At 44.1% G+C, this 121,896-nt stretch overlaps 4 protein-coding genes across 5 annotated transcripts; 2 read left to right on the top strand and 2 right to left on the bottom strand.

Moving 5' to 3' along the window:
* The first annotated feature begins 266 nt into the window (after positions 1-266).
* Positions 267-26,616, top strand: FDFT1 (farnesyl-diphosphate farnesyltransferase 1). Of its 2 annotated transcripts, XM_019733105.3 has the most exons (8): positions 267-620; positions 8,119-8,216; positions 9,034-9,217; positions 12,113-12,241; positions 13,623-13,814; positions 17,536-17,712; positions 19,788-19,940; positions 23,994-26,616. In XM_019733105.3, exons 1-8 carry the CDS (start codon positions 522-524, stop codon positions 24,213-24,215), a joined length of 1,254 nt encoding a protein of 417 aa, XP_019588664.2. In that variant the 5' UTR covers positions 267-521; the 3' UTR covers positions 24,216-26,616. The 2 variants fall into 2 exon arrangements, with proteins under 2 accessions (XP_019588664.2, XP_074194441.2); XM_074338340.2 differs by lacking the exon at positions 267-620 and having other exon boundaries at positions 7,735-8,216.
* Positions 26,617-27,465: 849 nt separating this feature from the next.
* On the bottom strand, positions 27,466-46,007 carry CTSB (cathepsin B). The gene is made up of 10 exons (XM_019733106.3): positions 45,871-46,007; positions 35,037-35,187; positions 33,833-33,918; positions 33,348-33,462; positions 32,327-32,445; positions 31,417-31,502; positions 30,964-31,110; positions 30,309-30,425; positions 28,902-29,030; positions 27,466-28,427 (listed from the first exon to the last, which is right to left on the bottom strand). Exons 2-10 carry the CDS (start codon positions 35,160-35,162, stop codon positions 28,330-28,332), a joined length of 1,023 nt encoding a protein of 340 aa, XP_019588665.3. The 5' UTR covers positions 35,163-35,187; positions 45,871-46,007; the 3' UTR covers positions 27,466-28,329.
* A 52,652-nt stretch (positions 46,008-98,659) lies between these two features.
* On the bottom strand, positions 98,660-99,332 carry DEFB136 (defensin beta 136). Its single transcript, XM_019733083.3, has 2 exons — positions 99,278-99,332; positions 98,660-98,826 (listed from the first exon to the last, which is right to left on the bottom strand). The coding sequence occupies exons 1-2, from the start codon at positions 99,330-99,332 to the stop codon at positions 98,660-98,662; spliced, it is 222 nt and encodes a 73-aa protein (XP_019588642.1).
* Positions 99,333-114,014: 14,682 nt separating this feature from the next.
* On the top strand, positions 114,015-115,897 carry DEFB135 (defensin beta 135). Its single transcript, XM_074338723.1, has 2 exons — positions 114,015-114,141; positions 115,728-115,897. The coding sequence occupies exons 1-2, from the start codon at positions 114,015-114,017 to the stop codon at positions 115,895-115,897; spliced, it is 297 nt and encodes a 98-aa protein (XP_074194824.1).
* The last annotated feature ends 5,999 nt before the right edge of the window (positions 115,898-121,896 follow it).

Raw genomic sequence — 121,896 nt, 5'->3', positions numbered from 1 at the left:
CAAAATAGTGGTGGACTCCGGCCGGCTCTGCTCTTACGGGCTCGCCGCTTCACTCAGATGCCTAGGCCAGAGTCGGATTTCACTTCCCTTGGCCGCGAGGGTGGGGAGGGGCTGCGTTCTTACCTCCAGCCCCGCGAAGAGCAGGCGGAGGAAAATAAAGGCCCGCCCTCAGTGGGACTACCAATCCCGCTCGCCTGCCTCTTCCTCACCCTCCAATTAGCTTCTAGGATGTGGTCACGCCAGACTCATCCTGCAGGCGATTGGCTGGCGTCTTCCTGGTGCGAGACGCTCTGGCCAGTTAGCACTTGTCAGTCCACCCCACGAGCCCCGGGCCTGCGGCGCGAGAGCTGTAGGCCCGCTGACTTGGGCGAGAAGTGGGCGTGGCGTCGCCGCGCTGGGCCCGCCTCCATTCCCGTCCCGCCCACCGCACTGCCACCGCCTCATCCATCCTTAAGTGCCGGCGGGTGCCAGCCAGAGGTATTCACCAGGTGACTACCGAGGCCTGACAGCCAGCTGCCAGAATGGAGTTCGTGAAATGCTTGGGGCACCCGGAGGAGTTCTACAACCTGCTGCGCTTCCGGATGGGGGGCCTGCATAAGGTGATACACAAGATGGACCAGGTGGGTTGAGCATCCTTGCCTTCCGGGCCGGGCGGTGACGCTACTCGCGGCAGCCGCCTTTCGGGCCTGGCCGGGTGCGCCCAATATCGGGGGCGAGGGGTGGGGCGGGCGGGTGCCAAACGCCTCAGACTCCCTCCTTCCCTCTAGGAACAGACCCCCGCCTCGTCAGGCAACCCCACTTGCCCAGCTTGGTCCATTTTCCTTAACCCAACGTGGGGCCCAGGTGGGCTTGGTCCCCTAGACAGGACTCCCGGCCCTCCCCTCCCCCAAGTTGTCTTGCTGCTTAAAATGTTTCTGCTCCGTCAAGACACTGGTTTTCAGGTAGTTTGGCTTCCCATTTCGTTCTGTCCGTGAGCATTGACGTTTATCTGTGTTCTAATAAAGGTTTACAAGACTGAGATTATATGGGTAGTTTAAGTAGGAGGACCTTTCAGAAGAATGTGTGAACAAACTGAATTATCCAAATATTGTCACGTGGATACATTTCCTGGAGTGAAACCTGACTCATACTTACAGTTTTATGTTACACCATCTCCTCCAGAAGCTTCTCTCACTTTTTTTATAACACATTTACTCCTCCAAGTTCTTCTGTATGTCTGTGGATTATCTACATTGTTGGCTCCTTTAAGTCCAGACCTGGTTTTATTTGTTTATATTTCATCTGACTCATTCCTATACCCTTTGTTAAATACATACCTCCAGCCCCGCGAAGGGCAGGCGGAGGAAAACAAAGGCCCGCCCTCAGTGGGAGTACCAATCCCGCTCGCCTACCTCTTTCCCACTCTCCAATTAGCTTCTAGGATGTGGGATTTGTAAGGCAGGATGGCAAATACAGACAAATAAGACACTCAAAGGGCTCACCATCTTGTCAGGTCAATAAAACGTTACAAAATTGTTCACAGAAAGCTTAAGGAAGGCACCACCACGAGATGCCTTTTCATGTCACCTGCAAACCTCCCTCAACCATTTTCTCTAGCACTGTTTTACCTTAAGTCAGTCCCATATTGTCGTGAGTGGGTCGTGACTCTCTAAGTAGCAGTCTCACACACGTTTGTGTCTTTCCGCAATGTCAGACTTGATTAGAAATAAACCATAGATCTAGTCCTGCTGACTCAGTTTACCACGGGCGTTAACTAAGGCTCCAGCCCGAGGATAGCCTCCAATAGTTGAGATAGAGTGGTTTCACACAAGGGGGTCACACCGGTTTGCAAGCAATAGGATTAGGCAAGGCAAACAGAGTCTTACGAAAGAAGGATGAGAGAGAGAGTCCAGTCCGGTGTTCAGTGAGAGTCCCTACAGCCACTGGGGTGTCATGCCAAGCTGGTGAGACCGTCAGGAGACAAGTCTTCAAGCGCTCTGTCTGGGACGAGTGCAGGTGGGGCTGTCAGCAGGTGTTGAGGCCTGAGCGATGAGCCATCAGAGAGCTTCTGCTTTTATGCTCAAGACTGGGAGCAGTGCCCCCATCTGCAGTCCGATAAAAGCCATCCAGATGGTCACACTCCACCCTGCATAAGGAGTTATCTGGTTAGGGCTTCACTGGGTACACCTTTCACAGGATGCTGTGACATGACTGCCACTTTGTGACTGACATAACTATCAGAGTCATAATTAATGCTCTATACACATAGTCTTGTATTGTGGTTATTTGAGTATTGGCTTTATGTTCCCCAAATCCCTTTCAGATGTAAGATTCTGTATGTGATTCTGGATTTTAAGCGATTTGAAAATAGGAATCTTGTTTGATGTACCTTTAGTGAATTAATGAACTGGGTGCACTGCTCTCAAGAAACATCTAGCCTTTTAAACAAGATAAACGTCAGTAAATGCCAGATTATAGTCAATGCCATAACGACATTCATAGAAAGGAAAAATTACTTTTGACCACAATAAGGGATTAATCTTTTGAGGAATGCCTAAAAGAAATACAGCTTCAAATTGCTCCTGAACAATTGTGCCTTGTTCAAAGGATATTAGTTTAATTAGAGATTCTTACTAAGAGTTCTTACTTGGAGCTTTTCCAAAGTTATTTGCAAATATTTATGTTGTTGTATATTGTATGTTTTAGAGGGAGGGGAATGGTATCCACTATTACCAGATCTGTGACCAAAAAACAGATATGAATAATCACTGCTTTACAATCCAGGTTGTACAGTCTCCTGAACACATCCTGTGACAGGTAATTTACTACCTTGTGGAGACTGCCCACTCCATCTCCAGATAGTTCTGGTTTTTGGGTCACGACACCTTATAGTGAACTGAACTTTCACTCCATCCTCCCTCTGGAGCCAGAGAGTCTAAACCTTGTTTTGTAATACAGCACCTGAAGTGTTTTAAGAGAATTCTCATCTTTTCTCTAAGAATACTGATCTACAAGCCAAATGTTTTGTGTTCTTCCATTTTTTATCTGTTGCTCTTTCCAGATCATTTATTTACCAACCTAGTCTCTCTCCCTTTAGATTCTGTTGTTCAAAATTGAACAATACTGTGGGTGTGGTCTGAACTTTAAATTCCTTTCTTATTGATGTCGTATTTCTAATTAACATAGGTTAAGATTGCTTTAACTTTAAAAATATATTTTAATTATGAACTATTTCAAACAAATAGAAAAATGCTGAAATACTATACCAAACCATTTTGTGTCTCTCTCCAAGATTAACTGTATATTGTTTTAGCTGTATTTGCTTCATCTTTTTGTTGTTGTTGTTAAGAAATAAAATGTCCAGCTACAACTAAAATCCTCTTCCATCTTACCTTTCCCCCACACCAGTATTCATTGATTTTTGTTTGTTTGTTTTCAGTAGTCTCATCACGCTGTAGACTTAGAATTGTGGTCAGTCCAGATCCCTAATTGTACTTGTTCAGGACCTGTTTTTCCATCTCGATGGCAGACCTGCTGAAAGACTTTTTAAACCTAGATCTTTTACAGTTTAGATAAAAGGTGTCGTACGTAATAAAGGCTAATAACATTTATTGAGCTATTGCTATGTGCCAATGACTGTTTTAAACACCTTAACGTCTATTATGTAAACCTTCCAGGAACTCTATGAGGAAGCTACTATAATTTTTCTTGTTTTGTAAAGATGAAGAAACAGGCACAGAGAAGTTACCATGCCAACCCAGGCTTGTCGGAAAATCTCCATGCTTCCGTTTGGTGGCCACCTGGGATAAAGAGCATAGGCTTTGACTGGTCCCAGACAGCTGATCAGGTGCCAGCTCTGTCACATGTGCTCCCGGCACATGACAGGCACTTTATGATTCCTAGTTCCTTTCTTCCCTCCCAGTTCTGCTGTGTATTAGCTTTCTTCCTCCCTCCCTCCCTCCTTCCCCTCCCTCTCTTCTCTCCCTCCCTTCCCTCCTCCAACAAATATGTGACCACCAGTTGCATGCCAGATATTGTTCTAGGTGCTAGAGATAGAACAATGAACTCTTAAGATAGGTGAAGGACCTAGCTTTCATGAACCTCACGTTCTAGTGGAAGAGAGAATGAAAAAACAAACAAAAATACGATATTTGAGGTAGAGATAAGTACTACAAAGAAAAATAACAGGGCAAGGGATCTGAGTGTCTGAAGATAGGGGACACAATTTATAAGATTGGGATTTGGGTCCAGAGACTTGACTTCTCTGTGTCTTATTTTCCTCTGTATAAAATGAGCCTATTGGGGAAAACAAACAGAAACAAAACGGTGGCATTAGTAACCATTAGAAGGGTAGGAGGTTATGGGTGGCCATGATAGGGGGTAGTAGAAAGACTTCACACTATCATCTTTTGAAGTTTTTAAAAAGTGAGGTAGGTTATTCCAACTCTTCTAGCTCTAAGATTGGATGAACAATACTTTACAATATTGTTTTGTTAGTTGCAGTTTTTCTGAGTCCTTTTTAACCCCCATGAGCCATTTTAAAAAGATAGTTGAGCGTACATTTAATTAGAGGAAACATAGGAAAAACCATTTTCCTTCCCTTAACATCATCTTAGTCTTCCTCTTAAGTAACAAAGAAACTGGGAGAAAATGTACACTTAGCAGATATTGATGGCTGATTATTTCGATCAGAGAAGGATTTGGTTGTAGAAATTCAGAGTTTGGTAAATATGATTTATACTGAATTTTTAGGAGCATATCAGTAACTATAGGGACATAGTTACACCTGCAAGTTGTGATATCACTCTGAGGACACATAATGGAAAAAGCAGGTGTTTTGTAATGATGCAATTCTGACTTCTACCAAGTCTTAAGTCCTGACTCAATTAATTGAATAACTTTTGGTAACTTAACCTCTGAGCAGCAGTTTGTTTACCTGTAAAATAGATACCAGATCACAATCGCTTAACCACAATTTCCCAACTCCAAAATGATATGAAAACAAAGAGTTTTTTCATGAGTTCTGGCTCAAGGTCTTCAGCAGCAAAAACAAGCCCTGAATTAAAGGGATCCTGCTTAGTATAAATATTCAAATGTTTTGCTGAAGAATTGTTAACACCAATTATGGGATGCTACTCCACAAAGTATATGTATGCCTTTTATGGCCTGCTTTCTGTATATGCATTTTATGGCCTGTTTTCTAAAACACGAAAATTCAGACTTCTGCTACACCTCTGGCCGTGAAGGATTATAGGTCTGTAATACCTTCCTTAAAGGGTGTTGTAAGGATTTAAAAGGTACAGCAGGGTAAGTGAGAACTTTCTGTAATGTTTGTATTGTTCTTGGCATGCAGTAGCTGCCCAATAAATGGTAGTTATTATTCTGTTGTTACATAAATTCAGCTCTCAAGTTGGTGGGTTTTATTTCCCATTCGGAAGGAACCCGTGTTACTTAAAGTCTAAATTAGTAGTGTACAAACTGCAGCCCGCGGGGCCAGCTGCAGCCCGCAATCCATTTTTTATTGGCCCGCAGCAAATTCCAAAAAATATATTTAGTTTACTTAAATAAACCAGGTGAGGCAATACGTACTTCACCTCGAGTGACTGTCCCAGCTATTTGTGTATTTTACAGCATACAGCCCTTGGTGAAAAACGTTGAGAAAAGTTTGGACACCCCTGGTCTAAATGGAAGGCTGTGGGGAGGCTTGGTAGCTGTTCACTTGTGGAACTGTCTTTCATCTTGAAACTGGAGCCCCAGTCATGGGAGTTCAGTCTTGTACTTGGAGGCACTGCACACTCTGCCTCTAAATGCCCTGCATCCCTGTTTGCTCTCACTTGAGCGCTCTTGGGAGTGCAGTCAATCTTGGTGACGGAAAACATCAGGAGGCTCTAGGGACAGGCCACTGCAGCACAGCGTCCCCACCTCCCCAGCCTGTGGGAATCAAGCAGTGGACATTGTTAGTGAGTAGTGTTTTCCACAGTGTGCTTAATAGTTATGTCTTCCTGTATCTTGGTAATTTGAGGAAATTTATTGTTACAGGGTGAGGTACTGACACAAGTAGGTGACAGGAAAAAGAATGATGGGGGAAGGAGACATGGAAGTGATTTGTGGACTTCAAGCCCCTTTAGGAGTGGAGGGAGGTGTGTTGGAAAGCAGGGGTGCTGCTCTTTAAGAGTGCTGCCCGTCAGAGCCAGTGTGACTGCACCATTGTTTATTGAAACTCATGGTTAGATAGCAGCCCCAAACCCTTAGTTGTCGCTGAGGATTAAGGCATTTGGCAATGCAGAAGGGAATCGTTGTGGCCTGGTAACAGCAGTTTATGTGAAGAGCTGGCATGGCGCTCAGTACATAGCTCTTACTCTGTTTCTTTTATTTTACTGCGAAGTCTTGATTCTCCACATTTTGAGAGGAAAGGTGCTGGTGAATCGTTTTTAAATGCTCTGTGAATGCATTTATTAAACCTTCACTGAGTATTTTTATATGCCAGACACTACTAAATGACTTTTAATATATGATGCTCAGTATATATTAATATTTACTAACAATTTTGAATTGAACATGGCAATAAAATTCTCATGATTATAATTTTTCAAAAGCCTTATTAGTCAAAAGTGACTAAATAACATGCATCCAAGCCTTGAAATTTAGGAAATACACCCAAATGAAAAGAACATAGTTCACCTAGATGCCACCAGGGTCCACGGTTCACTGTTAACATCCCAAAGTGACTATGGGATTTCCGACCAGTGGATATGCCATATGTATTTTTTTTTTAACCACTCCCCTGTTAGATATTTCAGATATTTCCCATTTCTCTTTTTAAAAGTGTAGGGGAGACTGGGGGTATATATGGGAACTCTGTACTTTCCAATCAATTTTCCTGTGAACCTAAAACTGCTCTGAAATATGTCTCTATAAACACATACATAGTTCTTTCTGATATTTTTGCATATCATAAAGCTTTTTTTCCTGGAAAAACAGTTCTCATTTGCCTTAGGGAAGAGTAAAACTCAGGAAGCTGCTCTTTACAGCTCACTGATTTGAAAGGGAAAGACGATTAGAAAGATTAGAAATCTAAAAAGGCATAGCTAGCTTTCCAGAGGATAGTAGAGGCTTGACAGGTGTTAAAGAAAAAACAGAACTGGACAGTAGTTAAAGCGGTAAAAACAGATTGTATTAAGAAAAGCTATTGCAGTAGGAGAAAGAGACCTCAATATAGAACTGTGTTCAATTCCGAATACAAAGGGAAAGGGGGGTTTATAGCTGGAGCAGAGTGGAGGGGTGGATGGAGGGAAAATTTCTAAGAGGAAACCTCTGGGGCAAGGGCGTTCTGGCTCAAAGACCTAAGGGGATTCTTGGGATGGTGGGGGGTGAGAGAAACCCGGTCAGATAGTGAATGTGATCAGATATCCAGGTTTGAGAGTCTGGCTAAACTAAATCAGGATTTTTGCTAAAATTGGGCACGGCAAAGATAGAAGTGCAAAAATGGAGAATTTAAGGGAGTCTGAACAAAGTTTGGTCAAGGAGAGATGCTGTCCCAGGGAGGAAAAGCAGGCTTCCCCAAAGTGTACGGATCCGTTAGCAGCCTGTGGGTTCTGGGGAGAAGGAGGAGATGGAGAGGAAGGAGCTGAGGGGCGAAGGGTTTGTAACCCAGGGGACGCGGGGTGGGGCCAACCGTGGGGGCGGGACCAACTCGGCGGGCCTCGGGCCTCACGTGTAGGGAGGGCGGATGGGGCTGACTGCCTGCTCCTTGCTCCACCAGTCCCAAGCCTATAGGAAGGGAAGGAGAGTCCGCCCCACCCCTCGGTGGGCGCCTCCCAGCTCGGCTCGGGTGTATGGAGGAAAAACTGTGCTGGCCTCGCGATTCTCATGGCCGCAGCTGCCTGCGGCATCAAGGCCATGTCCCTCTTTAAGCGGACCTTGGTGCTCAGCCCGGCCGCTGCGCCCAGGTGCGCGGGCAGCGGCATCCCCCCGCGCTGCTGCCCCTTGCTTCCTGCTGCCTGGCCCTGCAAGGACTGGCTGCGGGGCTGCGAGGGCGTCTGCAGCAGGCTGCGGAGCCCGCCGGCCGCCGGCCGCCTGCCCCAGTCCCACTCCTGCTGCTCCACGCCTCCCACCTCCGTGTGCCTTATCTGCCCGCAGGACTCGCTCAGCAGTAGCTTGAAAACTTGCTACAAGTATCTGCATCAGACCAGTCGCAGTTTCGCAGCAGTTATCCAGGCGCTGGATGAGGAAATGCGGTGAGTGTTGGAGGCAGGTACTTTTGATGTAGGGGAGGAAAGCTTTTCCAGGGGCGTTGAGTCCTTCGAAGCTACTTTGTGGCACAGCCCCTCGCGTTGCAGTCTCCGTGCTGTGGTGGCTTAAGCAGAATACGCTCCACTTGAGTGAAGGAAATGTCCCCTGTGGAAATGCCCATGTGTTTACTTTATAGACTGCCCTTCCAGGCAGCTCGCCATCTACCGCTAATAATGGCCCTGCAGGGAAGGGGTGGGGGTGGTGTTTATTAACTTTTTTTCAGTTCTGGCAGCTGAACTCGTCTCTGGGCCGGTCATGTATTTTTCTTGGCTTTATGTGTACTCCTTTGCATTTCTAGTATACTGGGTTAATTCTTCTTAAATTGCCTCTATGTAGACTACATACATCCATGAATTTAGACCAATTGCCTTTATGTGTGATAGTATTCATACTGAGAAGTTGTGTCTTTTGACTTTAGTTTTTATCTGCAAAATTAGTTCCATCTAAACATTTGGTCTGTTGGCCTTTGTACAGTTGTTCTATATTAGTTAAATGTAACTTATTCTGGGAGTAGCAGTGACATCCAGCTGATAAGTTTTTTTATTTCATTTTTTTTATGAATAAACTACAGAAGTCCATTGCTCCCTTCTGAAAAAGGAAAACTAAGATGTCTGAAGTATGAAAGGCTTGGATGTTCTTTCATAGTTCTGCAGGGTACAGAAGGGCTTAGAAAATGGCCTGGCATAAACAAGATGCTATTTTAAAATAAATACCTTTGGAAGTTTGTTCCAGTATATTAATAGTTCTTCCTTTTTTTCACAGCCATGCAGTATGCATATTTTATCTGGTTCTCCGAGCTCTGGATACTCTGGAAGATGACATGACTATCAGTGTAGAGAAAAAGGTCCCACTGTTACACAACTTTCACTCTTACCTTTATGAGCCCGACTGGCGGTTCATGGAGAGCAAGGAGAAGGACCGGCAAGTGCTAGAGGACTTCCCAACGGTAGTGAAACTACAGCTCTCTTCTGCATGTGGTTGTGTTTATAATTGATGTAATGCCAGCGAGCCGGTTATAACCTGTAACCGGTTATAGGATGTTTTACCTATAGAGAACGGTAAAATAAGCAACCTGAGGGCTGCATAGTATAATGTGATGGTTAAGACTGAAGCCACACTGCATGGGTTGGAATCCCAACTCCCACTTACTAACTGATGCTTAGCTACGTAGCCTGTCTGTGCCTCATTTTTTTTTTTTTTCATCTATAGAATAGAGATAATACTAGTACCTACTTCATAGTATTGTTGTGACGAGTAAGAGTTCATATAGGTAAAGGTCTTAGAATGTTAGCTACTATTATTATTAATATGTTGTTTGGAAGTCCAATGTTGATTCCTGTGGAAAGATGCATTCAAGTTCCAATGTCGTAAAAGATGGATTCTCAGGCTAGCTCACAAACCCTATGGGCTGTATAACGCAGTCTAAGTATGTAGCACTGCTGGCTTCTTGGGTACCCTAAGCCTGGTAGCGTGGACATGTTGCTCACGATGGATAGTGGCTGGTGTAGGAGCAGGTCTCAGCAGCTGGGGTAAAGACGGGGAAGCGGGGGATCCTCTGCGGCTTACAGCTGTGCGATCCTGGACAACTTCCTGAGCTGCTTTGTGCCTTAGTTTCCTCATTTGGAAAGTTAGAGCTGTGAGGATTGAATAAATTCATATGTGTAAAATATTTAGAATGTGCCTGTTACATACTAAGTATTCTGGAAATATTAGTTATTTAGTCTATTCTGTTGGCGTAAAGTGGGTTTTAATTAAAATCTTGAGCTTTAGAAAATCCCACAAGTTTATATGATACATGTGACCAAGTCCTGCTGTTCTGGAATTTGCATGTTTTATCACACAAGTGATTCTTTCAGATCTCATAAATAAAGTTTTGATTTAGCAAAGCCTCATGTTCCCTGATAGCCCAAAGAAGCCCATCTTTTGTACACAGTGGCCAGAATTTTTGGAAGAATAGTCCTTACGTGGCTCTTGCTATTGAAACAAATCTGTATTTCTGAGTGGAGAGGGGAGAAACCTACCCATTACATAAGAATGTTTGAGAAAGACTCCTTTGGAGCAAGGGCTGTTTCAAATTACAGATATCATGTCTTCAGTGTCAATGCCAAAAATAAAATACAAACCAAAAAAAGTCTATGAAGAATAATCAGGAGGCGTTGATACAGTGTAATGCAGTACAAGAGCAGAAGAAAGAAAAAGAATCTGAAAAATAATTCGGTGAGGAATTAGAGCTCACACCTTTCTCCATTATACTCCCCCAGCTACCCTTCCTTCCTGCCCTTGGGATCACCGGGAAGGACAAGAAAAGGCCCTCCTGGCTCACTTCTTTAGGCAGAGCTTGTTGTTTATTCCTAGAGACTGTGAAATTGGGCGCCAAGTGTGGAGAGAGTCAGCAATGCTCTGTCTCCCTCTCTCAGGTTTCTGGGAAAACACAGAGCTCATTGCCACTCTTTCCTAGATATTTTTGTTTTCATTTTTTGAATTATATAATCATATAATACGTACTGAAGAGTTGTTGAAGGGAATGGTTCAGATTCAGCAGTGAACTGTTTATTTTGGAGTGTTTGTTTTCTGAGTCTGAGCTGCTCCTCCTCCCCCCACCTCACTGGCCTTTCCTCTCTTATAAATAGAACTGACCTAGCCAAGGATCTGTTGAAAGAACCCCAGGGAGATTCAGGGATTCAAATAACCTTTGATAGAGTTGCTCATTTGTTTCAATCCACAATAGGAGTTACCATTTGGCTTTGCCTTGGAACAGCTGTTCTGGAAAGAACAGTGTTCTGGAAAGAACAGCGTTCTGGAGTCACTAGCTTGGTTTTCATGGATTTTGGGGGTTTAACAGTTGATGTCCATCATGGTAATCCTCAAGTGTCTTAGGCTCTGAATCCCTTCCGTGTGTAGTACCCAGCTGGTTTTCTTTCAGGTCTTTAAATGTAGGTGCTTCCTGAGGAAGTTTTTCTGACCTTTTAGTAAACACAGACCAAGTATTTCTCACACTTCTGATGCTTAACAAAGTCTATTCACTGTTTTCAGTATTGTGTGTTGGGTCTATTAATATAGCATTTTATTTATGAAGTTTTATGCTGTTTTTATATTGTATTTTGATAACCTTTAAACATGAATTTGAACTTAAACAAGATATCTGTGCAGTAGGAATAAATTTTAAAAACATCAGTAGTACTTTTCTGCAGTAGAGCTTGGGCTATGAAAAAACTGTTGGGTAGCATTCCACCGAATGAGCTAAATAGAGTTGTTTAAGGAGTTAAAAAGTATAGCCGTATAGTGGGGGAGACACTAGATAGCTTTGTGATATAAATTTGGGAACAAATGATAGAATATGGTTAGCTGATCTTCTCACTAGACTAGAAACTACAGGGGCAGGAGTTTCTGCTGGTTTCAGGCTGTCTGTCCCCAGTGCCTAGACAATGCTTGTTACTTAGGAAGTGCTTGAGAAGTTGCACTAATCAGTTTTCACTATTACGAGGTTTATCTGAAATGAGGCATTCTCCCTCACATTCTTACACTTATGCTGAGTTTTATGTTGAAGCATTTTGTTTATTATATATTGGAAAGATGAGTATGTAGTGAGACTTTGAATCTTCTTTTGAGTCTAGAAACTAGCATTTTAGACCCTTCTATTGTAATAGTTATAAAATCTGCTGGATTTATTATTCAATATATAGAAAACTAGTAGAACCTGGATGTTGGGCTTGTAGATGAATCATCGGGGAGTCTTAATTAACGAGTTCTGTTACTTTGCTTTATGATCTATAGGAACCATGTTGGTTCCCAGTATAAATACATATTTCATATATATATTTTTTTCTGATGTCCATTTCAGATCTCCCTCGAGTTTAGAAAACTGGCTGTAAAATACCAAACAGTGATTGTTGACATTTGCCGGAAAATGGGATTTGGGATGGCGGAGTTTTTGAATAAGCACGTGACATCTCAACAGGAGTGGGACAAGGTTCGTGTCTCGGTAAAGTCGTGTGTGTTGCGTAAGACAGAGCTGGCAGTACTTGTGGTGAAGGTCAGAATGAGGAAAAAGTTGTCTACCAGTTCCAGGATTTCTGGTTTTACAACCCATCTGTTTAGCTTGAATTGAATGTCTCATCATAAATACTTAATAAGGGCTCAGTTTAATACTTGAAATAATTCATGCCCTAGAGAGTTACCATTAAGTTAGGCCAAAGTAGATATGACTCGTCCCAGAGGTACAGACATTAAGCTTATAAAAATGTCTCTGATTCGCTGTGAAAGTTTAAGTAAATTGCTAGATTACTTCATGTAATTAGAGGTACCAGTTTTCATATCTTCAAAATGTGGGTTTTGTTATTTTCTTTTCCATTACCGAGTGTGTGTATCTGGATACATAGCTTAGTATCTGAGTCATTTCCAGTTCCATCTTAACACAGGTTACTTTTGAACTGTTACATGGCTGTTTCCTTAGACACAAGTGGTTCCTGAAAACCCACAGGTATTAATTTTGGATTGTAGGTATATTATGGGGAGCACAAGCACTAATACCCTGGTTCTTCCTTTCCCATCACCTCTTTACAGAAATAAGACAATATGAGGTGTTCTAAGTGTCCTGACACTCCCCAGCCCCCAATTCACATGGTGGTTATAAATGAGTCTGTGTGGGGATGAGCTGTGGGAGACCCCACGTGGATGAGGCTGTCTTCCTCAGGACGCCCAGTAGCTGGAAAGAGCTAGGAGAGCAGAGGATGTGGCAAATAAAATGACAGTGGCTTTTGTTTGGCCAGAGTTTGTTCCTGACCAGTGGCGGTGAAGGGTGTCGACCAGGGCAGGAGTTAGGGGGCTGGGAGAGAGTGCTTATCTGGACAAAGTGAGCTAATTGACTGTGGGGACTAAACTATGTATCAAAATGCAAGAGAGGGAGGGGGCTTGCCCCTTTTCCCTAAGAATGGCATTTATGAGACTCATTACCCCAATACAAGCAAAGACATTTGAAACATGTAAATTCCCTCACTGGGGATTTTATTCCCTCACTGCCTTTGCTGTCACTTTTGGATATCAGACAGTTTACTGATTTATTTTTATAATCTTCTATTCCAGAAGCCGTGCATGTGCATTGTAGAACTATAGAAAATACAAGTAAAAAAATAAAAACATCACACCAGAGATCACTTTTGTTAAATCTTTTGTGCACATCCTTCTTGGATGTTTTTAACTCCTTACCATGTACATAGTGTAGATTTGTGTTTTTTAATCAAAATGAGATCTTATACATTTTGTTTGGAACCTGTATTTTTTTGTAGCTAATCAGCTCTAGCATTTCCATTTTAGTAAAAATTTTATTCTTAAAGAACTTTCTTCATTTACAGTACTGCCACTATGTTGCTGGGCTGGTGGGAATTGGCCTTTCTCGTCTGTTCTCGGCTTCAGAGTTAGAAGACCCCTTAGTTGGCGAAGACACAGTGTGTGCCAACTCTATGGGCCTCTTCCTGCAGAAAACAAACATCATTCGTGATTATCTGGAAGACCAGCAAGAAGGAAGAGAATTTTGGCCTCAAGAGGTAACCAATTCAGGAGATTTGGGGAAAAATAATTTTAAACACTTTCTGAAAACAAACCATTAAACCCTTTTAATTGCAAGTGACAGAAACCCAAATTAAACTATCTTAAGCAATGTAAAAGAATGTATGAAGTAGGTTAAGATTTAGTTTGCTTCATGTAGGTAGACTGGCTGAATCCAGGGATTCAGACTGTGTAATCAGGCTCGGTCCCCTTTATCTCTCTCTCGATGGGCATTCTCCATGTGGTAGATATAACAACCCGTGACTCCCAACCTGCTAGCTTAACAAAAAAGTCCTTAGGAAGGCCCGGTTGGTATGGCTTGGTTACTGTGCCCATCCCTTAATCAGTTACTATAGCCAGAGTGTCCAGACCTGGATTATCACATGGAATGGATTCCAGGGAAGAAGTCTTCTAGGGAAAGAAGAGGGAAAGGATGCTAGATAGGCAGAAACTTACAGGTGTTCGTTTTAAGAAACAAGAGTTGATCTTTGACAATTAGGGAGAGAAAAGGCTTTGACACTGACTTTATTCAGAAGGAAAGCTAGGAAATCTTACGACTATTTGCTCATTTTATGCCAGCATTTACCTTTTGCTTTCCATAAAATGGTTTCCTAAAACCAAATGCTTTTAAAGTGAAAAATGGCAAATGGCAAAGTGGGGAAAATATTTGCAAATTATACCGCAGGTAAAGGGTTAATATTCCTAATATTTTTTAAAAATTGCAAAAAGTTAAAGACCAAATGCCCTATAGAAAAAATGGACAAAGAGAAAAGAACAGATAGCTCACAGAAAGAAAGATGCAAATAATCCTTAAACATTGAAAAGATGGTCGGTCTTACTCTTAATAATAAAAATTCACATTAAAACTAGCCTGAGCTCAGACACCATAGTTTTTCAAGCTTCCTGGGTGACTCTTATGCAGCCAGGGTAGAGAAACAGCTCTTGTCCACTCCTTTGACACTATGACTCACGGAAGGGAAAGGGGCCTGTCTCAGGATCCCCAGTGAGCTAGTCACCTCCCCGGAAGGGAAGCCTCTGTCTCCTGGGTCCCAGCCCAGCGCCTGTCCATTGTACCACACTGACTCGCAGATGGGCACATCACCCAAGTGTGAGTCATGAGTACCAGCTCTGCTGTCCTGCACACACTTCACCTCCCTCTTCTGTAAAATAGAAGCACAAAAACTACAATTGACCTTCGAACAGCCTGGGTTTGGACTGCCCAGGGTCTGGTTATATGTGGATTTTTAAAAATAAATATGTGGTTGGCCTTCTATAACCCTGGGTTTGGCATCCATGGATTCAACCAACAGTATTTTCGATCTGCAGTTGGGAATCCGTGAATGTGGAGGGCCGACTGTATATATTGTGCTATATCATTTTATATAAGCGACTTGAGCATCCGCAGATTTTAGTATCTGGGGGTGTCCTGGAACCTATTTAAGTTTTAAGGGAGTCAAAAGTATCTGTGGATTTTCTATCGTTGTATTTATAGCTAAATTGTCAGACCAGATAGCTATTGCTACTGTAATATCTCCTTTCCACCTTAGTCTTAGTTTTATGCTCACCACCTGTCTTTACGTGGACGACTCGAGTCATTTTGGTTTTCTGAAGCTTGTGCTCTGGTGGACAGGAAAGACCCATCGAAATAATAATTCCTTGTCTTTATACATTTTGGTAATAGTTGTCTGTGTCCTTTATATTTGAAGGTCAGTTTTCCTGGATATAAAGTTTTGAGCTCACATTTATGAGTATCTTATATGTGTTACTCTACTTTCTTCTGTCTTACAGACTGGCTGTTGAAAATTTTGATGATAATTTTCTTTTCCTTGTAAATTATGGGTTATTTTTCTTGGCGTTCACTGTCTGGATCCATTATCATTGGAGATGCCAAATGGTGCTGTCCTAATTCTATCATCCTTTCTGTATTCATTAGCGGGAATTTTGAGTTTTGTGAAAATGGTGGTAGTGGTGGCAGCAGCTTAGTTTTGGGATTTACCCAAGTTCTCATAAAAAAAGATGAAATAACTCGACCAAAAAAAACCCAAAAGACCCAAGAACTAAACAAACATACCCAGAATCCAGTCCATGGATAACATGTGCAGAAGCATTAAGTGACATAACATTCCCAGGAACTCCAAAACACAAGTAGACATGGACAAAACACCAACACCACAAACAAAACCTGTCTGCTGCCAGAGCCTGCACAGGGGAAAGCAAGGGCTGGCTACAGGGTAATCCAACAGACCTGTAATGAGGAGAGGCCTCAAAAGAGCCAACAGGTATTCACTGGACAGCAGGGTGGGCCCTTTGAGAAGAGCAGGTGAAATGAGAGGTGTTCCTTCCCCAGTAGTGGGGGAGTCCTCTAATATCCAAGGAAGTAATGTTCCTTCTCCAGTAGTGGGGCCACGGCAAAGCCTGGAGACGCTGGAGTGAACTAGCCCATTTGAAATGGACAATGACCAGCCAGGATTCTCTTCCAGGAGTGAGGCCCACATTGAGGAATAAAATAAAAATTGAGCAGAATAGACCTAAGTGTGACCTAAGTGACATCAACCAAATGCAACATGTGGATCTTGTTTAGATCTTTATTTGAACAAACCAAGTAGAAAATAAATTTAGACAATGGGATCATTTGAACACTAGCTACATATTTTGTATTCAGTGTTTATTGTTAATTTTTAGATGTGATAAGATGTATATAAGAAGGTTCCTAGTCTTTTAGAAAACCATAATGAAGTACTTTGTGGATAAGTTGATATATCAGGGCTTTGATTTAAAATAACTCCAGGCTGGAGTGGGGGGACATACAGATGGAACAAGATTGGCTAAATGTCAGTAATTGTTGAAGCTCATGGATGGATATATAGGGGGTCCGGTAACTGTTTTCTCCAAGTTCTGAAGAACAGTCTAATCCCATCAATCTCATTGCGTTTAGGTGGAAGTTAAGAATGGATAACAAATTTGACTTTCCATAGAATTTCCTAGTCCTTTTAGTACTAGTCATTTATTTTACGGCGTGTATAAAGGAACAGTAGTGTCATTCTATAGGAAGCTTAAGAATTACCCAAGAATAAAAGTAAGCTATTTGCTAGCTTCAGAGACTCCTCTGAACAATATTATTAATATTAAAAATTATCAAATGAATCCTGCTGTTGGAGTTGAGGATATTATTTCACTTTCAAGTGACTAATATCCAAGGAAGTAATGTTCTTGAAGTATAGACCCAACTCATTTTCCCCAGATAGGCTTATTTAGCAGCATTCTAGTCAGAATTGGGAATGTGATGTTCATCATTAATTATTTTGAGGCTTGGCAATCGAGAATGTTTAGCTTGTGGTACTATTGTAGCTGATTTTGTATATATCAGGTTATTTTTTCAGGAGTAGACTAATGCCTTCTGAATAACAGGAGGCCTGTTTAGTCTGAGATGATCAAAGTATTGCTTAGGACAGAACTGCACTAATTGTCTCGAAGGGACACTTGCCCAAATACCTAACAGTCTCTTAGGTTGTGATTAGACCTAGACTCTAGTAGTAGTCATAACTAGCCATTGGGTGGAGCTTAAAACAGAATCGATCTCGGTGATAAGTGAGTCAGCAAAGAAAGACTTTACTGTGTATCGTATGTATCATAGTTCTTATTCACAAAGATCGTTTCATACTGCTTATACATTCTTCCCCTGTGTACATCTTGATTTGTTTTTCACTCTTACCTGTCTAGGTTTGGAGCAAGTATGTCAAGAAGTTGAGTGATTTTGCTAAGCCAGAGAATATTGACTTGGCTGTGCAGTGTCTGAATGAACTTATAACCAACGCATTACACCACATCCCAGATGTCATCACCTACCTTTCCAGACTTAGAAACCAAAGTATATTTAACTTCTGCGCTATTCCACAGGTATGTAATGCGGCTAGTCTTGTTGTATGTGGCAGGCAGCGGCTAAAGGGGGTGGTGTGGTGGTGGTGATGGGGTGGGTGGAATGCATCCACTGTTTTGATGTGTTGTATTCAGGAATATGGTTCCTTAAAAAGAGCCATCTAGTTTATTTTCTCTTGCTCGGGGCAGGGAGCATTTCACAACACCTTCTCTTGGACTCAGAACCACCGCACTGAGCTAAGCTTCAAAGTTAAGTCTACTTCTTTCCAGAACCTTCCAGAACCTTTTTTTCCCATGAAGTATTCTAAACTACTTAAATTCTTATCCTCACAGTTAAATCTAGGGCGTTAGCATAGATTTATGGGGAGTGCTGAGTAAATAGGTGAAACTGTTAATCATTAAAAAGTCTTAATTGGGCACTTAATATTTACTGTCCTTTTCCTAGACTCAGGCTAACAGAACCTGATCCTGTGGACCTAGGCCTTTGATATTTTAGGAGCTTATGTATTTTAAATGCCTTTACCAGTTATTTAAGTTTTTAACTCAATTAAGTGAAGAAAGTCAGAGGATTTAACTGATTTGGAAATTTGGTTTAATCTTGTTCTAATGACCAATTTTTTTTTTAATCAAAAATTTTTTTCAATTATAGTTGAAATTTTATTAATTTCAGGTGTGCAACATAGTGATTAAGTGTTTATATACTTAGGAAGTGATTATCCTGATAAGTCTAGTATGCATCTGACACCATACAGTTACCACAATATTATTGACTATATTCCCTGTGCTGTACTTTATATCTCCGTGACTGTTTTTATAACTGGCAAGCCAACAAAGGGTGACTATTGAAAACATACAAGGACCTTATACAACTTAACACCAAAAAGACAAACAATCCAATTAAAAATGGACAGAGGACCTGAATAGGTATTTTTCCAAAGAGGACATACAGATTATCAACAGATACACGAAAAGATGCTCAATGTCACTAATCATCAGGGAAATGCAAATTAAAACCACAATGAGCTATTACACCTGTCAGAAAGGCTATCATCAATAAATCAACAAACAGCAAGTGCTGGTAAGGATATGGAAAAAGGGAACCCTCGTGTATTGTTGGTGGGATAGCAAATTGGTGCAGCCACGATGAAAAATAGTATGGAGGTTCCTCAAAAAATTAAAAATATATATACCGTGTTTTCCTGAAAGTAAGGCCTAGCTGAACAATCAGCTCTAATGCGTCTTTTGGAGCAAAAATTAATATAATACCCGGTCTTATTTTGCTATAATGTAAGACCGGGTATAATATAATATAATGTAATATATAATAAAATACAATGTATGATATAATATATAATAAAATATAAATATAAATGTAAGACTGGGTCTTATATTAATTTTTGCTCCAAAAGATGCATTAGAGCTGATTTTCCAGCTAGATCTTATTTTCGGGGAAACACAGTACCATATGACCAAGCAATTCTACTTCTGGGTATTTATACAAAGAAATCTAATGACCCATCTTGAATGATTGTTGGCACTAAGATCTGTATGCCTGACTTAGGTTTTCGTTTATCCTAGAAATTATTTGCCTTTGAACATGGGAAACTACCTCCCCTTTTGTCTGCCCCTTACCCCCATGCTATTTTTTTTTTAATGTATAATGATTATGTTTATTGTAAGGAACATAGGAAAAAATAGAAAATTCTTGTCAGATATTATTTTTTGAGATACATTTTTCAGATCTAATAATTTATTGCTCTAACATGGAAAATGTTGCTTTGGTTTGTGTTTTTTTAATCCAAATAAAAAAGAACTTTCATGGCTAAACTATAAAATCATTTAAGACTGCAAAGACCACTTGATTATTCTGTGTTTTGAGAAAGGGAGGTATGGGAAATGTAAAAGTCTAGACATGCTTTCTTCATGGGTATTTTTTCTCAGTTAGTTACATCTTAGCTCTTTGGCAGCTCTTTCTCATTCTACAGAAGGCTTTCTTACCTTTTTTCATGATGGTAATTGCTTACAACACCATTTACTTTTTTTTTTTCATGAAATGAAATGAATTAGTGTTTCTTTCCTCTCCTTATTATCTGTAGGTAATGGCCATTGCTACTTTGGCTGCCTGTTACAATAATCAGCAAGTGTTCAGAGGGGTAGTGAAGATTCGAAAAGGGCAAGCAGTAACCCTGATGATGAACGCCACCAACATGCCAGCTGTCAAGGCTATAATATACCAGTATATGGAAGAGGTAGGTTTTCATTTAACTACCTGGATATTTTGTAGCTATTTGTATGATTTAAATAATGTCATTTATTTAAACATTTCATATTTAGATATTAGATGATCTTAACACACTGTTATGGCATAGAGACAGGAGTCGGCAGCCTTTATTAGGAAAAAGGGAGCTGATTGTTCAGACTTAAAAAGACCATGGCGAGAGGAGATGAATGAAGCAAGGTTTTAGGATGGAGATCCTAAGTAGAATCCTATTTTTTGTGCTGGGAGATGATGTTAGAGGCCACACTTGTTGTTTACAGGTGAGGAGTGTGAAGCAGAGGTTCTGTGTATGCTGATGTGTGGTCTGACTAGAGTGGTTCCTGGACCCCATCCAGCACTTTTCATTGTATCATGGGCCTCAACTAAGAAACCACATTAGGGGTTTTTGGCAAAGGAAAACCATCAAGTTGCAATTATTTCTAAATTTTCTAATGCAAATCCCCTTTTAAATGCCAAAACCATTCTATAAAATAAAACATGCTGGTTCTAATAAAATATGACTAAGTTCAAAAGAACCTTTTTTTTTTTTAGAGGCTAGAACTCTCTTAATCGATCGATAGGCATGGTCCTTAAACGGAGGTGACTTTGCTTCCCCTCTCCCCCTAGGGGACATTTGGCAATATCTGGAGACATGTTTGATTGTCACAACTGAGGGGTGGTGGTGGCTACTGCCATCTAGGGAGTGGAGGCCTCATTATCCATAGGTATGTTCTTTTTTAAGATTGAAATATTACAGAAGTATAGGAAAATATAAAAAGACCCTTTTCACTCCTCTCTCCCCAGAGATCACCACTGTTAATTGTTTTCTGCATCCTTCCAGTCCCCTGGTTATGCCTGTACAGGGATGTGATTTGTAACAGTGGTTTCATCTAAACAGAATTCTACAAAACAATTATTTCCTCTGATTTCTATTGCATATTGCACATTCTCCTTATATTTCCACCCTGTTTTTTATCTGACAAGTTTTGGATCTCAGCATTTATACCAGGTTGACCCACCCCTGGTCTAAATCCAACTGTGACTCACAACTAGGATTTAATTCCAATAGCTAAGGAAAACACCAAAAAAATCCGTAAGTTTAATATAGTAGCAGCACTGCCTACAGCATTTTTAAAAATGGTTTTCTAAAATTAGTGACCAGAATAAAACTGCAAAACTAAAAAAATTCCCTGAACCTGAACTTCATACTATAGAAGGTATAAGAGAAGAACAAATTTTTTTAAAATCCTAAAATTCTTGTAGCGACTGGATGGAAGTGTTCAGCCATTGACCAAACAATGGCTGCCGATGAGACTCGGGACAGTCTGGTTCACCAAATAGGCAGCATTTATTTGGGGCTTATCGTGTGCCTGCATATCAACCAAATAGGTGGGTACTGCTAATGTCAAGGAAATTGAGGACCTAACCCCATGGCTGGAGCCATAATTTGGGCCCAGGTCTGGCTAACTTCAGCGCCTATGCTGTTCATCACGATTTTAAGAGGTTAAATTACCCTTTCCAAACTGAATACAGTTGGCCCTCCGTATCTTCAGTGTCCACAGCTGTAGATTTAACCAACCACGGATTGAAAATATTGGGGGGGGGGGAGTTATGTTATTGCTGACGTGTACTGTGTAGGTAGGCCTACGAAGGATATGTGTGTACTGAAGATGTCCAGGCTTTTTTTTCTTGTCATTATTCTCTAAATAATACAGTATAATAACTATTTACATAGCATTTACATTATATTAGATATAAGTATCCTAGAAACTATTTAAAATGTCTAGGAGGATGTGCGTATGTTATATGCAAATGGTGTGCCATTTTATAGAAGGGACTTGAGTGCCCTTGGTTTTGGTATCTCGGGGAGTCCTGGAAGCAGCCCCCGCGGATACTGAGGGACGACTGGAAGGCCGTTTTAGGCACTGTTTCTCCATTTTATATGAATTGGAAACGTTTTCTGTAGTATGTAGTTCAGGGAATATTTCAGTTTTGCAGTTTTATTCTGGCCACTAATTTTAGAAAACCATTTTTAAAAGTGCTGTAGGCAGATCTGCTCCTGTATTAAAATTTCGGATTTTTTTGACATTTTCCTTAACTATTGCAATTAAACGCTAGTTGTGATTCACAGTTGGATTGAGGGCGAGGTGGGCCAACCATGCTGGACGACCGCTTGTTTTTGTCAGTAACGCTTTATTAGAACATAGCCACACCCATTGTTCGCCTGTTGTCTGACTGCTTGTGCAGCACTGTGGCAGAGGGGGGTACTGCAGCAGAGGGTGACCCACAAAATTGAAGGTATTGTTCCGTCCTTTAGGGAAAAATTTGCTGGCATCTGATTTCGGGCACCCATTATTTTGTTAAAAATATCCTGTCTGAAGCTTATGGGAACATATCAGACATTTTTATATATAGGCTTATAAGGGCGCAGTGAGAGGAGGTATAAAAGTAACTACAGCAGCCTGTGGCTGGGGAGGAACAGTGTAAGGGAGTTTTGACTTTTAGTTTCATGTTGCTTGTTTTTACAGGTGTAATTCCATCGTCTAAAATTTCTTTGAAGAAACTGTAGTTTCATCCCCATCTGTTTTCTCTCTATAGTTGTCCTTTGTAGCATAGTTACTAGATATTAGATATCCTTAGTGTATTCCTGTAGGCATATTCTTTCTGTGTTATATGTATTTGCAGCTGTGCTTTTTTGAGGGGAGGAAGGAAGGTGGCAAGAATACGTTTATGGAAAAAATACCCATTACATAATGAAAATGTTGAAAACCAGTTATTTTTTTAAATGCCTGCTCTGTCCTCTTCACTCATTTTGCCTTCATCTCGGCTCAGAGCATTGTCACTTCCTAACTAGTTTGTCAGTTTGAGTCAGTAAATATTTCTGGAGGGTCTGCTGTGTGCCAGGCAGTGCGAGGCTGGAGATAAGATGACTAATCCAAGGTACCTTTGAGCTTGCAGTCTAGTTAGGGAGACAAATACAAGTAGAGATTTCAATGTGAGAGATAAGGTAGAGGTATGTGCTGGAGGGCAGCTGGCCCAACCCGGGTGTTCAAGATAGGTTTTCTACAAGCCATAATACCTAGTTGAGACTTGGGCGATAGGTAAGCGTTAACCAGGTGAAGGAAGGTGGGAAGAGCGATCCAGCGGAGGGAATGGTGTGAGCAAAGGAAGGAACAGAGAGTGCAACAGCACACGTGAAGTAATACAGGCAGTTATTCCTAGAGTGTGAAGTGGGGAGGGTACAGTGGGCCCAGGTCATGGTGACCTTGTGCCCCACGCTAAGAGCTCAGACCGTACTCAGCTGATAATAGGGGCCACTGAAGTTGTCAGGCAGAGGGTTTAGATCTCGTTGGTGATAGCGGGGAACAGGATCCGTGGATTTTAGGAGTCAGGCACAGAGGCCGGAGCAGCATGGAGGCTGGTGTAGCTCAGATGAGAGCCCTGAATGCCTAACCAGGGGCAGTAATTGGAGGCACATAGAGCACTGGGTTCAGCAAATATTTCGGAGGTTTGTGGAGGGGACAGGCGGTGTGGAGGTGCAGGGAGGACTTGAGGATGACTCTCAGGGGTCCTGCTTCAGCTCCTGCCTTTCTTCGTCTAGCCTGTGACCCGTCCTGCAGATTCAGTCTTGTTTTCCTAAGCTGTGTCTGCCAGTCTTTCCAATACTATTTCCCCTTCTCCATGTTACTCTGCTTCAGCCTAAAAACTGCAGACATTACCAAGTGCCTGCTGTGTGCCTGGCTCTGGGAGGCGTGGGGACAGAAGGTCAGTGAAGACCAGTAGCTCCCCGTGCGGCATGTACTCAGGCTTCCTGCTGGCTCCATAGGACAGTCATTGGGATGCCACAGGCCTGAGGCCAACATCCTGCCGCCTTAGTGGAGTGACGCGGGGCTCTTATACTTCCATATTCTCAGTTTCCTCATTGCTGAAATGGGCATAAAATCCCTACCTGTTTAGGGTTGTTGTAAGAAGTCGGCACAGAAGATGTTTCTAAGTTCCTAGGACTCAATAAGTAGCACTTACTATGTTTTCATTTCTTTAACAGATTTATCATAGAATCCCCAACTCAGACTCATCTTCTAGTAAAACAAGGCAGATCATCTCCACGATCAGGACGCAGAATCTTCCCAGCTGTCAGCTGATCTCCCGAAGCCACTACTCCCCCATTTACCTGTCCTTTGTCATGCTCTTGGCTGCCCTGAGCTGGCAGTACCTGAGCACACTGTCCCAGGTCACAGAAGACTACGTTCAGACTGGAGAACACTGATTTGGAATTGGCCTGGAAGCCGAAGTTCGCCGTGAAACAGACTGACCTTTTTTTCAAGGATGGACATCGGCTGCTCCCTCTTTTCTCCCCCTCCTGCTTTCATCCCAAAAGAACTCTGTGGGCTTGGACCTTGAGAAACTAACATGCAGCTGAGAAGATAAGAAGAGGAGAGGCTGCCTCCCCCTTGTTACCTGGTATCTGTAGGCTGCGCTCACCTCTGTGCTTGGTGGCCGATGGCACAGCACCCTCGGAGCTGCAGGTGGGAGATGGCTGCACACGGGCCGCGAGAGCTCAATGTGACTCCTGGCTAGAATTACAATTAAATGTATTTACTTTGAAGCAACCTTTGAATACCTGGCCTAGTAGAAAAATGAATGTTCTGTTTGGTTCCTGTTTCTCTCTTCGTTTTGTTTTCTTCAATGGACTTGAATGTAGTCGCTGGGAATGTTTATAGCTCTAGGTAATTTCCCCGTGTTTCCTAGGAATGCGCCTGTCTCTGCACGTGAAAGCTAGGAATTAGCTCCCGGGTGTTCTGGTTATTTCCTCCTTTAAAGAGAGTTTAGCTTTCAGAAGGAAAACAGCAGGCTTGTCTTGGCCCCATTGTAGAAGATTGGTCTCCAGTTAAGTCGGATGTTTTTGAGAAGAGCTTTCTAATAATGAATTGAATTCCTCTGCATTTGTCAAGAGCGGGTCATTTGAAAGCCTGGGTGCGCATGGCAGGTAACTAAGACATGGAGTTAGTGCTTGAGGGACGGATGGCCACCTGCTGCCACCACGAAGCCAGCCAGAGCAGCACCAAGAAGGGACACAGCTGTCTGACCCTTGCATGACTGCCTGTTGGAAAATGAGCGAGTGGCAGCATCGCCTCACCCGTGGCTCCAGCTTGTAGCCTTCCCTACTTCTGGCTAATTCTCTTAGCTGCATTCAGGGGTTTTAATTCTGTTTGTTTTTTAATTATCAGTTTATACACTGAAGTCTCAAGAAAGGGAAAAGCTGTTTTCAGGTGATGGGCTTGAAAGCCGAGTGGTACTCAGCCTAGTTCTTAGCGCCGTGGTTGGCCTTCCTCCCTACCCACACAGCGGAGGTTTGTCAGGACTCTCGCCTCCAGGGAGGCACTGAGGTCTCAGCTTGGACGAGGGGGGACATGGCTCTGAAAAAGCCCCCCAGGCTAAGAATCTTTGACGTAGGGCCTTCAAGTGCTTTCTAGAAGCCCTTAGTACTTTCAGTGTATATAGTATACAGTCTGCTCTTTTGCTGCCCAATCCTTTATGGACAGCAGTTTATTGAACGTGACTGATGTGTTTCCAGCAATGTTGGACTTGCATTGCTATTCACATACCCACACGATTTTCCTCCTGGAACCGCCACCGTCTGACATAGTTGCCTTGGTTTTGGTCCATGGAGGCTTCAGCTCATTGGTTCGTTGGAGCCTCAGTTTTAGACGAAGTAAAAGTGACTTGCCAGGTACAGCTTTGAGCCAGACTCAGTAAGTAGTTTGAGTATCAAAAGTTGGGTTGAGATTCTAAGGCAGGTTGTTAAAAATTTGTGCGTTGAAATCTTAGTTCTGCTGAAGTTCACGCAGGACAAAGAACCTGGTGGACAGAGCCCTGGTCTGAGGTGGACATCCTGGAAGCTTCTCTTCTGGCTCAGTCATGACCTGTGGCACTTGCTGAGCTTCTGTGTGGTTTGGGTGCTCTCCTGAGGTCCCTCCCAGCCACAAAGCGATGTCATTTTTACTATCACTGACTTGTGCAAAGGTCTTATGCCCACTCCTAAGTTCTTTGGAAGATTGTTTTTACCTTTTAAATGTTTCTCTACTAAAACTGCCAGGTAAGATGCAGGCTTAAAACCCACTTAAACTTGGATTTTTAGATAAACTATTATTTTAGTATAATTATGTCCCAAATATAGCATGGGACATATTTATCTGAAATTCAAATCAATTTGGGCATCCTGTATATTTGCTAAATTTGGCAACCGCACAATTTAATTAACCAAATGTGTAGCATCCCTGGCACAGTCTACTTGATTTCTATTTACAGTGGAATATTTTAAGTTTTCTGCAGAGTAGCTGAGGTGGTGAGGTAATTGTCAGTGGGGTAATTTGAGGTAAAAAGTATTGATCCCAATTATCAATCATAAAATTGTTTTGGTTTCTAACAGACTCCTTAAGCCAAGTGTGAACATGCTCTACGATTCATTTGGTTACCTCCTTGTAGCACAGCTCAGCTGGCGCCCTGGGCGACGATGCAGTTGCAGGTAGGGCCATGGTGGAGACGGGGAAAAGCCGTGTGGAAATGGAATTATTCAACTCAGTTGGGGAGTGGGTAGAATGTCAATTCCGTTGAGGTTATGAATGTGTTCTAACTGAACTGTTAAGAATAAAGTGATTGCAAATTTGTGGCTTTGGTAACCCTTGTTAAACATTACGTAAGTGCTATGATGAGTTTCACAGATTTTTCCCACAGTGTTTACCGGGTGTTTAAGAGCTTCACTTGAGGTAGCTTCTGATCTTTCTGAATCACATTGGAAGTCAAACTTCGAATACTTTGGGAAGAGCTAGTCCAACTCTCAGTTGGGGAAGGGAAATAACTGAAGTATTGACAGGCCAGCGGGCTGGGTCTGTGCTCATTCTTCTCGTTTCCTCTGTTCCCTCAAGGACCCTGGAATACCTCGTTGTTTATGAGTCTTAACTCAGACCACCCGAGGGAATAGTTCCTAACTAGCAATGTAAACTGAAGAGTCATAGGGAGCTCTCAGAATACCGCTCAAGGCTGCCTCCCCCCATTCCAGCACCAGAGGGTGTCAGGGAAAGCTGGTCCTCCATCAGGACACCTGGGTCGTGACCTCAGCGATACATCATGCCTGTGTGACTCCTGACAGGTTACTGCTGCGATGTCATTAGTAAAAAAATTGAGTACAACTATGTTCTTGGCTCTTTCAGCAGGGGCAGAGCTTATCAAGGCTTGGGGCACATTTTGGGGATGCATTTACAGAGACGAGTTGAGAATGACAGGGAACTAAGAAGGGATAGAAGCTGTGGTTTGAAAGCATGGCTGGGGCAGTGAGAAGCTAAAATTAGGCATTTTATTGTGTTCCACACCACTGAGGCTAGATAGCTCTGGTTGGAGTTTCAAGGGCACCCAGATCCATGAGAACATGACTTTCTGGGGGACAGATAAGGACAGACAGCAACGACAAGGCGACAGTGACAAATGATCTTTGAGAACCCACCAGAACAGACGTTACATGGAAGGAGAAATCCTTTATTGGCACAGTCATTCTTTTCCTTGTTAAATTATCAGGGAAGCATGATGTTTAAACATTACGAGCTGTTTATCCCAAACTAGTGGTAGTAGAGGTCGGTAGGTTGGTCAAGTCGCAACCATCCAGTTCTGTGTTCAGGAGACAGTCTGTAAAACTAGTACAGCTCTTCCAACTGTTAGACTCTCGTTCATGTGATCAGCTGAGGTGCAGAAAAAAATGCAACTTCTATGAAAACAGAATCATGCCGAGGGCAAGACCAGAGGAGGTGAGCAACACCGCGAAGCTCAGCAGATGCAGGGGTCCTGGGAGAAGGGGGCTTTCTCCAAAGGGCTGCCCCCCTATTTCTCTTCTCAACCTATTTCCAAATCTAGAAAGCTACTTACTGAGAGGTACTGCTGACAGGTGGGAAGCTGTCTTGTCAGGAACCGTGCCTTCCATCCCTTCGGAAAACCTACAAACCCTCTAGGTGTGTTACGCTCCCTGGTGACGCGCGGCTGGGGAAGGGTGTGGAGACAGTTGCAGCAACAGCTGGAGCAGCACTAGTCTACGGGGGCGGGACGTGCTCTGCTTGCAGCAGTGGCCTCCCTGGTTTATGTGCACGGGGACAGCAGTCCACTGATCAAGCTGGGACGTAGCCAGGCCTTGGATGTGTCTCCTTGGAAGACAGCTCTCATGGTAGACAGGAGGTATGGCCCAATGCAGTCCTTCAGGCCCTGTCTAAAACCTCTTGTATCCTATCTGAACTCAAAGAATAAAACATATTCCTATCCCTCATCTCATCCCCAGCCCTACTGGCTCTATTTAGGGAAGAACTGCCCCGGGGCTGGCTGGACGGGCCCACAGCAGATTAGATTCTTTTCCAGTACTGCTCAGTGCACGGGAGTCCAGCCACGATTTCCGATTCAATTCCACAGTGATCCTGTCCTCTGAGGATTTTAAAGAAGCCTGGAAAGCAAAAGTAAGATGCCTTTAAAGTGTGCCGTGGGGTTTGGCCCTTGCCAACATATTCAGACTCATCCTTGAATCCCAGGAGCAGAAATCACTAAGCCAGCCCCCAAACACGCCAGACCGCACCAAGGTGCTCTGTCAGTTTGCCCTGCTTGCCCAGCATGAGGCCTCTGGATGCCACTTCCATTCAACCCCATGTCACCTGTCCCTGCCCCTGGTACGAGGGGGAGCTGGCAGGCACAAACGATGTGAAGCTGGGTCCTGGTCCCTACTACCCTCTCGGGATCAGAAGCTGCCCTTGTGGCAGAAGGAAACCCCAGCTCACTAGCACCTGGACACCTAGAAGGTCACAGGTAAGCCCAAGGCCTCGGGTTTGCAGCTGTGCAGCAGGTGGAGCAGAGGAAGACAAGATGACAAGTATGTTCCGGTTCATGACACCTTATTCTCAGCAGGAAGGGAGCGGCCACTCACCATTGTCGCCCCAGTCAGTGTTCCAGGAGTTGCCAACCAGCCAGTAGGGGGTGCCGTTGTCCTCTCCCCAGCCCAGGATGCGGACTGCATGGCCTCCCATCATTTCTCCAGTGACGTGTTGGTACACTCCTGAGAAAGGAAAAACCTGTTCAGGCTGAGACCAGGCCACGGCCCCATCTCACAGCCTCCCTCCAACTCAGCTGGCTACCCCTCCTTAGGACAAGTCAGGCCCAGAGGGTCCAACAGGCCTGCCACAAGGAAAGGACGCAACCCGTTGGCAAATAGGGTTCTACAGAATCCTACTGTTGCATCGGAAGGCTCCAAGGGTTCCCACAATATTCAGGAATTATTGAAATGTATTTTTTGAAAGCCTTAACATTCGAATATGTTGAGTCAACATTAAAAAGGAACCCACAAAAGCAAAGATGCTTGTTGGGTGCCTTTAGAACTAAAGTTGTAAGTTCTCATTTAAGAAACAAATGTAATGTTAAAATACTAATTATTTGCCTTACATATTGGAAACTCCATGTAAGGATGTGTCAAAAGAATTCTGTGGCTAAAAGCGTTTTAAATTGCTGCTCTGGGGTTGGTCACCCTGCAGAAGGTAACGCAGGAGAAGCTGAGTTGGTGGCAGACAATGTTGGTCAATGGAGAAAGATACTGGCTATGAAGTGCTCGGAGGGCTGGCCAGTCAGGCTGTCCCCTCGGTGGTGAATCACTTTGTCAAACTGGAAATGCATTCTCATCCTTTCATAACATGGGTGGGGACTATAATAACTGCCAGCTTTTTGTAACATTTTTTTTCCTGCCAGAATCATCTTCCTTTGTGTAATCCATGTTTCAGAAGAGTGGAGAGCTTTGGAATTCTCAGTCTACAGAACGTAAACGAGACAGGCGATCAGCACAGACTGTTCGTCTACAATGGGGGGCTTTCTAAGACAGCTGTCGGGCCGGGGACCGTCCAGTTCCCAGTTTGAATCCCCCCCGTGTCGCACACAGCAGGTGCTCCATTTCCGCATCCACTGGATGGCAGGCATGATGCTAGAACTTTGCCAAGACAGAGGACACATAAAACCTCCCGTTACAATGTGATGAATATGCTGACAAAGCAATGGAAGCAGACAGTCGGGAGCCAGAGGCCCCGGGGAGGTGAGGGAAGGCGTCCCTGCGGAGGTATCTGAGCTGCCTATTAAGGGATGAGTAGGAATGAGCAGCAACTGGCCACACAAACATCATGGAGAGGGGATGTGGAATGGCACGCGTGGGAGAGGCAAACGGGCGCAGCTGCCGAGAGCAGTGATGATGAGGGTCAGGGCCTGCTGTTGAGGGATCTGCAGAGCTGGGCGACGGGAGGCCTAATGCCGCCCTGTCCCCCTCCACCCTCAGCCATCAGGGATCAATACACACCAGACTTATAGAGCAGGAAGTCCGAGTACACGGAGAAGGCCGCTTCCACCGGGCCATTTTTGTAGATTTCCGCCATGATCTCCTTCTCGCTACTGGGGACGCTGTAGGAACTGCATCCTGGCAAATGAAGCAGCCCAGTGGGGTGAGGCTCACCTGCCACAGCTCCGTCAGCCAATTCTTCACTGACTTTCAGGAGCCACCAGGGGAAGACTGAGCATCTAGGGGACCTGCCCAACCCGGGAAGGGGGTGGGGGTGGGAAGGGGGTAGGGGTGGGAAGGGGGTGGGGGTGGTCGTCAGGGTAGGCTCCCCGGGGAGTGGTGATTGCTCTGGATCTGGGAGTCGAGAAGCAGGAGAGCGAGGCCCTGAGGTAGGAGTGGCAGTGAGCATGAGCCTGGATGAGGGCAGAGTGGGACCCAGGAGACCAGGCTAGGCTGCTCCCCTGTAAAACCAGGGGTTTGGTCCCTTACAACTCGATGGGACTGTGACTGTAAGACAACATCCCTGAGGCCGAATTCAGGGTGAAGACAGGCAGGCAAGAGAGGCATTAATGCCCTTCCTTCGCCATCCTGTGTTCCTGACTCTTAAGATTCAGTTGCCCCAGCCTCTCTTTGGCTTGGGAAGGCTGTCAGCGGGTCTCTGGCCTGGAGTGCTTACCGAAGTGTTTGTCGTCTTTGTAGGATGGGGTATAGCCAGGCTCACAGATCTTGCTGCACTTGGGGGTGTCCCCCCCCTCCCCTGAGCATGGGGGCCGGGAGCCATTCACGTGGTGCTCACAAGGAGGGATGGAGTAGGGTCTGCAACCTGGGGTGGGGGGGCAAGTAGAAAGAAGGATGTCAGCCAACAGCCCCGACAGAGGCCCCTCGAGCCAGAAAGAATTGGGGTGATGACCAACGCAAACAGTAGCCACCCTCAAGTCTACAGCCTGAGCTTTCTTCCACTTGTTGCTAATTCTGCCATCAAGACTGGCTTGTCTTTCTACCCTATTTTTCAGCCCAGCACTCTTGCCCTCAACCCTCAACCTTCACTTTATAATGGAAAATGAGACCATTATTTTTCATTGCTTATAAAATCCACCTGACCAGACAGAAGCTGAGGGCAGACACTCACCTATATGGGAGTCATAGAGGCCACCGGAAACCAGGCCTTTTTTTGTCCAGAAGTTCCAAGCTCCAGAGGGAAAGCCCCCATTACAGCTAAGAAAAGAGCCATTCATTAGAACTGAATGAGAGGTGCTCGCTGCTCCTAGACCACTGCCTGGTGGCTCCACCACTGCCTTCAGCAACTGGCCCAACAGTTCACGCAGATCCCAGCAGACCTCCCAATTCATCCTTCCCTGAATAGTCCCTTCTTCCAGGGAGTCTCCCAATTCCCTGGCCCACCCACCAAGATCCTCAAGAAGACAGAAGGATGCTCCCAGGTTGTGTCCTTTCTAGAATATTCTCAACAAGCAACACACAGAACTCCCTGGGACACTGAAAAAAATACCAGTGCCAATAACTTAAGTGGTACAGGGTAAGGCCTGGGCACACCTTTTTTCTCCCCGAACTCCCAGGTATTTCTAATCTGCAAGCATGGCTGAGAACCATTGTTGTAGAACCAAGACCAGAGGTGGCAGAAGGAAACACCCCAGGCAGACAGGGTTTAGTTCCCTGTGACTAATATGGGGACCCATTATCCTTAATTACAGATAAAGAAACAGGCCCTGAGGCTATTACATTTGTTGAGCAGGAAAATGGAACAAAGATAACAAAAACCAGATCGGAGATCTGAAATTTAACCACATATCCTGAGACAATCTGTTTTGCCAGCCTGGTTTTAGGCACCTCCCAGAAAGCAGCAGTCACGCCAGACCCGGCTTCCAAACTCCCCAGGTCCCCACATTGTTTTGGCAAAGGACCATCACCCATCCTGAAGGAATACAACTTCCGTCCCAGGGAGCCCTCAGTCACCGTCCACCCGAGGAGACCATTCCTAGGGGCCTGGGCTCCTGAACTGGGAGCTGCTGCCTCCGACTCACCCTTCCCCACACTGGAGGCCACAGCACGTAAGCAGGTCCTCGGCAGACACCTCCACGTTGACATGCCCATTGGTGAGAATGCAGATCCGGTCAGAAATGGCTTCCACAGCTCCGAATGCCTGGAGGAACAACGCCCACCCAGGTGAGCCCCTCTCCTGGACTGTGGAGTCCACCAGCCACCACCTTGGAGGACCACCTTGAGCACCTCTGACCTTCTTGGTGGTTAGTCTCCCCCGACATGTCAGGTGAGGGTCCTAGCACCTAAGCTTATTAGCTTTAAAGCAAGAGACCCATCCTCCCTGAGCCTCACCTTGGGCACTCAGTTCATTTCTGAAACATGTGTTTTTGATGTTTAACATAAAAACACAGCTCATGCAAAGGACCAACACTCTGATTTCACTTCTATGAAGTACCCCGACTAGTCAAAGTCACAAAGACAGAAAGCAGAAGGGTGGTTGTGGGGCGCTGGCAGGAGGGAGGATGGGGGGCTAGTGTTTAATGGGGACAGAGGTTTAGTTTTGCAAGCTGACAAAGCTCTGTGGATGGATGGTGGTGATGGCTGCACAATAATGAGTGGACTTAATGCCACTGAACTATATACACTTAAAAAATGATTAAGACCGTTACCTTTATATTATGTATATGTTACCATAGTTAAAAAACAAACAAAATTAAGACAGCTCGTTGATACAGAAGGGCTGCGTCTCTGAAGCAGATCAGAGGTCAAAACCAGTGGTATTGGCCAATGGCTCGGGACAGAGTATCAAACAGAAATAAAAACACATCACAACCCACACACAAAGTGCCCTGTACAGGGTGCTTTGCACATCTATTCTTCCACCTAGTCCTTGCACTAACTCACGGCCATAGGGATCTTTATTATGTTTATGCTAGTGGAGTCTGAGACTCAGGAAGTTTATGTAATGTGCCTAGTCACAGGTGGTCCGACCCCAACTCCCCTGGTCACTCCCAGTCCCCCAACCCCCTTCACACTAGCCCTTCTCAACCAGCAGGGCCTCACCCAGCAGGAGCCACAGGAACCCTGGTCTCTGATCTCCTTGATGGTCGGGCAGTTTGGCCACTGTTCCCGGGCATCAAAGGTTTCAGGTAGAACGATGTCCTCAGCAAGCCAAACTCTGGACAAAGGAAGGTCTCCATTAGAAGCTCACATGTTACCACCTGCGCTGCCCACCCCACCACATCCCTGCAAAGGCCAGCTGACTGTGGATCGTCCCCTAGAAAGGGAGTCAGGCACAATGTTGTGGCCGACCAGATCGTGGGACCAGACCTGGGGCCCTTCCCGCTGGGGCTCTGAGCCACCCGGAGAAGCACAGCAGGAAACACTGGCATTTGGGACTGGGCCCTGCGTCTTATGTAGAGTCCGTGCAGCTCTGGGGCAAGTGAGATGTGTGGATGCCAGGGAGGCCTTCTTCCTTCCTTCCCTCCCTCCCTCCCACGGTCCCAAACAAACGCTTTCTGCTCACGCCCCAGCAAGTGGGCACTCACTTCTGGGGCAGCTTGGGCCCGCCCAGCATGGTGCCACACAGCCTCTTCACATAGCTCAGATCCACATTGTAGAAGTTGTGTCCGGCCTGGAAGAGAGCCCAAGCACGGCAGTCACCCACCCACAGACAGGCTGTGTCCAGGGACGGGGTGGCCGCGGTGTGCATGCTGCCCATGTGCATGGCCTGACAAGGCCAGGGGTTCCTTCCAACTCAGCAGAGCAAGGGGGCTGGGGTACAGCTCCAGACCAAATGTTTGTGTTTCCCCAAATTCACGCTGAACCCTAACCCGAATGTGATGGTGTCTGGAGGTGGGCCTCTGCGAGGTGCTTAGGTCATGAGGGTGGAGCCTTCATCAGTGGGATGAGCGCCCTCATAAAGGAGACCCCAGAGAGCTGCCTCACCCCTCCTACCACATGGAAACACACAGAGCAGGCGGCCGTCTGCAACCTGGAAGAGGAGCCTCACCAGATCCCGACCGTGGGGCACCCTAATCCGATGCTTCCAGCCTCCAGAACTGTGTGTAAATTTCTGTTTATAAGAAATTTTGTGACAGTAGCCGGAACAGACTAAATAAGACGGGCACCCTGCAGAGCAGGCCGGGGCGAACCCAGAGGGACCTCATTCACGGGCCGCGTGGGCACTCAGACCAGCGGGTGTCTCCTCTGATCTGCTGCCATTTGCTGGTGTCCAGAGAGACAACCTGCCCCTCCCAGTTCTGAACGTGACCTATTTCTCATGGTTCCCGCAGTCTCAGGCCTTAGTCTGGGCAGAAGCAAGGAGCTGCTGGCTGCCAAGGAGGGGCTCACAGATATCCAGTTGGAAAAACACTTCCAAAGCTTGTTTATTCCCCATGCAGCTCCATGCATGCTCACATATAGTCAACACACACACACACACACACACACACACAAGGGAGGAGGTGGGCATGGTTCTGCACAGCCATGACTGAATCAGATTTTCTTTCTTTTTTTTTTTTAAGGAGGGCACAGCTCACAGTGGCCCATGTGGGGATCGAACTGGCAACCTTGGTGTTATCAGCACCACGCTCTAACTGACTGAGCTAACCAGCCACCCCCTGAATCAGATTTTCAAATGTCCAGGACAGACTGTCCTGTGGGCCCAGTTGCAGCCACCACTGTTGGGCGTCAGGGTGTGCAAACCGACCCTCGGAAGGGACACATGTAGGAAGCTGCCCCATCGCCCACCTTCCATGTAGTATTCTGTTTGTTAACGTAGTTGACCAGCTCATCTGACAGCGGCTGGAAATTCGGCCTGCTCCGGGCACTGGTCAGCACCACCAGGCAGCTGAGGGTGGTCAAGAGCCGCCACATTTTGGAAGCTGGGTCCTGGATTCACCTAGAAAGGAAAGGACAGAAGACATCAGGCTGCTTCTCCTTTACTCAGTTCAAACACTCAGCACACAACACGGCTGCCACTTCAGGCAGCACGGTTCTGGGGCCAGAAACAACCCCGTGGTCAAAAGATGCGTGTTCTCGCCCTGGCTGCCATTTGTCCCCTTTGTTCCTCATTTTCCTCTTCTGTCAAGCCTGCGTGGGACAGCAGAGAACCCTCAAGGGCCTATAGTGCCACGGGCTCCTGGGCCTCATCTCCAAGTCCCACCCGGTGTGTGTAGCACACGGGACGGTGCCATGCAGTGTTTGCAGCCCCCAACCACACACAATTCACGTGGAAATCCTCACTCCCAATGAGTGTGATTAGGAGGGGGGCCTCGGGGCGGTGAGTAGGTCATGAGGGTGGAACCCTCACAAACGGGATTAGTGCCCTGATAAAAGAGACCCCACACAGCTCCCCCGCCCCTTCCGCCATGTGAGGACACAGAAGTCGTGACCAGGGAGCGGGCCCTTCCTCGACCACGCTGGCAGCCTGATCTCAGACTTCCAGCCTCCAGACTGTGAGAAATCAACGTGTTTAGAAGCCGCTGAGTCTGTGGAATTCCGTTGGAGCAGACTGAATGGGCTAAGACACACCATGTGCGTTTCTCCTCCCAGAATCTGAGAGCCAGGAGAGAGAAAGCATAGGGGCTGTGTTGCCTGCACTGAGGCTCCTCCCTGTGCAGCTAACAGGGCTGGTGACTGGTGCTGCTTGGGTCTCCAGAGCTGTCACTCAGAGCTAGGGCGAAGTTCACAGTCTGAAATGGTGCTGTTCTCTGATGGCTTGTGGCCCCAACTCTCCTGTGAGCTGTGAGGCCCGGGCCAGGGCTGACTTGCTGTCTGTCAAAACCCCAGGGCCCAAGGGGCAGTACCAACATGTCTGTCTTACACGAATGAATGTGCCTACATGTTCAGGCTAAAACCGAGTCCAGTGGCCTCTCTGCTATTGCCTAACTGCCACTCCGTGGATTTGCAGAACAAAGTTGGAGACTTTCCAAGTTACTGCTCTGAGAGAATAAACAGTCTGTGGAGGACCAGTGGGATAAGAAAAATTCAAGAGAAAATAAACTTCTTAAGCCATATTTTGGAAACAAAACAAGCAGAACACAAGCCAAGCTAAACCCAGCATGTGCCAGCCTCAGGAGAGCCAGGGAGGAAGAGCTGGTTTGGCCAGTGGTACAAGTCTTCTGGGATTTTCTCTGGTTTTTCCAGTCAGCCAAAGGCTCTGCTTCCCGCACCAGAGATGGGGCTTCTGGAAAGGGAAACCATGACATCACAGCCACGGCCCTTAGATCTTGGACTGGCTGGTGAGGCAGGAGACCAGCAATTTCCAGCTCAGTCTCTGAATCACACTCTTAGACCAGCAGCTCTATGAAAATAAGAAATGTGTCCTGGTGCTGTACCACTGCCGGGCCTTGTGAGATCCCCATCTAGTGGGGACTGTGTGTGTTGGGGGAACTTCCTGCCTTTGACCTCAAGGGCTTACACAGCAGGCTCTGTGAAATGACCCACCTCCTCACAGATCACAGGTCATTTACGAGGGTTACATGAAGATGACACGACTTAGGTGACAGCACTTAATATGCTGCCTCCCACACAGTGAGTGACATTTGAGGGACTATTTAAACTTAATTGTTCAGCAACAGCAACAATTCATCTGGAAGAATAAGTGTGTAAGGATAGAAAGATTATTGTGGAAAAGAGCACGGGATGGAGGCCTGGCCATCGTCATGGTAGGTAAACGTATTATAACCCCCTAGGTGATGCCGGCCCAGGACCGGTCTGATCAACGAAATAGACCATTCAGAAATATATCCTATGTGGAAATTTAGCGTGTGAGGTAGAGGTGAGTGAGGAAATGGTATATCTCAGTAAATGGTGCTTACACAACTGGCTACGCATTTTGGAAAAAGAAAAAAAAAAAGAGTAAGGCTGAATCTTTACACTTGACTCCTTACACACAAAAACTGCTGCATGGAACAAAGGTCTTGCAGAAAAACAGAAATTGTATGACGAAAACAAACACACTTTAAAAAATGTAATACTGGAGGGAGGGTGCCCAAGCTTGACATAAAACAGAACCTTAAAGGGAAAATGTTTGATTACATGAAAATAAAGCCTCTCTTCTAGAAAAACAGAGTGACAAGATGAAAAAAAAAAATAGTGCTTACATATACTTATGGCTTTGTTTCCTTAATATGCAAAGGGCTCTTAAAAATCAGAATAGAAGCAGCATAACAGAAAAATGGCAACAGGACATACACAGTGAATTTACAAAACCAGTCTGACAGTTCTCGGCAGGGTCAGATGTGGGGAAGCAGAGGCGTGACACTGCTCAGTGGTAGGGACCACCACGCAGAGCCCGACCTGGCCACCTCCGTCACTTTTCCATCTGCATGCCCTCTGACTCAGCAAGCTGACCTTTAGAAATATATCCTACCAGCTTCAAAATGCAAAGATACGGGATTTAGGATGTTCCCTAAATATTCTCTGTATCATCAAAAGCCCAGAAACCAAGCAAGTATCCAACAGCAGTCATCGTTAAGTATGGTAAATGGGGAAATAACAGAATACACAGCAGCCATTTAAGAGGCGAACAGTTGACATGAATCATATTGTACAGAGAAAGGAAATATGCCCAAGATATACGGTAAGCGGAAAAAAGACAAAAAGCATGTCACAGGTGAGTCATGGTAAGTGCATGAGCCCATTAAGGGTGTACAAGTATATTTCTGCCACTACATGTAAAACGTTAAGAAAAACACACAAAAGTAGTAACTGTAGCAGTTACTTCCTTTTCACTGTCTATCCTTCCTTTTCACTGTATATATGGCCGACCTTTTTTATATTGTACATGAATGTATTGTTATATTTGAAGCTTTGCTCTTTTAGGAAGAATAGCTATGGCTACCAAAGACCCCATGCCACCAAACTAATGAAAGAACACTGGTTTTAATGAGCTCCCAAATGCATTTCCAATCATCTCCCCAGCCACCAACGAGGCTCCCTCCCTAGCGACTTCCTGCTCTGAACACTTAACCTTCCCATTTTCAGTGACTCATGGAGAGGCGGTCACTCACATGACCCTGTGTCAGGGACCCACACAGCCTCCAAACTGTTAGGTAAATGTCTTGCTGTTTCCTCACATGGCAGAAGAAGCAAAGTGCTCTCTGAGGAGCAAAGCAGTTGGCTTCCTTTCTTTTTATCGATGCCCTCTGACTCACACTTGGCATCTTAACATTTTTCCAAGATAGGAGAACCTAGTGCAGGAGGCAGTCCCAGTGGAATGCTCCTTAAACATCAAATGAGAGTGTCCTCAGGTGCCCCTGGGGGGCTCAGCCATCTGCTGAGATGTTAAATCATAAGCAAGTGGAGAATGGGAGCACTTCCACGGCAGCTAGGATATTTAAACAAGATTTCTCTGGTTTCTGTGGTGGGAGAGAACACAGGCACCACCCACCTCCCAGATGGCTCTCAGCTCCTGCACTGACAAGGGCCATGGCTGTTGTCCCCACCCACCTGAGTCCTGAGGCCTGCCAGGCCCCCCACGCTTCTGCACCAGATGTGTCTTTCACGCACACTCATCCTGCTTTTCCTTTGGTTCCACAGGTCCTCCTCTACATTTCCTGTCAATTTGATTCTCCCACCTCATCACCCTGCCTCAGTGGAGAACCAGGGCCCCCTCCCGTGTACAGCCTTGAGCTTGGAGGGCCGGAGCCCAGCATGAACCACTGACGCCCAGCCCGTCAGGACTGAGCCCTAGGGAAGCTCTTCTTTTCGCCTCAGTGCCCCAGGCACAGGGCCATGGCAATACGGGAGCGTCTGGGTTAGGCTTCAAATGGGCAACAGCCACTGCAGCCGGCGGTGAGGATAAGTCCTGGGACTGGCGTCAGGAGACGTGGATTCAGACCTCGGCCCTTGCACTTACTAACTGCGCACCCATGAGCACCAACCTCACTCAGCCTCACTCCCTCCCCTGTAAATGGGACTCACAGCCATTAGTTTGTCCAGGTGGGAATCCAGAGTGAAATGAGGGTGGGAAGAGGCCCTTGGCATAGCAGGGCTGCTCACCTCGGCACACTTGATTTCCAGGTCTCACTCACCACCCTTCTCTGCCTTCCCTCCCTCCCTCTCTTCTCTTTTCCTCCACCTCTAGCCTGTGCAGGAAAATCCCAGGTATCACTCCACAATACCTCCACATCAAAAAGAAGAGTCTAAATTAAAATTGAGGTTATAACTTCAATTAACCTCGAAATGGACTTCCACTTGGAGGGTTCTGAGACTGCTGAGAGCCCAAAGAATACTATGTCACATTTCTCCTCCCAGAGGAGACAGACACACAGATACCCTGAGAGCACTGGGATTTCATTTCAGTGAGCACCAGACAGCTTTCCTTCTCTCCACATCCACACAAATCACGAACACCAGACAAACTGCATGCAAGTGGCTGAAACAGCCGGCTGTGCTGTTAACAAGCTAGTCACAGGTCCCACGGCCTCAGCACAAAATAAGCAGCTTTTGCTTCCCCTTTTTTGGGCAAACATTTCCCATTTCTCAATTCTGTGGGGGTTTTTTTGGTTTGTTTCTTTGTTTTTCCCTTGATTGTAAGACAGAATGGACAGAAAGTTCTTATTTCATGAGGGAGAAGGACCCAAACAGGCTTAAGAACAGTGCAAGTCAACAAACTCCCTTTCAGGGTGTGGCCTGGTGGAGGGTAGTGTTGTGGGCAGATACTACTTCTTGTCCTCGGTCAGCTGGACTTGCTGGGTAGACCTCGGGTTCCACTACCCTGAGCTTTCCCTTTTCCAATCTAATCTCTGGCTTAAAAAAAAATTAAAAAAGGGCTCATTTCTATCCTCTGCAAATCCCTATAGCACTTAACGGTTTGTATGAAAGCACACCCCACTGAAGTTCTGTAGAACGCAGTGTGCCAAAAGGGCCGTGGCCTGCTGGTCCTATCTACCTCCCCTCACAGCACAACCATCGCCCAGACGACCTTGAAGCCATTCCTGGGACTTAGGACTCTGGACCTTGGGACTCTAGAAAGGGATGGAATGAACACAGGCGAGGAACTGATGCCAAGTCACAGGAGGCTTTGAATCCTGACATCACAAGGGCCACAGAATCAGTTTGGGCTGCCACCAAGCTTGCTTTTTCTTTCTTTTTTTTCTTTTTAAAAAAACACAAAACTTTAAAAAACACAAAAAACACACAAAACTTTCTTACATGGTGATAGCGCCCTCAGGTTGGCTCGATTCTAAATGTGTACTGAATCTAATGAGACAGGGCATGTGTATCTGAACTTTCCAAATAAGCCAGCTGTAACCTCCTGGCACATACAGAAAAAGATAAGTGGATGTCCAGCAACAGCCTTTCGCTGGTCCTTTCCTCTTCCTTGCCTGCAGCTACTGCACATATACGGCTGACCTCTTTCACAGCTGGCCCTAAAGAATAAAAAGCCTGAGCACCTGCAGTTTGCCAACAGCTGCAAATTAAGGTTGTGCCTTATATATCAGCAGAGTGGCTCTCAATTAGGGGAAAGGCGGAAATACAGGAGTGGTGTGAAGATCTGGTGGGATCTTGGTAGAGAACCATTTCTTTCACTTCCACAAAGACTTGTCTGTCTTGCCTCTTGCTGTCACTAATGGCAGTTAGTCCTCAAGTTTCGCCCATTTCAGGACCCCCACAAAACAAAACCAGGCAGATCTCCATTTTCCCTGGACTTCAGCTTGCCCAGTTACACCTCAGTGTTGGCGTGGCGCTATCATGGCTGATAGAAGTGTCTTGGTTCAAACACCCTCCAATCGACCTGAAGGAGACCCAAGACCTTTCCCTTTTGACTCTGAATCACAGCCTTTGATGTGGTCTTTTCTGTGTTATGTCTTTGCTCCTAAGGCCAACATGTTTAACTGCTGCTTGGCTTACAATCTTTAAATAAAAAAAAAAAGGGGGGGGGGAGGCTTAGTCATCACCTGTCTCCTTGAAGCTGTGAGGACAAACGGCACCAGGTTGGCTATCCATCCCCTAGAGCCTTGCTCCCTGCGGCTGAATGTCCCCTCCCAGCAACTGCTGTGACCCAGAAAAGGCATCCACTGCAGTTGGCTGCCAGCAGCACCGCTCACCAGCCCTTCAGCCTCCCAGGGAACCAGGAAAAGCAATGAGAAGGGTCCACCTGCCTCAGCCACTCACAGGTACTTCCCCTCCTGCCCACCTGCCCATCATCTGTCCAAAATAAGTGACTAATTCCCACCAGGTTCGCAGGGCTGGCCTTGAACTCGAGCTGCTCTCCTACAGTGTCTAGAAACCATGCAGTAGCTACAGTGCCCACAGATGGAACATTACTTCAGAAAAGCCACAACAGCCCACATCCTGCAAACAGAAGAAAATTAGTACTACCTTAGGCTTAAAACAATGGACCCCAAGGCCCTCAGAAGTTGAAAAATTCTGTATTGTTGAGAAACCAGACATCATTTGGACAAAGTTTTGAAAAGCTCTAGAAAGTTCTGGAAGCTTTTGCTCACCAGCTGATATTGACTTACTGAGATGCTGATGGGGGCACTACATCCCCATGTCTCGGTTTCTATAATGGGCATACTGCCTGGATTCTGAAGGACCTTGCAACTACTTTATAAAAGCTTTTAGAAATCCTTGGAGATTTAAATGAGATTAGTGTTCCATGCCTCTCCAGCTTTCTAGAACACAGCAGCTCCCTAATTCAATCACAGGCTCGATTACATCTCCCGCTGGCTGGGTACTAGGGCGACTAGGGCGACGGAGATGTTGGCAGCCATAAAAGCAAGCAACAGAAAGGCCTCCCCTCTCAGGCTTGGTCCTGGTTTCCTCTCCAGGGGCCCCAGGAAGAGATACTCACCTCACGAGGCTGAGAGATGGAAGGAGATGCTCTTTTTGAAAGTGCCTTCCAACTGCCTAGCTCGGAGCAAGCAACACTTACAATGAACTACCACTAAGAAAGTCTCAAACTCACTAGTGGAGTAAATATGCATCTCCCTACGCACAGGCCCACTTAAGTCTTCCTGTCCCAGGGTAATTCTTTTTATTCTCAAAAGTATCTCAGCGTGGATGAAAAATGAGGATCCTCCAACTTTTGGTAACAAGCCCTCAAATGATGGTTCCTTGTGCTATCCTGACCACCAGAACGAAGCACCCAGCCCCACCTCAAACACCTGTAGGGTTAAGTGGATCAAGAATGGGCAGCAAATGACTCCCAGCTGATGTTGGACAACAGTTCAACCCTGGAGTGGCTGAAGCCCTTGGACGGCACCACCTTCCCAGGTCTTATGCAAGCCCGAAAGCCACGTGACTTATGTGCATGTGTGAACACATCTTGTCCAAGACTGGGTCAGAGGGTCATGGAGAAGCCCAGCCTCTGCTGGGTCTCTCGGCAGAATATCTACATGTTCTCAGTGCTCTATACTGGATGAGTTTACTGTCTTGGTGGTATTTGTCCCATCCTCCTCTCTCCATCCTTGCTGATAACTCTAGGTTATCTTGATGACCAGACTAAATGAGTTACTGGCCTGGTGGAGACAGATAATACAGTCAACACTGCAGGCATGCTTCTTCCTGGCACCCAGCATTCATAAAACAGTAACACTGGACGTCTTATATAGGCTTTTGTTTTACAGGTGACGGAAACTGGTGCTTGAGAAAAATCAAAGTCTGGCAATAACTAGTCTTGGGAAATATGAGGAACAGGAACCCTCAACACTGCTGGGAGTATAGGTTGGTAAAAACTTCATTTTATCTCCACGTACTCTGTCAATATCCAGCCAAATAGAAGATGCACATACCTTATGACCCAGCAATTAGACTTTTTCTGCTTTGCCCTAGAGGAACTCTTACAAGTGTCTGAGAGCTACAAAGATACTGTAGTGCTGTGAGCAACAATGAAAAAGCAAAACCAACCTAACTGTCCCTCAGTAGACAAATACACTGTATTTAAGATAAATTAACTAGATCTGTATGTATCAACATAAATAACTCATAAACACCCGCAGAAAAGGATACATGCAACATAATTAAAGGTATACCAATTTTAGTAACACTGTCCATGGATTGATACAAAGTATTAAAACTACAAAAAAGAGTGCGGGAGAATTATACAGAGAAGAGCAGAAAGGAGCTACAACGTCCATCAGGAAGACGCCAAGCAGGCACAGTAGTGGTAATGGACTTGCAGAGCAAACAAAAACCTGCTCCCTGCAAAGGGGAGCTGTGACCAAGAGAAAATGCACTCACCCTGCGAACCCTACACAAGACTGAGACATGGAGGCCCCTGGTGCTGTGGAGAGGTAATGCGGATGAGGCCTGAGGTTACAAACTGGAATGGTTAAGTCTAAATATGTAATGGTGTTTGATCCCTAGATCCCCTGCCATGGAAGGACTCAGGATTCCCTCCCTTTCTTAGGCAGCTCATGGAGTTTGTACAGAGGATAAGACAAGAGAGAGATGAAGATATGGGACCAGGTGTAGACTGCTGCCTCCCAGTATCCAGTGAGTACAATCCACACCTGTATGTGCCTCAACTCAACCAGCAGCTTATTGTCAGTCCCTACCATCTCTCTGCACCTGAGGTTGGACCCTATGAAAATGTGTGATTTCCATCTTTCATGACGTTCACAAACTCCCATTTCATATAGCTCGACCTCCCATATTTTTAATACTTTGTTTATGCCAAACTATCAAAAATAAGCGGCAGACCTGATGAGTCCTCACCCCGAAATATTTCAGCCCTTCTCTCCCAAGGGCAGGGATAGTCTACACAACCACCACTCATTTAAGAAAATCACCCGACAAACATTTCAAGGCTCCTCTGTGCTCTTCCTTCACTTCTCAATCCAGCTGCCAATAGTAACACAAAATCTCACTCATCCCTTACATGTGGGCAACTTCCTACTCCATCTCTCTCGTATAGCAATTGGGGAAAGAACCAGTCTACAGGAAGGGTCTTGGTGCAAGTTGCTGAACCAGTGGCACATGAGCAGGTGTTTCCTGGAGCCAAAAACGCTTCCACTCTCACCGTCTGACCAGGTAGAAAACAGGGTTGTTCTGACCCAACATCAAGGGAGTTACTGGAGCCTGGCTGTGTCTGGCCTGTGTTGCCGCTCACTGGGTCTGTGAAGCCCCTGGATGAGGCGTCTGCACCTTTCCACTGGGCAGTACCCCAGCTCTGGGACAAATGCCCTAAAAAGGTTCCAACAGAACCTTTCTTCAGAACACCTTCAACCTGTCTCTTTGGGAAAGACACAGGGTGGGCATGGCCCAGCCTCTTTCTGAAGCTCAAGGTCCCTGGGTCTAGTGCCAAGAGGAAACAATTCTCCATTAAGGAAAGGACATTATGTTAGAAAAGGGAAGGAGCCCTGGGCAAGTCAGACACCCTTCTAAGCCTTTCACCTTCTCAATCTGCATTGATAGATTCATTTAGATGAATGCATCTCAGCCGCATTCACCTGGGGTGGAGGAACTTGGGGATCAGGTTTCGCAAGGTAACAAAAGGTGCTAGGCCTCCCTTTGAACCTACCACCTCCCCTCCCACTGGGTGAGGGTTTCTACTTGGTCAGGTAGAGATGTATGGAGCCTGGGCTTTTGTACTTCTCCCTTTGCCTGTCAGCAGAGAAGGGGTTGACCTAGGCCCACTAAGAAGGCAAATCCACTTCAGATTTACCTGGACTGCCTGCCAGCTGAGCCTCTCAAACTCAGTTACTCTATAGTGCTCCCTAAATGCTCCCTCCCCCAGGAGGGGAGAGGTGATGCCCCAGATACTCCTACCTGCTTTCCCCTCTCCCACACCTCCCTGGGCCTCAGGCACTGTCTCCTCTCCACAGCAGTCAAGGATTAGGGAGGGCATTCTCCCCCCACCCGCCCCCCCCAGAGTTGGGAGGACTGGGGCCCTATACAGCCTCACATCCCCCTCTCCGTTTAGTTTCTCCGCTCATCTTTGTATTTAACTCTTCATGTGGGTTCCACCCTATTGCACCCAGTTCCAGGTTCCTGCTTTCCAGTTTCTGTCGTCTGGGGTCCCTAGAATTGTGCGTGATTGTGTGCAGAAAGCTGCCCAGGCAAACCCTTTAGAATAAAGGTTATTATCTCAGCAGTTTTTTTTTTGCGGAAACTGAGGCCCAGAAGCCGAGAAGGGGCCGGGGAGCCAGATACTGGCCAAAAGTCACTGGGATCAGGACCAAGCCATTCCTCGCAGGCTCCTCCCTCGGACCTTCCCTGCAAACTCCCCCCGTGCCGCCTGGGCGACCTACCAGGCAGGCCCGGGGGACAGGCGTATCGTGGGGTCAAGCTGACCCGGCCCTGGGCATGAACACAGCCCTCGAGTAAGGATCTGCGGGCGCAAGCTTCTCGGCCGGAGTGGGGGTTGGGAGCCCGGCTGCCCGCCTGAGGGTTGTTTTTCGCTTTTCTCGCCACCGCGACTTTTCGGGGTGCGCGGCTGCCACCCCTGCTGGCCCGGCTGTAACAACCGGAGGGTCGCCTTGTCCTGCCGGCGCCCAGGGACGCCGATGGACAGCGTGTGGGCCTGGCGGGGGGGCGCACAGGGCCCCAGTCTCATCACCCCAACCAAGGTCACTTCCGCCGCGGTGGTGCTGCGCGGTCGCCCGCCCCGCCACCCGCCCGCACTCACCGAGTTCGGCCGCCGAGAGTCCGGGCCTGCTGCTGGGGAGTGCCTTCGGTGCCAGTGCCGGTGCCACAGCAGCCGCCGTCGCTTCCCCGGCCGCCCCCACTCCTATTTACCGCGCCCGGCCACGCCCCGAGCCCGGCTGACTCATCACGTGATCTCCACGAACACGCGGCCCCACCTCCGACTCCCCGGCGAGCCCGGCACCCCTACCCCCACCCCCTGCTCCTCCTGCTGGCAGCACCCCCACTCCACCCCAGCTCCATCACCCCTGCGCGCCTCGCGCCTTCGTCGGCTCCTGGAGATCCCGTGGGGGGGTGGGTGCGCTGGCCCCGGAAAAGGGGCTCTGAGCCCCGCCGGCGTCTAACCCTCCGGATTGGGGCCTGTGGGGAGCGGAAGGGAGCTGAAGGTGGCCCTAAGGGTCTCCACCCAGCCTAGAAAAATTCCCCGGGGCCGCCTCAGCCTGAATGCAGAGCAAAGCCGGCTGGATCCCTGCTTGGGGGAGGGGATAACTGACCCGTATTTCATTCATTCAGGAAACATTGCCAGAGTTGGGGGTATCCAGAGAGCAGGATTCCCAGACGAGCTTTCGAAGGCTCTTTTAGCGTTAATATTCTGAGAACGTGCCTATGAGATAGATACTCCAACTATGTGATAATGAAAACGGTAATTAATACCACTGAGTACTAATTGCTGGAGCTGCATCAGGATTTCTACAGAGAAGGACGAGTGAAGATCTCTCAGTATCCAACTCTAACCCTATGATTCTACGGCCCCCGCATCAATCTTGTCCACTAGGAAGTGGACAGAGTTTGGAATCTGCTACATAGAACTGTGTGACTTTGGATAAGTCACGTGTGACTTTGGATAAGTGATGTAAACCCTCTCTTCTTCACATTCCTCATCTGGCTAAGGAAGATGATTATATTTACCTCATACAGCTGTGAGGATTAAATAGGGCTCTATTTAATCATTCCATTTTTTCTTCCTGTGTATCCCAAACCCCAGCAGTGACACAGCCCTTTAAATCTTGATGCTCCCTGGGGGACAGATTCGCCTCCCACTCAGTCAGACTGCCCATTTGGGGGATATTATTTAAGCCAAGCAGAATGGTAATTGGAATTTGAGTTGTAACCAGCATCCCTAGGAAGCTTAGCGCAGCAGATAAAACCTTTTGGAGGTCTCCTTGGGCTGCTCATTCTCCCTTCAAACCTTTTATAAGTTTAGGACATTGATCTCCTGAACTTCTAGTAAGTAGAAGGAAGCAAGTGTTTGGAGAATTCCTCCCCCCCCCCCCCCCCACCATTCCCTGTCCCCTATTCATCCAAACCTGTTGGGCCAGAAACACCAGATTCTACCATGAACCCAAATCTGAGCTTCCTGGAGGTCTCTGACCAATGGGAAAAGTTTGATGACACTCCCTTGCACAGGAATCTCCCTTCTCAACACCCTCTTATTGCACTAGTCCTAGCCAAGGTGAAAAGAAAATGGAGCCAGAAGAACCTGGGTTTGAATCCTAGCTCCACAGTTACTTCACTTCTCCCAGGCTCTAAACAGGTTGTTATGAGGAATAAATTTACATTAGCTTCTGTATAGTGTGCACCAACCATAGTACCCATGGATACACGCTTAGTGATGACAAAGGCCCTCCTGTTTTCTAACGCCCAGAGCCAGAAATATAGAACTTTTTGGTCTTATTAAAAACACTGACCACACCAAATGTTGGCAAGAATGTGGAGCGATGGTGATTCTTGTATATTGTTAGTGGTAGGGTTCCCGGACGGGAATTCCTGCCTGTTCTCGGGAAATGTTTTCACTTTCCCATTCCCAAATCCCGAGAAAAGTTGGTCGGGGAAATTGGGAAGATCGGCTCCTTGAACCCAGGTGGTTGGTAGTATCTGCCATCACTTTGTGGAGACGATTCATTGTGGAGAACAGAAAACAGTTTGTATCTTGGGATTCCGGAATGGGAAAGCGAAAAAAATTCCTGAGAACGGGTAGGTACCCTGGGTGGGAAAGTTAAAGGGTACAGCTACTTTGTTTTAAGAAATACTCTGGCAGTTTTTTTTTTTTTTTTTTAATAAATACTAAACGTGCCTTTACCCTATGACCCAGAAATTCTACTTTTTTGTATTTACTCAACAGAAATGAAAATAGATGGTCACAAAAAGACTTGTACAAGAATGTTCACAGTGGCTTTATTCATAATAGCCCCAAACTGGAAAGAGACCATGTGTCCATTTGCAGGAGGATGGATCAACAAGTCATGGTATATTAAAAAATACTTACCAAACACAAAAAAGAATGAGATTACCACTACACACGACCACAAGTGTAGTCTCAAAAACATTACGCTGAGTGAAAGAAACTGTACGCAAAAGAATGCATGCTGTATAATTCCTTTTAAATGAAGTTCTAGAACAAGCACAACTGATCTATAGTGGAACAAAAATTATAATACCGTGTTTCCCTGAAAATAAGACCTACCTCGAAAATAAGCCCCAGTTAAGATCTCAGCCAGACGGATGCATTTAATACATTATGAAGATGTTCCAGAAGAAGACGACATGACTGTATCTGAATAAATGTAGATTGTTGTACATGAAAAAATAAGTCATCCCCTGAAAATATGCCCTAATGCGTCTTTTGGAGCAAAAATTAATATAAGACCCAGTTTTATTTTCGGGGAAATACGGTACAAGACCTGATCTTATTTTCGGGAAACACGGTAATAGTTGCCTCTGGGGATGTGAGGGTGGGAATTGACTGAAAAGAGGCTTGAGTACTTTCTGGAGTGATGATTACACTCTATATTTGATGAGAGTTTGAGCTACAAAGTGTACGTCCTTGTCAACACTTTGCAAATGCACACTTCAGATTTGTGGATTTCATCATTGTATATACATATATTTTACATCAAAAGAAACCACTATAAGCAAATACAGTTGACTCATGACAATGCAGGTTTGAATTCTGTGGATCACTTACATGTGGATTTTTAAAAATAAATACTGTCGATGTAATTTCTCTTCCTTACGATTTTCTTTTTATTTATTTATTTATTTATTTATTTATTTATTTATTTATTTATTTTTATTTTTAAATTTATTGGGGTGACAATTGTTAGTAAAATTACATAGATTTCAGGTGTACAATTCTGTATTACATCATCTATAAATCCCATTGTGTGTTCGCCACCCAGAGTCAGTTCTCCTTCTATCACCATATATTTGATCCCCCTTATCCTCATCTCCCACCCCCTACTCCCCCTTAAGATTTTCTTAACATTTTCTTTTCTCTAGTTTGTTGTAAGAAAACAGTATATAATACAAATAATGCACAACATATGTGTTACGAGTAGTCAAAATTACACTTGGATTTTCAACTGTGTGAAGAGACAGCACCCCTAACCCCTGTGTTGTTCAAGGGTCAAGTGTACTGGATTCTGGTTAATGATATGGATATTGAGAGGGAAGTTACAGATATCTGCAATTTACTTTGAAATGCATTAAGATGATGGATGGATGGATGGATGGATGGATGGAGGAAGTGAGGGAGGGACATATAGATGCATAGATGTGAAATAAAGCAAATACAGTAAAATATTAATGGTACAATCTAGGTGAGGGGCATACCAGTATTCATTTTAATATTCACTGGAAAATTCTTTCAGCTTTGTGATATACATTTTATATATTTACTTTTTTTTTTTTTTAATTTATTGGGGTGACAATTGTTAGTAAAATTACATAGATTTCTGGTGTACAATTCTGTATTACATCATCTATAAATCCCATTGTGTGTTCACCACCCAGAGTCAGTTCTCCTTCCATCACCATATATTTGATCTATTTACTTATTTAAAAAAAATTTTTTTGTTGGGGAATGGTGTGTTTCTCCAGGGCCCATCACCTCCAACTCAAGTCGTTGTTCTTCAATCTACCTGTGGAGGGCGCAGCTCAGCTCCAAGTCCAGTCGCCATTTTCAATCTTAGTTGCAGGGGGCACAGCCCACCATCCCATGTGGGAATTGAACCGGCAACCTTGTTGTTAAGAGCATGCGCTCTACCCAACTGAGCTATCCGGCAAGCTCAGCGGCAGCTTGTTGTCTTCAATCTAGTTGTGGAGCGCGCAGCTCACTGGCCCATATGGGGATCGAACAGGCAACCCTGTTTTTCGGAGCTCGCACTCTAACCAATTGAGTCATTGGGCCGCCCAAGCTTTGTGATATTTGAAAATTTTCATAATATCATTTTGGAATAAAAACTCTGATCTTAGAAGCACACAAAACAAAAGCAAAATATAAATTAAAAACCACTCCATAAAACCTTTTCTTCAAAGATGAGCTCAAATATCCTTCTTTCTTCTTTTTTTCTGTGCGCACACATCCCTGATGTCTCTTTTTTGTCTTTTAATTTTATTTTACTGGGGAATATTGGGGAACAGTGTGTTTCTCTAGGGCCCATCAGCTCCAAGTCGGTGTCCTTCAATCTAGTTGTGGAGGACGCAGCTCAGCTCCAAGTCCAGTTGCTGTTTTCAATCTTTAGTTGCAGGGGGTGCAGCCCACCCTCCCCTGCGGGAATCGACCCTGCAATCTTGCTGTTGATAGCTCGCACTCTAACCAACTGAGCCATCCAGCCGCCCCTTCCTGGTGTCTCTTTTTGTGTTTTAATCCTGGTGTCTCTTTTCTTACAAAGACACCCGTCCAATTGCATTAGGGCCCAACCTAATGGCCTCATCTAACACAATCACCTATTTAAAGACCCTATCTCCAAATACAGTCACATTCTGAGGTACTAGGGGTTAAGGCTTCAAAACATGAATTTTGGAGGAAGACGCCATTCATCCCATAACACTGTCCTAGAAGAGAGGGCTGCTTTGGACTTTCCCAGAAGAGGTAGGCTATTTGGAAACCCCAGAGAAAAAACTGACTGGGAACATTCCTGACCGTATGTGTCTTAAAAGCGTAGCGAGCAGAAAACAATGATGGAGCAAAGGCCAGTCAATTCCCATAACTGATCATCTATTATGGGACAGGGGCTCTTCTGGGTACGGGAAGTCAAAGGGTAACTTGGCTATAAACCCTATTGGGTCAGGTTGTACATGTATTAGTAATCAAAGTAAATTTCCTTGAAAGAAAGTGCAATAGTATTCATTTAAAAAATATCTTTGTGTTGTTTCTTGGTTTCTAATTAAGGTGGTATTCATTCAGGTTTTTATATTGCAAACCAATATCGTCATCATTTTTACATATAATACTGGTTTGGTTATCTTGCTGATACTTGATGTCTAGAACTAATTTTATACGTTAAGCCATTCTTAATGGCAGTATCTACTTGCTGTCTATGGCTATAGTCAAGAAAGGGTAAAACAGTCCCTGTTAAGGAGGATTCTGAGGGATGTATTAGGGTAAATAATAGGGGCTGCTGTAACAAACAGACCTATCACAACAATTTATTAATTTCTTATTTAGTGGGAGACCAGGGAGGGTTGGTTAGGGGGAGGTGCTCTGCTTTATAATGCCACTGAGAGACCCAGGCTGCTTCCTTCTTGCTGTGCTGCCCTCTCCTACACATGGAATCTAAGGTCCCTGCCAAAGGGAAGGGAGAAAATGGGGAAACGGGCTGTGTCCTCTTCCCCACCCTAGCTTATGAGCTGTATACAATGCTTTCACATACATTTCACTGAAGAAAACTCTGGATGTAAGAGGAATGGGAAATGTGGTTTAGCTTTGTGGTTTAGCCATAAATTCATAATCCTGGTTCCACCATTTCCCAGTTGGTGACTTTGGCCTTGGGCAAGTTCATTAAACTATCTGGCTCCTTTTTTCTCATGTGTAAAGTGGCAGTAATGATAGGGCTGATCTCATAGGGATGTTATGAGATCAGGGGAGTGTCTTAGTCAGCGCAGGCTGCCTTAATAAAATACTAAAGACTAGGTGGCTTAGGCAACAGGACTTGATTTCTCACAGTGTGTGTGTGTGTGTGTGTGTGTGTGTGTGTGTGTGTGTGTGTGTGTTGGGGGAAGGGAGGGAGGGGCTGGAAGTCCAAGCTCAAGGTGTCTAATGAAGGGTCTCTCTTTCCATTGCAAATGGCCACTTTCTCATTGTGTCCTCACATGGTCTCTCCTCCATTTGGAGAAAGAGAGAGAGAGAGAGAGAGAGAGAGAGAGAGAGAGAGAGAGAGAGAGAGCGCTTATTGGTGCCTTTTCTTATAAAGGCACACTCATGACCTCGTCTAAACCTAATTACTTGCCAAATACCCCATTTCCAAATACCATCCCAATGGGGGTTAGGGCTTAAACATATGAAATTTGGGGACACACAATTCAGTCCATGGCAGAGAGTTGATACATATCAGGAGCTGACTGCCCAGCACAGAGAAAGCTCAGTAAACATTAGCTCTCATTCTGCCTGCTCCAAATCAGAAGTACTGAACAGTATACGTGACCAAGTTTGCACGCATAGCTCCTAACATTTTACAAAGCACTCTCACCCTCATAATCTTTTCTACCTGGAGCCTCTTAACCTCCCTTTGAGGGAGGCTTTTTCCAGAAAACCGAGGAGAGGCCAGTCGACTGGCCAAAATCACGGGCACTTAAGCAGCTAAGCTCCGGACTCAATTCAGTGTGTGTCCCCCTTTTCTGAGATCACAGTTACCACGTTTAGCACAGTGTTGCCCCCTGGACTCACTCCACGGCTGCTGAGAAGCTTGCAAAGAGGGTCTGAGTTACAGAGAATTGAGTCTACTTGGCGTCCCATACACGGTCTCGGGGAATGATTCAGAGTATTTTTGTCCTAGATACTAAGTCTCCTCCAGGGGCAGACTTATTGACTTAGCTTTCTGTGACAAAGCAGCTCCGTGGGGTCAGCAGTGAATACTGAACGTCCTGTAGGCAAACTTATCAGGAGGATCGACCAATAGGGAAACACCCCAATTTGGGGGTTCTCAATCTTTTTGGCCCAGCCCATAGTCCAAATGAGAGAAAAGTTTTATTACCATATGCCAGCAGAAATAGTTTCTGTGTCTGAGAATCCTTTTGCTAAGGCATGGTAAACAACTAATGGTTCCCTTTGAATGCATAACCATTGTTCTGGCTCATTTTAGATACCAATAGGTCAGCCAGAAAAAACGAAAAAAGGACTAATTTCTCCATCAATTTCAGAAACATTGGCTTGTTTGCTATACATGGCCAATAAGTAATGTTCACAAATCAACTCATCTTCTAAGAAGTATGTTTTATTTTCCATGAATTCCACTTTTGCTTGAGGATGTCTTCAGATTTTAGAAATCCATGGTGAGACATGAACTCCTGTTTCTTCCAGATGTTTACCTGTGTGAGCATCTATCCTTGTTTGTTTTTCTAGGGTTCCGTGTAGGTGAGAAGACCTCTTCTAATTGGTATGTGTGTCTGTGATTGGACATATAAAGCATGTTTTCAATTGTTAATCATCTCACTTATGTGTGTGAAGGGAAGTTGTGGAGCAGTCCTCAGAGAGCAGGTGGTGGAAGTTGGTGAATTTTGCAACTAGAGCTGAGGAGGGCTTGAACATTCAGTGGAGACAGGATATAGCCTTCATCCCAGCTCAGTTCATCCCAGCCTTTCATTCAGCCAGAAAGTGGTCATCAGTCCTAGAATGGGAGCTTCATGGAAAGCTGGCTTCATGGAAGGCTGGCTGGGGTTATAGGTTCATGAACCTGTAAAAGAATGTAGCTTCCTGCCAACAGAGGAAGATGACATGTGGGAGGCAGGGTTCTAGTGTGACTGGACTTGTCGTCAGAGTCTGCTGCTAGTGCTGAGCCAGATATAGGTCAGGAAGCCCCGGGGAAATATATACTTAAGCCTGGAGTCAGCCTTCATGATGAACCAGCACATGAGCTCAGGACCAGGGGGCAGGGTGGGGAACCAGTGCGTCTGTGTGTCCAAGACAACCTGAATTAATTAAGGCAAAAATATCTGTGCTCTGTTATCTGGTCCCTTTTATCTCGTTCTATTTTCTTGCTTTTGCTTTAGGTTGTCAACTGGGGCCACCCCTCCCTTTAGATGCCAGTAAAATGGATGAAAACCTTCCATTTTTCACACTGTTGGATGTATAAAGTTGTTGCTAAGATGTTTGCAAATCTCAGGTGAACGAGGAGCACTGGGGAAGGAGTGAGGGCTTGCTTTCTGAAGACAGGAAACTCTGCCCCTTGCCTGATTTCCACACACATCTGAGGTTCACACAAATCCCAATGACTGTAGTAGACCCTCCTAGAGATTTGGGGGTAGACAGTGAGGATGGGCAGGACGTGGCCAAGAGATAGAGGAGGGTTTTACATTGCAGATATGCATCCAGAACACGAGACATCCCCTTTCAGAAAAGGGGTGACTTTGGTGACTCCAACTGGGTTGGATTTCATTTAGTCCTGACCTCTCCATCTTTTTGGCCCCTTCCCCCTTCACACATCTCTCCCCTTCCCTTTCAGTGGCAAAACAACGCATTCCTTTGCTTTCCCCCCATTCTCTGAAGTCTCAGTTCTTACTGACATTCATCCCACAAGGTCTCATCTGTCCAGGCTAAAGATAGCACTAGTTAGAGGTCTGGGACCAGCTGTACTCTCTCTTTTAACTTTCACTTCTCTAGGAAAGTTCCTTTTGAAAATTACAACCTTGCTCAGCTGAATTAAGGGAGTCAGAACAAAACTGCTGGTGGGCTTATGCATACCAGGAGGCTCAGCCTTGTCCCTGCCTCCCCAGTTCTGGCATGTGCGCATAGAGAGCAGATGAGCTGGCCAGCAGGGGAACCCAGCAGCTGGCTTGGGGCTTCGGGTGTGGGGGCACGCACGGCTCCTTCCCGGTTGGCATGTTCACTGATGTGGTGTTCTAGAAGCTCTTCTGGGAGAGGGACATATTCTAGACACACCTACCCAGAGAACAAACTTGCCTTGAAACTTTTTTTTTTTTTTAATAGACTTTATTTCTTTAGAGTAGTTCTAGGTTCATAGCAAAATCAAGAGGAAGATACAAAGATTTCCCATATAGCCCATGCCCGGCCACCAACCTCTCCCGTTATGTACATTCCCCACCAGAGTGGTGCATTTGTTATAATGGATGAACATATAGTGACACATCATTATCACCCAAACTCCATAGTTTAAATTAGGGTCACTCTTGGTCTTGTACATTCCATGGGTTTGGACATACTCGCATGTATAATGACACTCAGGTATCCACCACTATACAGTATTATACAGAACAGTTTCATTGCTCTAAAAATCCTCTGGGCTCCAATAATTCATCCCTCCCTCACCTCTGTCCTGAACTTTTCTGCTTAAAAATGAATATGAAGTTTGACTTTTATCCATAATATATTCATGTTCGTCTTAATATAAAAATAAGATATGCTTCAGGTTTGCAGCATTTGTATATTTTCCTTGCCTACTCTGTGCCAGGCACTGTGTGTACTAAGCTTTTGGAATTGAGTGGAAAACATGACTGATATGGAATTTAGGATCTAGGTGGAGAGACAGATGTTAATCAGTCAACCCAACCAGTGAAAAACACCACCTCAATTGTATTTATCTGGAGGCTGCATACCTTCAAGGGTCTGGTAAACAGGGCTACTATGTGCTATCTTACTCTTTTCCAAGACATTCTGTAGCTTTCCCAACATTTGGCTCATGGTAGACATTTAGCAGACATACAGTCTGAATGAAGGCATACTCTCACAATTGAGCAACGTGGTAAATGAATGAATTATAAAGTTTGACTTGGACTCTCATCCAGGAGTGTGATGGTTAATTTTATATGTAAACTTGACTGTCTTAAGGGGTGCCCAGATGTTGTCATGCAGCAGCCTACCCGTCTGTCCCTTCTGTCTACCCTAAAGAAAGAAGAGTCTGTGAGACTGATCCTTTCAGGGACTTTGTTTCATCTTTGTGCTTACACCTTATGTCTCCCTGTTTGGCCCCAAAGGATGGCTGGTTAGTCAATGACGGGTAAGATTCCTCAAGGGAGGAACAACCTAAGCCAGGCACCATCGCATAGGGACAATCAGGAGAACTCACGGGGTCGATAGAGGTGGGCACAGCCCCCTACTTGGCCCTGTCTAAGGAGAGCTTCTGCCCCTGTGGCTATATTCCTTCCCACAACCTGCTTGGGAAGTGATTCAATGATGTGATAACATCAGTTCTCCATCTATTCTTATCAGTAAGTTTCAGCAAAAAGGTTTTGTCCCTTGGGGAGGTACATACAACAATTACTAATACATCATGGGACTTTTGATACTATCCGCTTGCAGGCAAGGGTGATTGGTTTGAATTAGATTTCTGGTATGATACACGGGACTCACAAACTGTGGAAAAAACACTGCTACTTCCTTGTGTGGACATCAATAAAAGCCACACAGTGGCCCGATTCCGGGCTCTCAGTCCTCTGAGGCTGTGAGACCCTTAGCCCCTATTACATAAATCTCTTGACTTCAGTTCCATTCTTAACCCTTCACCGCCCCTTCTCATTCTCTCACTGCCCTTGTTGTGCTGGATGGGACACCCAGGTAGCTGGTAAAACATTATTTCTGGGTGGAGAGCTTCTGCCTCTGTGGCTATATTCCTTCTGTGAGGGTCTGTGAGGGTGTTTCTGGAAGAAATTACCATTTGATTCAATAGACTGAGTAAAGAGATCAGACTTCATCAATGTGGGTGGGCGTCATCAATCCACTGGAACAGAAAGGCAAAGGAAGAGCGAATTCTTTCTCCTTTCTTGAGTTGGGATGACCATCTTCTCCAACCTCACACATTGGAGATCCTTATTGTCAGACCTTTGGGTTTCAGGACTGACACCAGTGGCCCCTGGTTCTAGAGCCTTTGAATACTGAACTACACCACCAGCTTTCCTGGGTGTCCAGCTTGCACATGGCAGAGCATGGGATGGGACTTCTCAGCCTCCATAACCATGTGAGCCAATTCCTATAATAAATCTTCTCTCTCTCTCTTTCTCTCTCTCTCTCTCTCATTGGTTCTGTTTCTCTGGAGAACCCTGACTTATATAAGAAACCTGGTACAGCCACTCTGGGTTAGAGATGGAATCCAGGGAATGGAATCTAAAAACACCGATGCTTTAATGATCTTCAGAGATGATTGAGCTTAGACCCTAAATAGAGAGTTGAGGAGGATGAGGCCTAGAGAAACAACACGGACATGCAACTCATTTAAACCAGAGCTGACTAGAACTCAAGTTCCTGGATTCAGATTAAGCAACTATGGATCTGAGTGCACCGCCCCTGCTGCCTGTCCACTCAGATGACTGATACCACCACGTGGTACAGATGTCAACACACACAATGCAGGCAGTCACCTGATAGTGATCACCATCTTGCTGGTGCCAGAGTTTACAAAATTTAAGGTCACAGTGTAGATGCTGGCTGCTTCTCTAACCCCTGGCCGCCTGTTGGTGTGTGGGTCAAGGGCACGGGGCTGAGAGAAACAGGGCACTAGGAGCCAGGGAAGTGGCTTGGCAGGAATGTGCGATCTGTAAGCTATCTTTGGTCTACTCCTGGGTGGGTAGATGATTAGGTGATGATGAGGTTGCCATCCCTGGAGGTCTCCTGGCTCCTGTAGTAGTGGTCCCCACACGGAAGAGGCTTCAGTGGTCCCTTTGGTGAAGGATCTTCTCAGGGGTCTTAGGAATAGCACTAGTGAGCTGCACATGTATTGGTAATTCTGCAGGCATGATGCTGATATATATATATATATATATATATATATATATATATATATATGTCATATATATATATATTTTTTTTTACAAAGTTTAATAGTAAAAGCTAATTAATGTCAGGAAGAGGGAAAGATGAAAAGCCTGCTTAACATTGCTCTATAAGCAAAGAGTCTACCCTCAGGTACTTTTCTTAGACTACTACTACTGAGAATTTGTTTGCTGGTTCTGGAATATGCAGAAAATGAGTTACAAGCAGGTCAAAAACATGCTATGTTACAACCTACCTCTTGTGCCACTTGTAATGGGCTGTTTGCTGCATGAGTAAAGAAAGGGTGTTTAGTGGATGTTTATATGCCCACATAAGCAGAGCCTCTTTGCTGAGACGGTCTCTCTCAGTAGCATTATTATTTATTTGTTACAATTCTTGAAAGAGTCTAAATAATCTTAACATCGAAAGGTCCCTCAAACATGGGTGAGGGCCTTGCATGTGCCAGGGACTGTGCTGGATATTGGGGATCCAAAGAGGGTCCTGACAGGCTCGCTGCTGTGAAGGAGGTTGACCTTCTGTGACATCCCGCACACCCTTGTCTAAGGTTTACAAGGCAGTAGTGCTTTCTGTACGTAATACAAATCCTGGCTAAGTGGTCACTTGCCCTGTGCTGGGTCACTTGCCCTGTGCTTGCCTTGGGGTGCTGGGATGCTTGCTACCTCACAGAGCCTCTGATTTCTGAATTTCCCAATACAGTGGAGTTGGATCTCTGCCCTACCTGCATTACCCTCCAGATTCAAATGTCACTTTCTGCCCAGCAAGCCTGCCACATCCTTTGACATAGGGCCAAATGCACTCAGCTCCATCAGCTCATGCTCTTGGCATACCGATCCCAGATCTGACGTCATGCTGGTCTGGTTTCTCATCATTTATTTGCCACCATCTTCCTGAAAGCATGGTCTCCAGAAGGGACCTGACCCTGGAGCAGTGCAGCTCTGGGGGCGGGGGAGGGTGGGCATGTCACATTGAGACCCGGGTGCCACTTCCTTGGGAAGCAGTGATGTCATGGATAATTTTTCTAAATGCAAGAGTCTTTTTTCCCCTCAAATTTCTGACACTCAGACTTTTTACTAAGTCACCTGACTTCCCTCGTCTCCCAATTAAGATGGCAAAATGGAGCCACATGTCTCTCGTCCCTTTATTGTTATTATGAATGATAGTGTTCATTTATTTATACAAATGTTGACCAACTATGGAAAGTCTGCTGTAGCAAAAGCCCAAATAGCTCTTTTGTGGATTTCTAAAAGCCTGACCTGTGGTTTGACCAGCAAAGAAGATGACAGGAATTCCTTTCTCTTTCCAGAATAGTCCCAGGTCGCTGTGAGCCCCAAAACAGGTCAGTCTTTTTTGGTCAATTTCAGTCATTGAAGCAAATTCTTATCTCTGGGCTTCAGGTGAAAAGGACTTCGGAAATCTCAAAGACAGATTTTAAAATATGTGTTCTAGATACATAACAAATAAATATAAATGACAGTAATAGTCAACAGGCACTTTACCTCAAGCTTATAACACCTTTTAACAAATGAGGAAACTGAGGCACAGGGAGTGAGTTAATCTGTCCAAGGACTCAGAGACCTTCAGCAGTAAAGCCAGGACACGGACTCAGCTCCTCTGCCTGGGATTCAGCAACCAGCCAGGAGCAGTGACCAGACCAACCCAGGGCCCTCCTTGAGCCAAGTGCCAGGGACAACAAGGCAGCGTGGGCAAGTAGAGTGAGCCCCAGAGCCCACCCAAGGTGGTGTTCTAGTGGGGGAACCAGATGAGTTGCACTTCATCACACACACACACACACACACACACACACACACACGCACACACACACAGTGTCCCGCAGAGGAGGGGGAGAAAGAGAGAGCATGATTGGCATTCTGACTGGGAGAATCAGGGAAGGCTTTAACTAAACAGACGTCTAAGACTTTGTAGAATTTCAACAAGAGGAGGGGGCAGGGGAGCAAATGTCACAGAACCTTCTAGGCCAGGAAACAGCATGAACGAATTTGGGGAGGAGAGATACAGCCCAGCACATCCTTGAAGAGGGCCGGACGTGGCCAGAATGTGGGATCCCGGGTGAGGGTTGGACAGGGGGTTAAACACGGGGAAAGCACATGCGGAAGAGAGGCTCAGTGAGGCTTCTGTTTTGAAGAATTTTCACCTACACTCTTTCACAGCCATTCCTTTGAAATTTGTGTTTGCGGTGCTCTCTGCTTCAAATGCTCTCTCCTTTCCATTTCCACCTCGGAGTTCAGGCTAAGAATAAATGCATTTCCTCCCTGAAGCAGTTATTGATCCCTGTGGTGGGAAATGTGCTCTCCCTCTCCTGAGGCAGCTGGAGCCAGTTCTCAGTAGTCACCTTGCCAGAGGCGGTTATTTGGGCATAGGGGCCCTGGGAAGCCCCAGGACGGAGAGATGGCGCCCTGCTCATTTCTGTCCTGTTTCTGGCCCTGCATGTGGGCGTTGGTATTTATTCACTCCTTCCTCAGCCCTGCCTTCCCAGCCCCTTCCTGCTGAATTTGTCCATGGACTTACCATGGAAGCCCCCTCAGCCAGTCTCCCACGGGCCCCAAAGGCCTTAGCACTCACTGTGAAATAAATTCATGTTTCTCTGGGGAGCAGATGGAACTAAGCTTAGACCACTGTCTGGCCTTAAGACCCCCTCCCCGCGGTTGTACTCCTGTTTCCCAGAAAATATGCCCGGCAAAGGAAGGAGAAAGCCCCTGGCCTGCAGAATCTCTCACAGAAACCCTTCTGGGTCTACAAAGAAAGCTTGTTTTTAATTGTTGTCAATTGGACAGTTCAAAAACCAAACACTTGCCCCATCAAATGAGGAATTAGAATTATGACAGCATGACTTTGTGAGCCCCATTTCTGCCCTAGAGGAAGGACAAAGGGCCTTGAAGCTGCTATCTATTGGCTCCCCCAGAGCTTGGCTACAGGACCCAGACAACCACCAAGATTCACCCTGCAGCCGAGGGAGGGCCTGGTGGTAAGGAAATAAAGGGAACACAGAACACGTTGTCTGGTTACTGTCTCTTAGAGTCCAGAAACTTTCTTTTTACTATGAAAGGAAACATTCAGTTGGGGCCTAACCCGGAGAGGCCAGTTAGGCCTTGTTTGCTCCTGAGTCTGAATCCTCTGCAAGCCCCAGCTTCCAGCCAGCTGACAAGGGCAAGGTGCAAATTGCTAACCTTGGACTTCAGAGGCCTCCTGGTGTTTGCTTTGCCTTCTCCCCTTTGAGGATCCTACACTTTGGTGAAGATGAAAGCAGAAAGAGTTAAATGTGCTCATTTTCTTCTGTGGCCTGCCATCAAGCGTTCCAAGCCTTCCTCATGGCTTTTCTTTCTTCTAATAAAGCTGAAAGGGCTCCTTTTGTTGGCCTTAGTGTGCTCCCCCAACCCCACTGGGGGCCATAGCCTGCCCACCCTGCTCTCACGGTTCTGTGCCACACCTGTATCTTTCCTGTGCCTCCAGAATGCACTGAACAGCGGTGCGGATTGTTACTGCACAAATCTAGGGGGTGCCATTCACAGAAGCGATGAGATGAATTGCACAATGGTACACAATGGCCCAATGGGCCTCCTTCCTTACTTCATACACTGTCATTGTCAAGTCCGAGTCCATCAAGCTTCCCTGAGTCGATGGCTCTGAGCTCCGTTTCCTATTTTTAGAGAGTCTTGTACGGAGGAATATTTCTCTATCATAAGGAGAAAAACAAGTTCATTACGACAAGTGGTAATGACTATGTGGCCTGAGTGTTGGGGAGAAACTGAGGGAGCGAAGAGGAGAGGGAGCAATGGAGCGTGTCCGCCTTCAATAAAGAGATAACTTCTACTCAGGTCCCGCAGATTCTTGCCATGCAGGGATGCCAGCAGAATGTTGCCATAGCCTCTTGTTTATTTAACAGAAGTAGAAATCTGTATCTTAGATGAAGCCCCCTGCTTTTTAAATGTTGACTCCAATGAAAAACAAACGAATAAACAAGTGTCAGATGGGGCCGAACAAAACAGCTGTGAACTGTTTTTGTCCTATTGGCTGCAAGGATACAGTGATCTCTGCTTCACCTACTGAAAGGCAAAATTGTCACAGAGCAAGAAAACCGTCGTCAGAGGTCCTGCCTCAGGTGGCAGAGACTTTCTTTCACAGGAATTTGGGATGGGAGGGGACACTCTTCAGTGCATCCTGGGATCTGACCTCATTTCAGCAGTCCTTACCGTCCTTTGCTCTCACCATCAGACTGCAGCCCCTGAGTCCTTCTGACACAAGAGAGCCCCACCAGCAGCTTCAGAGCTCAAAGGAGACCCTTCTTATCAGGAAGAGTCCAGGGACCTGGAAGGATTGCTGTATTCCTGCGTTGTGCTGCTGCGCTGGTCTCCTTTACTTTGGGGATCAACCCCACCTCTGGGGCCTGCAGTGGACATCTCTGCAGAGCTGTCTTCCCTAAAACACAGATTCCTCCTCACTCCTCAGGGCCCTGTTCCTCCACACCCTGGCCCTCCCTGAACTGCTCCTCAATCCCTGTTCCTCAAAGCTGCCTCATAGCTCAGCTCCACTCCCTCACCTCCCAGTAACCCTTACACTCAGTGGATCTGTGGACAGATCCAAACAGGCATAAACCACTGATTGTGTAGCTCTCACTGGAACGGTGTCCTTCCCTGGAATTCAGTGAGAACACACTGTCCTGTTTGTCCTCCTTTCCTAGTGGGTTCTTCTAATTCCTCCTTGTATCCCTGACCTCTTAACTTTGGAGAGTCTTCAGGTTCACTCCCGAGACTTATTTTTTGGCTGTTCTCCCTACTTGGTGGACTCAGTTGGTCACATGGCATTGGATACCACCTATACACTGATTACTTGCAAATCTCTATGTCCAGTTTGACTGCTGTGAACTCTAGACTCAGCTCTCTATTCAACATCTTGGCTTGAACATTTAATAAGGTATCTCACTTTGGACGTGTCCAATATCGAGCTCCTGGTCTCCTCCCCAAAAAAGACTTCCTCCTGTGAAGTCTTTCCCACCTAACTTTATAGTTCTATTTCATTGTTTTGTGACTGGTAAGGGCATACCACTGCCCTGCATCCAACTGAATGTCATCCCTGGAGACCGAATCCCTAGCCTTGCTGTGAGAAAACAGATGTGGAAAAGAGCACAGTGTCTACATAAGGACCGTCAAAATATAGGACACTGGTTAAGAGCATGTCCCTGGCAGAGGGGGTCTCTGCCTCTTCAGCCTGGGCCTCAGAACAAACATGGAGCCGACCTGGACCACAGCCACCCAGCTAAGCCTAGTCTAGATTCGCCAAATCACAGTCTACTTGAAAACCCATAAGCGGAAGACCAAATGCGTGTTGTTGGAAGCCACCGGGTTTGGACTGGTTAGTTATGCAACATCATTGCATATATAGCTGACTCATAAAGAAATTGGTTCATACTTTGGTGTGAGTCAAACATAAGTTTGGCTTAGCTTCTGCCTCTATCCAAGTTTCTTTGTTTCTTATCACCATAGCACTGAGCTTATTTTTGTGAAGATTAGATGAGACTACCTACTATGACATACCCAATTAAGAATTTATGATTAGACCGCCATGTGATATTATTAATACTTTCCGTAGACCCTCTTTTTTATCCACACCATGTTGAAGCCCTAATGCCCCAGTAGCTCAGAGTGTGACTGTCTATAAACAGCTGATTGAGTTAAAATGAGGTTTTTAAGGTGTTTCCCAAACCAGTCTGGTTGGTGACCTTATAAGGAGAGGAAAGGGCGGTATCAGATAAAGCACACACAGAGGAGAAGAAAGGCCAGGTGAGGACACAGTGAAGAGGTGGCCACCTATAAGCCAAGGAGAAAGGTTTCAGAAGAAACCAACATTTCTGATGCCTTGCTTTTAGACTGCCAGCCTCCAGAACTGTGAGAAAATAAATTTCTTTTGTTTAAGTCACCCAATCTGTGGGGAGGCCTACACGAAAGAAACTGAGGGTGGCTTCTGCCCAAAAGCCAGCTAGAAACTGAGGCCCTCAGTTCAACAGCCCAAAAGGAACAAAAGTCTGCTGACAACCACAGAAGTGAGCACAGAGGCAGACCCTTCCCCAGCTGGACCCTGTAGATGAGACCTCAACGTTGGCCAATATCTTGTGTCATGCGGGGTCTCAGCTCCCGCTCCCCACATAAGAACGCAGGACATGGTGAGGCCAAAAAGGAACACCCATGGAGCCATAGATAGGGGAGTCACACCACTATACTCTCACTGGCGGCTGGGTTGGAGATACAGGAAGTAGGAGCCACATGATCCACAACCCGCTGTCTGTTTCTCTGCCAACCAACCAACCAACCATCCCTTGCTAACTGCAATCTGTGCTTGCTAGCTCAGCCACGGCAGTTATATCAGTGACCAATGGCTAACTGGTTACAGCTGATGGCCACTACTACCCAAGCCAGCAACTGTCCATGTGAGGCCGAGAGCCTGGAAATTGCTCTCTGGGGCTCTGTCCCCACACCTTGACTACAGCCGTGTGAGATACTCTGAAGCAGAAGATGCAGCAAAGCCATGTCCAGATTCCTGACCCACAGACGCTGCATGATAATAGATGTGTGTTGTTTTAAGGTGCTAGGTGTGTGCTAACTTGTTCCTCAGCAGTATATAAATAATACAATCCTGAAAAAGGTCCTTGAGATGTAGACTGAGGTTTATCTTGGGCCCAATTAACATTGGCCTGAGGTGGACTCCTTGAACGTAACTGGAAATTGAGTCTCCTGGAATAAATCACCTTACCACTGATTTCCCCCCCACCCCCAAACTCCTTATTGATGAAATAAGAAGTTTGGACATATTTCCAAGGTCTCTTTCAGTGTAAATTTATTTTCTACAATATGGATTAAGAGCCCACAGCCAGTACATCCGGATTAGTTGGCTTGTGGCAGCCTATTCATGTCTTCTTTAAAAGCCGGTTTTTGGTGTTTTCGATTTTTGCAGAAGACAGCTGGAATGGGTCAAATAGTGTCTGCCCCAAATGTGTCTCCCTCACGTCCATCCAGCACCTCAGAGTATGACCTTGTTTGGGGTATTCGCAGATGTAATTAGGTAGCGATTACACTGGATTAGGGTGGACCTTAAATCCAATGACTGGTGTCCTTACAAGAAGAGGAGAGGACATATAGGGACACACAGAGAAGGAGATATGAAGACAGAGGCAGAGACCAGCGTGATCAGCTACAAGCCAAAGAACCCAAGGATTGCCGGGAGTCATCAGAAACTAGCAGAGGGGCAAGGACAACTTCTTTCCTGGATCCTGTGCGGGGAGTGTGGTTCTGCTGACACCTTCATTTTGGACTTCCAGCCTCCAGAACTGTGAGAGAATACATTTCAATTGTTTTAAGCCGTCCGGTTTGTGGTAATTTGTTATAGCAGCCCTAGGAGTCTAATACAACAGCATGTTTCTCCTTTTAAACTCATGTATACTATATAGAAGTCTTTGGAATTCTTGGAATTTTTATGAAGAATTATAGACATTCCATGATGTGGCCATGGAATAACTATAATGATTTTGAAGATAGTAGATAAGTTGGAAAGCTGCTTATGACACAGTGTTAAGAGCAGGAAGCAGAAATATGTACAGTGTGATTATAACTAGGTTCAAGAGGAACCCTCTGCACTGGGAGAAAGAGAAGGCTGAGATACAAACAGGATGGGAGGGCTGTGGAGGGTTTTCTCCCATCTAAGTTTCCAAAATTCCTTAACGTGTTTCTATTCACTCCTGTAGAAAACATGACAGGAAAACTGAAGAAAAGAAATCCAGATTTTAAGAGAGAATGTGACAACATGCAGGTTATGGAATATCATAACGACACAAATGTTTGTGCTCCTGCTACCAAACTTAAGAGGAACAACAGAAGCCACATCAACTGTCTATACTTTTTCCCTGTCTATCACCTCCCTTCTTTCCAGAGGTAACAACTATTCAAAATCGACTGTGTGTCTCTATTTTGCCTTTTTAAATACAGTGTTATTGTGAATGACGGATCTGTACACGATCATTGTGTTGTTCTAGTTATTTTGAGGTTTATTAGAATGGTCGTACATCCTAGTTTGGTGGCATGCTTTCTTGATTCAATATTAGCTACCTAACATTCTTATGTATTGATTTATATAGTTGTACTTCATTTGGTTTTGTTGATGTGTAGCCTGCTCTTAATATATATTCATTCTTGGCTTTATCCAGGTATTTTGGAATAAAGGAATTGTAGTGGGGGTCGGGGGTGTGGGTGTGTGTGAGAAGAAATGCAGATTTTTGAGGCAAAATTTTCAGAGCTAAAGTTTCGCTGATAGAGACATGTAGGCATCATGTGACAAAGTCATGGTTGTTTACTTTTCTCTTTTTCTTTCTCGGTTTTCGTATTTCCTCCCCTGCTGTCAGGGTGTGATTTATCTGAGGCACCCACAGGCCAGTTCCCATTTCAGGGAGACCAGAAGGCACAGATTGGGGGAAGGGCCACTGGACTGCTCAGTGCAAGATACAGACTTCACAGCTCAGCAATACTCTGCTTGTTTCCTCTGAGCTTATCTTTTTGGTGGCATTTTTGCTTCCTCTGTCGATCTTTGGCGCATGCAGTGACCTCAGTGTCTCCTGACCGTGGAGTCACATGCCTTTCTCTACTGTGGAGTTTGAGCTTTATGAAGCCCCAACTCTTTGGCAATAGATGAGTGTGGGCCTGATGTCAGCAGTGGGGAAAAGTCTTTCTGCAGCTTTCCATCCACACCCACGTGGTCCCACTGACTACTGGTGGACCCCCATCTGACCCTCCCATGAGTCCTTTAGAGTTTACAAAGCCTCTGCAAACACACACTCCTATCTGACTCCTGCAAAAAGCCTGGTGGTAGGCGTTTCAAGTTCATCTGACAGAGAAGGTGTCCTGTTAAGTGGGAGGATGGGGAAAAGTGTGGTTAGAGAATACAGCCAGCACTGGTTAAGTCTCTTCTCTGGGCCTACCCCTGAGTCAGGTGCTTTATACACACTGGTCCTTTAAACAAACGTGTAAGGCAAGTTGTATTTTCATGCTAGTTTTTTAAAGATAAGATGACTGTTATGAACTGCATGTTTGTTTTCTCCCCCATATTCATATGTTGAAGCCCTAACCTCCAATGGGATGGTATTAGGAGGTGGGGCCTTTGGGAGTAGTTAGGTTTACAAGAGGTTATGAGAGTGAGCCCCCCAGGATGGTTGGTGTGAACAAAAAGGGGCTACTTGGCAAGCCTCACAAGCTCCATAACTAAAAGTAACCACATGGGAAGTTTTGATCATTAAAAAATAAAATCTTAGCCGAGCAAGTTATGGTGGGAAGTCATGCCCTAAGGCCAATATGATAGATTAATCTCCACCTTGAACAAACTGTCCATTGTATTTGTACATCTACAATAATATACTTAAAATGTCAAAATGATCTCTTCTCCAGACCATGGAATGGGGCGAGACAACCTCAACATTTTTCATTATTATCTTTTACCCGGATACTTCTGTAAAACTATGTATGTCAAGTTATAACTATCCTGCATCCAGTAAGGTAAAAGAAGTGTGTATCTCACTATTTCACTTTTATCCAATCCCAAAGATTTCCCCGCTTTGCTTTCTCTCTCCTCCTTCATCTGCCACCACTTCATGTAGTCTTCCTTATGTCTCTCCTTTGGTTCTCACGTACAAAAATCACTGCAAACCTGCTATTCTCTGGAATGTTATCTCAGTCCCCCGAGATTTTGCTTCTAAGACTAGCCACAAAACCTTTGGCTCACAATCAACTCTTTAAACCTTTCTTTGGGTTGGGAATTGCTTTCGCTGACAACGTGATGAGTTACCCTACTAGAAGAGAAAGACATCAGAGCTCTCTCCACCACGTGTGGACACAGTGAGAAGGCGGCTATGTACAAGTCAGGAAGTACAGCTCTCACCACACACGGGATCCACTGGCACCTTGATCTTGGACTTCCAGCCTCCAGAACTGTAAGAAATAAATGTTTGTTGCTTAAGCCACCCCATCTGTGGTATTCTTTTTATAGCAGCCTGAACTGACTGAGACAATAATTAGGCTCAAAGAGTCAAGTGACTCAGCAATAAATGGAAGGGCAGGAACTGAAACTCAGCCCTCTGTCTCATGTTCAGTGTCTTTGCCCATCACTACCTATATTTGTTATCTTCTGCTGAGCAACCAATTACCCCAAATTAGTAGTTTAAAACAATGACAACGATTTGTGATTGCAAAGCTTCTATGGATTAAGAATTTGGGAGCAGCGGTGGCTCGGCTGTTCTGGCTCAGGTCCCGCCTGGAATCCCACTGAAGATGTCGGCTGGGGCTGCTGTCATATGAGGACTTGAGTGGGGCAGGAGAATTTGCTTTCAAGGTAGCTGACTCACATGGCTGGCAAGTTGGTGCTGGCTGTTGGCAGGAGGCCTCAGTTTCTCTCCATCTGTGCTGCCTGAGTGTCCTCACAACATATCAGCTTATTTCCCTGAGTGAGAGAAGCATGAGAGAACAAGACAGAAGCCGCAATGTCTTTTATGACTTTGCCTCAGAAGCCACATCACCATTGCTGCAACATCCCATTGGTTGCAAAAGCCAGCCTATTCGATGTGGGAGGGTACGACCCCGGGTGTGAATACTGGGAGGCAGGTTTCTTGGGGGCCATCTTGGAGGCTGAGTACAATACTACTCATGTCGCCTAACAACGTGGGAATGTTGGTGCTGGTTGCTGAAAAACCCAATACAGAGATAGCATTTTCTTAGTGTTAACTGGGTTCCAGAATCTGAAAGCAAGAAGTTTTTAGGTTTCCATTATTTTATAATAAAAGCTGGACTCAAGGGCTTTTGCTCACCAGTAGTGTGAACATTGGAAAGGATCAACATAAACATAGATAGTAATTGGGGGGAGGGGAGGAGGAACGGGTGTTTGATGAATTAAACATCTTAAACATTCAGTATATGTGAAAAAGAGAACAATTTCCAATATACTCAAACATTATCACACCTGAGTATTGTGAGCCATTCCAGCAAATTACTGAATCTGAGGAGGGGGTTATAGGAACCCCCGATTTATAACCAGTTGGTTAGAAGTGCGAGAGGCTTGGACTTGCGATTGGTATAAAGTGGGGGTAGTTTTGTGGGACTGAGCTCCTTACCTGTGGGATCTGTGCTAACTCAGGGAAGTTAGTGCCTGAATTGGATTAAATTGTAGGACACCCAGTTGGTGGCCACAGAAAATTGGGAATTGGTTATTGTGAGTGAGGGGAACCCCACATTTGGTGTCAGAAATGTTGGGCCTAGAGGAACAGTTTTCCTTTAGTGTTTACAGTAACTCCTAGATTAGGGCTTGACAGGTGGTCACTCCATTGGGCAGTTGTGTGTTCCTCTTGTGGCTAGAAAGTTACGTTTGGGTGACACTCTGGCATTATACAATTGTCCAGTTCCCCACTTACAATTCACTCTTCATAGTTTCAACATTAAGGACTAATCTTCGATGAAATCAGTAATTTTATTAAGATTGGAAAATACTGATTTTCTGTTTCTATCAATGCTTTTAAGTTTATTAATTAGCTGGAGTTTTCCTGAAAGGTAGAGCTTTGTTTTTTTTTTTTTTAATTGGGGAACAGTGCGTTTTTCCAGGGCCCATCAGCTCCAAGTCAAGTCGTTGTTTTTTTTCAATCTAGTTGTGGAGGGCGCAGCTCACTGGCCCATGTAGGAGCTACGTGGTGTTATGAGCACTGTGCTCTAACCAACTGAGCCAACAGGCCGACCCTGAAAGGTTGAGCTTTATGTCATCAACTCAAATACAGTTCATACTGGAAAAGCAGAATAAATGTGAATTCCTTCCCTTTCAATGACTAATTTTCAAAGTAAGGGATTGGTTTTATAGGCACTTCAAATGGTAACAAATGGATTTTTTTTTTTTTTTTTGCTTTGAGTTTCTTTTCTTTGATCATTATTATGAACTTGTGGATTTTGATTGATTTGATGAGTTTTGACATGTGCTTACATCAATGAAACCATCACCGTAATGAAGATAATGAACGCTTCCATCACCCCCAGAATGTTCCTTATGCCCCTTTGTAAATTCATCCTTACTTCTTCCCTTGTCCCCAGGCAATCACTGATATGCTGTCTGTTACTAAGTAATAGTTTTCATTTTAAAGAATTTTGTATAAATGGAACTATATAGTACATTCTAGTTTATGTCTGGCTTCTTTCATTCAATATAATGATTTTGACAATCATCCATGTTGTTATGTATCTCAGTAGTTTGTTTCTTTTTAAAAATGAAAAATTTTTAACAAATTTTTTGAGGTGTGATTGATGGATAATAAACTGTTGCATTTAATGTGTGCACTTTGATAAGTTTTGACCCATAAATATACACCATAAAACCATCACATCAATCAAGATAATGGAAACTTCCATCACCCCCTCAAAGTTTTTTGTCCCTTTCTAATCTCTCCTTTCTGCTTCTCTCTGTCCCCATGCCCAGGCAACCACTGATCTTGCTCTCACTACAGATTCAACTACATTTTCTAGAATTTTATATAAACGAAATCATATAGTATGTGCTCGTTTTTGTCTGGCTTCTTATTCATTGAGTCATTGATGCAGGTGCATGTATTAATAGTTCACTGTTTTTTTTTTTTTATAGGCTGAGTAGTATTCCATTCACTAGATAGACCACAGTTTATCCATTTACTATCAGTGGAAGTTTGAGTTGTTTCCATTTCTTGACTAAGATGAAGAAAGCTATGATCATCCAAGTGCAAGTCTTTATGGAAATGAGTATCTTAATTTCTCATGGGTGAACACCTAAAAGTGGAATGGCCAGGTCATACGTAGGTGAGAATTGTGGTTCCATATTCTCACCAACGCTTGCACGCTCGCTGTGGTCAGTTTTACTGTAATCATTCCAGTGTGTTTGAAGTGGTATCTCATCATGGTTTGAGTTTGCATTTCCCTGATGACTAATGACGTTGAGCATTTTTTCATGCATTTATTGGCCATGCATATATTTACTTTTGTGAAATGTTTATTCAAGCCTTTTGCCCACTTTTGAAATTGGGTTGCTTATCTTCTGAGTGAATGAAATGGAAAGTATAGAGAGTGTTATAAACATGTAAGTTATTCACACAGGGACAGTGGGCCCTGTCTAGGTTTCCTCTGAATTCTGTAGCTTGCTGCCTCCATCATGACCATATATCTGTTGGTAGTGGTGGAGGGGAATTCTAAGGACCTGGGCAAATGCAGGGTCACCTGGCAGAGGAGGCAGAAGGGATGAGATTGGTAGGCATCTTATGGCACCATAACGTCTGAACACAGGGTCCATATGACTAGGATTGTCATTCAGTCTGACCACCTCTTTCTACTTTTTGGTCCCAGCCCTCAGATGGCTCCAGGTTGAAACCTCCCTCAAACTGCAGCCACGTAAATTACCAAGAAATTTGGCTGCAAAGTGTAAACACCATAGATGAATCCCATGTCCAAATCTATGTCTGCATAAAGTAGAAGCATCCAGGAGTGTGGGTTTGGTGGTGTTTGCTCTGCTACCTCAGAGTGGTTTGTGGACCACTGGGCAATGACTTTGCCAGTAATGATGATTAAGATGAGGACCTTAAAAATTCTTTACAATTATTGAGCATGTAACAATTTTAAAAGCACATCCTTGCTACTAGCCTTCTTCCCTCAAAGGGCATTGGTCAGCGTGTCCACTTTACAGTGAAACAAACTGAGGTTCTGACAGCTTGGAAGTAAAGGAGCCAGAATCCCTTCTCCAGTCCAGAGAGACCTATGTGGAGTCATTTCCAGGGCAGGCTCCAGTTGTGACCTCCCACATAGCCAGCTCTGACATCATGGTTCAGGCTTATCTTTTCTTTTCTTTCTCCCCCCCTTTATCTCTTTTCCCTGTTAATTCTCTTCTCGTTTTTATTTTGTTTTGTGGACAGTGCATGTTTGTGCAATAAAGAACAAAAAAGAGAAACAATTGTGTTTACTGGACTTCAGAACCAAAGACTTGAGTAAGTCCTATAATTTCAAGGGACCAGTTTCCTCCACTATGAAACAGGCAGGCATCATTCCTGCCCTATCATCTTTCGTCGATTCTTCTGGAGCCCCACTCTGAAACCAGTCAAGGGCTCGCGCCCTGAGTTCTGTATTTGTTTCTAATTCAGGTCTGCAGGTGGATCCGTTGAAGACACCTGGAGCCTTGGTCTACTTTGACCAGCTGGCGATGCTCCAGGACTCACGTCACGCCTCAGGCCCCCCTTCCAGAGGCTGCGGAGCCCCGCGGCGCCTTTAATGCCGACAGCGCCACCCTGCGGTCAACCTGGAGAACAGTAGCCATTCCCAAGAGTAGGTGAGGGATGTTCTGGGGCGCGGAGCAGGTGGGGAGAACCCCGCTCTAGCCCGAATCCGATCCGATTGGGTGGAAACCATCCCAGGCAGGGAGGGGTCTCTCCCCAAAGAGGATGGATGGCGACACACATGCCAGCTGGAGCCACCTCCGTGGCTTCTGCTGTAGTGACGTAAGCTTTCCCCCTTTTCCCGTCGCCCTGGGAGTGGGATCTGTGCACAGGACTGTGCTTGGGGGAAGCCCTGTCCTGAGGTGTGTCCTGGGACCTGCCGCATTCAGACCTGTGGGTTACGTCTTCTCCTTACCTCCAGGCTTCGTTGGGAATTCCCGCCTCCCCCTTTTCCTCCTCTTCTTTGTCATTAAGCTCAGTTTTCTGGACACCCAGCTGTCTGGCTGCTAAATGAGGCGTGCAGTCAGGAGACTTGAGATCCAGATGGAGATGTGCCACATGTAAGCATCTTGTCATATGTAACACGGGGAAATGAGAAGTCTCACTTTTGAAAATAGAGCCTCCTTGATTGGCTTGCACCCTCCAAGCTGTGCTGTGGAGCCCACTGAGCTTGTAGGTTGCAGGACAAAAGGCTGCACCTGCAATTCCAGGCCCCATAGTCTGGCCTCAGCCTATTCTTCCAGCCTGAACTCCAACTACTCTCTACCCCGCCAGGTGGGCTCACTGTCCCTCTAACCCTTCCCATGACTTCCCACCTCCACACCATTGATGGTGCATTGCCTGTGCCGGAAGGCATCTTCCCCCGCTCACTCTGCCTAAAATCTGTGCATCTATATAGGCTCTGCTTGCTCCCCCAGGCTTCCAGGATCTCCGACAAGTCTGCCACCCTAGCTCCAGGACCAAAAGCTCATGTTGAATGTGTGGATGGCGTCTGTTAATGACCTTAATGTTATGTGCTGTTTTATACAAAAAATTGTAAAGAAAAAGAATCAGCTATTATCTCACTTTTCTGATATAACTACTATTAATTTTTAATTAATTTTAATTCGTATATCCCTCTAGACTTAACATTTTTTTCTGTGCAAATACATGTATTTTACAAACATAAGATCATATATATTAACCATCTTTTAATATGCAAAAGTTATGTTTCTGTGACTAATTGAGTTTCCACAAAGTAGGAACTCCTACTCAGCCTTCAAAGCCCAGCCCACATCACTCTTCCCTACAGGACTCTGTTATAACTTCTCTTTCATCTGGGTGTTGATGCCACCTTGCCCATAGTTTTATACCAGTACTTATTATTTTACATTTGGCTATTGATTTATGCATCTGACTTACCCTCTTAACTGGAATTCTTTGAGGCTGGGGACCTTGTCTGATAGATTTTTGTATTCCTAACTGTTCAAGAGAAATTATTCTGGCACTTGTTAAATGGGTAAGGAAGACTTTATTAAAAAAACATTGCAGTGTGTGTCATGACTATTGCAGTAGGGAAGAGAGATTGGGCTCAACTCCAAATACAACAAAGACAAGGGGGGATTTATAGCTAAAGAACAGAATGGGGTCAATGGATGGAAATGACTAGTAAGAGGAGACTTCTCATCAAGGGTAAGGAGATTCTTGCTAAACTGACCTAACAGGATTCTTGATACAGGCTGGCCAACCAAGGACTTAGACATCAATGTGGGGCACGAGGACCTTGAGTAGGTATCCAAGGAGATCAGTTATTAAGGTGATTAGATATCAAGGGTGGGGGGATTCCTGGTAAACCGACCTAGCAGGATTCTTGCCAAAACTGGGTTAAGCAGCCTGAAGGCAGAGTGGGGGCCAACGTCAAAGCCTACTTGATCAGACGGCTCAGAGGAGTCTAATTAGACTTCGGCCAAGGAGAATCTTTGTCACAATACACATTCACTGAATCCATGTATGGTGAAGTACATATCATGCACATAACTAAACTACATCCCTACATCTTTTTAGCTATATTCTAAAAGAGCAACTCTCTTACCGGTAGTTTCTTCTCTAGGGTTTGCAGACTTGAAAAGAAGGAGTTTAGAACCATGCACCCTATCACCCTCGCTGCCAGAAGCCCTCTGTAGAACAAAGAAGCTTTATGAAGACAAGAGAACCTCAGCCTGGCTTCAGTCCTAGCATCTCAACCCCCCCTCCCCAAGTCTATTGTGTATTCTACAAATATTTATTGAGCACCTACTCTGTGACAGATACTGTTATAAGCACAGATATTATAACGGTGATCAAAACAGATCCCTGTCTTCTTTGGGGCTTATATTTTACTGGAGGGAATTGGATAATGAACCAAACAAATAAGTACAATATATAGTCCATCAGATGGAGAAAAATAAAGTAAGGAAGGGACAGTCCCATTCTTAGACCTGGGAAAGAGGGATCCCTGTGCTCAGCCCCTCACGTTAGAGATCCACGCCTGTCCTCCTCCAGGGTAAAGGGTTTGTCAGGCCAAGGGGATATGCCTCTGGGAGCCTGAACCCCCTTTCTAGACCACACTCTGTTTACTCAGGACCTCAAAAGTTCCTGCCTTAATGGCTGAGCCCACCAGGGCTTGTATGGATTTCCCCTGGGTCTGACTTTAGAGAGTGGAATGAAACATCCCTAAGCCTGAGGTCTGATTAAGAAGTGGCGGCTTGTTTTGAATGTCACTGGGATGTTCCCATGTATGTGTGAGGCTCCTTGAGGTATTGGGTGGAAATGAGGGTGAGAACAGGAAGCGGGTGGGTCAGATTTTGAAACCACCAGTTTTACTCTTGCTCCAGACTCTACAAATGTTAGGGGCAGACCTGGGAAGGTAAGGATAGGGACTTCTTTTTTGGGGGGTGGTGGTGGTGGTGTGTGTCACTGTAAATTTAACTATGATGGTCAGGAAAGGCATCATGAAGAAAGTGACATTTTACTAAAGACCCAAGGAAGATGAGGAAAAGAGCGGTGTGAATATCTGTGGAAGAGCGTTCTTGGCAGAGGAAAAAGCAAGTGCAAAGGCCCTGAGGCAGGAGTGTGCCTGACTGCTCCCCAGGCACGTTGGCCAACGGGGACCTGCCAGATTTGAGTTTGTACAAAACATAAGTGAATTAGGCCCTCCATAAATGTCATGTTGAGTGAATGAATGGGCCAGCCTTCTTGAGGAGCCACTCCTAGCAACACATAGATGTGTCTTCCTTCCCTGCCCTGTGCCAAGGGGTGTTTCTGGGTCATCTCATCCTGATGACCAGAGACTGCTACTCTTCAGGCCAGGATTTCCCCAAACCTGCTGTTTTCAAAAATTCAATCCAGTTCCCTTGAAACTCTCTCCTTATCACCTCCTCCTTCCTGTTTTCTTCTCCTGCCCAGCACTCTTGATCTACCCACAATCTCCCCGCACGTCTGCCTGAGGAGGGAAGCCCGTGTCTCGGATGTGGCTGCAGACACAGAGCTGAGAGGGGGGTGGCTGGTGTGTGTGCGTGTGTGTGTGCAGCCATGATCCCCTGGCTGTGGGGACAGAGGTTGGGCCTGAGGCAGGAAAGACTCAGAGTCAGAGGCATGGCCTGGTCTCAGCCTTGGGGAACATGTGAGGTTATTTACACAGATTAGAGGAAAAGAAGAACAACAAAAAAAGAGCCTTATTTTGGGGATAGGTCCTGAGGTTTTGCACTGGCATGAAGCTTGGTTCTCAGATTTCCAGCTGGTGGCTTCTTAGCTTTGCTGTCCCTGCTCTGGGCACCTTCTATCCTCAGTTTCTAGAGATGGATGTGCTCCCTGGGAGGAGGGAAGGAGGTTGGAAACCGCTCCAGCCCCTGGCTTTCCCCTCTCTCCTGCCTCCTTTGCACAGGCTGTTCCTCTCGGCATGCCCTTCCAACCCTCATTGCTGGGCAGTGCCTGCTCATCTTGAGGACTCTATGTGAGCCCTTTCTCCTTTGGACAGCCTGTCCTGGTCCTTGAGGCTGGGTGGGGTACCCTCCCCCATGCTCCTAGAGACCTCACATTTTGTTTTGTTTTCCTGGTCACTCCTGGCCAGGTTCCCTGACTTTCTTCCCTTGGTAGCAGAGGCCATTTTTATTCTATGCCCCGAGAGCCGCCCTGGGGTTGGACACATGCAGGCGGTGTTCAGGCTGTTCGTTTAAGGAATGAATGGGTAGGAAGTGAACAGTGAAATATGATCCTGGGACAGTTATTATATCTGAGGAGGCCTCTAATGGCGGAGCAGAGGTACAGTGAGAGGGAAGACTTATTGAGGTGAAAATGGGGGCCGGACTTGGATTTGGCCAGTGTTTTCCATGCAGTCTCTGGAGGCCAAGGAGGGTCATGCCTGCTGCCTGGTTGGCAGGAGGGAACTGGGGAGCTGGGGGAGCACTCGACTCATGTTTGCAAAATGCTTCAGATACAAAGCATTGAAATTTACCACCTAGTTGGAGGTCCGGTCCACTTGGGAGGTAGGCAGGACAATGACATTAGGTCCATTACAGGGAGAGAAATTGAGGCTCAGAAAGGGGACTTTACTTGCTCAACATGCCCCCATATCTAAAGGCAGGGCCAGGGCTGAGCCCAATCTCAGGTTTCCTGGGGATTCCCCAGCATTCCTCAGGCTGTCCCAGGGTTTCTCGGGTTTCCATTCCTTCCATTCCTCTGCACAGCTTCCTCTTGGGTGACAAATATTGGCACAGCTGGTGCCGGGAGGATTTAGGGTTTGTGTCAGCTGGTCCCTTCCAAACAGGAACCAGGCTTTTGGGGGTAGACCAAGTGCTGTCCACCGCCTCTTGCCATCTGTGGTCAAAGCTTCTGACCTCTTCAGGGAACTTGTAAAAAACACTCTTTTCAGATCCGCCCTTGAAAGGACTCTGATGAGGGGGCAGTGTGACAGAACTTGGCTGGGCTGCTAGGAGGTGGTGTCAGGAAGAAATGGAGTTGGTTTCTGCCCCCTTTCGTCTCCTGGGCCCCATTCTTGACAGGTTCTCTGGTTTTGTAACCACCCCCATCATTCTAAATCAGCGTCACCTGGGAAAAGGATAAAAGATGTTTGTAAGATAAAATTGACTAACTTGCACAGAGCGTTTCACTCAGCATTTTCTCATACATTTTGAGATAGGTATTATTATTCCCACTTTGTAGGTGAGTCAACTGAGGCATGATTAATAATTATAATCAGGCACTTAGGAAATGCCAAGTAGTTTATTTGGATTACTTATTTAATAATAGCGGCTTACATTTATTGAATACTTATCATGTGTGGATACTGTTCTAAGTTCTGTGCAGGCATGAACTCCTTTGATTTCCACAAAAACCCTACAAGGTAGCCAAGATGAGGAAATGGGGGCCAAGAGAAGGTTCACAAATCACCCAAGGCTGGAGCAGGGAAGTAGTAGATCTGGGATTCAAACCAGGCAATCTGACCCAAGAAACCTCGTATTGAAAAACTGGCTAAACCACATGGTTAGTTACTGGTGGGGCTAGGATTTGAACCCAGGGAGTAAGACCCTCTGCTCCAAATGCAAATGTGAAAGCAGGCTTCATCCTCTACATCATGTCTTAAATTGTGCCAGGCAGTTTACCTGCATGGTCTTCTGTCGTGCGGGGGGGCCTGCGGGGTCTCTGGTCCCGCTCCCCACATAACGCAGGATATGGTGAGGCCAAAAAGGAACACCCACGGAGCCATAGGTAGGGGAGTCATACCTCTATATTCTCTCTGGCGGCACTATACTCTCACTGGAGGCTGGATCCACACTGTCCGCAAACCGCCATCCACACTCGCCAGCCCAGCCGCCATCATCTTGCTAGCCCCCATTTTCTTTTTCTCTCTGCTAGCATAGCCACAGCAGTTATATTAGTGGCCAATGGCTCACTGGTTACAGCTGACGGCCAACTAGCCACAGCTGATGGCCATGCAATCACAGTTGATGGCCATTTACTACCTGAGCCAGCACCTGTCTATGTGAGGCCGAGAGCCTGGAAACTACTTTCTGGGGCTCTGCCCCCACATCTTCGGAAGCAAGAATGTTGTTTTCCCACATCTTGTTTCAACAAGGAGAGGCTTTTCCTAAGTGGCCACGAAGCCTGCCCTGGTCTACTGCTAGCGGGGATTGGACAGGTGAGACCTTCTCATTTGGGGTTCCATTAACAGGCCCGTTGGGTGCATAGATTCAGAGCAAGCTCTCCATCTTTACTTGCTTATTTTACTTCTAACATATTTCAGAATACAGGCAGGGATGTGGGGTTCTGTTTATTGAGTGTGGAAAATTGAAATATATAGCAGTAGCATATAAGTTGGAGGGGTAAGAGGAATTAAAAAGTTATAAGGTTGTTATACTGTCTGAGAGTGGGTTAAACATATTGTTCAACTTTAAGCTTTGATAAGAAATTAACTCTGCATGTTGTAATCATGATAAAAATAAGGCTCCACAACTAGATTAAAAACAATGACTTGATTTGGAAGTGATGGGTCCTGGAAAAACACACGTTTCCCCAATATTACCTAATAAAAATTTAAAAAAATTCTCTGTAAAGAAAAGAAGAAGAGAGAGAAAAACAAGCATAGAGCAGCCAGGAGAAACAGAAAATAATAAAAGAATTCATAAATTTCAACTCAAATATTCAGTAATTACATTAAATGTAAATACACTAAATGCTCCTGACAAAGATTTTAAGACTGTATAAAGTAACACTCTGTGGACCAGAGAGAGGGAACTAACCTGTCCAAAGTCCCCCAGGGAGTCAAGGAAGGGCCAGCAATGGAGTTACCTGCTTCCTAATCCTGTGTTCTGTCAACCCTACCCAATCCAGTTCAACACAGTCCATTTATATTGAACAGCTTACTGTTTGCCCAGTGATGTTGGATTTTGGAACATAGATGAGTAAAATAGGGTTTCTGTCCTTACCGTGCTTTTCTCAATGAGGAGAAAGCATGTTTTAGCATGAATTCTTGGATCTATACTTCTCTAGGGGTTAATGGTCACACCATATCTTCATGGTGGTGGTGGGGGGTAGTGATAGTTTTGAGGTTGTGTCTGAGACAGGCCCTGCCTGTGTGCCTGAGTGTCCATCCGAGTGAGACTGCATGAAGACAGAGGGGAAGGTGGCAGAAGGCTCTTTTCTGAATGGAAAGTCATCAATGTATTTCTGTCTGCTGTAGTTATCAGTGTTGCTATTTCAGTGAGTAATGGTGGAGCCTTCACCAGACTCACGCTAGACGCTGGGGATGGGGGTGCAGGGCAGCGATATGGCAGGGGTCCTCTCTGTCGTCAGAAAACATGAGCTCATGCCAAGGTTTCTATAGGTCACTGAGATAGCACTGGCTCTCTGGAGACAGGCGTGACCCTCAGGTCGGCTCCTAGTCATTGAACTAAGTGGGCTTAGATAAGGGCCGGATAATGGTAGCCAAACTCCCACGGCCTCTCAGGCCTCCCCCAGGGACCTGAGGCCAGAGAGAGGGCAGGTCAGGGAGGGGCCAGAGGGAGGAATGTGGCCCAGGACCCTGCTCTGAGCCCTCTGGAGACTGCCACAGGGGGACCCAGACCTCACCATTGGTCCATGCCGCTGCCTCCAGGCCAAACAGTTGTTAGGGCAGATGTCTAATGGGAAGAAACTGACTACCATAAACTCCCGGGAAAATATCAAACTGGCAGCACTTCCTTCTCTGGACTTTTTCTTGTTTCATCAAATCTGCGGTATCTATTGACAAATTTTAGTGAGTGGGATTGTAGGAGATGTGTGCATTCAGGGCTTTGCTGTGGATCTGGGGGGCCAGGGTTAATCTGTGTGGTGATTTCAGAAAAAATCGAAACCTGATCACAGTCCAGTTTCTCAACGTCGATGCTCTCTGACCCTGAATTGGCCACTACAGAGGTTTAATCTCACCAAGCCTTCTTGGGACTAAAGCAAACCACACCTACTTTAAAAAGAAAAAAATTCAGGGGCCGGCCGGGTGGCTCATGCGGTTGGAGCTCCGTGCTCCTAATGCCAAAGGCTGCCGGTTCGATCCCCAGATGGGCCAGTGGTCTTTCAACCACAAGTTTGCCAGTTCCATTCCTCGACTCCCACATGGGATGGGGGGGCTGCACCCCCTGCAACTAACAAACTGGCAACTGGACCTGGAGCTGAACTGCGCCCTCCACAACTAAGACAGAAAGGACAACAACTTGACTTGGAAAAGGTCCTGGAAGTACACACTGTTCCCCAATAAAGTCCTGTTCCCCTTCCCCAATGAAATCTTAAGAAAGAAAGAAAGAAAGAAAGAAAGAAAGAAAGAAAGAAAGAAAGAAAGAAAGAAAGAAATTGATTCAAATGAAATCCATGTGTAACGAACCAAGATGGGATGATGGTCATGGCTCCAGGCCAGCGAATCTCTGGGGCTGCTACACAGACAAATGGGGAAGGTAAGAGGTGGGCTAGAACCAGGAGGGATTTCACAGATTGTCTCCACTGGACATGGCAAACACTGGGCATGCCTGCTGCCGGTTCCCCTCTATTCAGTGCCAACCTTTTCTTTCAGCACCTTTTCTTTCTCTGCCCTGAGCAACCCCCAGGGAGCCGCTATCAAAGGACCAGAGTCCGTGGGGGAGATACAATGATTTGCTACCCCTTATTCTACAGGGTCGGGGGGTGGAGGGTGCACTGAGGCTCAGGGAGGGAACCTACCTGCTCAAGTTGGCGTAGCTGGTTAGTTGTGGCACTGGGACCAGAATGTAGTTCTCCGACCTCTCTGCTCAGTGCCTTTTTTTTGTCTCATGGGTGTTTCCTCTAGGGAAAGAATTAAAAGAAATAATCTGAGATCTCATTGCTTACAGTGCTGCTTTTAAGTTTTGAAAAATAAAGCTCCGGTATCTTGTATGTAGACAGCCTTAAAATGTAAATGAGTTAAAACGTCCACAGAAGGAAATCCCAATCCTGTCACTGAGAACAGAAAAAAAAAAAAAAAAAATCCATATCCCTCCGTGACTGGAACGCTAGTGACACCTGCTGGAATGTGCAGACGCTGCACACGCGCGGGGAACCAGTCGTTCCTTTCATTCAAATCCGTTTAATTTAGGTAAACATTTCAAACGCATGCAATTCTATATGTTATTTATGAATATGTAGAACATGTAGAAAAAGTATAAAATATTCTTGCAAATGATAAACATAACCTCAAGATAGTAGTTATTTAGGGGGAGGATAGGGATGAAGAGCGTGGTAAGGGTTTTCATTCTATCTATAATTTTGTTTTGTTTTTAAAGAGATCTCAGGCCAGTATGACAAAGTATTAACATCTGTTAAATCTTGGAGGTGGTAATATTGGAGTCTGTTTTTCTTCACTTATCTCTTTGTTTAAATAGTTTATAATAATAGTAATATTTGATATATTTATTGTATAGTATATAATTGCAACATATTTATTACATAGTATAATATGTATATTCATTACATATTGTATAATTACATTTATATAAGCATAATAAAATATAAGAATGTAAAATTTGGGGTCCAAGTTCTCGGCAGCAGCGCAGCTTAAATAGCAAAAGTTGTTCATACTTGCCGGCTGCTATTATGATCATTGATAGGTTTACTGGAGTTGATGCAATGCCAACAGCCTTTCCCAATCACATGCTACAGTTTCTCTCTCTGTTCTGACCATGAGTGCTCAACAAGACTGCAGAAGTCCACTGAGCTCACATAGTTCAGTAGCAGTCCTCAACCAATGGAGGATGGGAGTGAGTAAATAACTAACTAACTGAATTGTCCTTTGTTGAAACAATCCTAGGGACATACTGTAAAGTTGTACAAAGAGTCCTCTGCAAGACTGAGCCCCAGTTAGTCACAGTGGTAACCAATTCAATAATACAAACTTTATTGAATTTCCTGTTTTACTCTCCACATGTCACTATTTCTGATCACTGGGATCACTTGCTGAATAAACTACTTGCACTTGAATCTTTCTCTCAGGCTCTGTTTCCAGGAAATTCAAACTAAGGCAAAATAAAGGAATATACAGAATGCATTATTTGAAGAGGCAATATTTGAAGAGATAGTGTCTGAGAATTCTCCAGAATTAATGTAAGAAAAGTATTCTTAGATTTGATACACACAGTCTTAAACAGGATTAAAAGGATTTTATTCCCACACGCACTGTAAAACATCAAAGATAAGGAGAAAAATTTCTAAATCAACTAGAGAGCAAAGATGGATTAATATACCAACATATGACAGTTAGACTGAGAGCAAATTTTTCAACAGCTACTACAACAGTCAGAAGACAATGGAAAATGACTGGTGACCTAGAATTTTATACCCAATTAAACTATGATTCAAGAGAACTACTTTAGACCTGAGCTGCAGGAGTGGGGGGCAATCTCTTCTTTACTAGCTCTGCTTGGCCTTGACACCTGCCTTGTGATTAGAGGTTCCATCTTGGGCAAAGAGATTTGGGGGGAGGGTCAGTAGAGTCTGAGAGCTTTAGTCTTCACTCTCTGGTCCTAGGATCCCTGGTTCCCATCCCCCCAGGTAGTGAGATTTTGGATTATGCTAGCAGTTCTCTGTTTTTGTTTAAATCATAAGGTCTATGGTGAGTTGATTCTAGTCTTGTTGATTTCTTTAAAAAGTTAAGAAGTGTTTATAATTAAACAAGACTTACAGATACTTACTCCTATTGTAGGACTATTTAGATAATGCACATTTAATTCCAGCTCTCTTCTTTGGAGGCAAGCACTGCTGTCATTTTGGTGTGTACAACTTTCAGGCCCTTCCTTCTCACTATCTCTATCTCTACCTCTACCTCTACCTCTACCTCTATCATCTATATCTATAGATTATAGATATAGACTAAATAATTGTAGGTAGGTATCTATATCTCTATAGAAATATATATATATATACATATACATAGATGTATATATATTCTTATATAGTATAATTCATATGAATTCTGCCATTTGATATATTTTTTAACTTACAAATTTGGGAGGATCTTTCCATTTTGGTACATAAACATATTTTTTTTTCTTTCTCACTGATACTTAGTATTCCAGAGCTTTGATATTTCATGCTATAATATATTTAACCACTCCCTTGTCAATTAATGTTTAGGTTGTTTGTAATTTTGCTGCTACAATCACTCTGAAATGAACATTCTTGTATAACCTTTGTGTACATGTGCACTATCTCTAGGGTGGATATGGAACGTAGACTTACCAGTGAAGAGAAGACACATTTAACGTTTCAACATTACACAGCTACACATTACACATGCCTAGTCAATGTATGAAAAATCATTTTTTTCATCCTTTCACAAAAAATGGTTGTTTTCAATCTTTTAAAAATGTTTTCCCCTGATGCTGTTTTTTTCCCTTTGTGTCTCCCACCTCTTATCTCCCTTTTGGCCATTTATTTCTCTTCTGACATATAAAACACAGACATACTTCACAGACTCCTGTTTCATATTCAAGTCATAAAATTACACAATCTTCACAGACTCCTATTTCATATTCAAGTCATAAAATTACACAATATCCACGTGATCAGAAGTCATGGAGTGAAAAACACTCAAAGAGACATACACAGGGCTTTGTAAAATCACACACATCTTTACACACAACCACAGTCTTCTTTCCAGTCAAGATAAGGATATTGGTGGGAAAAGTGCTGCTGGACTATCTCATTTCCCCGTGTGGGCGTCCCAGATAAGTGGCCTCCCAGATCTGGACAGTAATACCACAGGCTGACAGCTTCTCCTCAGTCCTCTGCCTGCCCCCTCTGAGAAGCCTCAGCCACCCTGGCTGTGCCTGGGCTTGGGCCCGGGACAGGGACAGGGTGAAGAGCTCTGAGCAGATTAGTGGGGTAGGGAGACTTACGGAGGAGGGGCTAACCCCATGATCATGGCATTGCTGGGGAATCACCTGGGTGTGGCGACAGCAAGTCAGAGAAATTAGAGTAACTACAGGGGCCCCAAGTTATCGCTGTTGCCTGGAAGGGATTTTGGCAAAGTGACTCAGCTTGAGGCAGAAGTGTAACCAGTTTGCAAACCTCCTTCGTCCCTTTCCACCATTCCCAAGGCACTCTGGGTGGGCGGGTCCTGATAACCAGACCTTCTCCAGCCACTGTCTCCCTTCTTTCGCACACCTCGCAGCCTAGTAGTTCCAGCACTAGTTCATGAAACTACTGGCTTTTCCCTTAGAAACAGTCTGAGCCTTTGCTCTCCAGACAGATGGAAACAACAAACTCTCAAAGTTTTTACTTTCTTATTTGTTGAACGTTGACATCTTAGCCACAGTAACAGCCACAGGACTGGGGGGCCCTGTCCTCAGATGGGAGGGGCCATAACTTGGAGTGACCTTCCAGAACCAAACGCAAACAATGGGGCCAGAAGCAGGAGTTAAGCTGAAGTGCAGAACCAGGGGGTTGGGAGTTGGGTCAAGAAAAGGTTTGAGCCAGATGAGAGGTTTGCATCAAGGAGAATAGCTGGACTATTTTGGGTTATGGTTTGAAAATGTTTTGAACTGTGGAGTCCAATCGCCTGCCAAAATGGTGGCTTCAGTTTTCCCTTCTCCCAGCACAGTGTGACAGTTCCTATTGACCAGCATTCTCGCCAATACTCATTATAATTAAAAAATGGTATCTCATGAAGACTGCGGTCCTGGAAGGTCTTAAGGGAATTTAAGTGCCTGGGTGTTTCCAGTGGCCCCCAGTGCCAAGCACACGGCAGACCCTTAGTAGGCATTAGTGGGAGGCTCTCCATGGTTATCACCTCAATAGTGGGCTGTCAGGCCTTGTGGAGAGAGAATCTGTTGGCCAGCCCTATGTGTCCTCGCCCAGCTGTCCCTAAAGGAAAGAGCAAGCCTCCTCTGTGGGAGCAGCCAGACAAATACACAGCCTGCTCTCCAGAACCAGAAGCAGAAGGTCCAGATCCTGCTCTGGAACAAGCTGTGTGACCTTGAGCCCGTCATTGGCTCTCTCCCTTCTCAGTGTTCATGAACACAAGATGGAGACAAAACATTGTCCTTCCAACATATGGAGCTGTTGTTGGGGAGATCGGCACGTTAAAGTCAGGATACGAAAGGATAAAATCCTCATAAAAGTGCAGGAAGCTATTAGAGGTATTTAGAAGGAGATGGGTAAGAATGTGAATTCTGGGTAGTACAGGGGGTGAGACCTACTGTCTAAGGCTCTTCCTGCTCCCTGACTGACTGTCTCACATCCAACTTCAAAGAGGGAGGTGCAGGGTCTACCTTGGACGTGACTCCTGGCCAAGTCTGCACAAAGGTTCAAGAGAGTAAACTGGCCTGCTGCTTTTGAGAAAGGCAGAGGAAGTGAGCAGAAAGGGAGAGAGAGGACCTGGGGAAGAGCATTCATTTGGGGACCTACCAGGATGGCACATTCACCACCCACTGGAGCCCTGCCCTCTGGGGTGGGGAAGAGGTACAATGCACTTCTCCCCTGATGTTTGACAAATGTCCGCTGGACGAAGTCTGCTTCTCTGTCTAGTGATTTCTGAAGTTAGGAGGCAGTTGAAATGCCAGGGCACCAGGAATTACAATGTGTCCGGGTGGAAGGAGAGGATGGAGGCTAGGGGAGCCGAGGATCCATGTGGGATCCAGCATGAGAGAGCCCAGGGGCTCCCTGGAGGGTCATGGAGCCCCCATTTGTACACCTAAAGGCTGGGGGCTCAGGGAGCCAGGCAGAGGCTGACCCCGTCACCAGGACCAGTGTCTCACAGAGACCACTGGCATCAGACAGACCCAGGTAATAAAAATAACACATATATTGAATGTTATTTATTAATTTATTTGATCCTTACAATAGCGCTCTGAGAGAGTAACAATCATATCCCCAATTTACAGATGGGGCCTGGAGGTCTGGAGAGGTTGGGTAAATTACTTTCCTTAAGATGACACGGCTGTAGGAAGCCAGTAGCCTAGCTCCAGAGCCCGTCCTCTGTGAGTGACAACATGAGCCATACCCTGGCTGGGGCATTAACCAGCACCCCTAATGCAGTGGACCAGATTGGAAAATGATACCAGCAGCAAAGCCACCAGAGCAATGACGTGACCCGGCAGTTCCCCCCCACCCACGGATCCATTGCCTGTATAAGCAGGTCTCCCTCAAACTCCCTGCAGGTCCCTCCATGGTCACACTCGACACTGAAAAGGAGATGGGTGGAGGAGCAGGAGAATGAACACTGAATGTGGACAGTGATGGAGACTTTAATTCCTGAGCTAGATTAATGAGGCACTGGGCTGGACTGAGCTAACCAACATGGACAAACATAAAGGGCCTGCCGTCGTGTTGTTGGGACTCAGGACCAAGAATGGGCGTTTTATTTCAAGGGACAAGGGACCCTCTTTCTGTCCTTTGCACCGGGCTAAGTGGTGGCTGCCAGTTGCATGTGACTCATACCCAAGTGCAGCTCGGAGGAGCGTGGAGGCCAAGCTGGAAGAAGTGGCCACGCGCAGGCAGCAGGAACCTCCAGAACAAGCTGGAGCTCCCCTGATTTGAAGGCTGCAGCTGACACTCCACAGAGCCCCGGCCTGTGCCAAAGTAACCAGAGCTCAGGCCAGCCTCTGCCTCCTGGCTCCTTCCCCCCTCCGGTTCCAGGGAGGCCCAGCAGCTGATAGGAGCTCGGTCCTGCAGATGAAGTCATCTGTTTTGGTGCCAGGGAAGGGAAGGGCTGGGGAGAGCAGGCGGGTGGGCCACAGGACCCATGCTCTGTCTGCTTTTTCCATGCTGGCGCCACAGGTTGGAAAGCCTGAGTCTTATCTGGGGAGTGCCCATTGCAGCTGGTGGTGGTGGTGGGAACAGGGCCCGAGGAGGGCAGGGGACTGGAAAGGAACATCTGTCCATTGTTAGCAAATCAGGGAGAGAAAATGAGGGTTTGGTTGAAATGTCAGGGATGGGGGAATTTGTAGACCTCTCGCAAATTTTGTCTAGCTGGTGCTGGGAATGACTCAACCTGTGGTCTGATGTGAGCACTGCTTTTGACCATACGCCTTCTACAGAAGAAAAAAAGAACCTCGGGGACATTCCAAACTGGAAACTCTTTGCCTTGCTCTTCAGGCACTCCTGTCACTTGTCACTGTTGTTGAGGGAGCCCCATGAAGTTCACAAGTTTGTAATACGGACCTCAGCAAAGCTTGAGTTTCAGATTCATTTTTACAAAGAGAGATGTGAGCACGCTTCCTAGTGTCACTTAAATTTTTTAAAATTGAAGTTTGGCACAGAGTACACACATCTCAGGTGTACAGATAGATGCATGTTTACAAATGCATCTACCCGTGTAAACAAACACCACCCAGATCCAGACATAGACCTGTCTCTCTGTGCTCCTCTCCCGTCATTATCCACCGTGACTTCTGTCATAGTTTTGTGTGTTCCTGAAATTCGTGTAAATGGAGTCATGCAGCATTGCTCTTTTGTGTCTGGGTCCCTTCCTCGTCTTCATGTCTGGGAGACTCACCCTACTCTTGTATTGTGGTGAGTAGCAGTCGTTCATTCCTTTTTCTTTTTAAATAGTCTTTATTCTTCAGAGAAGCTTTAGGTTCACAGCAAAGTTGAGCAGAAGGTACAGAGAGTTCCTCTGTGCCTCCTGCTCCCACACTCACGTCCTCCCCCATTATCAACGTCCCTCTCCAGAGGGGTGCATTTGTTACAATTGATAAACCTACATCGACACACCATTATCACCCAGTGTCCACAGTTTATATTAGGGTTCACTCTGGGTGTTGTACAGTCTATTGGTTTTAGACAAATGTACAATGACATGTATCCATCATTATAGTATCATACAGAGTATTTTCACTCTCCTAAAAAAATCTTTTGTGCATTGCCTATTCATCCATTCTTCCACCAGTTCATTCCTTTTAGTTTTACTCCAGCTTCTAAAAATTTAATATTTATTATTTTTCCTAATTATATTCCTGGTTTTTACTGAACGGTTTGACTTTTATGTGCAGAAATTATTGGTTTTGTGTAGCCTATTTATTATTTCTAAAATGATGTCTGTCTTATTTGGGGCCTCTATAACAAAGTACCATAGACTGGGTGGCTCAAACAATATGTATTTCTCACAGCTCCGGAGACTGGGAAGTCCCAGATCAAGGTGCTAGTAGATCTGGTGTCTGGTGAGGACCACTTCCTGGTTTGTAGATGGCCATCTTCTCATTGTGTCTTTACAAGGCAGAGAGCAGAGAGAAGAAGTAAGCTCTCTCATGACTCTTGTAAGGGCACTCATCCCATTCATGAGACTCCATCCTCATGACCTAATCATCTCCTGAAGACCCCACCTCCTAATACTATCACATTGGGGGTTCAGAGTTCAACATATGAATTTAGCAGGGGAACACAAACATTAAGTCTATAATAGTACCTGTGCTTATTTCAAGTAGACAGGTTATAAAATAATTACTCTATGCTTTCTTCTAGTATGGTATGGATTCCTCTTACTATCTTTACAACTTTAATCCATTTGGAATTTATCCTACTTTAATGTGTGAGGTTAGGATCCAACCTTATATTTCCAGATGGCTCTCCAGTTTTCTTGATACCATTTATTGAATCATACTGGATTCAATGACCTCTTTGTCATTTCTAAATGCTCATTTGTATTGGGTCTATATCTTGACTCTAGTGGTCTCTCTAGCCATATGCCATTATCATACTGTTTTAAGTATTGAGACTGAATAATAGGTTTTAACATCCAGAAGGTCTACTTGTCAGTATTCCTCAGCTCCAGAGTTTCCAATGAGTTTCTTACTTTTAACTTTTTCATATGAGCTTTAGAATTAGCTTGAGTTTAAACTTTTTCATATTTTGAATGAGGTCACATTCAATTTATAGGCTGACTTAGGAAGAGTTGCCATGTTTATCATATTGAAACTTCTTTATCTAAGAACATGGAGAATTTTTCCATTTGTTCATGTCTTCTTTTGGGTCCCTCAATAAAGGTTTAAGGTATCTTCATGTAAGTATTTGCATGTTCCTTGTTGACCAGGTACCTTGGAACATGACTCTTCTGACCTCTTGTCAAACAGAATCTGGCTGTAGACCTGACATGTGCCATTGATGCTTGCTATCAACTAATAGATTCAGATGTGCTCACCTACAAGTATTGGACTTGTAGGATGTGCCAGACATTGTGCTAACCACATCAGTTTATTTATGGCCTCTTGTGTGATTATTATTTTTCCATTTACAGATGAGTAACTGAAGGTAAGTGCTTTTCCTCATATCACTCAGCTAGTAATGACACATTAGGCCTGAACACAGGGGTCTGATACCATTTGTTGAATAATACTGATTAGATGGCCTGTGTCCAAGCCCATAACATTTCAGTGCTGTTCTTGTCACTGACTCTCAGTAATAGTTGTTTTGCTTTCCTCTTCTTTTGCAAATTAGTTTCTTTCCTTTTACAAACATTTTTTAATTTACAATGAAAAAAACTACCTCAAATCGAAAACTGGGGTAAATATGCTCCTCTCCTTCCCCATCCCGGTCCGGGTCCCTCCCCACTCCGCCAACAATGTAGTTTCATCTCTCTGGCTCCTACTGTGTGATGTGAGGTTTATAGCCAAGTTCACACTTTTCCAGTTTCCTGTCCTACTCTTCCAAACGTTGTTAAAGTTGCCTCCTATAAGTGGAAAAGTGGCATGAGTGGTCTTCTTAGCCCTAGAAACCCCCACAGAATGGGAGGACAATTTTGTTCCTTGCCGAAACTGGAAAAACAGGCACGTTGTGCCCCCTAGTGGTGATCATAGGAATTCTAACTGCCCGTCTCTTGAGCTCTAGGGGATTGGTCCTTTCTCACAGTGTCATTCTCTAGGCGATTTCATTGTGTGTATTCGTGAGGAGAGCCAAAGACTTAAAAGTTTTTCCATGACTTGAGTCCGTTTTGTACCATCATCGGATTTAATTTTGATTCAATTTCTTTCTAACCCTATGTAAGCTGGGATTTTTCTAAAATAGACCAGGCTGTATCCATTTTCTAAAATAGGCAAGGTTGAACAAGATTTAAAACATTTTAATTGTGGCCCATCAGTTTGGTTAGCTTCCTTACCTAATTACACGTGGTGTGGAGCAGAAGATGTTGGGTCTTTGCTGTGGTCCTTGGCTTGAATTCTTCCCCCCATAATTACTTGCTTTATTGATAATTAAATCAGCACATCACTTTCCAATTTGTTTTTTTAAATAATTTTTTATTTTTCAACTATAATTGACCTACAATATTATATTAGTTTCAGGTGTACAACATAGTGATTAGATATTTATATAACTTACCAAGTGATCATCCTGATAAATCTAGTGCTCATCTCCCCATTACAATATTATTGACTATATTCCCTATGTGGTACTTCACATCCCTGTAACTATTTTATAACTACCAATTTGTACTTTTTAATCCCTTCCCCTTTTACATCCATCCCCCCAGCTCTCCTCCCATCTGGCAACCATCAAAATGTTCTCCGTATCTATGAGTTTTTTTTTGTTTTGTTTGTTTATTTATTTTGTTTTTTAGATTATACATATAAGTGAGATCATATGGTATTTGTCTTGGTCAGTCTGACTTATTTCATTTAGCATAATACCCTCTAAGTCCATCCATGTTGTTACAGATGACAAGATTTTATGCTTTTTTACGGCTGAGTAATATTCCATTTTAATATACCAGGGGCGCCAAAAAAATGTATGCAAGTGGACACTTTGGTCAACGTTGCTCAAGCAGTAGTTCACTGTAATCAGAAGTGTCTGGATGCTGATGGTAACCACTTTGAGCACCTCTTGTAATTGCAGAAGTCAAACGTGACTTGTATTCGTCTTTTGTTATCGGTATATATTCAGTGTTACAATTTTAATACAGTTTTCCTTTCTTAAACTGTGTATACATTTTTTTTGGCACCCTCTCTATGTACCACTTCTTTTTTATCCATTCATCTACTGATGGACACTTAGGTTATTCCATATCTTGGCTATTGTGAATGATGCTGCAATGAACACATAGATGCATATGTGTTTGAGTTAGTGTTTTGGGTTTCTTCAGATAAATACCCAGAAGTGAAATTATTGGGTCCTTTTTTCTTTTTGTTTCCATTTTCATGAAATATCTTTTTCCATCCCTTTACTTTCAGTCTGTGTATGTCTTTTGATCTGAAGTGAGTCCCTTGTAGGCACCATATATAAGGGTCTTGTTTTCTATCCATTCAGTCACCCTATGTCTTTTGATCAGAGCATTTAATCCATTTACATTTAAAGTAATTGTTGACAGATATGTAGTTATTGCCATTTTATTATTCATATTTTTAATTTTTTTTGGTCTAAAGTAGTCCCTCTATGATTCCTTGAATACTGGTTTGGTAGAACTCCTTTAGCTTTTTTTTTTTTTGTCTGAGAACTCTTTATCTGTCCTTTGATTCTAAATGATAGCTTTGCTGGGTAGAGTAACCTTGGTTGTAGGTCCTTAGTTTTAATTATTTTGAATATTTTGTGCTTGGCTTGAATTTTTACGTGGGCTCCGATTCCCTTGCAACACTTGCAGTGTTGTTAAGATCACAGCTTTGACCTCTCTGTGCCTTTATTTCTGTAAACTGTCTTGTCCTGTAAACAGAGGTTACAGAGAGCACTCTGGAGAGTGGACATTATTGAGGAGAAAGCATAGCACAGAGGAGGCTCTGCCTTTATCACTCTACTTTGCTTTTTATTGAGTGCTGACTCTATGTCCAGCATTGTGCCAACCATGAGGATCTTAAAGAAAAAGAAGTAATTGATTATCAAGCAGATTAGAGAAGACGCTGGGCACCATCAGATGGTGTTCACAGCAGTTATAAATAAGGCTGCCCAGAGGGAGCAAAATGGACAGAGTCTGCCACCTGGTGGCAGGAAAGAGCCCTACTCCATAAGGCATGCTTTGTGCAGTGGCTCCAAAAGAAACAGCGAAAAGAAGAGCTAGCTGGTCAATGCCTTTAGTGTCTGAGACACAGAACAGTAGAACTGTTGGATAAATGCAAGTTGTTTTGCCTTTGTATGGACTGATTTCCTTCAGCCCCATAATCTATTTAAACTTGATTTATATGACTGGTCCTGATTATTTATTTAATCATTGTGAGACGCCTATTTATAGTTTTAAAGGATGAATAATTTAACAGCATTTCATGGCACTCATTTTTTTCCCTCCTTCCTTCCCTGTCATCTTCCTCATGTCAAGTTCGACTATGTACACAACACAATAGTGGGGAGTAGAAAAAGCAGTGGGACGGAAGTCAGCAGACCCAAGGTCTCGTCTGGGCTCTGTCCTTAACTTAGTGATAGGCTTGTGGCTTAGCTATGTCACTAGGGCCATGGAACTTGATTTAAAAGCAGGTAAAGATCATTTCATTACCATCAATGTATGTGTAAACAAATGTATCAGAAGTCCTACAAATTAATAATAAAATAACAAACAGCCCACTAAAATATGACAAAAGGTTTGAACAGGTAATTCACAATGGAAGCTCCCCGGATAGCCAATAAATGTGTGAAAAGATGCTCAACATTGTGCATATTAGAGAAACGTGAATTGCTATGACAATGAGATACCATTACACAGCTACCAGAATGGCAAAAGTTTAAAAGACTGACATTGCTAACTCTGTGAAGAGGTAAGGCCGCCTGAATGCTCACACATCACTGATGGGAATTCAACTGGCACAGCCAATTTAGAAACTGTCAGTATTTACTAAGAAATCATTATATACATATACATCTGCTATGAACATTTAGGTATATATATGATTGTTCATAGTAGCTCTATTTTTAATAACCAAAAAGTGGAAACAAACCAAATGCCCATGAACAGGAGAACGGATAAATAAGTTGTGGTATATGTACAGCAATAAAAAATACTGTTACATGTAGCTCTGATTCATGCTGTTAGAACCTTTTGAAACCATTTCTGAGAACTTAGGATTCACCTCTTCCACTTCTGGTGCCAGCAGGGCTCTCAGAGGACCTGGGGGCTTCCTTTTACAGATCAGGACACCGAAAGGGAGTGGTCACCCCTCCTGTGGGAGTCCAGCTTTGCCGTTCACTGGTTGCATCGTCTTGGGAAAATTTCTTAACTGCTCTGAATGTTGGTTTCTACACCTGCACTTCAGGCTGTGAAAGATTTTCAGCTCACTTGATTGACTGACTATTTGTTGAGTAACATGCTCCAATTTTAGAGAACAAAACCTTGAGACTTCTTCACACACAATCTTAGAAATCAGGGTGAGGGACTTGGGTGAACATGCAGGGCTCATAACCCCGCTTCCTGTATTTCCCACTGGTCCTGAGTCCAGTCTGAGTTAAGAAGCTACAACCCAGAGGAAACCTCATCTCTGAAACGATCAAATCATTGTCACTTCAGTATGTAGCCATTGGCATGACCGTTTGCAACCCACACTCTAGGGCTGGCCCTGGTTGTGAAATGTGCTGTAAATGTGTAGTACTTGAATATTTTTGTTGGGGGCGGGTGGTTCTTAAGGAACTGCTCCCCCCACCGACTCTGTGACGGTGTGGTTGCTCTTGTCCGCAGAAGATCATGCCTGGGCTCTGTCACAGGAGCTGGGATAGTCTGTGATTTGAGAAAAAAAAACTGCTCACAGCCCCACATCAAGCCACCAGCATATGTAGAAGATACTCTTGTCTCAACAAGTTGATTCAAAAGTTAGTCATGTCTTAGGCATCAGAACCTCTCTGATGGTGGTTTGTGGAGAAGACCTGAGCAACAGAGGTTGCTGCTTGGATTTTGTGTGTAGGATACCTGTGGGGACAGAGCCAGGAGTGCAGTTTCCAGGCTCTTGGCCTCACATAGAAAGGTGCTGGCTCAGGTAGTAAATGGCCATCAACTATGATTGGATGGCCATCAGCTGTGGCTAGTTGGCCATCAGCTGTAACCAGTGAGCCATTACCCACTAATATAACTGTTGTGGCTATGCTAGCAGAAAATGGGGACTAGCAAGAAGATGGTGGCTGAGCTAGCAAGCGCGGATTGCAGTTAGCACGGTGGATTGCAGCTAACAGGGCTTGGTTGGTTGGAGACAGAGATGTGGAAGGCAGGTTGCGGACAGTGTGACTCCTGCTTCCTGTGTCTCCAACTCAGCCACCAGCGAGACTATAGTGTTATGACTCCCCTACCTATGGCTCCGTGGGTGTTCCTTTTTGGCCTCACCATATCCTGCATTCTTGTGTGGGGAACGGGGAGCTGAGACCCTGCGTGACACCCTGCATGACAATACCCCACCTGGATCTGACAGGTGGACCTCACTGCTGCTCTACAGTCACTCTGGAGGGGAAAAAATGCAGGGCTTGCAGCCTCCGAACTGCTGTGGCTGACTGTCCCTTCCAACAGGCGAGGTCTGAACCCTGGTGTTTGCCTGAGGTTTCTCAGCCATATGACGCTCAGTCCTGTCTGCTGGGATGTCTGGGTACGTGACCGGCAAAATGGACCATCATCATGGAGAGTGGAGACATGTGATCCCTGCCAAAGCCTGCTCTGGGGAAACTCAAAAGGCCTCTGCTCCTGTGCTGGAACTCTGAGCACCCAAGGGTAGGGAGTCGCTGTTCTTGTTAATATGATAGAATTCTTCCCTTCTTAGGGTCTGTCACAGTCCCAGTGATGGTGAACATAATAACCATCTCAGGGGAGACAATAGAACTGGTTCTGTTGTGCAGAGTTCCGGCTCCATGACCCAATTGCTCATTTCAGGTTCTAGCGCATCGCGCCCTGACTGCTGGCCAGAGAGAGAACGTGTACTAGTTCTGAGAAGGACCCCGCAGAGGCACTGCTTCATGCAACCGTGTTCCCCCTTTGCCTCTCTCTCACCCCCACTCACTCAGCCCAGTAAGAATAGTTTTTTCCAGTATGTTGTTTGGTGCTCTTGAGATGCAAAATCGAGGATTGGGTAGTGAGACAAAAGATGGGATGGTTAAACTGGAAATGAGAGCCAAGGAAAGAGAAAGTTCTGTTGGTTGGGGTGATGAGAGGAGTCTGAAGCTGGGGTACAAAGTTGGAGCATACGTGAATACTGAAGGGTGCAGAAACTGGCTTTTGGGAAGAGCTTCTTTGGCTCAACATCTGAACCCCTTTAATGCAACCTAAGAGACACAGGATTGGAATTTTTCTGTCATTATATTTGGCAGCTAATTGTCCTTTTTTTTTTTTTTTTTTTTTTTTTTTTTTAAATATGTAACTTATGGAGAGACTGGTCCAAGTGGGTGCAAAGAATTGGTGGATGATATATTTTCTGCTTTCATTCCATCAGGGCTTGCTACCTTCCCATGGATTATTTTTTTCTACAATTTTCTCTTTGCTTCCACATAAAGCATATCAGATTTGCAGTATACCCTGCAGCTCATCTCCACCTTGGCTCCAAAGCTTCATGTGTCAAAGATACTGTATTGTACACTTGAAATTTTAGAGCTTGCTTATTAAGTATTCTCATCTTACACACGCATGCACACACACACGGTAACTATACGAGATGATACACATGTGAGTCAGCTTGATTGTGGTTATTATTTCACCATGTGTGTCAAATCATCAAGTTGTACAACCTAAATATATACCATTTTAAATAGTCAATTATACATCAATAAAGCTGGGGGAAAAAACTTATTTGTTATAGGAAATCCTGCGATCACCTCATGGTTTACTGTCAGATCTGTCGGCTTGTGTTGTGATTATTTATGACTTTATTTCTCCAAATAACCTCTGAGCATCTTGAGGCTAGGGGCCACCTTATCTTTCTTTCTTTTTTTTTTTTTTTTTGCGTATTCTCCAGGGGGAGTCTGGGGAATGTCCACTAAGAGAAACAATGTTGGTTTTCATAGTAAAGATGGATTCATTTGCAAATCCTCTGCTGGGCTTGGCTCTCCTTATTGTGTGTAAAATGATGTGGGTAAAGAAAGGACACTAGCTTCCCCGAAGAAAATTCAAATTCCCTATTTGTAGCTTGTCCTGGGTTGGTAGTGTTCCCCCCAATTCTGTCCACTTGGAGCTTCAGAATGTGACGTATTTGGAAATAAGGTCAATGTAGATGAAATAGGTTGAGATGAGGTCATAATGGATAAAGGCTGGCCCTAAATTCAATGCCTAGTGTCCTTATAAGAAGGTCATGTGAAGATACAGAGAAATACACGGAGGAGGAAGAAGAACATGTGAAGAGAAAGACAGAGATTGAAGTGATGCAGCTTCAAACCAAGGAATGCCAAGGATTGCCAGTAACCACCAGAAGCTAGAAAGAGACAAAAGAGGATTCTTCTCTAGAATCTCCAGAGGGAATATGGCCCTGCCAATACCTTGATCTTGGACTTTTAGCCTCTAGAACTGTGAGAGAATACTATTCTGTAGTTTTAACCCACCCGATTTGTGGTAATTTGTTTGAGCAGACCCAGGAAATCAATACACAGCCCAAACTTTAAACCTCCATGTTAGATTCTGGAAAAAGAATTGTATAATAAGGTGTGATGTTCAGAGGCTGGGTTTGAGTCTCCCTGAGATCTGCTTTCCCTTTGCATATGTTGGTGCCTGTTCTGATTCCTACTGCCACCACCGTACTGTCTTCGTTGTGTATATGAGTTGGGGGTCAAGGATGCAGCTGGTCCCTAAGTGTGGCATGATCCCTCTCTTTATGTACTGGAACCTAGCTAACACAATATCACAATATTTGGACCAGATAACACAGTGCCAAGCATGTTACATACATACTCCCAGAGTCCATCACCTCATTTAATCCTAAAAGTACTGTACGATGAGGTATCAGTAAGAGATCTCAATATCATTCCAATGTCTTGGTTCCCAGTAACTGACATTAACTCTGGACATTTTTAAGCTGAAGGGGAATGCACTAGAAAGCTAGATTAACTTAATACGTAGAACTTAATATGAAGGTGCTCTGAAGGGCCACACTGCTGGGTCATGGTCCTGAAATAGTCTGCGGCACTGGGATGGATCGGTTCTCCACTGGTACCAAGGTAGTGATAGCATTCACTCAAGTCTAGTTCCTGTGGACAGATATCTGATTTACTAAGCCTAAATCATGGACTTTCCCAGCTGCCCTGGGATATGGGGAGCAAAGACTGGCACCGTTGGCTTCCTCAGAGGACATGGCCATTACCTCTGAGGCCACTAGCTCAGGGAGCCACAAGGTGAATACATAATGGCTTTTATGTGTGACTATTCAGCACTCGTGTTTATTTCACATTAGCGTGGGTTTTCAGCAAGAATAACTGAATGTTCCAGTCTTATCTAAGCTGCACTGAAGAAAATCAAAGGTCATGTCATGTGTCTCCTCTTGCATCTCATTGTTGAAGTTAGAGCAATACTTCACCCCAGGCTGGTGTAATTATGACCTTAGGAATCACTAGCAAAGGGTAAGGATTTGTAGCATTTTGGGGGGTTGTGGACCCTTGTGAAATCTGGTGAAAAAAATATTTGCTATTTCCCTTCCCTTAATTTTCTCTTTTTCTTTTCTGTTTTTATTTAATTTCATTGCGGTTATATTATGTTGCGGGCTTTTGCACCACTTCTCCCTTTCTTTTGCTTAAGAAGGGGTGGATTTAAATTGGCAAATACAGGTACCCGACACCACAGAACCTCTCTAGACATAACCCCAAATTGATGCCCTACGAGGCCAGCTCTGTGGATTAGTGCTGATCTCTGTTTTTTGGGTTTTTTTTTTTCTGGAATATTGAAGATTAGAGGTATGGAGGGTCGGAGCAAGCAGGTCTTCTAGGAGAAAGGAGCCCTGCTCAACATCCCAGCACAGCTGTGTGTTGCCTTCAGGCATATCCTTGGAGAAGGAAAACTGAAACTCGGGTGCCGTGTTTTTTTTCTGTTTTTTTTTTTTTTTTTCTGAGAAGATAATGACAAGGGTCTTGATGAAGATCTGTGACTTGTGCTTTTGGGCAGGGAGACAGGAGGGATGGTGAGGAAGTGCTGTTGGAGCAATGCTGTAGACAGGGTGACATTTTGTGTGGGTCTGTATGGCCCATTGCTTCCACTGCAGTGGTGAGAGCAGCGATGTTTGGTGTGTGGCATCCTAGGGCAACACTGGTGTTGAATCACCAGAGCCACTGAGCAGAGTTACAGATGCAACTTAGCTACAAGGAGCATTACAGCTTTAAGCCATAGGAAGAGTTTTGAGGGGCTTCCTGTCTCATGGATGTACTTGAATTCTTGATTCCGCACTGGATGACAGTCTACAATCACTGCAAACTACAACCACTACTCCCAACTAGATTCCTAGACTCAGTAATTGAGAGGTAACCTAGCTCAACAGTAAAGGCACTGACTGGATCAAGACTGTCTGGGGGCAAACCCAGTGCTAACTAACTCTTATTACTTGTATGACCTTGGAAAAGTTTCCTCATCTGCAAAATGGGAGAAATAATAGATTTTGTTGTGAAGATAAAGTGATTTAATATATGTAAACCACTTAAAGATGTGAGTGGCCCATGGTAAGCTATTGCTATGAGGCTCAGATGATGTTATATCCTTGGATCTTCAGTCATGCATTAGTCAACATTTGAGTTTGAAATAGGAATTAGTGATTGGAGATGGGTAGGCAGAAAAAAACAACAGGAGGTGCATTTCACCTCAGTGCCCCTTTACAAAATACTTCTGAAATTTTCCCAGTAAATTGCTCGAAACCTGGCCCCCATTGGCTACCCATGGCTCGTTAATGATGCCTACACACAGATTGAGGATTTTGTTCTTTTAGCTATTCACATATCCTTTTAATTGGACCCACGAAGTCAAGGTCAGAAGTCATTGGTCTGGGGTACATTATTCATCAATTTGCAACAAGACAATATGTTGTGACAGTATGCAACCCATGTCCATCCCAGTTTACAGCCAAAGAAACATCTGCCACCAATTGCAGCGCAAGTACGAATTTCTACTCCATCATTCCCGACAAAACCGTTCCCTGAAGGAAAAAAGAAAAGAAAAGAAAAGAAAAACCAATTATCAAGAGGCTGGGAGGATTCCTAGGTCTGCCTTCTCTTCCTGGTGGGTAGTTTATTATTTTGTGATTTACCTTCTGGACTCTGTCCTCTCACCTCCTCCCACATTTCAGTGAGGGCCACCGAGTCTGAGGCTAATCAGAGGAAGATGAGGGGAAATAGGAATTTGGGTAGCTGAACCGTGACATGGGTGTCGGAACATTGGCTCCCGTCTCTCAAGCTTTGGCAGACTCTCAGGACATAGCAACAGATGAGCAGGGCAGGGGCTGAAGACCACTAACCTATATCCCTAGGCTGTGACTCCATCTGATATTGGTGTCTTCCCTGCTGGGCTTATATCCACAGGGGTTTTTAAGTGTTGCAGTCCTCGGAAGAACCCCACTTTCATGGTCAGATCTGTACCCACCATCTTACCTGAAGGCAATGAGATCACCAGGAGGAAGAATAAACCAGAGAGACAGAGACTCATCACTGAGGAGGGCACAGGGCTGGAATTTCCTGGGGGTGGCTGCCGGGGAGGCTGCTTTATAGAGCTGGGCGAGGCTGGGTGGAGCCAGCCTCATTCTACCTGGAAGGGCATCCAGGGGAGAAAGTGTTCTTCAGAGTTACAGGAAAAAGTCCCTGGGTCTTTCCTTGTTACTTCAACTTCTCCAAATCTTGGGAGACTAGGGACTCAGTCAAGGCAGAACAGGAACAGAGACCAATTGTCGTCATGCTCGGGCCCAAACACTTTCCCTATAACTTCAAATGTGTACTGATAGAAAAATGGCAGGGAAGTGTCCACTTTGTCTCTCCTTTACTTCTGAGTCCCACTGAGAACACAGGAGCCCAGAGAAGGGATGCTATAACGCACAGGCTTCATTTAATGCCAGAGAAAGAACTTGCAGAGTTGTAAAAAGCAAGGGGTCTCAAGGTGTCAGTTATTGGCTGGCCAGGAGTTAGCTTGGTGCTTAGACAGCTGAGACGGAATAAGCTTCTCTTCGGGTGGTAGATTTAGTCACCTTGCTGGAGGCACAGGCTACAGGGACACTTTCTCCAGAAAAAGTTCACCAAGGGGCTTTGTCTTCCAAAATGCTGTTATGAAATGGTAGCTAGAATTTGGAAACTTCAAGGGTTCTGGGAAAGGTGTCTGTTGGGAGTGGGTAGGTTGGAATTCTCTCCCGGTTTCTCACAGGAAGAGCCAGTTTAGTGTTTTGTTCAACGTTGGATGTTCTGTGTCAGGAGTGGAGCAAGACAGTGCTTCCCTGGAGCTATGGGGAAGGGTCATTAGGTCTGTCCCCTCTAAAGTGGTGGTGGGGGCACTGAGAGTTGAGAAGACATTAACACTGGTTTTATTCTTGTGCCTTGAGGCAGGCTTGTACCCAAGTGGCCCACGACCGTAGGATTCTGAGTTTGTAAAGTGGCAGCAGAGCATGGCTTTATTGGTTACGCTCTGTTTTGCAGCCATATACTCTTGGAGAAATGATTCAGCATCTCTGAGCTTTTGCTCGATCTTCTCAACATATGCATTGTAAGAGAGTTTTTTGAGGATGAAATGAAACAAAGCTTACAAAAAATGCATTGCACTCATTCTTGTTTAGGTTAGGTTCCTCCTCTTTCATCATTCCTGAATCCCACCACTATAGCTGTGCTGCTTTTTCTTTTACAGAACCTGTCCAAAGACTTCTTAGTGAATGCCACACATTGCTGGGAGAGATTTATTCCAGTTTCCAACAATGCGCGTACATCTGAGAGCACTGCTGTGGGTTGGGGTGGGAATAGGGGAGAGATGGTGGGCTAGGGGACGAGCAGTAGGTGGGTTGGTGCCAGATCAGGGCTGAGGATTCCCTTGTAGGACCCCGTAGAGGGCTCCCAGGAGACCCTGCACTGGGCGTGCGATTCCTGCTCACAGAGTGCAGGTCGTATCCTGACCATCTGCCACCATAGGCATAGCGCAGGCTCAGTGGTACCACCTCATTCTTTTAGAGACAGAGAAAACAAGGCTCAGATTGGTGATGGGCTTGCACGAAGGAAAGACGCTGTGGGCTGCGTCTTGATATTCATCTCTCTTGATTCTTAGTTTGGAACTCTGTCCTTCTCCATATATTTTAAGTTGTTCAATCATGCATTAGGGAATATGGGAGGTATGAATCCAGCATTTTCTAAATACTTCTGAGCCTCTTCCATACACAGTTCTGGAACAGCAGATCTAAAATGCATTTTGCATACCTGAAACTAATATTGTGTGTTAGCTATATTTTAATAAAAATTTTAAAAATCCATTTTGAGATCAGTATGTGTTCAGGACGGACCCTTTCCTTTTCACTGGTGCATGTCCTGATGAAATCACTGTTCCAAACTTTGGGCAGGAGCTTCTCCAACTGTGCTCCGTGTTCCCATCTCCTGCCTGAGGTCTTGTTGGGCCAAACTGCCAAGGAAGTACAAATGGCTTCATTCTTTTCCCTTTAGTGGTGCTTGCTTCCTTTATCTTTGTTGCCTAGAATTCTCATGCTTTCTTTATCATGCCAACTATGGGGGCTCAGAATGAGTCACCCCAAGATATGCCTCTGTGGTATGTGGATTGTTTTGAGCTAAAGGCAACTTTAGCCATGGGCTCAAGAGAAACTTCTGCCCCTCCCTTACCTACCTAGAAGAACTTGAATTAGGAGCCTTGCTCATAGTAAGAGATTATCAGAGATAACCTCTTTTGACCTACCAAAAGGCAGGACACACTTCTATTTACTAAACATCTGTTCTTTTTATCCTCCTGCAATGGACCTTTGAAGCCCCCCAGGAACATTACATCGTCTGTAGTTCATGACATCTTATACACCTCAATCCCCCTTTCCGTCTCTGAACTCTTCTGCGTGTGGGGTCTCTGACTTTCTCATGTATGCGGGGTTCCCATACATATGTGTGCGTTGTATTTGGTGACTTTCTCTTACTAGTCTGTCTCGTGTCTATTTGATTATTAGACCAGCTGAAAGAACTTTGAAGGTCGAAGAAAATTTCTTCCTCCCCCACACTATCTTTAAGAAAAAACAATCCCTATACATCCTACGCTACACTACTGAATTACCTCGTTAAAGGAGTGTGCCCCCTTTACAGCGGCCTCATTCACTAGTCAGATAGATCCTGACTTCACTGCTCATTTTTCTCCATGTACAAGTTTATTTTCCACCATGGCTCTTATTTTTAAACTTCTGAACTAAGTCATTGATAAAAGAGGAAATTTAATACACATAAAGAAAAATAAGCAAATTATCTACATAGCTTGGTGACTCAGTAACCACCACTCAGATTAAAATAAAAACACAAAAACCTTTTCCAGCACCACAGAAAATCCCAAGGCACCGTTAAGTGACCACAGCCTACTCCCTTCCTCATAAGGAAACCACTGCTCTGAGTTAGTTAATCCTTACTTTCTTGCTTCGCTTTATGGTTTTCCCTTCAATATGCATCACTAAACAGGGTACTTTAAGTTGCCTATTTTTGACCTATGTATAAATGGCAGCACAAATGTATTATTTGTGGCTAGCTTCCTTCTTTATTATGTTTTTAAGATTTATCTGTGTTTAACATTAATTAGTGTTCATCTCAATATTATTGACTGCTTTCTGTATTTATGACTGCTGACAAGTATTTGAGTTGTTTCCAGAGATTATAGTGGATATTTTATATAAGTACAATATTTTGTACTTATATTCTGCACACACAGGATTGCTTTCTGGAGGATAAATACCTTGCAGTGAAATTCCAAGTCACAGAGCATGCATAACTTCAATTTTTCTAAATGCCAAACCGTTTACCAACATACTTTGTACTAACTTTTAATTGTTTTTTAAAAAAGATTTTTATTAAAAAATATAGCTAAAACCTACGAGCATACAGCATTATATCAGTTTCAGGGGTACACCATAGTTATTCAACATTTATATGCCTAAAGAAGTGACCACCATAAGTCTAGCAACCATCTGACACTGTGTTACACTATCACAATATAATTGACTATATTCCCCATGTTGTATGTTACATCCCCATGACTTATGTGTTTTTTACCTGGAAACTTGAACTTCTTATTCCCCTTCACCTCCCCCCCTTTTTAATTTTTCAATTACAGTTAACATTCAATATTATCTTACATTAATTTCAGGTGTACAGCATAGTGGTTAGACATTTGTAGAATTTAAGAAGTGATCACCCTGACTAGTCTAGTACCCACCTGGCACTACACATAGTTATTACTATATTATTGTCTATATTCCCTATGCTTTATTTTACATCCCCATGACTATTTTGTAACTACCAATTTGTATTTCTTAATTCCTTCACCTTTTTCACCCTGTCTCCTGGGCACCTGCTCCAGGAGTGTCCCTGTGTGGGTTGTGTGTGCCAGCCTGTTATATTTGAGCCTTGATTGCTATTGGCATGTCAGTAGATGGGATTGACCATCAGACTGACTAGCTTTGGGTTTGGCCACATCCATAGCATATGGGCTACTGTGCAGGGGGCTTACCCCATTGAGTGGGATTGGTTTCAGTGGGCTCTGGTGCCTGTTGAGACCACCCTTTGGGTGTGCCACTTGTGGGGCTAATTGATTGATGCTCTACTGTGATCTGAGGCCAACCTCCAAGTATGTTGGTTCTGAGGCCTCTTGTGAGGGGCTCCAGTGCAGGCCCAGGTCAGCCACTGCCTGTGACCAGTTGGGGACTACCTGGTAGGAGCTACAAAGTGATCCACAGCTGGTTGCTGCCAGTGCTGGACCTGGAGGCACACAGGAGAGGCTATGCTGTGAACCAAGGGTGGCTGCTACTGGTACCGGCTCTGGGGTAGCTCTGAAAAAAGCTGGGCCCACTCTGAGGCCTGCTGCCAGCTGCGGCTCCTATAAGGTTCAGCTGCTGATAAAGCCTCGTGTGCCTTGTGCGGTACAGAGTTGGGTATGGAGGGGTCTTAGTGAGTCACAAGGGTGGAGGAATTGGAGCTCACCAGACCAATTAAGATTCAGATTTAGCCATGGGCATGGGAGGCGGGCTCAACACAGGAAAGATGGCACCTGCCTGCTGGCTGCACGAGAGAAGGACCTCACAGAGGGTAAATGGTGACTGTCCCTCCAGTCCTATCCCTGAAGTTACACAACTCAGTCTCTCCCCATATGTTTCCGATGCCCCAAGAGTCACCATCCCTCCACTGGAGCCCAGGGTGAGTGTCTTTGCAAGCCCTTTAAGAGGACACTGGAGTTTTCCACAGCCTTCCATCACACCCAGATGGTCGGAATCCCCAGTTTTCCATAGATAGATGTTTTGTGCGGAGCCTCGTGTGAGGCTGGGGCTCCCTCACTTCTCTCTGGGGAACATCTGTGCCCAAGATATCTCTCCCAAGTTTCAATTGCCACATGTGGGTGTGGGACCAGCCTGTTTTGCATCTCTTCCCCTCCTACAAGTCTCGACGTGACTTCTTCTTTATATCCTTAGTTATAAAACTTCTGTTCAGTTAGATTTCAGATGATTCTCCAGGTTGACTGTTCTATAATTTAGTTGTAATTCTGATGTGCTCATGGGATGAGGCAAGCACAGCATTTATCTGCTCTGCCATCTTGGATCTCTCCCTCCCACCCCAGACTTGCCATATTTTTATGTGGTAGGTATATTTTAGTGCATAGTTTATAGTTGAGAAAATTGATGCTTGAGAAGATGAGATGCAATTGGAAGGGCTATAATTTAAACCAAGGTGACTGACTCCAGAATTTACTCTCTTATCTATTACTTGCTATTATTGTCTGCTATAGAGGTTGGCCTTCTGTTAGTAACATGTATCATAGGGTATTCAACTTACCCAAGAACAAGAGAAGATTTTCAAGACAGGTAAGGGGTTAAAAAAAAAAGGCAAAAAGTAAAGTCTCAGGGCTGTGCCATGACAGAACTTGACTTCCAGGAGCTGAGAGATGTGGAAACGTCTCATATTGTGGAAAAACTTAAATAAGGTTTACTCTGTATACAGGGTCCATGCTCAGATACTTATACTCAGGGCTCCGAATGGGACTAAATGAGATAGAATGGTCTCTTTTATGAATCTCAAAACTTTTCTACCAATGCTCCATTGAGGGAGGCCATGTGGTACAATGGAAAGAACATAAACCTTGGCTTCTGATACATTTGGGTTGGCTTCTGGGCTCTGCTACTTATGAATTACGTGATGTTGGATGAGCTACCTAATTTCTCGAATCTGGGTTTGTTTATCTATAAAATGAAAATAAATGTATCTGTTTATAAGGTTATTGTATGGATAAATGAAGATAAAAAAATAAAGAGACTATGGGCTCTTGGTAATTGTTAGTTCTTTTCTTCTTCTTCCTATTTTTATCACGAAAAGAGAAAAAAGGAGTGGAAAGTGGGCTGACCTTATTTGTATAATCTTAGAAATCAAAAGCTGGGGGGGAGAGAAATAAGAAAAGAACAGGAGAGACGTTGGCAAGCTGGCACTTCCCTATTGCACTGTGGTTCCGTCTTCATGGATGGCATCATGCTCAGTGTATTTACATTATAACGGACACTTTACTCAAAGTAAAGTTGGAAGACATGTTGCTTCCTGGAGTACAGTGAAAATCCCTGGGACCTGTCCCCCATCTCACTAATTTTGGAAGGCACTAGTGGACACACAGAGATCCCCGTGGTTAATCTCTGGGGCTTAGGGAACCTGGCAGTGGAAAGTCCCAAGTTTCTGACCAGGAGCCAAAATTTCACACCAGGGCACAGTATCACAAGGTTTAAAGATGCCTCACTGCATTTACTCAGATCAACCTCCGCCTATAGGATCTTTGTCTCCACATGCAGCCCATTTCTAGAGAAACCGTGGAGATGTCAGATCTGGGGGAGACCTGGAACACATTCGCATGGCCCGGCTTAACTTACATCCATTGCCTTAGTTGGAAGCACACACGTCAAAAGGAAGATCAGAGTCCATGCAAAGAGCTGTTCATCTGATGAAGGGATCCCAGAGCCCAGTTCTCCCATAGGAGATGGGAAGAGCCCTACCCCAAGCAGGGGTGGATGGTTGGGGCTGCCGTATGGCCCCATCCTGCCCTATAGTGCTGATGGGAGAACCCATAAAAGTTAGAGGGTGAGAGTATACTGCTGTCTGCTCTGTAACAACTGGGGAACTTCAGACCAGAGGAATGAAAGGCCTGAGCACAATAACTTCTCTGATTACTGGCAAAACCTGACTTAAATCCTGGCTTTCCTGGGGCCTGGTCTAGAACCCTCTATGCTTTTCCATGTTTCTCTAACTATATTGGGACAGGGCTAGAGTGATGGTTAAGATTACAATTACAGTCTCTCTGAGACTCTACAGTCTCTGAGAGATGATTTCAGACCCAAATCCAAGCCCGAACCCAAGCAGAAAGAATCCAGCTGGTTACACATAACATCTACTTCAACACGAGGATAAGAAAGAAGTCACTCTCTGTGCCTGGGGAAGTTCAGAGAGGAAAGTGTGGTCTCGTTGTCCCAAATGATCAAGACATACATCTGCCTGGAAGGGACTGTGTACTCAGGTGAATCAATTTATTATGTTATCAAGATTTGAGTATGTGTGGAGTCTTAGGACATTCTGTGAGGAGCTCATAATGGCTTAGAAGTTTCCCCTGGCCCCACACCGGGAAGAAAGGCCTCAGTGCTTTCTTTCAAGATCAGATGCCCTCATACCACTGGGACTTGTGCCCAGAAGTCCCCAGGGCTGGCTTATATTCTTTCTTAGTTTCTGCCAGATTATCTACAGAACACGATTTTGGGGCATTTAAATCTCTTTCCTCTACTCAAATTTCTTAGCATCACTGTAGCAAACCGAGCTATTCTTATCTCCATGAACATCTGTAGAGAAAGTAGATTCTGCAACACTGGTCGTGAATCGGCTACACTAGTTATGATTCTGCAACACTAGTCATGAAAGCTATTTGTAGCTTTACATACAACTGAGTAGATCATCAACCCATCCTTCCCTCACTCAGACTCATATCTGTAAGAAGTGATGCACAGACCCAATGTAGGAAAACATTCAACGGCCAAAGTCACTATGGGTGTGGAGGAGAAATCCAGCATGGGGCCATGGAAATAGAAAGCGCCAGAGAGCAGAAAGAGGGGGAGACACAGTTAAGTTCAATGTGGCCAACATTTGTGGCGCTCTCCTTTATGCCAGACTTTGCGCGGGGTTCCAGGGATGTAGAGAATAAAGAAGATTCTTGCCCTCACAGTCACATGGTTCATAAGGTTATAATCTCAGTATAATGAAGTAAGAACTACAATAGTTTTCTGTACAGGATGCTATGGAAACTTGAGGCACCAAATTGAGCTTTGGGGGAAGAAAAGAAAGATTCCTGGAAGAGATGATATCCTGGAATAGAATCTTTAAGGGTAAGTAGCAGTTAGCCAGGAAGTATAGGAAATGGGGCTTCAGAGAAACTCAACAAAGCCACAGGATCAGGGCACAGAGGTGTAGAAGAGTATGCTATGTGAGGTATGAACACACTCTTATGCATCACTAGACTGTGGGGTGTGGTTACAGATGAGGCTGGACAGGGAGGTAAAGCCAAGTTACAAAGGGCCTGGAGTGAAAGTTTGACAACTGCAGACTGAGTGTGTTACAGAGGCACTACTGATTGGACTGCCAGGAAGTGATAAGGTCTAGTTTGCCTTTTGGATAGATTCGTTGTCAGGCAATTTGTAGATCTCCATTTCTTTAGGGTTGGTCACACAGCTTTATTAGTGTCCTTTGGTGCTGTTATGTTTGTGATCCTGTAGCCTTGCATTTGTGTCTGTGCAAACCTTTTTTATAAGTCTTTACAGACTGATTTTGGCAGTTAAAGACTGTCTAATTTTGGGTCCTCAGGCTGATGGTATTTTCTTTGGGGTCACAGCTGAACAGAGTTGTTGCTATTGGGTATATAGTGGGATTCGTGGTTAGCAGGCCTGTTACCTGGTGCTTGGATGGGCATGGATTCTGTCTGGTCCCCAGGTGGACAGGACTGCCTGAAGGCCTTGGTCAGTAGGGCTGGTGCTGGGACAAGGGGTGAGAATCACCATCGTGATCTTAACAATTACTTTCAGTATGCTGGTATCTAAAATAAAGAGACTACGGAGGTTAACATTCTCTGAATCAAATTCTGTCCCTCCTAAGAAATTTTGGTTAATCTGCCCATTGCTTAGACCCCTCCCCTCCCAAGTTTTATTGATATAAGATAGACATATAACACTGTGCAAGCTTAAGGTGTACAACACACACACACATACACACACACGATTGAATAACACATTAAGTTTAGTTATATAACATCTATCACCTGACATAGTTATAAAAATTTTCCCCCTTGAGAGAAGAGCTTTTAAAATCTACTCTCTTAGCAAATTTCAAATATACAAAAAGTATTTGTGGGGACAGAGTCCCAGAGAGAAGTTTCCAGGCTCTCGGCCTCACGTGGAAAGGTGCTGGCTCAGGTAGTAGCTGACCATCAGCTGTAATTAGTTGGCCACCAGCTGTAGCCAGTTAGCCATTGGCCACTGATATAACTGCCGTGGCTGAGCTAGCAAGTGTGGTGGGTTTGTTGGCAGAGAAGCGGACGTCAGAGAAGCAGATGGCAGATTGCGGATTGTGTGACTCCTCCTTCCTGTGTCTCCAACCCAGCCGCCAGAGAGACTATAGTGGTATGAATCCCCTAGCTGTGGCGCCGTTGGTGTTCCTTTTTGGCCTCACCATATCCTGTGTTCTTGTGTGGGGAGCGGGAGCTGAGACCCTGCATGACAATATTATTATTTAATGTTGTACATTACTTCCACAGAACTTATTTACTTTATGACTAGAAGTTTGTACCTTTTGACTACCTTTACCCTCCTCTGGCAGCCAAAAATCTGATCTCTGTTTCTATCAGTTTGATGTTTTTCAATTTCATATATAAGTGAGATCATACAGTATTTTTCTTTCCTGTCTGACTTACATTAACTAACATAATGCCCTCAAGTTCCATCCATGTTGTTGCAAATGGCAGGATTTCCTTATTTTTTGTGGCTAAATAATATTCCATTGTATATATATGCCACATTTTCTTATCATTAATCTGTTTGTGGACACTGAGCTTATTTCCATGTTTTGGCTATTGTGAATAATACTTCAATGAGACATGATACTATCTCTTCAGGATAATGATTTTGTTTCCTTTGGATACATACCCAGCAGTGGGATTGCTGGATCATATGGTAGTTCTATTTTTAATTTTTTGAGGTCCCTCCACACTGTTTCCCACAGTGGCTGCACTAATTTACATTCCAACAGTGGTGTACAAGTCTTCCCTTTTCTCCACATTCTCACCTGCATTTGTTATCTCTTGTCTGTTTGATGATAGCTGTACTCACAGGTGTGAAATGATATCTCATTGTGGTTATGATTTTCTGTCACTAGTGATTAGTGATGCTGAGCACCTCTCGTGTACCTGTTGGCCATTTGAATACATTCTTTGGAAAAGTGTCTATTTGTGTCCTTTACTTATATTTTACTTGGATTACTTGATATTTTTTGCTGTTGAGATGTATGAGTTCCTTATATTTTTTGGATCTTAACCCCTCATCACATGTGTAATTTGCAAATACTTTCCCCCATTCTTTAGGTAGCCTTTTCATGTTGTTGATCATTTCTTTACTGCGCAGAAGCTTTTTAGTTTGATGTAGTCCCACTTGTTTGTTATTTTGTTGCTTGTGCTTTAGGTGTCATAGCCAAAAGAATCATTGCTAAGATCCATGTAAAGAAGCTTTTCCTCTATGTTTTGTTTTAGGAATTTTATGACTTCAGGTTTTACTTTAAGTCTTTAATTTTAAGTTAATTTTTTTGGGTGGTCTAGTTTACATGTGAATATCCAGTTTTCCAAGCACCATTTATTGAAGAAAGGGTCTTTTCACCATTGAGTATTTTCTCCTTGTAACACATTACTTGACTCTATATGCGTGTATTTATTTATGGGCTCTTGACTCTGTTCCATTGGCCTAAATGCATGTTTTTATGCCAGTATCATACTGTTTGATTACGAGTTTTGAAACAAAGTTTAAAATCAGGAATTGTGATGCCTCTAGTATTGTTCTTTCTCAGCATTACTTTGATAATTCAAGGTCTTTTGTAGCTCCATAGAAATTTTAGGACTTTTTTTCCATTTCTTTAAAAAATACCATTGACAATTAGAATCTCACCCTTTGCAATCCTTGATGAATCAATAGATCTAGGCATTGAGTATCAATGGTTACAGAAAGCACAAAAAAGAGAGGCAATCAGATAGTATGAGACTCCTGATGAAAAGATACAAGAAAATCTATAGTCCTGCTAAAGGAATTGAACCTGTTTCTGATCAAGCCTCTAGATGTAGTTCCTAATTTACAGGAAATGAGGACAGAGGTACAAGTTAAACTGTACCATGAGTGAGTACACAATCAGCAAAATCTAGGCTGTGGGTAACTCTGAGGTCAAGTGTCCTAGGTTTTTCAACAGATAAATTGTGAAAGAGCAGGAGGGAGAACTCATAGACAGAAAGAGACCAAAAAGATGTATCAAATAAAAAATGGGCAAGATGAAATTTTAGTTTGTAAGGATGCACAATTGGGTGTCAACGGTATAAAGAAATTTAAGGACATGATTATAATAAAAGCCAGGTAGCGGTAACTTGGAGGGATTCTGATTGGCATGCGGGTATATGGAAGGGTTTCTGGGTGTCTTCAAAGTTCTAGTTCATGATCTATGCAGTGTTTACTATGGGGTTAACCTTATAATAATTTGTGAGGCTCCACATTTGTTTTGTGGGTTTTTGTATATGTGTTATATATTTTACAATAAAAAGTTATATATATATTTTAAAGAGGAGATTAATGACAAAGCAATGTACCTTAAGAGATGGGTGGGAATGTGCTAAGAGCATGGAAAGAAGGATAAGACATGGGAGGAGAACTGACACTTATTCCACTGAGAAGAAAGAGGAAACGTGCTTATACATTTATAAGTACATGCTTGCTTGTTGAGTGAGTAGGTGGAAGGAGGGTGCAAAGGTAAAAGATTTAAAACCCTATGACCTCTGTTTTCTTTTTCTGAAATAGAAAGCAAAATCATCTTTGGAGGGTAGGATGGACTGTGGTGGGCAGTGAGGTCAAACAGCCTGAGGTTGACTAGGATATGTAAAAGGAATAACCTAATTGCTAAACTCCGCCTGCCTGCAGGATTGCATGATGGTCTCCAGTGGCTTCCAGAGGCCAGGAGTAGAAGCAGTTCTGTGGATGGCTCTACTTCTGTGTAGTGTGGTAAAAGCAAAAAGAATAACCATTAGCGTTCTAGAAAAAAAATTATTTGATGTGATGCCATTTGGATTATAGCTATTAGCTAGGAATATGGAAGGTTAATGCTTGTTATGGGTTGAATTGTGTTCCCTCCAAAGATGTGGAAGTCCTAACCTCCAGTACCTGTGAATGAGACCTTATTTAGAAATAAGGTCTCTGCCGATGGTCAAGTTCAGATGAAGTAATTAGAGTGGGCCTTAATCCAGTAAGTCTATGTCCTTATAAGAAGGGCAAAATTAGACACAGACACAGACACATACAGAGGGAAGGTGATGTGAAGACACAGGGAGAACACCATCTACAAGCCATAAAATGCCTGTGACTACCAGAAGCTAGGAGAAAGATACTGAACAAATCTTTCCCTCACAGCTCTGAGAAGGAACCAACTTTTCAGACACCTTGATTTCAGACATCTAACCTCCAGAACTGAGACAATACATTTCACTGGGTTAGTACTTTGTTATGGCAGCCTTAGGAAACTAATACAGTGTCCTAGAAAAAAATTTGAATTTGACTGGTATGATGGCATTTAATTGATAGCTGATATATAGGAGTCAAGTGAAGGAAGCAAATATTAAATCAAGAAAAACACATAAACACATGAATATAGAATTCTAATATTTTAGAATACAGAATTCTAATATTTTATATGCTAACAATGAAAAAAGGGTCCTATGAGAGAAATGAACCTATAATTTAGGAGGAGAATATTCAAGAAAATCCATTCTGTGGAAGAGGCTGAGGCCATCTCTTTAAATTAGTAAATGTTAAGTGAAGACTGGGGGAGGGGGATGCAGAGTTCCAATATGGGTAAACGTTTTGGGGTGGGCATGTTTGAGAAAAGTAAAGTCACGTACGGTGGAATACAGTGAGGGAGTGGATGCATGAGAAGAGTTGGGCTGGGAGAGGCAACCAGGGGCCAGCTTAACCTGGGCCTTGTTGTCCATGTCAACAGTTTCTCCTTTAGCTCAGTAGGAAGCCAGTGAAAGGTTTTGCAAATGCATCATCCAATTTCTTTTTATGAAGGTTATTTTGGTTACTGCATGAAGGATGAATGGTAAATATGCAAAAATGCTGTGGGGGACCAGTTAGGAAGCCATTTAATTAGTTTAGTGACACATGGTGATGCCTTGAATTGCATGGTGGGAGTAAGATGGAGAGAAATGCACAGGTGTGAGCTATACATTGGAGGCAGAACTGATAAGATCTGATGATCTATTCAGTGTGGATGGTGTGAGGGGAAAGTGTCAGGATCATATCTGGTATTGTTCTGGAAATAGTGTGGGGCTGTTAGGGGACTGTGAAATTCTACTTGCCTGTCCCATGGTACGTGGCGCCCTAGCAGATGAATAGTGTTCAATCAGCAAAGGCTACTATGAAGCAGTGTCCTCAGAGGAGAGCCCAGCATTTCACTGGGAAACAGAGGTAGAAAGGTGTGGTGGGGAGAAGTTAGGAAGTAGAAGAAATTGGGTTCTGAAGGGCACATTAGAACGAGCAGAGTTAGAGGCCAAGGTGGTGGGTTGGGGAAGAAGAAATCAGCCCCCGATGGGGTGAGAGGATGCAGATCTAGCCGTATGTCCCTAACACTCCAGGTTAGAAAGTGGTCCCTGGGAGTGTGTCCCTTAGTACAGCTGTGCTCACTTGGTCATTTCCTTTTGGGGTCCTCCAAACTTGTCTTCCACGCTATCTCTACTTATTGATTTTTCTCTCCAGTTTCCTTATGAGTCTTCCCCAGATCTATTGTCTCAATCACATCACAGATTTCCTGATGTTGGAAAACAAAGTTCCACCAAAACAATTTATATAAATATAAATATAAATATATATATATATATATATATATATATATATATATATATATATATACATGTGTATACACACACACGCACACACACGCACACACACACACATATATATGTATATATATACATATATATATACATATACATATACATATATATATATATATATATATATAGAGAGAGAGAGAGAGAGAGAGAGAGAGAGAGAGATGAAAAACACGCAGGACTGAGTGATGGAAGAATTGGCTCCTGTCCCAGCTCTTCCACTCTTTAGTTGGAACACTATCTCTACCATATATTTGTTGTATGTCCCACATTGTCCAGCACTTAGCAGGTGCTCACTGGGGACCTGCAAGGCTCAGTGTGCTCTCCAGACTCATGGTGGTGCTGTCATAGGAATTTGCCCATGCTCTTTGGGAAGCTCTTATTTTCCTAACTAGATTTCAGCTAGGCTAGAACTGGGCCAGGCCATACTTTAATTCTGTATTCAGGAATCAGGCAAACGTGTGTGTAAGTTATGTCGCTGTCATTTACAATCTGAGTGAACTTGGGAAAGTCATTTATCCCACCTGAGCCTCATGGTCGTTGCTTTTAAAATGGGAGAATAACATCTACCTGGGCCTTTTTCCTCTGTGTGAGATAGAAAACTACCATTGAAAATACTTTGTGAACTATGTAGGGTAGCCTTACAGTTCTCTGCACACTACAGGCATTTGTGAAATGTATGCACAATGACGATACAGATACCTACACAGCATCCTAGCAGGGCTTAGAAGAAGGCTGATGACACAGTGTGAATTCAGTTGCCAGCATGTAAGTGGCACTCAGGAAGTGTATTTTAATGGTGAGACGTCATGTTCAAAGTCAGACCTTTAGTTTATTGGATTGCTCAGTGGAGCAAGCAGATGTTCTTGTTCCTGAAAGGTTCACTAGCCAGGCAGCCCCCCATCTCTCTAGCGCTACATATAGAGTGACTCTCCTTGCCTCCCATCTGTCTCTTTGCTGATTGGTTCCGCTATGAGGAGCTTACGCTTGGTACTTCCGCTTCTTGTCTTGTTCTCCTATGTTCCACAAGGTAACATGGAATCCTCGCCCTGTGGAATTATGAACAGTGAAGGGAAAGAGGGGGTGAGGGTCTACGAGAGTGAGAAGAAAGCAGGACTTGGATGAAAAAACTGCAACAGGGAGGGGTGTGAGCGTAGACGGACTCTGTGGGCTGTTCCAGGTAATGGAGACAAGATGCTAAGGACACATAAGAGGAGGTGGCTCTCTTCAGAGAAGAAGCTGGTTCTGAGTTTTGGTCTGAGACGTTTGTAAAGTTTGAGGGGAAAGTTGGACTTGATGGTATTGGCAGAAGTGGATCAGAACAAAAGCACGAGGCCTCTAGGACAGGAGGGATTTGGGGGGTGGGAGGGAGAGGCCGTTTCTTGAGGACTCTTACAATTTGTATTCCCAAGTCAGTTACCCATACGACTTTTCACACATTTAGAAACTAAGGCAAATTTGATGCTGAGCAGAACCAGCAAACAGAGTTGGTTGTTCAAACGTGCTTAACAGCGTGATGGGATCCTATGGCACATCAGCTTGAGGGGTCAGAATTTATGTTCTCTGGACAGAAGCCAGCAACTTGATAATACAGAGAAAAGTCTACTTAAGTTACTAACGTGGAGGTTCTCAAACACTGTTGTGCTTGTGGTTTGCTGGGGTCTGCAGAAAGCTTTTACTCTATAGCTTCATATTCAAAAGGTACCACTTAAGGGCGAAGAGTGAAGTATTCCAAAGACAGGCACAGATGAGCATTGTGTTAAGATTGCTGCTGCTGTCCTGGACACTTTGCACTGTGTCTCCACTGGAATCCCTTGTCCCCAGAGAGATGTCCCAGAGAGATAATGGGCACATAGGCAAATTTGCTTGCCAGTTGTCTCTGGTGATACTACATTGATTATTCTCACACCACAAAGCCTTAGTAGATGGTCCCATGCACCAGCTGGGTGGAGAGACCAATAAGGCTTAGCACACAAGAGTGGATAATTCAGTAGGGTGACTCTGAGCCACCCTTACTTTCTTAAACTTCCTCCCCTTCCTCCCTCACCTCCCTTACTCCTCAGCTTCCAGGGGTACCCAGTTCTTAAGGTTAGGAAAAAAACTAGCAATAGACTTAGATATATGTTTTAGGTATTTCAAACCATTTCATACTCGTTATGCCAGGGGATGCTTTTGCATACCCTATGATTAAGCCAAGGCAGGTAGTAAGGCACTTGGCAAAAAAGTCACACTGGATGTCGTTGAGAACGCAGGGCCCCAGCCATGGGCTTCTAGGTCAGTGATCGCATCTTCTTTGAGATGTCCCTGTGATAATCTCATTCTGCTTTGGTACTATCCCGGACCCTGCATGCCTCTTGGCATGGAGCCTCTGCAGACTCCTGGGACGACTCCCAGGCGAAAAGCTCTTTCCATTGCAAATTGTCCCAAGCCGAATCTGCTGGGCTCTGTCACCTGCACTTAGATAATTAGTGATTTATATTAAGTGGGGACCATGGGAACTAAAGACTTGGACAAGGGTTTCTGGGAAATAAGTGAAAAAGGGCATCCAGTTATAATATGACTGGGATGTCTTGATCCTGTCTAATTTACCATTAAAGAGTACTAAAATATAGTGATCAATCTAATTTAGTCATGATACCATGATCCTACAGGACACTGTGCATTTCCCTTTGTTTCTGTTGGCAGTTAGAAGTGGACCGAATAGATACATAAAATCATGGTTTGCTACGTGCTGGCACCTGAAAGGTGTTTGCAAGAAAACATGTGCAAAAAATGAAGAATACCATATTTTTTGTAATGCTGCATCGCTGTGCTGCATAGACAAAAAATATTTACCTGTCCAGACTGGGAAATAGTTGTGAGTACCTGAGGCTCCTACCGACTCCCCCTGAGGACCCAGAGCCTTCTCAGTTGCACCATCCCATTAAAATGACGGTTTTAGCCTATCCGTGTGTCTGTGTCTGCTATGTTTCTCTTTATTTAAAGGCATTCATTGGGTCTTCTATGGAAATCATTTCTTAAATTTACTGTCTTCAGTATTTCTTTTTTTGTTCATTTATTAAAAATTTCCTAAAACCATTTTTCTGAAGTATACCATACAATCAGAAAAGTGTACAAATCATAAGTGAACGTATTAATGATTTTTACAAATTTAACATACCCGTGTAACCTGCACCCAGGTGAAGAAAAGAATATTAGTACATCACAGTCAGGACCACAAAGGCTAATTCTCTAGCCTGACTTCGAATACCATAAATCCTAGCACCTGTTTTTGAATTTTATATAAATGGAATTATACAGTAAGTACTACTTTGCACCTGGCTTCTTGTAATCTATATTATTTTTTATGACATTTATTTGTATTTTTTGGTGTAACTGTAGTTTATTCACTCTCAATGTTGTATAGTATGACATTGGGGAATATACTACAATTTATGTGACTGTTTTAGTGTAGATCATCATTTGTGTAGTTTTCAGCGTTACGAATAATGCTGCGATGAACGTTCTTGTACATATTTTGGAAGCTAATATGCAAGCATTTTTGTGGCTATATACCCAGGAGAGGAATTGCTAGTCATAGGCCTTACATATACTCAGTTTTAGTAGCTATTGCCAAATTGTCTTCCAAATTGGTTATATTAATTTGTGCTACTACACACAGTATCTGAGAGTGCCTGTTGTTTTACATTCTTTTCCACAATTCGTATTTTCTGCCTTTTCTGGTAACTTCAAACTTAGTTTATTCTTCTTTATAATTGCTTAAAATGTAAAGTGAGTTTATTTACATGTGATTTTTTTTTTCTTAATGTAGATATTTATTGCTAAGTTTTCCTCTTAGAACTGATTTTGCGGCATCTCATAGGTTTTGGTATATTGTGTTTTCATTTTCATTTGTTTGAAATTATTCTTTTATATCCATTTTGATTTGTCTTTGACCCATTGGTTGTTCAGGGGTGTATTTTTAAATTTCCACATATTGTAAAATTTACATCTTTTGTCCTATTATTGAATTTTAGTTTCATAATATTGTGGTTTAACACCATACACCAAAGGATCTGGTAGGAGTTTCAATCAGATGTGCATCTGGTCATAGTCAGACAGATTTAGGTATCAGCTGTGGAACAAGCAGGAGCCTGTTAACCAGCTTCAGCCCTTTTTGGCTGTGGTCCAGAAGCTGTGTAGAATGCTGATTTGGCCATGGACAAGAAAACCTTTGTAGAAGTTCAGATTTTACAGAGAAGTTCCAACACTCTGTTGGAGCTAAAAAATAAAAATAAAAATTTGGACATATTCGAATGGGTAAGGGGAATTTTACCAGTATCACGTCTCCCCACAAAGCAGTATAGCTGAAAGCTACAGGAGGCTGGGGATCTTGCCCATGGGGGGAAAGGGAGAGCAATGAGTGAGTGCTCGGCGTCACCAGCTGTGCAGGACACTACTAAAGAAACCCATCTCTCTCCCGAAGTAATACAATGAGATCTCAATGACTGGGAGCCGGGTGGTTACTAGGAAAGAAGCAGATAGAATATCAGAGTGATTTAAAGGGATATGGTTCCTGCAGACTGCATTCTGGATTCCAGGAAGAAGCCTGGGCATAATCACTGGGGATACCTCACCTGAGGATTCCTTATCTGGTCTGCGAGCTACCCCAATTTCCTAACTGCCAGGAGCTGTCAACAAAATCAGGGGAAATGTGGTGGTGAGATTGAGCTCAGGTAGACAGGAAGTACGCACAGAAAAGAAGCCAAGTCTGTGGGTAAGGGAGAAATCACAATCTAGAACTATAATGCCATCTTTGGGAAATCAAACGAGTTTTCCATCAGTCACCTGGTGCACTATAACACTAACAGAGGACATACAAATTTAAGAATTCTGCCACAAGAGGGTGCATGAAGTATGGAGCAGGTATATCCAAACAAAGTTAGGGAAAGCCCCACCTATAATGAAGACCAACAAAATGTATCTTACATCTGAAGCAGCTAGTAAAGATTAGAAGGGAACACTGCTACTTGAGATTGAAATCAGAAACACAAAACTCCAAGGAACATGAAAAGTGAATGAAACGTAATATAGTAAAAGATCAGAATAATTCTCCAATAACTGAACCCAAAGACAAGGAGACCTGCAATTTACCTGAGAAATAATTCAAAATATCTGTTTGAGGAAACTCAATGAACTATAATAAAAAAACAACCCTCAGAAAGATAATTAAATGAAATCAGGAAAACAATACACAAACAAAATGAGAAATTTAAGAAAGAAAGAGAAATTATTAAACAAACAAACAAACAAACAAAAAACACAACCAAACAGAAACTCTGGAGCTAAAGGATAAATGAATTAAAAAATGGAACAGAGAGCATCAAAAGCAGAATAGATCAAAGGTAAGATAGAATCAGTGAATTAAATGATAGGAACTTTGAAATAAACTAGTCAGAGGAGAACTATGAAAAAAGAATAAAAAAGAGTAAAGAAAGCCTACATGATCTAATGGGATACCACCAAAAGAATGAATATTAGAATAATTAGAGTTCTAGAAGGAGAAGAAAGAGAGAAGGGGCGGAGTTTATTTAAAGATATAATAGCTGGAAAATTCCCAAGCCTGGAAAGAGTTTTAACATCTAAATTCATGAAGCTAAGAGATCACTTCATTATTTCAATTAAAAATGATCTTCCATAAGATGCATTATAATGAAACTGTCACAAATCAAAGACAAAGAGAGAATCTTAAAAGCAGAAAGAGAAAAGACTGTAATTTATAAAAGAACCCCCATTAGGTTATCAGTGAATTTCTTAGCAGAAATCTTATAGGTCAGGAGAAAGTGGTATGATATATTTAAAGTGCTGAAAGATCAAAATGCCAGCCAAGCATACTCTATCTGGCAAAGTTATCCTTCAGAAATGAGTGAGAAATAAAACTTTCTCAGAAATACAAAATTTGAGGGAGTTCTTCACCACTAGACCTGCCTTACAAGACATGCTTAGGGAGTATTTCAAACAGAAATAAAAAGACACCAATTATTTACATGAAAACATAAAAATATACAACACTTTGGCATATATATATATATATATATATATATATATATATATATATATATATTCAGAATTAGAAAACTGTAATATGATGGTGTGTTAACAATTTAATGATAGTGTAAATGTTAAAGAAAAAGTATATTCAAAATAACTATAGCTACCATATTTTTAACAAATACATAATATAAAAAGTGGTAAATAATGATATCACAAACATAAAAAGGATAAATAAAAAGGTAAGTTTTTGTATGTGATTGAACTTAATTTGTTACCAGTAAAATGAACTATTATATCTATAAGGTGTTTTATGTAAGCCTCATGATAACCACAAAGCAAAAACCTATAGTAGACTCACAAAAGATAAAGAGAAGGGAATCACAGCCTACCACTGAAAATCATCAATTCACAAAGGTAGGCAGCTAGAGAGGAAAAAAGGAACTACAAAATAGCCAGAAAACAATTAATAAAATGATATTAGTAAGTCCTTACATAGCAATAATTAATCTACATGACAATGAATTAAATTCTCCAATCAAAAGGACAGAGTGACTGAATGGATAAAAAACAAAACAAACAAAAAACAACAAAAACAAGACCAAACAATATGCTGCTACAAGAGACTCACTTCAGCTTTAAAGACCCACATAAGCTCAAAGGGAAGGGATGGAAAAGGCTATTCCATTCAAGTGGAAACCAAAAGAAATTGAAAGTAGCTGTGCTAATATTAGACAAAATGGACGTTAAATCAAAAAACAGTAACAAGAGACAAAGAAGATTATTATATAATTATAAAGGGGTCAATTCATCAAGCAGATATAGCAATCATAAATATATATGCACCCAAATATATTTGGCACCTAAATATATTAAGCAGATACCAGCAGATCCCAGGGAAGAAATAGATAACAATAAAATAATAGTAGATTTCACCCCACTTTCAGCAATGGATAGATCATCCAGAGAAAAAGTCAACAAGGAAATGTTGAACTTGAATTATGCTTTACAGCACATGGGCCAAACAGATATATATGGAACATTTCATCCAATAGTAGCAAAATACACATGCTTCTGAAGGACCCACAGAACACTTCTCCAGGATAGATCATATGAGAGGCCACAAGACAAGTCTTAGCAAATTTATTAAGAGTGAAATCATAACAAGCGTCTTTTCTGACAACAATGGTTAAAACTAGAAATCCACAAGAGAAAAGCTGGAAAATTACAAACATGTGGAAACTAAATAACACATTGCTGAACAACCAATGGGTTATACTAACAAATTGGGTAACCTAGAAGTGGGTAAATTCCTAGAAACATAAAACCTACTAAGACTGAATCAGGAAGAAATAGAAAATCTGAACAGGCCAATAACAAGTATGAAGATTGAATCAGTAATCAGAAACCTTCCAATAAAGAAAAGCCCAGGACCAGATGGTTCTATAAACATTTAAACTAGTATCAATACCAATCCTTTTCAAATTCTTCCAAAAAATTCAAGACAGGGAATACTTCTAAACTCATTTTATGAGGCCAGTATCCACCTGACACCAAAGGCAGATGAGGACACTACAAGAAAGAAAATTATAGACCAATATTCCTACAAATGTAGATACAAAATTCTCAACAAAACATTAGAACTGAATTCTACAGCACAATAAAAAGATCATACACCATGATCAAGTGGGATTTCTTCCTGGGATGCAAGGATATTCAACATACCCAAATAATAAATGGGATACACAAAATGAAAGATAAATATCATATGACCATCTCAATAGCTGAAAAAGCATTTGACAAAATACATCTTTTCATGATAAACACGCTCTACAAATTGGGTACTAAAGGAATGTACCTCACCATAATGAAGGTCATATATGACAAACCCACAGCTAACTTCATACTCAAGGAAGTTGCCTATGCAGCTAGACTTGCATTCCACGCTTGAAGGAAGTTTAGAAGCATAATTAATTTGGAAAAGAGAATGAATTCCTCTTTGGTGTAAAGCAAATAATTCATAGTTAATTGACTCAGAAGAGCATGAATTGCAAATTCAAGCAAGTATACAAACGAATGAGGGTTTCCAATATTTAAGCAAGCTAACAAGATTTGAAATGCAAATCCTTCACCATATATTTGATGGAAAGGGAACTGACTCTGGGTGGTGAACACACAATGTGAGATATAAATGACGTAATACAGGATTGTACACCTGAAATCTATGTAATTTTACTAACGATTGTCACCTCAATAAACTTTAATTAAAAAAAGAAAAGAAAAAAGAAATGCAAATCCTGAATGATAAAAGTGTTCCAGGATAGAAAGAATCAGAAAACCAAAATCCTGTTTTTTGTGGGATTCCAATCTAATTAAGCAAGCCATACATGATCATTTTTATCTCATCGGTGATTACAGGACAAGTTCAAACCACAGGGGCCATCCCAACATCCTGTGAGGTATGAGAAGGGGAGAGAGATGAGGATGTCTCTGTCTCCCTGGCTTATGGTCACAGAAAGGAAGTGGGGTTGTCACTCAGAACACTAGGGAAACCAGTGGGTTTTTTGTCCTCTACCTTATCTTGGCTCACTCTGGATAAAATGAGCAAAAGGAGAAAGCAGAGATAAATGACTCTGGGTGGTGAAAACACAACATGATATATAGATGATGTATTACAGCATTGTACACCTGAAACCTATGTAACTGTACTAACAATTGTCACCCCAATAAACTTTAATTAAAAAAAGAAACCCATCTCTCTGTCTCTCGCTATGGAATCTTTAAAGGCTCAGTTCGAGTTGGTCAGCCCCTTAGCTAAATGAGA

Source organism: Rhinolophus sinicus, chromosome 15 (assembly GCF_057876585.1).
Source record: "Rhinolophus sinicus isolate RSI-liver-muscle chromosome 15, RSI-T2T, whole genome shotgun sequence".
Taxonomy (NCBI): Eukaryota; Metazoa; Chordata; class Mammalia; order Chiroptera; family Rhinolophidae; genus Rhinolophus; species Rhinolophus sinicus.
The sequence above is the reverse complement of the archived record's forward strand: the minus strand, read 5'-3'. Positions and strand labels throughout refer to the sequence as shown.

Coding starts and splice junctions, on each gene's coding strand:
- FDFT1 (XM_074338340.2), top strand. CDS start 7,849: ATGGCCGCAGCTGCCTGCGGCATCAAGGCCATGTCCCTCTTTAAGCGG. Junction 13,815..17,535: donor GAGAATTTTGGCCTCAAGAG/GTAACCAATTCA, acceptor TTACCTGTCTAG/GTTTGGAGCAAGTATGTCAA. Junction 17,713..19,787: donor ACTTCTGCGCTATTCCACAG/GTATGTAATGCG, acceptor TATTATCTGTAG/GTAATGGCCATTGCTACTTT.
- CTSB (XM_019733106.3), bottom strand. CDS start 35,162: ATGTGGCGGCTCTTGACCACCCTCAGCTGCCTGGTGGTGCTGACCAGT. Junction 32,446..33,347: donor GTTCCTGTGGCTCCTGCTGG/GTGAGGCCCTGC, acceptor TTGTTCCTCCAG/GCATTCGGAGCTGTGGAAGC. Junction 31,111..31,416: donor CCTCTATGACTCCCATATAG/GTGAGTGTCTGC, acceptor CCCCCACCCCAG/GTTGCAGACCCTACTCCATC.
- DEFB136 (XM_019733083.3), bottom strand. CDS start 99,332: ATGAGTCTCTGTCTCTCTGGTTTATTCTTCCTCCTGGTGATCTCATTG. Junction 98,827..99,277: donor GGTGATCTCATTGCCTTCAG/GTAAGATGGTGG, acceptor TTTTTCCTTCAG/GGAACGGTTTTGTCGGGAAT.
- DEFB135 (XM_074338723.1), top strand. CDS start 114,015: ATGAGGAGCTTACGCTTGGTACTTCCGCTTCTTGTCTTGTTCTCCTAT. Junction 114,142..115,727: donor GGGGGTGAGGGTCTACGAGA/GTGAGAAGAAAG, acceptor TTCTGTTGGCAG/TTAGAAGTGGACCGAATAGA.